Source organism: Opisthocomus hoazin, chromosome 7 (assembly GCF_030867145.1).
Source record: "Opisthocomus hoazin isolate bOpiHoa1 chromosome 7, bOpiHoa1.hap1, whole genome shotgun sequence".
NCBI classification, from domain to species: Eukaryota; Metazoa; Chordata; class Aves; order Opisthocomiformes; family Opisthocomidae; genus Opisthocomus; species Opisthocomus hoazin.
In genome coordinates, this window is record NC_134420.1 from 15,880,046 (window position 1) to 15,986,892 (window position 106,847).

General features: G+C 44.4%; 1 protein-coding gene and 1 long non-coding RNA gene across 7 annotated transcripts; one reads left to right on the forward strand and one right to left on the reverse strand.

Moving 5' to 3' along the window:
- The first annotated feature begins 14,062 nt into the window (after positions 1-14,062).
- Positions 14,063-83,179, forward strand: LRRC56 (leucine rich repeat containing 56). Of its 6 annotated transcripts, XM_075426453.1 has the most exons (15): positions 14,072-14,150; positions 15,405-15,559; positions 26,044-26,156; positions 26,563-26,727; positions 39,794-39,881; positions 46,852-46,912; positions 66,524-66,620; positions 67,023-67,220; positions 71,911-72,088; positions 74,230-74,430; positions 75,894-75,958; positions 76,862-76,992; positions 77,743-77,936; positions 80,543-80,882; positions 81,649-83,179. In XM_075426453.1, the coding sequence occupies exons 4-15, from the start codon at positions 26,572-26,574 to the stop codon at positions 81,839-81,841; spliced, it is 1,902 nt and encodes a 633-aa protein (XP_075282568.1). In that variant the 5' UTR covers positions 14,072-14,150; positions 15,405-15,559; positions 26,044-26,156; positions 26,563-26,571; the 3' UTR covers positions 81,842-83,179. The 6 variants fall into 6 exon arrangements, with proteins under 6 accessions (XP_075282565.1, XP_075282568.1, XP_075282564.1 ...); XM_075426450.1 differs by lacking the exon at positions 26,044-26,156 and having other exon boundaries at positions 14,063-14,150; positions 15,408-15,559; XM_075426449.1 differs by lacking the exon at positions 26,044-26,156.
- LOC142361968 (uncharacterized) lies at positions 42,788-62,820 on the reverse strand. The gene is made up of 3 exons (XR_012764554.1): positions 62,538-62,820; positions 61,422-61,535; positions 42,788-42,839 (listed from the first exon to the last, which is right to left on the reverse strand). It is a non-coding gene; the product is annotated as an uncharacterized LOC142361968 (long non-coding RNA).
- Positions 83,180-106,847: the final 23,668 nt, after the last annotated feature.

Here is a 106,847-nt window from a genome sequence, read left to right on the forward strand (position 1 = left end):
TGCTGGCCACACTCCTCCTAATGCATCCCAGGATCCCATTAGCTTTCTTGGCAGCCAGGGCACACTGCTGGCTCATGGTTAACCTGTCGTCCACCAGGACACCCAGGTCCTTCTCCACAAAGCTGCTCTCCAGCAGGTCCGCCCCAAGCCTGTACTGATGCATGGGGTTGTTCTTCCCCAGGTGCAGGACCCTGCACTTGCCTTTGTTGAACCTCATCAGGTTCCTCTCTGCCCAACTCTCCAGCCTGTCCAGGTCACGCTGAATGGCAGCACAGCCTTCTGGTGCATCTACCACTCCTCCCAGTTTGGTGTCATCAGCAAACTTGCTGAGGGTACATTCTAACTCTTCATCCAGGTCATTGATGAAGAAGTTAAACAAGACTGGGCCCAGTACTGACCCCTGGGGGACACCACTAGTTACCGGCCTCCAACTAGACTCAGCGCCGCTGATGACAACCCTCTGAGTTCTGCCATTCAGCCAGTTCTCAATCCACCTCACCGACCACTCATCCAGCCCACACTTCCTGAGCTTCCCTAGGAGGATGTTGTGGGAAACCGTGTCGAAAGCCTTGCTGAAGTCGAGGTAGACAACATCCACGGCTCTCCCCTCATCTACCGAGCCAGTCATGCCATCGTAGAAAGCTATCAGATTGGTCAGGCATGATTTCCCCTTAGTGAATCCATGCTGACTACTCCTGATAACCTTCTTTTCCTGCACTTGCTTGATGATGACCTCCAGGATAAGCTGCTCCATCACCTTTCCCGGGATGGAGGTGAAGCTGACCGGCCTGTAGTTCCCTGGGTCCTCCTTCTTGCCCTTTTTGAAGATTGCAGTGACATTGGCCTTTCTCCAGTCCTCGGGCACCTCTCCTGTCCTCCAGGACCTCTCAAAGATGATGGAGAGTGGCTCAGCAATGACATCCGCCAGCTCCCTCAGCACTCGTGGGTCACTCAGCACTCTATGTCATCTCCAAAAATACCACATTGCTTCAGATGACCCAACCAGTGAGTGGACCCAACCAGTGAGTGGGACAACGTTGTTTTTAATCCTCAAAATAATGGCATTAAGATTGGATTAAATTCTACTAAATTGGGTGCTAAGGCTTCTTTGAACCAAACCATTTGAAACATTGCAGAAGATTCTGGGTAAGCAGAGCAAAATCATCAGTCCTGGAGGTTATCTGCTCCAGGACAGGATCTTTCTCATCATGGATTTCCTTTTTGAAATAAGGAAGGAGACCAGGCAGCACCTTGCCAGGTGCCTGGCCCAAGCTCAACCAAAGCTAGAGAGAGGAAAGATTCCTGTTGACTGAAATGATTTCTGCTACCAGTTGAATCTGATCAGTTATGAACTGAAAATAGAAACTTACAGAGACAAGGTGCTATGGAATCACAGAAGGGAAAGGCTTTGCAATGAGAGCTTGGAAGCAGAAGGAGGTCTGTGTTTCACAGTTTAAAAATACAGACAACTGCTGATTCCTTTTTTCTATTAAAAAACATCCAACAACCCAAACACACTAAAAAAAGATGTAATTCAAAGACTGGTCATTTCCACTGAGTCGGCCTCCTTGTAGAGACACCATAGGAATGAACAACAATCATACCTCCCTATACATGATATGCAGTAGTTAGTACTGTGAAGCCTGCACCTGAGTGAACGGTGGGATGTTTGGACTTCAGATTTTGCTGGTGAAGGGGAGAGATGAGATATAGATTAGATCTCTGAAACTATTTACAAGCAGTGTCACTTTCTACAACTGCCTGCTAGTTTCAGTCTGATCTGAAGCATCCTGCCCTCTACAGAAAGTGCCCCTTTTGTCCTTATGGGTGTTTGCTTAAGTCCCCAACAAATGTCCTGTTTGATTTTTTGTGCTTTTTCCTGGGAGTTGTGGCTGATCATGTGATGAGTCTAGAGCCTGAGTTACTTAGAAATGACACTGATTCCTTCATGAAATGCCGCCACCTGACTAAGGGTGACCAGGGTTGGTAAGCTCCCTTGTCCTTCCACTCTCCACTGAGCCTGCCTGTGTAGATCAGCAAGGGTCATGTAGGGTAGGAGGTCTGATAATGCAGAAATCGGCAAGTTGGGAGCCACGCTGATTTTCCTGGCAGTGGTTTGCTGGCACACGTACAGGAGCTTTTGTTAGCTGTCAGCTTGAATTGAACATCAGTCATTCCCTTGGAGCCTGATCCTCAGATCACTGTACTCTGAGGGAGGTGTTTGCCTTTGTCTTCATACAACGGTAACTCAGGTCTTTGGAAGATGAAAGCCATGTTTTTTGTTAGCAGGCCCTCGCAATATTACACCCCATGTGATTTTCAAACTCTACGGAAATGTCTGAACACTTTGCAGCTTGCACACTACCAGTTTCTTTATGGAGCAGCTTGGATCACTTACCATGCTCTGGGTCATCTGTGTCACTTGTGCTGGCAGGAGTCAGATTTCCAGGACTGGAAACCAGATGAGTTGCTAAGGGATGTCTTGCTCTCTGTGTCATTTCTGCATTCACTGATGTGCAACAGATTTATCTGTGTAGTTCAAGGCCTCTCTCTACCAAATGAGTTTGTACTGAAATCTCAGACCATCCCACATGTTCTCCTGGAGGAGACATTAAGATTATTCTTATTCTTTTTGAAAGAATCTTCTTACTTCTTTGTCAGCAAATGCTGGTTTTCTTCCCCTCAACATCGAGGAACAATTGCTAACTACATCTGTCTCTCACAGACATTTCAAAGCAGTGTTGCACAGCATGATTCAGGCATGCACACATGGTAAAACAAGACAGAATTAAACGCATTTGTGTTTATCCAGTTAAACTACTGTGTTCTTTTCCTTTGATTGCTTTGTAATGTACTGGCTGCACATTGTCTCTGTCCCTGCCACACAGCTCTCCTTCTCATCATCAAACTCAAGCCACTGAGCCCTTTCTTCTCTTCTGTCAAATCCTTCACTAAGTCCTGGTTTTCCTTCTTCTGTTAGGAGCTGCCCTGAACCTTGGTTCCCACATTTGCAAGTAAAGCTGATGCAAAGCAGTACTCACATAAAATGTAGCTACCCTGTAGACTGGACAGGAGGATGGAATCCAGCCTTCCCACCGTCTCTGTGCTTCTTGGTGCTCTTGAGTCTCCAGTGTACGCTCTACTCCTGCACTCAACCCTAGTAAAGTTTGCTTATCTAATCCCTTTCCATTACGGACAGCTGTTTTCCTCTGTGGTAGCCTCTTCCTGAAGCTCTTGTGGAGCATTTCCAGCTCCTCCTTCATCCCTTTCAGTGATTACCTAAGTTCTGCACTGCTGTAGTAACAAAGTCCTTTGGCGACTTCAGACTTCATGTTATTTATAGCAAAGGTAGACTCTCCTGCAGTGCAGCTTCTTGCCATCAGAGCAAGAGATCCTGAGTTATACAGCTCCCTGTGAGCTCATGGTGGTAGCAATATTCCCACATCAAGTGAGATTCAGGCTAGATATTGCATGATCTCCTTAATAGTTAGGCTATGCTCTTGTGTCACTATCCTGCCAAGGCTGACAGACCCCTAGTAATGGTGAGGGCATAGTCCTCTGGTCTTCAAGAGCAGCACAGGTGTAGAAGTCATCCCTTCAGTCTGAGGGGTGGCATAGTTGATCTCTCCAGGTTACTTCTACACCTATTTCATGCAGATTCTCTTTTTGCTGGCAGTTCCCTCACTCCTTATTAAAGATCTTTCCCACACTGAAGCCATAAAGTGGACCACCAGCATCAGTTTTTGTCTACAGTTCATTCATCCCCTTTCTTCTACTGCTTCTCCACCAGGGAACGTGAAACACAGAAGAGGAACTGCAGTCACTTGCATCTTGCAGGACTGATGCAGGACCATTGGTTGTTTCTATGTAACTTTTCAGGCAGGTGTTCATGAGCTCAGCAGTGATGTGTGTGTGGGCAAATCAGTCAGATATTGTCTGATGACTTTCAGGGGGCCAAAGCTAAACATTTCTGAAGTCAGACCTCCTGCAAGATTCCTAAACTGAGATGCCCAAATCAACATGGCCTCAGACTCTTGACTTTCCCTTTTCCACTTCCAGTCAATGGACTTCAGTTGGGGAAATACTGAAGCTAGCATACCAAAACACCGATAAGAAATGTTATGTGAATCCAAGTGATTGTTGGAATTTCAGTCATTAACTATAAAAACATGAGTAAGCTAATGTTAATCTAGAGATGTTGTATTATCACTGAGTGATTTCCCAGTCCTCATTAGCAATACGCTTTGATAAGACTAGAAGGTGTTAGCTGTAGTTTCCTTCAGTAAGCTGTTTAATCATCGGAGCTTACTGGCAGTGGGATTTGGGAGACTTACGTGATCACAGAGTGAATTAAGAGTAACACAATACCTTCCCTCTGGCTTCTCTGGAACAGCCCACAGGGGAGGGAATCAGTTCAGAGCTGCTCTGTTTCCCCATTTAAGTGGCACTGGTGTGCTCCAGTGAGGACTAAGCAGGAAGCTACTGCCTCCTTAGTCAAGATCTTCCTCGTTTCAGGAGCACACTTATACCAGCTCTCCTGCAGTGATCAGCACATGCCGGTGAACTTGTCATAGCATGTTCAGCAGCATGCTTTAGCTGGCTTAGTGAGGTCTGATCCAAAGCTTACTGCAGATATGGGGAAGATTCATGGGCTTCTTCAATGGCCTTTGGACTACTCCATGGAGGCAAAAATAAAACGGCAATAGATACATGGGTGAGAGGACTCTACATTGCCACCACATTTCACCCTGAAGAGATGGCAAGAGATTCTGCAGCCCAACACTGCGTGTCCCCAAGCAGTAAAATCAACATGAATCCCACTTAATAACTAATTCAAAAGCACTTTCTGGTTTGTGAATCATCTGCATCCTAGCCTTTCTGAGGATCTTGGGTAATGAGACACGAACAGTGTAGCTTCTGTGGTCATCTCTAATGGCTCACAGGGCTGCCAGCCTGCTCTGGCCCTAATTTCCAGCTGCTCTTTTAAAATGCTTTCTGCCACTGAGCAGTTCTCATCTAGAGATCTCAGACATGAAGTAATCCTCCTAGCTTTTCTAGAAATAAGCTGACTAGCATTAAACCTGTTTTACAGGTGGGTAGGCTGAGCTTCAGTCTGCCTGAGATCAGGGCCAAAACTGGGCTGACACGTTCCTGCAGCAGGGACAACCGCCAAGGAGGAATATTAACCTCCTTTGTTAGAGGAAAAGAGTGCCCAGGCAGAGGGGAGGGCTGGCCACACAGATTCTGTTTATGTACATGCTTTGCACATGACTACGAAGCACATAAACCTTGCTGGCGCGTGGCTTGAATCCAGGTGTCCCCTGGATGAAGACACAAGCATAGGGTAAACCAAAATGCCATGCTCGGCCCTTTGTGCTGAGCCATCTGGCAGGTGGGAATGTAAAACTCCGCCTGATTGCTTATGCCTGAGTCACCTCCTTTAGCATTTGTTATTGCCTAGTGTGTTAGCATGCTGCCTGCTGGATAATAAATGACTTCATTTGCTGCAGCAGTGAGGACACTATTAAAAATTAACCCTGGCAAATGGTCCTGCATATTTTTTTTCAGTCAGAGCCAGAGAAGGGGGAAGAGGAGAGGAGAGGAGTGCTGTTGAAATCTGATTTGCAGAAAAGGCAAGTGGTGAGTGTTTATTAATGGGGATGGTTCAGTTTAATCACTGCAGTTGTTGGCAATCAATGATCAAAATTGGGAGGGCTTAAGGCCCTTGGTAAAGTTAAAAGCAGTGCATGTAGAGAAGACTCAATAGGCATATTGCAAGGAAGGTCAAAGAATGGGATAAATGGAGATTATTATGTTTACATGTAATTTATTACCTGTTTGCATATATAAATGAATTTATCACATAGATGTTATTACCACATATAAGGAATGCGGTCCACAGATGAAAAACTCTTCAGTTTTGGTTCATGTATTGCACCCCTTTCTTACAGTATCACACTTATAACCATACCCTATCTATAGCAGCATGCAGAGTACATTTACAGAAATGAAGGACTTGCATCAAAAATCTGAGGAAATAGATCAGCTGACAGACAGATCCCTGATTTTCTTGGCTTCTCTTGCCTCCAGCACCCACATCGTATCCATCAAATTGTCTCAAGTCAAACCCTCACAGGCTGTATTTGAAGCTCAGGCATGGAGCCAGGAAGGCTTAGAGAGCAGAGGCCTTTTTGTCCACACATACTTCCCATCATCTGTATGCTGCAGTCCAGAGCAGGGGAGCTCAGCTTTAGGCTCAGCAAAAAACGCTTACTTACTCCTTGTGCATTGCTCCAAGAAAAGGATTTGATCTGAAGCCTGCTGATGCTCATATTAACAATCCCGTTGCTGACACAAAAATTGCACCTTGTTCTGAGATGTCATTTAGCTGGCTTTGGTACAGCAGCGAGCAGCACGCCCCATCCCAAGCCCACAGTTCCTCAGGGCTGTCCCAGAGCCTTGAGCAGCTCCACTCATAGATGGGTTGATACCTGTAGATAGTCTAGATGGTAACATAAGCTGTAATGCCAGATGCAGTGGCTATGCAAGCAGATCTACCCTCTGGCTGGCATGCTTTTTTCCAGGAGCATATTGTAGCTGTTGATTTCACAAGCTGGACTGCGATATGACAGCATCTGTCAAAGGTCTGCACATTTGTACCGAGTCACCTGCCCATCTCCATGTGGCAAAGGTACTTTAGAAGGTCAGGCTTAAGCAGATATTATACTGCAGCAGGGAAGAGGATGTAAAGTTCCTGCATAAACAGTGTTACAAATTTGCTGGATGGAAGGTACTCAGATGTTGTTATGTCCAAGCTGGAGACATTTCCTACTGTAAGATCCTTCCTTACCTGTGCATTTCAAGGACCATGGTTGAAATATTCCTTAGATTAATTCCTGCTTTTTATTTATTTTCTCTATCTCTCCATCCAGCATTAGCCCTAGTCCCTGGCTATCTTGATCGGCTATCTTGATCAGCTATCTGAGCCCCCAAGTGCCAAATCCCTTCTGCTCCCTGGTCCTGCCTGTTGCATCGACAGGGAGTGTGCCTCCAGCACAAGCAGCCCTGGTTCCCATGTATCTGGGACTTGGCCATGTACCACGCCACACAGCAGGAAAGGCTTCCAAACTCATAAGCATGGTAGGGTCGTCCCGTCGACCTCTGTTTCTCAGCAGCTGTTTGCCTAACATCTTGGTTAAAAAATGGGCATATCAGAAAGTTGTGCTTGCAAGTACTCAGATACTCCGTGAACATATTTCCTAGATAGCTGCTGTATAAATGATGAGGAAGCAATTCAAGCATGCAATCACAAACAAGAAGGTGTGTGCCGTGTTATGGGATCTGCGCTTTCTGGGATGTTGACTCTATGACAAACAGGGTTTTTCACTCTGTGTTTTAAGATCTTGTACTCATCGCATGCAGCAGGCAACAGTTTCACAGAACTCTTGCTGCAGCCAAGCATGCTGCTGGAACAAGGACTTCATTTTAATGATTACTGACCAGGAGTTATCATAATGGTTGTCAGTCAACACAACAACTTTTTATAAATATGGTCTTTGTGGAGGTGGTAGTTTTGGAAAGCCCAATAGCTTAAAGTTAGTTTGGCACTGTTTTCTAGGCTAGATGCTGGATGTGATCTGAAATCACTTAATTTAACTTCAGTAGGTTTCAGATCACATCCATGGTTCACTTGTTTGCTTATTTATTTATTTCCCCACAGACTTTATATTTCACTCTCCAGGTCCAAGGGCTGGATGTGTCATGAGGCAAGTATCTCAAAGGAGGAAAAAGTGTCGTATGCAAAAAGCTGTAGGCATACATCCAGCTGCTCAGTTCTCTAGAAAATAAAGTTGTGAACTGCACCTGGAAAATCAGCCTTCCACACACCAGGAGCTAGCCGGTAAACACTGAATACATAGTTGAGTGCTGCACACTTGTATTTCCACTGACTTTTGAGCAGAATGAGAAGAAAACATATTTTTAACACTAGTTTAACTTGTACCCTGGTCTGCTGCTGCAGAGCGTAATCAACTGATAACTTAGAAATTAGCCAGCTGCCGGTGTTTGATACACAATATTACTGTGACTGGTCTGTTAATGAAAGTCCTTGTGTTAGCACATCCACAGCATGGCATAGGGAGTGACCAGTGTAGGGCAGGACAGGGGAGGGTTGTGTGCACTCCAAAGCTTCTGGCAGTGATCATGTGTTGGGAGTTGTTTGGGGCACACACACTTCACCACACTGCTTGGTAGTATTTTAGACATATCTGTCTACATTGACCTCCATTACAAAATAGCAAGAGCCAAACACTGCACAGAGTTGTGTTAATATAATGCTGATGTAATGCATGAACTTCTGCTCATCTCATTATGACAGTCCTTTTAAACCTATCAAGTCTCCACACCCCATCATATTAGAAAAGGCCAGGTGAAAATCCAGCACTGGTTTTGCCCTCTTTATGTTTTCCAAAAGTTTAGAACCTAACTGAAACAGATCGTCAAAGTCCCATCCCCATTTCTGACAATGGTGGGCAAGTCTGGAAACGCAAGGTCTTTGCTCAGACTGTAGGAAGTGAATGGAGACGAGTCATAGTACTACAGGAGCATCATGACTCCTACAGGTAACAGTAGTTTGTGGTCAGGAGAGGATTCCCATTCTGTAATTCTGTCTTCTGCTGAAGGGATTTGCTCAGCCAAATGCATACCACTCAGCTCAGGCGCTGTTGAGAAGGTGACATTTTCTGGTTTTATTGCCTTCTAGTATCCCAAAAATGTACCCCGAAACTCTACCGAGCCAAGGAGGGGTTCGTTTTCCTTGAGCAAGCATGCAGCAGTGAGAGGAGACAGGCTCTGTCACTCAGGACCTAGCTCAAGACCTCTGGAGCATGTGGTCACCTTCAGACATGACACACCATTTCTGTACGACTTTGGTGACATCAGTAGTTTGGTTTACTTGTTCACAGAAGCAAGGACAAAGAAAAACTATGATTGCCCATCTTTCAGTGCGAGTTAAAATACTCTGTAAAAACTGTTAGTGAAAGTTTTTCTAGGTCTAGTTCAGCTTGAAAACATACAGCTTTGTACAAAATGCCATATGTTGCCTGACGAAGCTTTCCTTTCAGATTGCAATTTATGAATTCACAGAAGCCTGTGAAAAGGAGGAAAAACAAACGCCTGGATTCAGTGAGTCAGAGAAAGACGGTTTTTTAACTGGATCCTCTCACTGCCCTTTCTTTTCATGCCAGGTGCAGTGACAGCAAAATAAGTTCAATTCACAGACTCCTGTCATCCTCCGTATCTTTGGATCAGTTCTTACTCCCTCACAGCCTCGTTCATAATTTCCGAGGATGAAGTCCCAAACACCTGCCGTGGTTGAAACTGTTGTGGCATCATCTTCTGAACACAGTCACTGCAAGCACCTGAATTCATGAGGTTAATGCCATAGTGAAGACTTCAGCCAAAACTCTTTCTGCAGACCTGAGCTGATTTTTTTTGAAAATGCCATGGCAGTTGCTAGTTCTTAACCGATAGAGGAATTATCAAAGGTAGTCAGTGTTCCTCTTATCATTCAATACAAGAAGATGAGAGAGTTTTCCAGCAGAGAAGCAGTCTGGATGGAGGTGGCAGTACCATAGTATGAATTCCTCACTTAATCTCAGATTAGTTTTTTCTCTTGCTGTATAAAATGGGGACGAATATCCTTGCTGTGTATTATCTACTTGGAATAATAAGGTTCTGGAGGCACATCTTTTACCTTGCATGGTATTCATCTGGTAGTGTTAGCTGTATTGACATATTTTTGTGTAAAGATTAACAATAGTCGAAAATCAAACCCAAATGGGGCAAGCCTGAAGATCATCTAGGTGCGGACTTACAGCTAAAGTAATTCCTGTTCCTCTGCTTTCAATAGAGATGAATAACACTGTGACAGTGGTAGGACGGCTAATGAAAACTGCACAGAAATGGAAAGTATCTGGAGAAAAGCAAAATTTCAGGACTTTAATGCGCTTTACTTGGGGACTGAGTAATTTCTGCCTTGCTGTACTGAAAGGACATCTTAACACAATTGTCGCATTTGGGATTATTCTACAGAAATAGAGGACTGCAAATGCATGCCAGTTCTGAAGAAGCTGAGAGGCAAGAGAGAGGAGATGTACACTAACACACACCCATCAGTCTGATCCCTAACAGTATGTAACATTTTAGAATAAATTTTGACTGCAAGCATAAGTAAAGACATGGGAAAATGTGGCAAGAGTTTACCAAAAGTGGATTATACCTACCTCTGGTAAGAAGATTAACCTTCTAGATGAAAAAAATACTACTACTTTGTGACTTTAGGACAGCCTTCACTACTGTGTCCCAAAGGAAATTGGTAGTTCTGCTGGAAAAGGGATTCTCACAAGACAAAAAGGTGGTTACAAGGCTGGCTAATGGGGAGAAGAGATCATGCTGCAAGGGGGACTATCAGGCTGAAAGGTAGTTTGTAGTGGAGGTTCTTATGGACAATACTCAATTTCTGTTAGTGCCACTTGGAAAAGACAGAAGCATGCTAATGACATTTGCTAATAATTAAGGAGTATCATCAGAGAAACATGGGAAGAAGGGGATGGGGTAATAGGAACAGAATAAAATGTAGTGATACACAGTGCAGGGTCACATACTTACAAAGGGTTTACTACAGTGGGGACTTCTATCCACTTGCCTTTGCAACTGAGGACGACAAAGAAAGAGAGGAACCTCATCTTAATAGTCAATGATTATGAGTGACCAATTTGATATGACCTTGATAATGTGACCCTAGGATATAACAGACACTTACAGTACAGAAAGGAGAGTATTTATTCTACTGCACAAGACATCTGGAGTAAATTATACTGTTCTGGTCACCCATCTTCAAAAAAGAAAAGCTTGAAAACAGGATGATAAAAAGAATTGAGAGCCAATCTCTAATGACAGGAAAATTTGAGCTTGGCTTGTATGACTTAGCACAATAAATGTTGAGAGGAGATGACAGTGGGCCCTATAAATATATCAGGAATGCAAACATCAAAGGGGAAGAGTTACTTGAAGCTGAAAAATAATTTGGCAAAAGAACAAGTAGGTGTAACTTGGCAATAAATAATTGTATCCTATAAACTATGAGGTCTGTAATCTTCAGAGAGAGGCTTTGGACCAATCTTTCAGAAGAAGGAGAAAGAGACTGACAGGTATCTAAATGACTCTGATGTGGCTACTTGCAATAGCAGAAAACTGGTTCCTCAGATCAGAAAGACCCTCTAGTCCTGTAGGTTGTAATACAAATGTTAATAATGCAAGTGGCAACACCAATTAGCTATTAATCAATAATCTTAATTAGTGACTAGGATGACAGGATGTTGCTTATGACTGGATAAAACCAGGAGGACAAATCTCTTCTTTGCAAGATAAGACCCCAAAGGAAAAGTGTGTCCACCTAGGCTTGGTTTTCAGAGAAAGTTTTACCTGATTCTTGTTGATTTGGGTAGCATCAATATAATTAATCCAGACTAACCCATTTTGTGGAGTTGCTGTGATGGTGAGATCAGAATCAGGTCCAACATCTCCGAATAGGTCCAGCGTATGCTAATTGCCAATATTAAGATTTTAAAATGTTAAACATTTTTTGGCAAAGCTGAAACATTAACTTTTCTCTCCTATAAAGCTTCATGAATGTACAATGTGATTCCTGGATAGAGATCACATCAGCTCCACAGTTATTAATTTACAGGTTTCTCGCTGACCTTAGCTCAGCTCTGGGAATGGTGCCAACACAATTACAGTAACTCTGAACTGGGCAGATATAAAGCCTCTGTATTTACCCTGAAATTGTGCCAGATTTTTCTCTTGCTCAGTGATGGATAGATGCATTTCTTCTTTGATTGGTTTCAAATAGTTCAGGCTGGGTTGGCTGTAACAAGATTATTTCCAGCAAGAGAAGGAAAAGAAGTAAACTACCATGCAGATGTGTGCATACACAATACACTTACTCCATAGATAACCTTTGGGAAGTGTGTCCCAAGAAGAGGTGTGGGGGAAACTGAGTCAAGGTGACTTGAGCTAGTTACCTGGAAGATAAATGGCAGAGCTGGGAACAAAATTCAAGGGGCACATGCTTGATTCAGTGTTGTTTTCACTGAATCACGCTGCCTTCCTGGAACCCATCAAGGCCCATTGCCTTCCTTCCTGTGAAGACGGGCAGCTGGACTGCAATGACACCAGGTGGAGTTGAGTGCGCTCATCACCTTGGAAAATCAGGCCCCTGGTGATTTTCTCTGACGTCTATTGACTGTCAGACCCTGCAAGAGGGGGGTCAACACATTTCCTGACCTGGGGTCTAAGATAGTATTGTCCAGACCCTAGAGTAAATGTAATGTTGTTGCAGAGGAAATGCTGACGCAATCCACCAGCAGCTGCTGCTCTCCAACATCCTTGCAAAGGTACAGTATGTACTGGAGATGGGAGGAGGTGAGCGCATGCAAGTAGGGTATTCAAAACCCCAGCCTGTTCCAAATGGCGGGCAAGACTCCGCATCTTCCCTCCAGGACTCCTACTTTCCTGCCACCAGGAGCAACACTCCTAAGGGCTGCTCCCAAGAAAGCACTGGGTACCATCCTGGAAGTAAAACCCTGAAAAAGCACGCTTTTCATGTGGGACCACTGAGGGTGCGATCGCGTTCTCCTACGCGCCTGATTTATGAAACCTATATCTGAATTGTGGAAGTGTGGATTCCTCCTCAGTGCGAGTAAGAATGGTAAGAGCAATGTTCTGAATAAATATACTGTGATGAGTCTAAAAGATCAGGTAATGCCTGTGTTCGAACAGGCAAATCTAATTTATGGACAGATGAGTGTGGATGATTGAATTAACCTGGTTTAATGAATTACTGCCTCTTGGTGGAGCTGTGAAAACTGACTGCGTTGTGCCTTAGTCCCTTGCTTTTTTAAATAAATCATGCTCAGGGAAAGCAAACACATTTGGTTTAGAGAGTGGAAGGGTTATTAACATGGTCAGTTAAGATGGCTCTGCAGATGCACCGCAACTCGTTAAACGGCAGGAAGTTAATCCCGTACGCTAGTCTTTCTGTGCCCTGGGCGTGCACGTGGCACTGGTGGCACCGTGATCTCCTGATGTCCCAGAAAATCCCCCTCAGAAATTAGTACGCATTCTTTGTTTTTATCAGGGTTGAATAGTGAAAAAGGAACATGATGGTGCCGTGGCAGTCTCCAACCAGGAGACAGGGGATGGGGAAAGAACAGCACACTGCTGCTCAGGGACCCGCGCTGCAGTTGCACCCTTGCACCAACAGAGAATTTTGACCATGTCACCAACAAAAGTTGAACCGCATCCGTGGGATCCAGATTACGGCAAACTTTGTCCTGCCATGTCTAATCTTTCGACCAGTCTGGTCTGGAGATTTCGTTTTTTAATCCGTTTTTTCTTTTTTTTTTTAAACACAAAGTGGTTTGGTGAAGGCAGCCTTATTACGCGCCACCAGAAGTATTTTTCGGTCGTCGACGCAGGCACCCGAGCTCCGCGCACAGGCCAACCGCAGGGCTGTGACATCACCCGTGCGCGGCGGCGTCACGCGCTACCCGTCAGCCCACAACGGCGGCGTCAGACGCTGCTGGGGACAGAGATACCCGCGGCCCCCCGCCTGCTGCTCCCCCGACTCCTTCAGCTGCGCGGCCACCTGCCTCCCCCGTCCCCTGCGGGCCCTGCTGCATTCCCCGTCCCGCTCCCGTCCCTAACGCCGCGCCCACCCCGCTGCTGCTGCTTGCCTTTCCGCCCTTCCCCCTTCCAGCGCGGATCCCCGCCCGCCTCGGAAGGGTGCCCGCTACCCGGACCCCGCTCCTGCTGCTGCTGCTCCTCCTCCTCGCCCAGGCAGCGGGGAGGCCGTGTCTCCTCTCAGCGCCACCTGCGCTTCCCCACTCTCCCGCCACAGGCCGGCCCGCTGGAGACGGGGAAAGGCAGCGCCTGAGTGCGCGGCAGGGGGCGGAGCCGCGGCGCCCGGGGGCGGAGCCGCGGCGCCCAGGGGCGGAGCCGCGGGGCCTGGCCAGGTGGCGGCGGCGGTTGCCGGGCGACGGGCAGTCTCCGTGCGGCCCAGCGCCCCCGGTCCGGCCCTGCTGCAGGTAGGAGCCGGCCGCCCCCCGCCGCGGTCGGTCCCGCGGGGAGGGGTCCCGCTTCTCGTCCGCGGGAGGGAGGGGCGGCAGCCTGGAGGCGGCTGTGTGTGTGGCGGCGTGGGAGCTGGCGTGGGGGGTGGTCTCCCCTGGGTTACCCAGCGTTCGCACGTGCACGTCGAAGGGCCCGTGGAGGCGGCCCGTGTGGTGGCCGCGGTGACTGGTACGGTACGTGCCCGGTGCCGAAACACCCCGCGAGTGCGCTGCTGTAGCAAGACCCGCGCGGAGGTGAGGGCACCTGGAGGCCTCCGTTTATGTCGGTGTTAGTAATGAATCTGTCAGTTTTAAGTTTTATGCTTTGGTAGAGCTCTGAGGAGACAAATGCTGATGGATAAATAGTCCCGGGCACTTGCAAGTTGTAGAAGCATCCCTGGGTGTTCCACGTCGAGAGAACATGGCTCCTCTGTAGCATCTCCTCAGCTTCTCTGGAGTGACTGAGGGGACTTGCCAATGCCAGGTTTACAGGCTCGCAGCTTTGTTCAGCTTCTTCCAGAGAGGACTCGGCTATGGTCTCTGCCCTGCTTATGGCCCCTTTGTGGTACAGAGGATGGCTTTGGGACGAACCCGTTATCAGCAGGAGACTCGTGATGCTTGCCCATAGTTTTTAGCAGACAGTGATTAGTTAATTGGGTATCTTAAGCTCTCCCTTTGGCCTGTCTGTGAGGCCTGTGCTCTCCTGGCTCTGCATCCGTCTTCTGTTAGCCGTTATTTCCTGATATAAATGTTCCTGCTCATCTGTTGTTTTCCATTCTGACTGCTTTTACAAGGCAGAATTTTCTGATGAGTGATACAGTGAAAATGTATTAAATGTTGACTTCAGCCTTCTACCCTGTGCTAGCCCGATGAGGATGTTTTCTCTAACACAGATTCAACTTACTCCTACAGCCTAGGAAGTTACTGCTCTTTGAGTAAATAGTTGTTCAGTATATAGCATTTTTTGCAAATATGTAGATGCTTCTGTACCAAGTCCTTCACCGTCTCATGATCTCCTTGGGAAACTGTTTTCAGTTACGCTTTCATTAAGCTCTGCTAGGCTGTACCGCTTCATATCCTGTTACACTTTTATGACCTATTGAGCGTTGACTTCTGCTGCTACAGTGGATAAAATACTGTTTTATTATTAATTGTGGCATGCACATAGTCTCTGGGTTTGTTTTGGGTTTGTTTTTTTTTCTCTTGAAGATTTTGTTCTTAATGTTGTTTTAGCAGGATATGGAGAAATGCAATAAGAAATTCCATTATGAGCATCTGCATCATTCAAGATAAATGGAGATGAATGGCTGTGAAGAGTAAATGAAAATCTCTGTAGGAGAGGGATGGGAAACGGAACACACAGAACAGCAGTGACATGGGAACAAAAGGTAAGATCGTTTTTAATGTACAAAAGATTGAAAATGTTTCAGAACTTTTTTTTAAAGTGCTCTCCCATTTCATTCTGTTTCACTGCTTGGTGTTATTTTGTCAGATTTGAATTTGCCTGAAAGAAGTTGGATTAAAAATGCAGCATTCAGGCATGTCATATCTCAGAGTTGCTGTCACTAGCTGGTTTTGTTCGGAGGGCGAAGTGGGGGTCTTTTTCTGGCCTTTGTGTTCTCTCTCTTGGCTTTAACACTGAGAATTACTATGATCCTGTAGGTCTGACCTCTCAAGAGACTGATATGTGGATACATCTACATGTGGGCAGTTTAGTTTTGTTAGTTGTGGGCAGTTCAATTTATTAGTTTAGTTGTGCGCTACCATCAGCCAAAGAAAGAACAGGCTCTGCCCGTGGCCTGGGATGCCATCAGCCTGTTCTTACACAACTTGAGGGACCTGATCCTGTATAAAAGCAGGTTCAGATTCAATGTGAGACAAGATGTGAGTTTAGCACTGTACTGGAGTGATGTTAATATTTATGATGATGGTCCACGTGCTTATCAAACTGAAGCTTCTTAGGGAATATAGTTACAGAAACCACATTTATCTCTAAGTTTGAAGTAGTGTAAAATTTAATGCTGTGAAATAGTAACGTTATGCAATATACCGAAAATTTGGGATTGCTACATTTGTCATTGATGGGAATGGCTTAACATTTATTCAGGAGGAATTGAGGATTTTTTTTTAAATCAGAAAATTCGTGAGCCTTTCACAGAAATTAATTTAGGTACATCTACATCATTTTAATTTGCTAACAAAATGGTTAGTATTTTTATACCTTCCGTAGATTCATGTGTTGGCTTGAAAAACAATTGGAAGCAAAACCTATTTTATATCAGTAGGGCCACAAGTACTTTCTGTAATACAAATCAGAAGACCACATTTGCCATGGCAGATGTATAAAGGCTAATGAATGTAATAAAGGAAAGTATTGTGGATGCTGGCCAGTTCAAACAAGCATTATCTGATTATTTTTTATTGTTATTATTTAAAAAAAATATTTCAAAAAGCACTTGTTCCTTTGGTTGTAGTGTTTCACATCAGGAAGAAGTATTAGAAGTATATCATAACACTGTCTGTTTATCTTACTTTTTTGCAGCTTGACTTTTAATTTAATTTTTTAGTGTTGAGTTCTAATACTACTTTGGTTTGCCTTTTTTTTTTTTAGTGTTACTAGCATAACTAGTGCTTGGGTATGCTTTTGTTTTATTTTAAAGGAGTATGCACCCAAGTTCAAAGTGATGAACATAGGGGAAAGAAACATAGGTAGAATGAAGGGCTTTAAGTAAACTATTGCTGCTTCAGAAAGAGTGTTAAGCTACTGTGGTAGTTCTCTGAAAATATCATCTTGCAGCTAATCAAAAAGACAGTGCTAAAACTTCTAAGAAGAGGAATTGAAAATGGTGTAAATTCATGTACTGTCTCTGTGGTCATATCTTGAATCTTATGTGCAGTTCTGATCATCCTGGAGCATAAATGGCAGAACTGAAATTGTTTCCATGAGATACAACAAAGATGAGAAATGGAAACCAGCCAAAATAAATGAGACTTTTCAGCTAGAAGAGGAGATGAAAAAGGAGATGGTGTAAAAGAAAGCTATAAATTAATGAGTGGTATGAACAAATGCATGAATCCTCCATAATTCTGTCTTAACTGCTTTTGAACTCATTTATAATTTTAGCCTCCACAACAACCTATGCCAGTGTCTTCCACAATTTAAACAAACACAACGCAAAATTGCACTTTCTCCTTTTTTGAAACTGCTTCCTGATAAAATTCCTGTGGTTTCTTTAGTCATTGGATGACTGTTTGTCATATCTTGAGACATGACAAATAATTGCCTTCCTATATATCTCTCCGACTGTTGAGCACAACGCACCTCTTGGCTTGGGAAGTTACTGAGCAGCTGATTACCAGAAATTAAAACTGTATGTCAGGGGAAGGATCGCTTTGGACTGCCTCTGCTTCTGATACTGTTTTTTAGGTGTCTGTTTCTGACTACAGTAGCTAGCTGGACATCTGCCTTGACCCAGCAGGACAGCTATAATGCAGCCTCATCAGTAGCCTAAATTGATTTTGCAAAGTCCTTTTCACTGTTAGTTTTCTGTCCTTGCTAAAACCTGGGAAGTGTTCATTTCTAAATAAGCTTCTGCACCATCTTCCACTGTTTAGTATGTGTTCAGCTAGAATTTATCTCTTTGTATGCAGAGTATCCCATGTGAGCAGCACATTGGAAATCAGAAACATCCCAGTGTTGAAAACGACTCTTGAAACAGCTTTACAGGCCATGGAATGTCTTGCTTCAATCAGCTTAATTACCTAATAAAATGGACTGAAAATTGTTTGGGGACAACAGAGCGGTTTGAAACTCTGAAATGCCAAATAGGTTGCATTTTCATCCTGCACAGAAATTTGGATTTCGAAGGGCTCATAAATGCAGTGCAACAGTAGTTAGAAAAAAGGTCTGGGTTTATTGTCCTTTTCTTAGGTGGAATCTGGGTTTGCTTCTAAATAGTGGATATTAAAAATGCTTTAAAGACCGAAAATGTGGAGTTTTTCTTCTCTGTAGCTTTGGAATGTCACTTAGTCCTGAGTCCATGGGTTAGAATAGCCTGTGAATGAGGAGCACTATTGTAAGCTTGACCTGAGACCGCACTTACCTGTGCAGGGAGACACTGCACTTTTTCTGTCTCAGAAAACTGAGCTGAACCACAATATTATTATCCTAATGAATAGAGAGAGCCTGCAAGACCTTTGGGCATGCAGGAGAAATTGGGGAAGGCACTGGAGAGAGACCAGTATTCAGATAACTTGCCCAGCTTCTTCATAATGAGGTGGGAGAGTGTCAACTGATGTGAAAGGCTCTTGCCTTAAGCCCCAGATAAAGATCACAAGGCTAGGTTAAAAGCAGTATTTGTGCAGGGTAAGGTGGTTTTACGTGAAAGGAAAATTAGGGCAACACTAAAGCAAAACTAAGTCTGCAGTGAGAGAGGGAACTTTTTTTATATTGTCCCATCTTTGCAATAAATGACACCCCCTTGTATATAATATTTTTAAAAGTGGGTGAAATTTTGAGCCTACATGGAACATTTTCACTTACTTTTTGGCTCTCATCACTTGCAGAAGATTAATCTCAAACTTTTTGTGCAGTGTGACCACCAGTGGAATAGAGTATAATCTATGCAAATCAGTTGGCAAATTAGTTTATTCACTTACAAAAGCTCTATTCATTAAGAAAGTACCTTTACACTGATAACAGAATATATCCATAGGCCTCACCCACCTGCACTACTCAAGGAGATTATTGCTTGGGTGATGAATTAGCCCTAAACCACTCAAATCTTGATTATTTTCTTTATTCCCCCCTAAAATATGATTTCATCATGCTGCTTCTTACTTTTTAAATGTATATATTGCAGACTATGTACTGAGACAGTATTGTTTCTTTTTCCAGATGTTAAATATACATCATAAATGGTGAGCTACCTGAAGGTAACTTTTCTTTTAAAGTGCTCAGACTTGCGTACAGAATGGTTGTAGGACGTGCAGTGCTGCTCTTGGGCACTCGGGCTGTCTGGCTGCCTTTCTTCAGCCCAGCTCCAGCAGCTCTGAAATAGTATACTGGGATGCATATCTTTAAGTCTTCTCAGCCAAATCAGAAGCTAGAAAGAAAAGACTTGGCCGACTTTACTTCAGGTGAGCCTTGACCTATGAGACTTGATGTAATGTGGCTGATGAAGAGCAGAGAGATGTTCAACCTAATTGTAGACCACCTCTTGCAGAGGTGTTGTGAGGAAAGAATACACAGCTGGGGGGAGGCTGGTGGGAATGCTTTTGTTAATACTTTAAATGATACTGGCGGGTGCTTTATCTTGGGTTAGCTGGGTGATGAACTTTGTACTTGGGTGACCCCCCTACTCACTGCATGTGAAGTTGTTCACATGAATGAGTCTTTTCAGAGTTGGGACCTGAAGCTGCGGTGCTGAGTTACATTTCCTCATTGAGCTTGGAGAGTATGGATAAGTGCCCATGACATGAAAAGGGTGCCCTAAAACCTGTCTTCTTTTCCTAACTGTGTCTACTGGTCTTAAAAATATACTGACTCTGCAAAACCTTGCTTTGTTCGGTTTGTCCAGCAACATGCCTAGCATCTGCAATTGAAGTAATTGCTGAATTAGTGCTTTTGAATGCAAGGAGGGTAAACAAGTGACCTGGCTGATGTTTTAGAAAAAATAATTGTTTGGGTTATTGTCCTTTGAAGGTTAACAGAATACCCAGTAGATATTAAGATAACCTGTAGAGTATTAAACAGGAGATCAAATCTTAATTCAGCCTGGCAGAATGCACTTACCTGTACATTTTCTCTTCTGAAATAAGACTAGCATATCAGAGGTAAGGCCCAAAAAGAAGGATACGAAGCATTTCTTGATGAAAGACTTCATTAAGCTGGTGCTGTGGTTTAAATTAGTATCTGTACCTTGGGAATAGTTGTAGAGAGTAACTTTATAGTTGAATACCTCTTGTTTTAACAAAGCTGAAACTGTAATGTTAGAATTGCCTAAACTAATTATTTTTCCCAATCTTCTGCTCCAGTGACATCTACATTTAAGGCAGGATCTGTGTGTGACAAGCACAGATGCGTTGGTTCCTGTGTACCTTGACATTAGCTATCCATGACAGGACCCCTGTGTGAGGACAGGAGGATGTTAAACAGAGCATCCTTGTCACTCCCTTACTTAAGATCTGTACACTGTTGGATAAAAAATTCTGACCATGAAAAGACAAATGCAGCTTCCTGATGCCTGGCTACGTTGGCAAAGTTAAAATGATGAGGGATTTACTCTTGTCTCCTTCACTGACTGAAATGATCATAAAATCGTTTGGCAACCTGCTGGCAGTGAAAGCATAGGCACCTCAGATCTCTATTTTCCATAAACCTTGTTGTTCACCAGCTACCCCCACATGCTGACCCTTGCTTTGCTTTTCTTAGGCTGATTGTGGGAAGGAGTTGGGGCAGACTGCCTCTTGAGAGCATTTTTTTGCAGCAGCAAGTTCACCTGTATAAGAAAAAAAAAGTCAATCTATAACATCTTGTAGTTTCAGCTAAGGATTTAGATAATCCATGCTTGTTCATAGTCACTGTCTGTAGACTTACACTGCATAGAGTATCAATGAATATTTGGAGCCAGACAGAAATTGCCACTGATACCCTCCCACCACAGGACTCTAAAAAACAAAAGCAATTGATTGGTCTTCGGTTTAGTGTTTCTTTGACACATAATAGCACATATAAAAGAGAGCGATCTGCTTTTTATCATGCTATCAGGACAACATTTGACAAGCTACCTCCAGAATGATTTAATTTAGAGACATTTCCAGCACACGTGATAAAAAATTTCTCATCACTTACAACCTCGCTGGCAGAATCTGGGAAAGTGTTATATGTCCTGCTTTTTTAATACGTGCAGTTTGTAAATATATAAAGGAGAAATGGGTGGCAGTTAAATGCACTGCCTTTTTATTTATTACTGCTATGTTTTTTAAGAATATGAAACACCTTTTATTTCAAAGGTGTTGGCTCAAACCTAGTCTGGGTTTGTAGCGCATTTTCTTCTCTGGGATCACTGCTGCTTTGGGCAATGGCATTTGAACTCGGCTCTGTGCAGTGGGGTAATACAAAGTCCATGAAGCTCCCAAGAACTTTCCCCAAGGACTGCATGGGACATAGATCCTGAGGGTTACCCACCATTGTCATGGCAACTGTAGAGCAGCATTTACATGTAATCCCAAAGGACTGTCAGGCACTCTTACAGCTTGTAAAACCATAAATAAGGAAGGTGAATAATGAGGCAAATTGGTACACTTGCTTTATGTGCAAATTTGGCTGCTTGAACCAAGGCCTCAAACTGGCTGAACGGTTGAACAAAACCATCATTGTAGTCATTTAAGTCATTCAATGTCATTGAAGTCAGTGAATTTTTAATTATGTTAAATGGAATATTGATATCTTGATATTTCAGCATTCTCATAAAAGCTTTTTTTCTTTAGTGGGGCACATAAATGGAATATTTATGAATGCTCTTTATAGTGTTTACATGATCCCTTGGTATTAAAGTAGCATTACTGAAGTAGTTGTTAGCTCCTTCTGCTTAACAAAGCCAGAAGATTAAAACAAGATCGTTTGGTCATATACAGAAAAGATTCCCACTAATATTAGGTCAGATGTTGTATTTTTCAACTTTTTAGAAGGTGCACCTGGTAAAATAGAGTGGTATGTTGCAGGATGCTTTATATTGCATAAATGTAGCGGGAACTGGTTTTGCCATTAGGGGTGGATTATTCTAAGAGTAGTTTCCTGATGACTTCATAGTAAATTCCAGCTGCCCAAAGAGTCATTTTCCAGCATTGGTTATCTGTAGTGCACTTGCACAAAATTACACTTAAAGGGCACTCTTAGTGCCCTTGGGACTTATAAACCAAACTTTATCAAATCTTTAGTAAATACAGAATTCTTTGCTTTTGTTCTGTGGCAGTGGTAACAGTATGGGCACTACTGTAGTTTGTGATTCTGGATTAAACAAATAAAAATTACATTATGCAGGGCAAGAGAAATGGAAGTCTGCAGTGCAACTTTCCTGTCATGAAGGGATAGATAGCACAATGGTTCTAAAATATTTTTTTCTAGAGATTTTTTAGGCTGGTGACATGAAGATAAGGACGTACAGATTGCGGTGCCCTACCTGAAATGGCACTCCTCCCTGTCCAGTGGAGCTTTTTGAAGGCATGGGTAGCCACAGAGCTGCAGAGAATGCTGTTTGAGAAGTTGGTCTATGGGAGTAGAAATTCATTTTTGCATGGGATGTTAATATGTAGGGCAATATGTCTTTCCTAGTGTAAAGCTGGGTTGATTACTGTTGTTTGGTGACTTCTTGTTTTTAAATGGTAGCTGAATTGCTTTAGGTAATGTCTTGAAGGCTGCATTAGAAATTATCATGCCTAGTCACAAAATTCGAAGGGTCTTTCCGAGACTTAGGAAGCCATAATTAATATGGAGTCAAACATTTCTGGCAAGTGCTGTATTTCAAATGCATATTAATATATATTTAATGAAGAATACATGATCCTATCATTGATCCTTCGACAAATCTTGTAGCAGGAAAATCAAACATTGGAGTTTTACTAGTTTGTTGGACCCTAAGAACATCAGATAACTATTCTCTGCCAATTTCTTTCTAGCAAATTATGGTACTCTGCAGGGATTTTGAATAACATGTTGTTCCAAGGATAATTAATTTTAATAATGAACTTTATGAGCTGTATTTCTCTATATATATTGAAAATGTTTTTAATGAACTTTCACAACATGTCTGTGAATTGACCAGCTTACCATCATCACACTTGCTTTGGGAAGGAGAGTGGCAGCAATGGGGAAAGTCGGCAGATTAGCTGTTAGTAGAGTTCAAGATCTTCCATCTCTCTGCTCTAGTCGTTGATTTCTCCTGCACTCACTGATTATCTACTTCTAGTTACCCACAAGTGTAAGAGTCCGCCAAGTCAAGACCTATGATGCAAATCCAGCAAAAACTAAGTCATTGATTTCTTTCATTCTTTTGTTCTTCTCAATGTTCACATGTAGGACAAAACCTCCTTTTTTTTTTTTCAACCATTTTCTCTTTCCCTGACACTCTCTCTGCTTACTGGTGTTGCTTTGTTCTCCCAGTGAATTTGTTGAAAGTCTGTGTTAGGTGCAGTTAGCTTCCATCCTTATTGGTCCCAGAAAGTCTTGCAGGAATGACCTGCATTATCATTTAGAGTGTAGATCCAACATATATCCAATGCAGCCATCTTCTCTGTGGAGTAATCTTCAGGTTTGTGACTTCTTAGACTTCCTTAATGACAATGAAGCCTTTCCAGTCCCTGTAAACTGTTCCACTGAGGCTAACACTAGTTTGGGTCAGTGGTTGCTTGTCTTGTGCATTTGACAGAGCCACAGATTTTTCATTTGCTTTTTAGCGTTTTAAATGACTGGGTGAGGTGGCTTTACGGGAATGATTTTACATGTCTCAGAAAGTCAGGTGGACCTGATGAAAATGAGTGATCTGACTGTTGTTTCTGTAGGGGCACAAGTGTTGTACCAGGCCTCCTTTTCACTCTTACACAGTGCTGGAGATTTTGGAGGTTTATGGATTTTTGTGTAAGACTGATACCTCAACACTAGGATTCCTGCACCCTTAGCTTTTCCATAATCCTCATTTTGAAGAGGTTATTTTGATCCATGTTCAGGAGAATATTCTTTCTCCTCTGGAGAAAGTTTTGAAGTGATGGAAGCACGTAAAAAAAAAATAGTTTTGTTTGCTGAGAATAACTCAATTTGATCCCAGACAATTTGTAATGAAAATACTTTTTTCCTCACTAATCCAATGTTGCAATAATTACAAGCAGCAGCTCAATAGCGGGAAGTATAGAATTGGAAGTGTTACTTCAGATATTGAGCCACAAATTGATCTCCCTGTCAAACCTTAAATAAGTGCTGTATCAACACATGCTTCAAAGACTGGAGGACATTCTGAAATGTTATAGTTACGTACCAAAGTAGGGAGAACAATAATTTGTTTTGTGCAAGTGTATTAACACTTTACAGCCCTAATCTACACAATCCTGCTATTATCTTAGTACGTTTTGCACTCACACATTACTTCAGTGATTTATGACTGTTTTTCCACTTGGGTCCGATAACATATGGGATTATCTCTGCATAATAATGATCCTCACTTGAATTAGAAGGAACCACCAGTACTTGCACATAATCCAACATGTCTTATACAACTGTCAAAGTATTCCAGCATTTATATGGCAGATTTTCTAATACAAGTCAGTTATTGACCCAAATAATTCTTTCTTAGGAAAATAAAGACAACACCAGAAGACCTTTGTATCATAGAAGATTCTTGAATTTCCTTGGACAACTGATGGCTGTTACAACTCAGTGTATTGACTAAATCATACCGACCTTCTCTAAAGAAATTAGAGGAAAAAAAATCTGAGAAATTCTAGAATTCTTTGGAAAAAGAAACAGATAATAGAAATTTATGGGCTGTAGTTTTTCTTCCAAAAACTAAGGCATGTAGTGTTTTTGAGATCCATTTTCCCACTTAATAGGCAGAAGTATGAAAGTTGTCCTTATACTACTGTAGGCACACTGAGGTTTTAGAAGCTGCAAATGTCACTGCTCAATTCATTTTATGGTGTTTCTTTTATAAGCCATAAGCCATTAAGAAAGATTGAAAAGAGTAATGTGTTTCTGAAGAATTTGTTCTTGAACATGTTTTTTAAGCGTTGAACATTGTTGTGCCTCAGACATAGCACATTTGAGAAGTCAGCTTTTTCTATAGGAATGCTTGCCAGGTGCATGCAGGGATCTGAGAAAACTAGTTTTTGCTTTGTGTGGGTTGCCTTTCCCTGCTAAGCATATTGAAGGAGCACTTAGGAGTGTGAGGTCTTGGTTCCTCTATTCCTAATGCTGGGAGATCCTGCAGAGAGAGGTTTGGTGGATAGTTCTTTTGTTCTTCTTCTTCAGATAAGGGCTGCTATTTTTTTCTGACGGTATTTAGTCTTTTGACTTTCTTTTCCTAGTGCAGAGATGAAGACTTTTGACTGGACGTAAGTCAGAGCAAGAAGTCTCTTTGGTGTAAACCTCTCTCTCCTACTAACCAGTCAGTCTTCTCGAGTAGAGATGACTCGCTGAGCAGTCAGAACTTCTATTTTTCCTGTCAGAAAACACTCCTGTGTTTGACTGTCTATTAGTATGACGGGGAAGGAAGGTGGTAATTCTCAGGTCTTGGCCACCACTGAAACCTTGTCAGGCAGTTACGATTAGCTTGATTATTTAATTACTTTTCCAGCACTAAGAATAAGTATTGCTTCATAGTGGAGAACAGAGGAAAACTACAGGTGTCCCTTCAGCAGAGTGACAAGGCTTTTTTCTAGTCTAGCCTTTTGTTGTTTCAGCAATGTTTCCAGCTGTGCTACTTCCTTGCTGCCAAGTAGTAGTAAATAGCTGTATAAATCACAGTAATGCTCGTACCATTCGGGTACAGCTGATTGCTTTTTCACTCTAATGGGTGTGCATATGCTTATTCTCATATTTCAAAGTTAATTGTTAATATTTCTGTAAAAGGAATATAGCTTTGGGAATTGAGAAACAGACACTTTAGAAGTGCTTCATCTTCGAACTTTGGACTTCATTCCTCACTTGAAGCATACGCAGGGTTGTTTAAATTGTATTTTAATTTTATTTTCTCCCAGACTCTCTTCAGAACTAGAATTCGGTAGCCATGGCCTGCCTGACCCAGAGGGCAGTCAGTAGCTGTGCAGGTATGTTTGATTTGGGACAGCAAATACAGACTGCTGCTGTTCTTACTACCTACAGGCAGAGCTCAAAACACTGGAGAGAAGTGGTGATGTGTCTTGGTGCTGGCACTTGTAGCCTGGAGCCTGGAAGAGTTTTGCTGACTGCTGCTCTCATTTCTCAAGAGGGGATGGGTAGGTAGAACGCCCATGTGGATGGCAAGTTCATTGCTACCAGAGAAGGGTGAGTGGAGTAGTGAGGAGACTGGAAAGGACTAGTGTCCTGAGTTGTTTGCTCTTGACCACCTTCATTGTACAGAGCCATAGGTGTGCCTGGCTTTTTGTATAAGTGCAAACGATAGTTTGCTGTAAAAGCTTACACTCAGAGCTGAATGAGATGTGGGACTAGGATAGCTCTTAAGGGTGAAGAAAAAGAAGAATATGTTACATGATGCATTGCTTTGGGTTCTTTCTGATTAGAGAAACGTGTATCTCCATAAGCACTTGCTGACTTGCAATGGGAGTCAAAACAGGTTTTGCTAAAGGGAAAATAATAAACACAGGGAAAATACCAGATCGCTTGTTATCCTTTTGTTCATAGCATACTGAGATGGACCTGAAGTGGAATTCTGGCAGAGTTTCTCGTCCAGCCTCAGCTGCGGTCCGGGTGACTGATTTGAGTTGGCAAGGCAACCTAAATCCCAGTCCACTGATTAAAGATGATGGAGAGCTACTTATGGATGAATACCTTTCCCCCAGGAAACTGGTGAGTACACATTCAGCGTTTTAATGAAGTATCAGAGTCAAACTGGTATATACAGAGCTGTATTAACCTTGCAGCTGCTCTTGTGATGATTGCAGATTGTTGCATATTTGACAATTATACTTCTGCATAAAGTAGATTCCGTCTTATGGAAACTTGTCAAATGTTTGTCCTCCTGTCACCTTGTTTCATGTAAAAAATATTCCCAGCATGAATGCTGCTGTCTTTATTGCCAGTTTTCTTGAAGCAGCGCGAAGAAAAGTACAGGTAGCATAATTATAATTTGAACAGGTCTCATTTATGCCTTCTGAAGTACTTGAATCTTAGCATCAGAAAAAACTTTTTACATTAACCTTGTTCTAGAGATTGGAAATGTAACTTTAAAAGTACAACTTTTTTTCTGAATTAGTGAAATCCTCTGTCCTGCTAAGCAGCCAATTAAAATATTCTGCAAGTGCTGTAAGTACTTTCTGTATGTATCAAAGCATGTGAAAGCTCAAAGCACATTTGAAAGCTGTGTTCCTTTCTGACTGGGGAATATTACTCTGGTGTGCAGCCTGTTAAAAGCGAGTAGCATGCTGAAATCTCTCATGAAGGAATACTTGGTTGCACAGTGTGCTGTATTTCCTCAAGACTAATTAAGGGTGAAATCCTTCAGGACCTTTAAGAGCTGAGAAAATAATCTCATTTAAACCTGCTAAAGGAAGGGAGAGCTGAAAGCAGAAGTTAAGGGGAGAAGCTGCAGCTTTCTGTGTTGCAGAGCTGGATAGAAATTAGTCAAAGACAGATAGGGCCAAGGCTGTGGCTCAGAAGCTCCCAGTGGGCAGGGTGGTGATCGCAGTGTCCATCATCCTCTGTGCATCCACTGCACAGAGAGACAATGTGGAGAGACACTAGCTTCTGCAGGGGGAATATTCCAGCTGCAGGTTTACTCCACTCACTAACTATATACCAGTCACCCTTTTGATCATGAGCTATAGACTACACAGCACATTGCTCTCAGAACTATTCTTCTCTTAGTAGCTAAGTCTTTTAGTGTTTATAAAATGTTTGGAGATGCAAAAATCATTTTCTCCAGAGTGTGTATTTTAAGCTTTCTAGAGAAAAATTGTTATATGATCTTATGATCTATGCCATTTACTTTCCTTTGGCTCGTGTGAAACTCTGACAACTTCTGGGTCTGTTTTTTGGAATCTGGTGTAGAGTTTGACCAGTCTAATGTGTTTGTGGCCTATAGTACCCTGTATAAATCAAATGGGAAGCTCTCAGATTAGTCTGTTTTCTTAGGGCATGAACCAAAGCCCATTAGAGTAACCAAAACAGCTGCTCTCTGACTTCAGTAAACTCTGAATTAAACCCTTAGGAAGTTCTTTCGCTGGCATGGAATTCTTCTCTTTCTGAAGCTCTGCAGCTTTTTGCTCACAGTAAATTGTAAGCAGAAAAGTGTAGGCAAGGCAATATTACCCACATCCTATTAAGCTGCAGTTTATTATTTTGTAATTTTTTTTAAAGTACAGATCAGAAGTTAAATTCTCCCACAGTGCTAGGCTGTTTTTAAAAATGGGAAAAATCCCTTTATTATTCATATGTAACCTCTTGAACTTAATCGAGTCTTGCCTCTGTAAGATTATGTATATTAACATTTGTAAGGAATTCCATTTCAAAGACTCTTCTAAATGGATGCATACTGTCCTACTAATTTTTCTGGACACAGCTATTTCCAGACCTTGGAACTCGACATTTGTGTTGGCATAGCTGTGAAACTTCCTGCTCAGAGGAAAAATTTTATGACATCGTCAAGGAAACATTAGCAATGTTTGTACTTTGTTTTAATAACATATCTAATCTATCTGTTCTTTGACCTTTATGTTGATCAAATGGAAACCACTACTTCCATAAATTTACTTCCTCTGGATTTGCAAATGTAAAAATAGAGACACTGTGCAAACATTTAATGCGAAACAAGTTGTTTTTTGTTTTTTTTTTAAAGAACCACATGCCATTGATAACTAAATGGTTTGAAACGTTGTTTTGCTTGGTACACTTGCAATGTGTTCTTGATTGTTGCTCAGTTGTGAATATTTTAGGAGTTATTGATTGTATTCGCTGAAGTGCTCTGAGAAGGAAACTAATAGATTTTTAAAATACATGCTCATTAAAGTAAAATTATTTCACATTCAAATAAGGGCATAGGCCCCAGTTCTGCAGTGTTGCATAGACAGATTTCTGGACACCTGATGAATGTTCAACGAGGAAGGTTTTTGTTCTGAGATACTGTCCTGGATTTGGCTGGGACAGAGTTAATTTTCCTCCTGGTAACTGCTGTGTGACACCCACCCTGAAGATATTTGTAGGCGTTTATAAGATCCCTTCTCAGCCTTCTCTTCTTTGGGCTAAACAAGCCCAGCTCCCTCAGCCTTTCCTCGCAGGAGAGATGCTCCAGTCCCCTCATCATCCTTGTAGCCCTCCGCTGCACTCTCTCCAGTAGCTCCTCATCTTTCTTGAACTGGGGAGCCCAGAACTGGACGCAGTACACCAGATGGGGCCTCAATAGGGCAGAGTAGAGGGGGAGGAGAACCTCCCTTGACCTACTGGCCACACTCCTCCTAATGCATCCCAGGATCCCATTAGCTTTCTTGGCAGCGAGGGCACACTGCTGGCTCATGGTTAACCTGTCATCCACCAGGACACCCAGGTCCCTCTCCACAGAGCTGCTCTCCAGCAGGTCTGCCCTGAGCCTGTACTGATGCATGGGGTTGTTCTTCCCCAGGTGCAGGACCCTGCCCTTGCCCTTGTTGAACTTCATCAGGTTCCTCTCTGCCCAACTCTCCAGCCTGTCCAGGTCGCGCTGAATGGCAGTACAGCCTTCTGGTGTATCCACCACTCCTCCCAGTTTGGTGTCATCAGCAAACTTGCTGAGGGTACATTCTAACTCTTCATCCAGGTCGTTGATGAAGAAGTTGAACAAGACTGGGCCCAGTACTGACCCCTGGGGGACACCACTAGTTACCGGCCTCCAACTAGACTCAGCGCCGCTGATGACAACCCTCTGAGTTCTGCCATTCAGCCAGTTCTCAATCCACCTCACCGACCACTCATCCAGCCCACACTTCCTGAGCTTCCCTAGGAGGATGTTATGGGAGACTGTGTCGAAAGCCTTGCTGAAGTCGAGGTAGACAACATCCGCTGCTCTCCTCTCATCTACCCAGCCAGTCATGTCATCGTAGAAAGCTATCAAATTGGTCAGGCATGATTTCCCCTTGGTGAATCCATGCTGACGACTACTGATAACCTTCTTTTCCTCCACTTGCTTGATGATGACCTCTAGAATGAGCGGCTCCATCACCTTTCCTGGGATGGAGGTGAGGCTGACCGGCCTGTAGTTCCCTGCGTCCTCCTTCTTGCCCTTTTTGAAGACTGGAGTGACAGTGGCTTTCCTCCAGTCCTCGGGCACCTCTCCTGTCCTTCAGGACCTCTCAAAGATGATGGCGAGTGGCTCAGCAATGACATCCGCCAGCTCCCTCAGCACTCATGGGTGCATTCCATCGGGGCCCATGGATTTGTGGGTGTTCAGATAGCTTAAATGATCTCTCACACAATCCTTCTCGACCAAGGGAAAGTCATCCTCTCTGTGGGCTTCTTCTCTTACCTCCGGGGCCTGGGATTCCTGAGGGCCGGCCTTGGCACTGAAGACTGAAGCAAAGAAGGTATTCAGTAGCTCTGCCTTCTCTGCATCCTCCGTCACCAGGGCACCCACCTCGTTCAGCAGTGGCCCCACATTTTCCCTCATCTTCCCTTTGCTGCTGATGCACTTGAAGAAGCCCTTCTTGTTGTTTTTGACATTCCTTGCCAGATTTAATGCCAGGTGGATCTTAGCCTTCCTCGTTGTGTCCCTGCATGCGCTGACAACATTCCTGTACTCTTCCCAAGTGGCCTGCCCCTCTTTCCACATTCCATAGACCTTTCTTATTATTATCATTACTAGTAGTAGTAGTATTTACTTCATTGTCTATTAAACTGTCTTTATCTGAACCCACAAGTTTCCCCTTTTGTCCATTTCTCCTCCCCATCCCGCTGGGGAGGAAGGGGAGGGATGAGCAAGTGGCTCAAGTTGCCGGCTGCCAAGTTATACCACAACAGGTATGTAGTCAGCTTTACTCTTTGCCCTTGCAATGTTCTATCTTGCATTAGTTTCAGTTTGAGCTCAGGAGCCTGAAATGTCTAGCTGTGCAGAATCTGTGAAGACTGGGTGCCTTGGATTGCAGCCTGCAGCCTTGTCTCCACCTGCACATTTTACTCATTTTGTCCTTTTCCCAGGGGGATAACAGTCTATTTAGTAGTGAGAACAGTAGCAGTCTACATTAGCAGTCATCATTGTAAAGGACTCTCTAAAAGGTGTGATCTGATTTCTTTGCATCTTTCTTTTTGTGTACAGGGGCAACTGCTACCGGCACAGGTTGGTTTTTGGGCTCAGCCGCAATGCCTGCTGCCAGAGCTGGAGCAGCTGCCGTGCCCGCCGGGGAAGCCAGGGCAGCCCCTGTGGTCATGGCAGTGACAGCCATGGTGCCAGTCGGGGGGGCTGTGCCTGCCTGCTGGGCTGGAGTGGCTGCAGGGCCGGCTGGGGGGGCAGCACCAGTCACAGTGCCTGCTGCTTCATTCCCCCCCCCCCCTTCCCCTTTAGGGGGAGAACAGGGCTCGGTAGGCATGGGCCAGACCCCAGCACGTTGTGGTGATTTGTGTCTCTCTGGAGCTCCCAAGGTGGCAGCACACTTTTTGCAAATATTTTACTAGTTTGTCGGGATTCTGCACTTGCTCAGGGGTGAGTTTCAAAAACACCGGGGGTGCCCACTGCCCTAGACACCTGCCCATGCTGTCCCACACACCCAGCCACTCAGAGCTATCCAGCCCCGAGGCAGTTCTCTGCACGATGTTGTTAACTACTTGTTTAACCCTAAACAAGACCTGCAACCCATTCAGGAGGCATAACAATAGAAACATGCTTGCCTGAGCATCCCAGGGGTACTCAAAATTCTCAAAAGCTGTTAGGACCAGCCTGAAGGAGAGAGGGGAGGTGAAAGAGTGGGGGAAAGCATCCCCTCCGGTTTTCCCCACAGAGTGGGTTTGATTATTAATAAATTCTGAGAGATAGAATCCGAGGTATGGAAATGACCGCAGTGCCGCATGCAAATACAAGCCTAATTTCATGCCCAGTGATGTTACCATGTCATAAGTCGATGTTATACAGTACAGCAAAACCATAATCCTGATCCTCTTCCCAGCGATGATGAACATCACCACAGGGAACACGTACAGCAGGTACAGGTTCGCATACCACAGCCACTTGATCGAAGTCAGAAACATTTTTTACCGGCGACTATTTAACTAACACAATAAATGTGTATAATAAAATCTAAGAAAGTTGTTTTAACACATTCTGCTCAGCCCTGCCGTTATCCCTGCCCCATGCTTGGGTGCCAAATTTAATGTTATAGTTTGGCTGTGGCCGGCAACAAAAGGGCCACACGGCTGCTCTGCCGCCTCTCCCCCTGCTGGGGTGGGGAAGAGAATGGAAAGAAACAGGCAGAAACAGGTGGGTCGGGATAAGGGCAGTTTAACAGAACAGCAAACAAAGGGAGCAATAACAACATCAATACCAGTAAGGAGAATACACAACACAAACAGCAGAATGCACAGAGCCACTCTCACCACCCAGTGCCCCACGTGCTCCCGAGCCACGACTGCCTTCCCGCCACCCAGCTCCCCCCAGCCAGAACCCAGCATGACGGCACATGGTATGGAATACCCTGCTCTGTTTGGCCAGATTGGGTCAGCCCACCTGGCTGTGTCCGCTCCTGGCTTCTGGTGAAAATTAACCCTGTCCTGGCCCAACCCAGGACAAGCACACAAGACAACTTCTGCAAAGACATTGGTCCCTTGCCTGTTCTCTTCCTCTCCATAGCAGATCTTCACCTCACTTCGCTTAAATCTTATGCTCACTCACTACAGGATTTGTGGTCTTCCGTGGCCTTGTTTCAGCATAATGTTCACTTTGAAATCCTGTGTTATTCCATATCTCTGTGATGTTAATCACATCTTCTGTAGTTTCTGCTTGCTGCCATTGCTCTTGCTGTGATGTCATGTAATGCTCTTCTATATTTGAATACTCTTCATCCAAGCTACAGGTCAAAAGCTTTTGATGCAAGGGTTGGTATCATTAGATGCTCTTTTTGTTGTTTCTGCTGCTATCAATGTCAATTTTCTGTTGTACTGTTTAATCTTCATCTATATGAATAGATGTTTTTGCTTTTCCGTTTGTACCTACCCTATTAATACTTCCAGCTCCCTGCTCTGCCTGTACTTGTGTTGTGCTTACGTGTTGTTGTCAGAAGTTGTAGAATACCAGGCTGAACAAATTTCCCCTTTCTCTCTTTGTTCTGAACGCTGGCTATTAAAGGGCAATACATTGCAATTAATTTTTAACTTTATTAGGGTTGTAGCACAAGTTTCTCATTAAGTGTGGAGGAACTGAAATTAAGGGCTCTACCTGTCTTGAATCAGATTTTTATTTTGTTCTATTAACCCTCATCCCCTCCCTGCCATTCACAAAGGATCTTTTCCCGACTTCCACAAAAAGCATTCCACTTCTCAGAATAAACTCATTTTACAAGGTCAAATGTCTTCCAGATATTGTCACGTTATCAAAACTAATCACGTTTGTGCATGATCTTTAGAGAAGAAAGGAAGTATTCTATTTATTTTGCTATTTATTGATCCTGCTCCAATTAATCATGTTTTCTAAACTCAAGAACACATGTTCGGAAATGGTGTTTAGTTTTGCTCAGGAGGTTAGGGTGTATTTCATATGGTATGCACTCATCCTCATGGGGAGAAGAAAATCCTGGAGGGTCCTGGAACAACAGATTGGATTCTTGCTGAAATGACTCAATCATTTCCTTTTTTCCTTGGCAGAAAGTTTTCCTCTCAGTTGTAAGCTAAATGGATTTGAGAAAAAAAGCCGAGAGATCAAGGAAGCAAGTGTAGAATTTTGATAAATTAAGTGGAGTCAAGGAGATGGAAGTAACTGACTGAATTTGGATCTGCTGAATTAGAATTGTATAGTAATTTTAAAAATAATAGTTTAAAAATATTTGAAGTGACCTCTAGGAGGTCTTCCCGTTAGATATTCTGCTCAAAGCACAGCTAGTTTCAAAGTTAGATCAGATTGCTCAAGGCGGCAGATAGTAGTAAACATAATACTGTGAACAGGAAGAAAATTACAAAGCCTCATTTAGTTTCAAAGCTTTCCTTTCATAGGTTCTTATCCCAACACTAGTGCCTTTACTACAGTGAAGGCTTGTAGTTGTTATATGAGTGTTCATCTTGCTACTTACTTGCATCTGATATTTTACATTCAAATTGTCACACCAGGAATCTTTACATTTATATGCATACATGTGCATATACAGATTTTCATTTGCATACAATCACAGCTGCTTAGCTAACATAAAATGGCAGATTACAGTCTTGAGTTTTGCATGTTCCGTGACACAACGTTAAGCAATGATTGTAGCTACTTATTATGCACCTAATTATTACGCAAGAAAAATATTTAATTTGGGGGTATGACTTTTTTTATATCTATGAGAGGGAAAGTAAATCCTTAAAATGAATTTAAAGCAAAAATTGTTGTAAGAATATCTACTATCCTGTCCATTCCTGACCTGCTTGTGAATTCAGCACATAGTTAAAACTGAGCTTATTTCCTCCTAAAGAAATGATACAGGCTGTTTCTGGGAGATCAGCAAGCCTACATGTAGCTTCTGGTGCCCCATGCGCCCTTTGAAGTTTGCGATAGTTTGGAGATCTCCCAGCACCTTGCAGCATCAGACCCTTAATACTGGTTTAAAAAGAGAAGGTGTCAGTACTGTGAATCCCCAGCGCGGGTAGAGGGGGGCTGAACTGGAGATGGCAAGACTAGGCAGGGGCCTATCTGTGTAGATCCATTGGCGTGACTTGGAGGCTTCAACATGAGAATAAAAACATTTTTACTCATGCATCCACCACCACTTAAATTTCATAACCTTTGCCTTCATCTACGCTTTTCATATAAACCAAGAAGATCTCTCTTCATCACGGATCAAACAGCTAATCTTTTCATCTGAGCTGAAAGAAGAATGTATTTGTATGTATATGCAGAAAATAGTGAAATACAGCTAAATATTGTAATTATGGGCATCTACAGCATGTAGCCATTTTGAAAGGAAAATTGCATGTGGGGCCACAGCGTTGTTCTGTTCCCTCGGACTGAAAAATCCCTTGACTTAGAAGCACTCAAAACCTTGTTAACGTTCTAGTAAAGAAATATTTTGTCATGCTTGTAGCAATGTTTGGTTTTTTTTCTGCAGGGAGAGATTATCCTTGAGTTGGGAATTTGAAATAAAATCCCTGCAAAAAGCAATGAACACATGAATGGACATGAATCTAGTATTTGCATACAGGTGTAGTATTAAAAGAAAAGCAGTTCACCACTCAGGAATTCCTGTCTTAGCCAAATTAACCAGGATCAGCAAAATAAATGCACAGCTGGAAATGCTTCTCTGACAGCTGCACACAACATGCTCTTCAGCAACATATCTACTTTTCTTAGAGTATGTGAAAAATCTAGGGAAGAGAGAAGAAATCAGTTGTATACACCAGCTTTAAGTGAACAGATATTATTTGCCAATTAAGGAATATACAGAGAGCTGCAAGTGGGGCTTGAACTGGATTTCCCAGCGTCCTCAGGTGACTGTTCTGCCAGTTGGGAAGCTCTGCAAGCACTAAAGTATTTTTCACTTGCAATTTTTTACAGAATACTTATTGGCTCTTGTCATTCAGAGGAAAAGCTTTCCAAATTAGTGCACGCTCTTTGGTTAGATATTGTCCAGACATTTTGCAGAATAGGAATGGTTTGTGAGCCATTAAGGAGTTGCTTCTTAAAATTCTGGCTAAATTATTTACCAATAGCTTCTGCATGATCTCACGGAAAACAGTTATACTACTGTTTTGAAGGAGATGAAAAAATGTGAAGTGAACTTTATCTGACTTTGTTTTACTTATCATTTATTCCTCTTCAAAGAATTGCAGTGCTTTGCCATGGAAATCTGTCCTTTCAAATAAACAAATTTAGGGTGGCATGTAACGCTTGCTGCCTAGAATCAAGCTGTTGGGCCACCTTCTTGAGCGTCGTGTGCCAGAAAGAGTTTGATGTTTGATTCTTCAGAAAACATCCTCCTTCTCTTTCTAACCAATAACTACTGCACTGGGCAGTAGAAGGGCGGCAAGCAGAATTGTGTCTGGATGCCAACAATCAGCCTGGAATTATAGTTATTTTTTTCAAGGTACCTTTTTGATGTAAAATAACTCTGAGTATATCCAGCTCTTTGCCTAGAATAGATCCTTCGTCCCTTTTTGTCTGCTCTACATTAGGCTGAGCAGCTGTAAACAACCAAAGAAATCCCTAGATGGCACAGCACCTTCATGTCTGTAATCATTCCTGGGGTACAGGCAGATACCTTCTGTCCCTGGTTGTCGAAACTGCCCTTTGAGTTGTGGGCAGGCAGTCATTACCTGAAGTCACAGTGGGACACCTCTGAATTAGGGCAGGAGCCTGTCCTAGACCTGGCATGGTCCTAGAAACGAAGAGATGCAGAGCATCTTAGCATCACTTCTAGCCGTGTGGTGCCAGACATCTCTCTATCCCCGCTGATTATACCTTCAGTGTGTTTGGCCATGGGTTTGTTTTTTTTTTCTTTTTCTACCCAATAGCAGCAAAACTCTTCCTAAATATCGCTCCTTTCAAATTCTGATGAAGGGTACTGTGCTTTGAAATTAAACATAAAAGGGAGATCCAGCTAAACATGTATTCTTTATTTTAAATGTTTCCATGTCCTTCCCTAAATCTCCCCCATTCCTGGTGCTAGAATTTTAGCTGTGACACATGAGATGTATCACACTTCCAGCTTCACCAGTGTGCTGAGAATGGTGTCTGGGGAGTAGGAGTGTCCTATCTTCCACAGGAAACATTCACCACGTAACCTTCTCTTGAACTGCTGCCCTGGCCTTCTGCTTGCTAACTAGCTTGCCGTCAACACCTGGGGCCTCTGTGCTTCTAGTACCTTTAAATGAGCTCATGTCCTCGACCTGAGAGTGTTTCTCATTTCATTCATGCAGTACAATAGTTTTCGCATCCCATAGCCAATGGGTTCCAAACTCTCCAAGCATCTCCTCAGCATCAGCAGATGGAAGGACAGAGATTTTCCCAGAGACTGCTGGAAAAGCAGAACAGGGAAGTGGAGACTGAGAACACATGGAGTCTGTCACATCTGGTTAGCACATGCTTCAAGGCTATCTATAGTTCAAAGAGCTGGTGATGGCAGCCAATAACCCTTTCCAGCACTGGAGCCACAGCTCTGCCTGTTGCAGTACAAAATATGGGTATGCTAAGCAGCTAATCTCTGACAGGGGAAAAAGTACAAATGGTGGATCTAGAAGAGGAAGAGGAGGGCAGTGAAGCACACTGGTAGTCCATGGTATGAGAAAAAGGAACAGGGAACCCTAGAGGAGGAGCGAATATAACTTTATGCAGCTTTTATGCTTGGATTTTGAAAGACAAGAACAAGGAGCAGAACTGTGAAAGGAGGCTGTCTAGAATACAGGAGGTGGAAGGACAGCGTGCATGGAACTTTCAGATAGCAAAGGAGAAAGGAAAGGTGATGCCTGGACCTTCTGCTACTCTGCTAACAAAGTGTATGACCCTAAGCTTATTACTTGTTCTGAGACCTCTTCCTATTCTCTTTTCTAATGATGTAGGCTCTTAAGACTATTTTGATGGGGAGGGCAGAGGTATTTTCCAGAAGCAGCTTGCTTTAATTACAATAAGCTTGTGTCCAAGTCCAGCAATCCGAGTGCATGGTTATGTGCCAGGACGTCAGCTATCTCTTGTTTCTCATGTACTCTCATGCTGTATGACAGACAGTGTCATCTGGTGAAAAGGATTACTGTGAAATGTGTCTGGCAGTGAAGGATCTTGTGTTTACTTAGGGGGGAGAAAGTAGTCTGTGGTTGGTAAGCTTGCCTTCTTTGCAGCAGCGAAACTGTTCTTGTGGTGGCTCTATCTGGGCATAGAAAGTAAGTTTCTGGATGCCATTGGCCACTCCTAATTTTTCACCTTAGACTTTTGTTTCTCATACTCTATTGGGGAGGCAAGAAAGTCTAGAAGCTTGCTTAGGCTCAGCCTACTTAAAATCACAGTTTAAAAAAACAAGATTAAAAATAATTTTAAACAAAGTGTTTTAAAGACAGTTCAAAAGCAATTGAAGATTTTGGATAATTCTGTTTCATAGGAGTCCAAGTCAAGACCTTACAAAAGGAGCCAGTTTTTCAAGGAGGGATGCTCAGCCTTTTCAGGAAACCATGTCCTTTTAGACTGTCATCTCAGTTACATTCAGACTATGTTTGGTCCTTTGTAAGAGGATGTGGAATCATGCGAGTGAATGAAATGCAGTCGCTTCTGTGCAATACAAATTTTGTTTGATAAGCAGGAACGTCACAATCACCATTATTCCCTGCAAAATGAGCTAGATGTTCTAATGGTTATTTTTTCTTCCCAAAACTCAGAAACAGAGGTGGTCCTACACATTCCATTCTAATGAGTAATTTTGCCCTTATTAAACAAACTAAAGAATGGTAACTTTTAATACCAACAAAACATGTCTTCTGTACATGGAAGTTGTTGAATGACTTCCTGCCTTCACTTTTAGAGGGGCAAAAGGCAGGTGGCAATACTTCTTTCCACCAATGCTGTTGATTGCATCATTGAGGAGGAGACCCTGATGCCAGGGACATTTTTAGCCCCACGTCTTAATTCTTTTGACACAGAAAGGTGAAAATTTAGCAATTGTATCACTATGCGTAGCATCCGCTCTTTCAGGCAGTTGCTGTGACGCAAAAGCCTTGTTTCTCAGCTCTCGGGAAGTGTTTCAGACCCCTCCATGAACCACTAACCCATCAGGAAAAAGGGATACAGTTCCCTCCTGGTCTGTTTTTTGAATTCATGCATGGAAGCATCCCCTAAGCACGCAAAGCTGATGCAAAGGAGGTGGTGGGACATGTAGCCTGGGTGAGGGAAGCTGGGGAGAGAGTAGCTGGTTCATAGCAGGAAGGAACAGGGGATGAGATCAATGGTAATGTGAGATCGCTTCAGCTGCTTGTGGGATTGCAGCCTGGAGTCTTAGGACTTCACAGTCTTGCTGTAGTTTTCACTGGCTGTCCTAGAGCTTCCCTCTCTCCTCTGCGTATAGCTTCAGCTTGTTTCTGTCCTCCTGCTTACCTCTGCCAAGGCAAAATCTACATGTACATATCAACACAGACTTTAGGATATAAGGAAAGATCCTGTGACAAGATAGCAAAGATCCTGTATGCACACACACCCCCTTGCTTAATGCAGTGGTTCATCCTGTTACTAAGATTTTGCAAAAATGGAGGCTTCTATTTGCATTGCCTAGATCTTTTCAAAAGAATTTGTAATTCTTGTAATTAGTGTTGGCTTCTTTCAGAAAAGTGACCTGATTGAGCTAAAATCATGCTTTCTTTTCATAGTTTTGAGCTAAAAGGCTAAACAGTGTGTTTTGTAGAGTTTTATTACCTAGTGCCTTTTTGATTACAGGTAACACTTTAGGGTAACACCTTCCTGTCTGCTGAAGACTTACGCAAATCTTAAAGCACGGACATACTGTTTAAATAAGTTAAATGGTATGTAGGTCTGTTGTTGATTTGTAGCTTGAATGCAACCTCAGCCTTGACTCTTTAAGCAATGTAGAAGTTATGTGTGACTAGAATTATCTGGAGCTACAAGGAAGAAAGGTCTTTGAATACTAAATTTATTTCAGTGTTACCGCACATCTAGCCATTTTGACCTGTAGTATATGTTGACAAAGCACTGGTTGAAAACTTTTCTACACCTTTTTTGCTCCTGTGTCATCTGGTTTATTGCATAAGAGTACACATATATCTCTGCTTACCTTTACAGAAAGTTTTGACAGGAGTAGATGATCTGCGACAAGTGAAGGCCCTAGAGATGCGAGTAGATACAAGAGAGATCAGCTTGGGAAACTTTGGTAAGAAAACACTTTCTCTTCTGCTCACTGTTTCAAATTTTGCTTTATTGTGTTTTGAAGCAGGACTGGGGACTTGGAAACCAATAGCCAGTGTAAAGTACTGTCCTGCTCAAGAGATCCTGAAACATGATCTCACTGTTACCTCTCACTCCTTGATCTCTGTTTTCTTCTGGGAGGCTCTAAATAGAACTGAAAACTATGACAATGGGATGAGGGAGACCACTTCTGTGTAAAGCCACTTAGTTTGAACAAGTTCCTCTGGAATGATATGCCTCTAGGCCCTAAATGAGCGTTTACTGATTACCTTGCCCTCTAGAGTACCTAGTACTACTCTAGCGAAACAGTAGCCAAAATTCAGTTTCTCTCCACTGTAAGATTCCCCTGTGGCTGAGAAATCGCTTGTGGTATCGGGCTGCTCATGCTGCCAGCAGCCTGTCTTTGCGTCCTGTACTGCCTCATCAAGCTGTGCTGGATGATGTGCTTGAGGAAGGTCCTATAGATACATCATTTTGATGAGCCCCAAACAGCCCTAATGTTTGTGATTAATTTCTATGTCATCATCACTGCACTGAGGAAGTAAGGAAGTACCAAAGGAATTACCTCTGTAGTGTGTTAACAGTGAGAACATGAAACCCTCCTTTTTTCCAGTGCTGGCAGTCATTTTATCTCATGTGGATTCCCATCACAACCACATCCACCTTCTGCTACATTGAAGCTGAGAGTAACTACTGCAGGGTAGTATTCTCTGTGCCAAACCGAGTCACGTCCCCAAAAGTGGGTGCTGGTGTTTTCAGCCAAGCAGTTCATTTTCATGTGCAAGTGACTATAATGTAACAGCCGATCAGCTTTAGTGGGTCTTTTGATGTCAACTTGCCAAGAATGCTTAAGCAAGTACAGTGAAGGGGGCTTTTGTCTTGAATTACATAGCCACTTTGTATTGGTTATTCTGTTCATTTCATAAATAGGTCTCTTTCTGATAGAGACTTGATATTTTAAGGTAATCTTTCATAGATCATAATCTATTTGGTCATGGTTCCTAGAGTTGATAAAAAAATCTCATTATGCCATTTCTACAATGCTTGAAAGTGGTGCTCCCATTCCTATGCCATTTTATGTTAACTGTGACAAGCTAGCAAAATGTTTAACCTTTTTCACTCCGTACTTCACTTTCCTTTCCGTTAGTGGAATAAATTCCTTTCTTTCTGCTCCCCATGGTTAGGCTTTTGCAACTTTTACGGAATACAGAGCACGATTCCCATGTTACAAATAATTTGCACCATGTGTATGTCCCACCATTTGCACCAAGAGCTGGCCAATGAGGGCTATAAAAACAAGCAGCTGCAGGTCCCCACTGCTTTAGAGAACAACAGAACATCAAGACCAAGCTGAATTTCCTTCTGTCTTCTTTTTTTTCTTTTTAAAGTGCATTTCTGAATTTCCTCCCTGTGAAAATCTCTTTGCAAATGTCAGCAGGTGGCTAGGGCAGAAAGTTTGCCACTTAATGCTTCCAGTGATTGTAAGTTCCTTGCAGTTTTTTTTTTTTTTCACATGACTGCGGATTTTGAGTTGCACGGAGTAAGCCCTGTATTTTTAGGAGTATCACAGGGCAGTTTGGACCTTCCATGTGAATGGTGTAAGCAAGGCTGCTGTTGAAGGTGCGGGGCTCATTACATGCTCCTCATTGGCTGCCTGCCCCTGAAGCTGTGTGCTGCTGACGTGGTCTCTGGTCACAGGGTCTGGATAAATAGCCTGAGGGAAGGAGCAGGGTAAGAACCAGACCAGCTGGAATGACAAAATTGCCAGTATGACAGAAGGAAAAACTTTTCCACCATTAGAACAGTTTAACAATAGGGGTATCCAGAGAGGTTTTGAGTCTCCATCCTTCGAGGTTTTCAAGACCTGGCTGGGTGAAGCCTTGAGCACCCTGGTCTGATCTCACAGAAGACCTGGCTCTGAGCAGAAGGCTGGGCTCAAGACCTCTGGCCATCCGCACCAGCCTGGACCACTCTGCAATTTGGTGTTTGTGTTTGCATTCCAAACCTGGCTAATTAGCTTTCTTTGTAGTCATATTGAATCACTTAACTTTGTTCTTACTGTATTCCTCAGTTGCAGAAGGTGGGTAAGAGCACCTTTATCATCAAGAAATTGTTTGTTTGGATGATAAATTTGCACTCAGTACACAGTATTGTTTTACCTGGTTTTATGTGCAAAGACAAAATAGCCTGTGCAAGCTCTCAAATGGCCAGGTAAAAAGAGTTGCAAGACTGCACATTACTCTGGGTCACCTGGAACCTTGCAGCACTCAAATCCCAAATGTACACCGCAGTTTCCACTTGAGAAACATTTCAATATTCGTAACCATTCCCGGGCTGTGATACAAGCACTGAGAGCCTACAGACATCAGCCACAAAAGCCTTTAGCAAGATTTCCAGTGTAATTTAAAACATATTGCTGGAGTTTTTTCTTGTGAGCATTGCACTTTGGGATGCGCGAAACTTTAAAGTGCCATCCTGCTAACCTTTCCCAGTTTGTCAGGTCAGCCTCTACACAATGGCGTAACATGGTGGGGAGGAACAGTTGCGCTTCTCGGGGACAGGGTATGGGCTAAACCACGAAAAGACTGATATTAAAATGTTTCCATGTGATCAGTTTTAAAATTAAGGAAAGGCTTCGTGCCAGAGCTTGCATCTGAGTCTTAGCGGGGCTCGGGGTAATTGTTGAAATACCCAGCTGTTTGGTTTCAGTGCACCTTGCTGAGTGACAGGCGAATCGCTGAACCACCCTAGCAGGTCTCGTATCCAGCTTTGCAGATCTTGGACTTGACTTCTGTGCTCTTCAGCTGCATGTAGGCTTCAGTTCATACTCAAACAGATGGACTATTTCCTTTTCATTATCTTATCCCATGGGTTTTGATTGCTGACAGATCTGGGACCGCATTTATAGAAATCATAGAAATCCCTGTTGAAAGTAATGGTGGGATAGAGTCATTTAAGACACTACGTAGTTCTCTTATTTCTAAGTGATTTTAATAGTTACAAATCAGGTTACCCACAGTGCTGTTCGCCAATACTTATTGAATTGTTGCCTGCTGGTGGCCAGGCTAAGTTGATTACATGCCTGGAGACTGCTGCTTCACTTGCACGTGTTTTATCAAGGAAAAGCTCTGTTAAAGGTGCAGAAATACACACACGTTATCTTTCACGCAGGGTCTCTCTCTCCTCTTGCTCTATTTGCCAATATTCCTGGTGTGAAGCTGGGAGACGTTTGTTGTCAGCTGGTGTCACAGCGGCGGGTGCTGCTTGGTTGGGAAGCCAGTGCGGAGGCTGGAGGTGTGAGTCCGGTGTGTGCGTCTGCCTACGCTGATCTGGGTTTATCTGGTACTGACAAGCCTGGCTGAGAAGGTGCCACAGCACCCGCTGCAGCAGGACTTGGACAGGCTCTTCAGGACTCGCTAGTTCATACTAGGGCAGCAAGCTTATATTAAACCCTGCACTGATGTGGTTTTTTGTGAGATTTTCATCTCAGGTAGCTCGACTGTAGCTAGCTTGAGTTTGCCTGCAAGTGCTGTGGTCTTATCTACAGTTGCGTTGCCCAGTTCCCCCCGGAAATGTGCAAAAAATGAACATTTAGAACATGCATGGAAAAAACATCAAGGTGATGTATCTTACTTGATCAAACACAGCTTAAGTGAATTAAATAGCCTGTTAAACTTATGTATCAGGTTGCTCTTGCTAGAAGAGTGCAGCCTATGTTCACATGCCTGTTTCATACTGTAGGATGAACAAAACACGTAAATTTCTTGATGCCAGTTGCAAATATTTGTCAGCAATTTCTTTTGTGTATGTTTTTCACTAGTCCATATTCCAGAAGGTGTAAGAAGTCAAGCCACGATGATTTTTTGTTAACAATTGAAAAACCAGGTGTATGATGCTACCTAAAGAATACACCATAATGTGAACAAGTGTTGTAAGTGTCATAGCTTGTAGAATATAATAAAACCAGCTAAATGTCACCGGCTGTACCAAGGCAGAAAGACATCTGCGTTGCTACCTTGCTTGTGAAGTGCAGCACTTAAGGCAATGTTGTTGAGTGTACATGTATCACTTCAATTCACCTACCTTACACTTTGATTTCTTCCTGCTCCTCATTTAGTTTTGTTCCACTGAGATAGTGCAGTAGAATAGTTTAACACATTGTTGGCAGTTAGTAGTTTCAGAGCCATATAACAAAAAGGGTATTTAGTGAAAGGGAATCGTAGACAGATGAGAGAACATTTCTCTCCATTCTGAATTCTCAGCCTTGTACTGCTGTCACCAGCATTTTTCTGGACCATTCTCATTTTTAAAAATCAAAATTATACAGTATGAAGGCAGTTTCAGGATGAGGATAAGATTGTTTGTACTTTTAAATTAATACTAGAAGTTAATATTGTTGATATTTTGGAGTATTTTTATGTTAATTTAGTAAGAATAAATTGTATCCCTGCTCTCAGGAAAGACGCCATGAGGGTTAAAATTAAGAAAAGTAGATGTTGTTACGTTTGGATAGATCTCTTATTTTATCAACTTCATTTTACAATTTTCTCTTCTTAACTTAATCTTCCAGCCTCTAAACTATGTATGAGGATTTGGGACTATAAAAACCAGAAAAATCAAAAGGACAATGAATTCTTAGCGCCAAAGAACAATTACATATTGAATATAAAATTTAAAGGAGGGAAGAACCTGCAAAATTGTAGAAATATGTTGCAAAAGTCTTGCTGGCAGAATTTTGCACCGCTGCACATACTATAACTTGTATTTCAGTCTAGTAAACAGCACATTAGAGCTTAATACTCTATAAAATTCCCAGGAATAGATTATGCCACAATACAATAAAATGTCTGAGATGGAGGATCAGGTTACAATAATGACATAACCAGATGTAAAAATTGTATCATCAGCCTGTCACTGCCTCTTTGAATCCTTTAGTAGCTGGCTTTCTCCTGAAGCAACCCTAAATGCATTCAGTGGAAAGCTTTTGCTTGAGCAAGTGTCTCCATTTCTCTTGAGCTGGACTTCTTGACTCCTCATCCAAATCTTCTGCTTAATACTAGTTTTTGAAACCCGTTTGCTTTGTAAATCTTTGCAATAGGCTTTGTTTGGTAACCTTTTAACCCCTCTAGTTGAATTCATGGCAGGTCCATTACCTGCTGCTGTGCCGGGACTGGAGAGGCTACTGCATCCTTCTTTTCTTTCCTTTAACACTTTGGGGGAAGTCAGTTCATCTCCCTGTGCTTCAGGTTTCTTATCAGAAATATGATAGCAACTTTTTTTAATCTGGATTTTGATATTTTCTACGGGGATTTTCTTAGTGCATGGCTTACATCTGAGGAAATCTTTGCTTAGTAGCTAGTATGACTGCTGTGAATAATTAACAGAGATCCTAGTATCTCCTCTGTCAGGACTCCAAATTATTTTGTTGCCATACTTCATAAAACTTATTTGAGGTGATAATGTATGCCCTGCAGGATGAGGATGGTGTGTTATAATTTCTACTACAATTTTTATAGATTATGGAAAATTATTAAAAGATAAGACTATAAAAAATTGCACAATGTGTTTTGAATTTTTAATATATTCTAAAGAGCGTTGCAAAGACATGAAGTTAAATATTTGCAGTATAGCATGAAGGTCAATATGTGGATTATAATCACTCCCAGATAGCATTTGATATAGGTAATGCTTCTACTAAAACATGATTTATTAAAATGTTTTTGCCATAAATGTTTTTGTTCTGTTTGGGGAAATGGGATGAACAATATGACCTCCTTTGTTTGCTTCTGAGATCTCAATCCATGTTTCTTTTTTTTTGTTTCTTTTGTTTGTTTTTTTTTCTTTTGATCCTTTGCAAAGAGCTGGAATGATGTCCTTCTGGACACTGCTAAATCACCCTGAGAGATTACTCAGAGGACTCATAAAAACATTTGCTGAGAACAGATTTTAATGTTTTAGCAATGATCCAGTTAGTCTAAAATTGGTATTACCTCCACATGGTTGCATGTTGTGCTGGAGGATGCTCGCCAGCCATGGGTAGACTCTGTAGTGGGAATGGGTAAAAGTTTGCCATTGTCAATAGCAAATGTTTCCTGGGACTTCAGCTTATACCCAAATCATCCTGAGTGGATTTGGTCTACGATTTTGGTTCAGATACCTGTAGAAGCAACCAAATAGGCAAATGTCTCTTGGGAGCAGAAAAAAGCATTAATCAAATTAATAGCAACAGGATACTGGGGTTTTCATAGATATGAAAGTTGTATAATTGAATAGTAAACAATGGATCACATCCAGAAAATTTAAAGAAGGCAATGCTTAGCAAAATGTGAGTAGCCTTTTGGGGACCTCTGAACTATAAAAGACGATGTTGTGATGTGGGAAATTATGCTTTTGTTGTTTGGCTCGAAATTACAGTTTGAAGAAGTGTTACTTAGCTGTGTATCCAGTAAGTCCATCACTACTTGCAATTAAGTAGGTAGAAAAAGTTTTTTGGGGAAAGAAGTAAGAGCACTATGTAGAAATCAGTGGTCATGGAATGCTGTACTCTAAAGCATCCCTTACCTCTTCGGAGTATCACTCAGTTAATAATCAATAAAGGTTGGGAATCAGACCAAAGAAAATAGTCACCCATTAAGCCAGTTTCTGTTGTTGTCTGCCTGGAAAGGTGCTCTATCAGAATTGTCAGAGAGGGATTCCAAAAATTGTAATTGAGTAGTCATGCAGACAATACGTATATGTTGCAAAAATGCAAAGGGTGAAATATTTTTTCAGTGAAATAATAATCTCATTAGTTTTCTTAGAAGAGATCCGGCACAGATCTGGCAGAAACAGGTAAGAAATGCATGCAAAATCAGATGCTTCAACTTGTAATTGTCAGAAGTTTCCTTTACTCTACTTCCAGGTCTGCAAAACACTTCTTTATTCTGTTCCCATAGGTGCCTATCTACCTAATCTGAGGGAACTGAAGTTGAACAATAGCTTGCTTGTGTCTGTGAGGTAAGAAATGAATGATGACTGAAATAAACATAAAGAATAACAGTCCTCAGTTTTACTTAAGTGATAAAATCTTCATTTGTGCTGCTTTCATTTCTTCCATTTCCCCATGCCGTGATAATGGATTAGGTCATGAATATATGCTCCTCAACCACATAAGTTTAAGGACAGAACCTGAGCTGGAATAAATCAGTGTAGCTGCAATTGTGCAAATGAATTAGCCTCAGTTTGCCACCAGGAAAGTTCCTGCTGTGCTGAAGTCCATGGAAATTTGTTGCAAATTTCAAAGGAGCTAGATATTTGACTCATACCTATGTCTAGGCGCTTGGATTTCAGAGTGTTTCAGGCTTCGGGGTTTTATTGTGCACAGTAGCCTGTTCTATACAGGTCAGACCAGTTCCTCCACTGATGAAAATCACTTTGGCTTTACTGAAGTCAGTGAAGCTGGGTTTATGAGAGCTGCTATGAAGACTGCATGTCCCTGGCTTGCTGAGCTCAGTGAAAGCATCACACGTTTTCTCCCAGAGAAATGGGGAGCTGGCAGGTTGGAAAGATAGAAATGAAAATCATCACAATGAGGAGTTAGACCTGTCTTCTCTCTCCTGTGCTGGTATCTGTATTACCCTTGGTAGTTGACGCATAGTGGAAAAGTACAGTTCATATCAGTAAAGGGCTGCGCAAATGGCAGTCTTTATGTTAAATAGGACTGGTCTCTGGCTTTGTATGGCTATCTGCTAAATTTTGGGGGAAAAAATAGTGATATTTCTAATTCTTGTTAAAGAGAACAGGTTCCTTAATGAGGAACAGCAATAAATTCTTCTTAGTCTCATGTATCATTACTAAAGAAGCTAATGAACTTCAGTGGTCACACTTTGATCTTACTTTCCCTTGCTCTGGTGATGAGATGAATTATTTGCAGTCGAATGTTTTTTTTTTCACATTCCAGTCCATAACATGGAAAAATGGCGATTCTACATTGCTGCAATTATTTTAATGGCAACCCACCACTGTCATAAGCATGAATTTGCTCTATTATTGCAATGGAGGAGTAAGTAGTGGGTGAAAAAATGAATATTTTTGACATGATCAAAAGACATTTTATTATATTAAAAAGAAAAAAAATGAAAAGGTTTTTTTTGTTTGGTCAAAAATCCATACTCTCTTGAAATGTGTCAATGGAAAGTGTTTTGACCAGTTCTGTTGATACTGAATACAGGATGCAGTTCAGGAAAACTACACTGTTTATTTGACTTATGGCTTTAGTAGGATTTTGCACATCCCTTTGTATTCTGAGACTCTACTTTTTGTCATGAAAAATTTTGGCAAACCATTTTCTGTGACCTGACATCCTTGGTGCAGGTAACATTTGGTCTCAAGTTGAGTTTTGATTTGGTCAACTGTAATGTAAATATGTTTTGGCTTGGATATCAAATCTAATATTGTGACACTTCCCAGGCACACAAACCCCAGGAGAAGCTGCCTGCTCCTCCTTGAAATAACCGTGCTTTCTGTGTGCCAGTTAAATATCACTGTTGGGGAATAAGTAAAGGAAGAAGATTCTGTTCTGTAAGTTCTCCCAGATCAGAACTTGTTTAGTACAGTACAACAGCAGCTTTCCTTTATTAATTCCTGTCTTTGACAATCTGTCATTGATAAACACAGATCACTTAAAGGTACAACCGATGCAAGCACAGCCTGGGTACTTGAACTTTATTTTTGGTTGTCTGCGTCATGTCAATTTAATGCTCATTAAAGCAACATTGCTGTTGCGGCAGTAGTGATGTCTGCTATAGCTAATGTAACATAGCTGCTTCCATTCTAGCAGACTGTTGCCATTTACTCAAAATGTTTAGAAATCTTATTTCTGAATTAATCTTGTTGATGTTTTGACCAAACCCTTGCAACTGGGGTTTTTGAGGATGATAGAATAAGTGTTCTTCCTTCTCACTAAAAGTAATTCCCACAGACTTTCTCAGCTATAAGGTCAGAATCATTGAGGTTGTAGTTTGAAAATGGGCAGCAGATAACAGGAAATGTCTTGTAAGGACAGACTGGAAGATTGGTTTGTTTACTGAAAAGAAGGTAATGACACAAAAGCAGGCAAAAGGTTGAGGGTGTTTTGTATATACTTGGGGTGTTAAAAGCAGACATTCTTTTCATGCTATATTATGTGACCAAAATGTGTTATGGTGAATCATTATGAACAAAAGACTGTCAGTGTGTGTGCATGAGTGGGTAATAAGATGGGAAACTTGCTTTTTGTAATTTTATTTTTGTTTCATTCTGTCTTGCAGAGTAGAATTTCCTAATATTTTAAGATGAAATAGAATTAAAACATCTTTTTTCAATTTGAAAATGGGGGAAGTATTCTCTTGATAGTAAACTGCATATAGGGATGTGTCAAAATAAGAATTTATGATCCTGTCATGGTTTAACCCAGCAGCCGGCAACTAGGGCCTGACAGCTGCTCACTCATCCCTCCCTTTCCCCTCCAGGGGGATGGAAGGGAGAAATGGCCAAAAGGTAAAACTCATGGGCTGAGATAAAGACAGTTTAATAGGACAACACAGGAAATGCTACTACTAATAATACTAAAGTTCAAACCCCCAGACAAGAAAGGATTGAACCCATGGAAATGAGAAAGAAAAGATTCCTGCCCCCAGCCAACCCCCATTCATAAACTGAGCATGATGTCCATGCTATGGAATATTTCCACTGGCCAGCTTGGGCTCGCTGCCTGGCTATGCTCCCGCCCAGCTGCTGCACCCCTGCTCGTTAGCTGAGTAAGGGAGACCAGAAAAAGTCCTTGATTTCATAGCAACAACTGAAAACATCAGTGTTATCAACATTCTTCTCTTACTAAATCCAAAACACTGCAGCTACTGGGAGGAAAATTAACTCTATCCCAGCCGAAACCAGGACAGATCCTGACTTTAATTACTGATTTTTTTTTGAAACTTTTACTCCTGTCAACCTCACATAGGAACTGAAGTTGTGAGGATGCTGAGGTGTGTGTTGCCATTCGCCGTTTGGTAGAAATCAAAGGAGGGATGTTCTGGCAGTGAGGAATCAAGGTACTCATGTGTTACAATTTTATGTGGGAGAGCAAGGCTTGCTAGGTCGGTGAGTTTGGACATGGGCTTTTCCTGATAGTTCCTGAAGGAGTTCTGATTCCTTTGGTGGGGAATGTGGGTGAGCTACCTTAGTTGTAAATTCATGGTCTCTCCCCAAACTTCATAAAGCTTGCGTTGCCTTTGAATACTTGAAACTTTGAAAGACTGTATATAAAGTGCAGAATATCATTATCAACTATTTAATTTAATCCATAAGGAAAATATATCCAAGTTTATTTGCAGATAATCCATCTTGGCAGCTGAAAAGGAATTTCTTTTTTGTCTGTTTGTGGGTTTTAGTTTTCTACTGGCCCTTTGCTAAGGGGTTTTTTTGTGATGACACAAGGTCTTGGTCTTTGTAATGTTTCCAGTAGAAGAACTATATTTCCAGGCCAATGAATTACTAACTTCTGATTTGGCATGTCGTCTATGTACTTTTTTGTCAGTTTGCTCTTATTCTCAATTCAGGAATGAATGAAAAGATCTGTTTAAAAATGTTAGATAGATATCTTTATGAAAGGGCTTTTAAATCACATGGGGGAATCTCAGGAACTGGTTTCCGTAAGTTTATAGCAGAAGCTGTTTCACCAACTGAAGTTCATTTCCTTCCGTTCAGCTCCATGCATTGAAGCCAGCAGAAGACTGGTCTGCTCCCAGGGCTACTTAAGCAACTGCGTTTATAACAGAGAAAGGTTATTATAAGTGAGATGAAGTGCAGATACTGCAGAATGTGGGGACAAAAGTTAATATGGAGGTTATAGGGAAAGGAAAGCAGGTCTCCTTCATCCAGATAGAGTTAACATTTCTTTGCTGCAGCCTGCATTGCATACAGTTCTCAAATTGCTCTTGCCCTATTGCAGAAGAGTCCCCCAGAACAAGAGGACAGTAATCTTGATCCATTGGGGTCAGTAAAGTCATCATGGGAGAGTGGAAATGAAACAGCCGTCCTGAAGGTGTAAATGAGCAATGTACAAAGTACATTTCAAGTTCAACAATTCTCATGCTTTTAGAAGTCAGGATAGAATTTTTTTTATTATTTTTTTTTAACACCAGCCCCTGGAGACAAGACTGGCCACACAGGAATCTCTATATCCACTTTTTGAAAAGTTTCTAGCCATCTTGACTGTGGAAAAAATAACTGAAAATGTGAGCCAAGTGATTTGAGTAAGGATTTTGCTGATCAATTCATGACTTTAAGAAACCAGAGCCAAGCTAATTCTTTCTTAATTGAGGGCAAGGGCTTTAAACCAATGTTTAAAAATATTTTTGAGACCTCAGTCAGGATCTTTAGGAATTTAAACTCAACAATATTACTTCTTGGCACTCAACAATATTACTTCTTGGCACTTATTATCCAACATAGAGTTTAAGCAAATGCTTACTTCTTAAAGTCACAAGAAGTTTGACTTCAGTGGAGAGGCTCACAAGCTGAAAATTGAACATTGATCCAAGTGCTTTGCTGGATCTGGACGAAGATACACCAGCTTGTATAAGACTGAGCCGTGACACTGATCAGCCCAAAATTTGATATATTGCTGATAGTGTGTGTCTAGGCACCCACTATTTGCTGGCTCATTTTCTCTCAAACAGAAGAGATTTGGGAGCATCGTTCCCATAAATTTGTTTTTTCCTTGTAATTTTTCCTCATTCCTTTCCTTGCTCTGTTGTTAGTCCACTTCACTTTTTCTTCTGCCTGTCATTTGTGATTTTTTGCAATTACTGGATTATTATGTCTGATGTGTGTAACATAGTTACTACATGTAAACACAGTGAGTTTTGTGTGACAGGAATCAGCGTTGCTTCTTTGACAGATAAAATCCCAAAATCTTTTCTAAAATCAGTTACTTAGTTTGCAATAAAGATGCAAATGTTTGTCAACAGATGATTTATTTGTATTACAGTAGTTGCTTACAGTGTTTAATGATGCATCGGGGTGCTTCTCCTCTAGATTGTACTTAACACATGCAGTCAGAGAACCACTGGTCTGATCTGGTCTGTGTGAATCTCTTCGTGTCCGTGTTTCAGTGCCCAGAGCATTATTGTTTGCTTTGACATTTGCTTTTCTGGATGGGGAAAGTATTCAATTTCAAATTCAAGCCAGTTTCTTTAGGAAGTGTTTCTGTTGTTTCTATTGTGTAGATGGCTCGAAAGTCCTTCAGCAGCTAAGGTTGCTATGAAGTCTATCTTAAGAACATGTTCTTTGAGGACTTTGGGTGCTTGCCAGGAGCTAGGAAAGCATTTGAGGTGAATCTTAGTCTCTGTATTAACTGGTCTTCTCTGTATTAATGCCTGCAGATCCCTGGGAATATTACAAACCTTGGCAAAATTGCTGTGACTTCGGGTTTTATTTAGCATTGACAGTTTTAAGGACATTCATGTAATTGATAAAAAGTAATGATTCTGGGACAGAAATGCAGCTATTTTCAGTAGAGTGGATTATTTTCAGTAAAGCACAGTCAGCCTGTCTGCATTAGGCCCTAGGGAAATCTAATTGCTTTGACCATTTATCAGTTCTGCGTACACCTCTCTGAGATGCCTAGCTCTCACTAGACTAGGAAGGTAATGTGATGCTTCTGTCTTTTCTTGGTTTAATTTCACCAGGTCAGATGCCCAAAGTAGAGAGTGTGAATGTCTTTATGACCTTAGATATCAGGGAGTCTGACGGGCTGATTCACCAGCAAGCGAAGCTGAACTTGTTTAGGTTCTGGAGCTCAGGCTTTGTTGTGCAGGAAGCACAGAGGATATCAAAACAAGTTTGTGGCCTTTCAGTGTCTTTCTGTAGTTCTTGCCTTCAGCACTACGTTTTATGCAACCTTCCCTAGCTGAAGCTCCCCTGCCACCTATTTCCGGCTGTCAGGTACAGAGCGTACCTGTAAGGAACAGGGTTATGAGGCAGGTCCTACCATAGCAGCTCGAAGTTTAAAAGTCTCCTGGTCATGACACAGTCAGTGGGGAGCATCTAGTGCCTTCATCTCATCTTAAACAGAGCAGAGAGAAAATGCTCTCGTTGTCACCTGAGCAGTTCCAGAGAGGTAGGTTTCTTCCCCCAGGGGTACTGCTATCATATTTCTATTTTGTGATCCAAGCTGCAGTACAGTATAAGGCATGAAAACCATAAGAGGATCATCAGAGATCACAACAATTTTGCAGAGTGAACATGACTAGTGAAATAGCATAGTAAATAGATAAAGCATGCAGCAAGTCTGCCAGTAAACACCTGCAAGGTAAGGTAAGCCTATCATTTAATAAATAAATGTGCCCATTCTCTGCCCACCATCTGAATAGACCCACCACTTTGAGTATATTTGGTAAAAAGTGGCCTTCCCTTTCAGGATGTTTTGTCGTGCCATGCACCCATCCAAGCTGAGAGTTCAGCTTCTCTTCATTGCTGCCTCAGCCACTACATTGCTAACGTAGCTCTGTTGCAATATTTGAGCAGTAGATACCTCTGCTGGAGCCTGGGCTTCTTTTCGTATTCTTTTAAGGTCAGTGAGCAGAAACAAGTGCATAAATTCACACCTGCAAAAGCCACGTCTCTGGCTCTCACCCTGTGTACACCATTTCTCTTTTCCTTTCATTCATCAAGAAAATACATAGATAAAAGCTTTCATCGTTTCCAAAGGGAACCTCTGAAATTCTATATTGATCAGTGTTTAGGTCTTACAAATACTGTTTGCTTACAAGCAGTAATTACTGAAGATGCACCAATTGCTTTTAGTGAATGAGGAACCTAAAAGATTCCACAAGAAAGCTCACCTCATTCCAGTCTCTGAGATTACAGAGGCAACTTTACTCTTTGAACCAATTTGAGATAGCAATGGCAATGACTAGAGGATTTGTGACTGACTAGGCTTTGACTAGACTAGGCTGTGGCAAGACTAGGCTTTGTGGCTAAGCCACTGGACCAGGACTTCAATAATATGACTCAGTTCCTGGGTTAGCTGTAGAAATTCACGATATTTTTAACATATTACACCAGGGCAGACACAGTCTTTTGAATGAGTTATGGTACAAGGGTTTCCCTAACGGGATCATGATCTCGCTTACGCACTCTGAATGGCTACGATAATCTGATAAATAAAAACAGGTAATAACTAGCTGATTTCTGCCAGCATATAAGTACTTACATGATTGGCTATTAGGGTTTGTAGCTACTCTGTTTCAGCTGTCAGTGTCAGGGATCACTTATGAAAATTTACACCTAAGTGTTCATTTCAGTCAGTGATGAGAAAGAATGGTTATAATTGTGATCTGAGAAAACTCAAAGAGCTGGGCTGGGAAGCAGTAGTAATTAGCCCATTGCCCGTGCAGCTATCCAGCTGTGGAAGGGTTGTCTTTGTGGAAGTAGGTAGGAAAATAATCTTAGCAATAGTTTAATGGGTTTATAGGTTGTTTTGATTCTCTGCTACAGGAGAGTTGCTTGTCTGCAGCTTGTTTGGGTTTTTTATTGAAAATAATTATATTCAGTACGAAATTATGTTCTTGGAATGCAAGGTAAGTGCTGATTTTAAAAAAAAGTCAGGTTGGGGGGCAAATTAGGCTATGTGCTTGTATTCATCAGCTGGTAACTGCCAAGAAATATGAATAAGCAATGAAGAAATAAATAGAACCTCAGTGTATGATCAGTTTTTATAATCTAATTTCTATAAAGTATGCTCCACGCAGGGGTTGATTTAGTTGTGCTTATTTTCTCTGGGCACATTACTCCACACAAAGGACCTGTTGCTATATTTCCCCTAAAGTACATGCACACTACTTTTTCTTTAGATTTATTTCTGATTTACTGTTTGGCAAAGTTTTATCCTTCTGTCCTGAGATCTTTACAGGGTGCATCAGGTCTCTCAGGGGAGGATCAATAGCTGCAAAAAGAAATACAGAAATGTCTTTGTGTTTTAGGAGGTGAAGTTTGCAATTCTGTCAGCAGGTACAATGCGTGCACATTCTTTACCTTTTGCCTTAAGCTGCACTGTATGTCCTGCTCATGGAGGTGAGAACCTGAACACGAAGGTCTGATAATGAAACCTACCATGCACTTTTGGTAACAGAAGTTTTATGAAGGATTGCGTGTTTGAAAGACCATTTGCAGCATCTCCTGGTTTGGACTTCATCAGCCTCACAGTCCTACCACTCCACTTTCTACTGCTTCATCTCACCATAGGCAAGAACTTACAGAGGTCTGGTTTATGCTGCTCATTGTTGTTTAGTTTATCTTGCCCTTGTTTATAATTATAATAATTATCCTTATTAAGGTCCCACAATTTTTTTTATTAACTTCTTGCTCTCAGCATCCCAAGGTAAACCCAGTTTTAAAACAAAATATTTGTTCCATAAAAACTTCTTAAATTAAAGAAAAAAAAAGTTTTATTGCCACACGTTAAGTTTTTGACCTTAGAAATAGTAAGAATCAATCACATAAATTTTGTCCTTTGTAAAATCAATACATTGAAATATGATTGCTAAATGATACTGGAGGATTTTAAAAATATTTGAAAATGTGCTTATTTGTGTAATGAGTCTTATTTTATCTCTTCTGTGTTTAAACAGTACAGTGACCATTGTCGAAAGGACCTTTTGTAAAGTTCATCTGTGTGAATAAGCAAATTCTATATATTTTGAGTATTTGCTCTAATCTGCAATATGCAATGATTCTTCCTACTACTTTAAGGCAAAAGTGCAGTTTTTTCTGAGCGGATTGGGGTTTTTTGTTTTCAGGAATCTTATTATTTTATATTAAATAGTTTAGGTTAACTGGTATTTACTTTTACACTCACAAAACATTGTAATTAGGGGGAGTCATGTCTCTACCTTATACACTCATTAATATTAAATAACACTCATAGCTATCTTCACTGAGGTTTTTTTTCCTTTTTGCATTCCCAAGCTAACTTCATGGTGCAGAAGAAATGTTAGTCTTAACACAGTTTGAAAGAAAAATATATATCTATATATTTGTGTCTCGTGAAATACAGTTATTTCATTTCCTACCATCTGTACTCAACAGTGATACTAGATTGTTTGTACAATGTATTGAGTTAGATTATGTAAAAATTGATAGGTATATCAATTTGGAAACCTTTGTTTTCACTGGACAGATACAGAGAACCACTGAAATTCATGGTGTGAGTGTCCGCTTTCGAATAATGTGGCAGGTAGCGGGTTAGACGACTCTTCTGCAGCTGTTTTGGGGAATATTTTCCCTTACTTCACAGCCAAAAGCCAGCTAGCTCAAGTTAATAGAATTGTTTTTCTCAAGATCAGTATAGATCATAGCGCATGAAGGGTTTCATCCCAGCTCATGAAGTAGTTGGAAGTCTACATAGTGTGCATTTCTCTTGCACAGAGGCTGTGTACCATTTTGGTGAGACTGTTGGTAGTCTACAAAGCAAATGTTGCAATCAGTTATTCCTGCAAAGGAACCACTGCAAATTAGTCTATAAAGGAACTGTTGCTTGTGGGTGGCAACTATCGTTGCCCCAAAAGCTAGGTCAAGATGGGTGGGAGAATTTTGTGTAAGCTCCTCTGAAATTGTTTATGCGGGCCTTTTGAGACTTGTGTTGGCAGAACGGCACTGGGGAGCTAGAGCAGTTTGCTCATGTGTGGTGGAGTCTCTCCATTGATCAGTGGAGCTGATCATTGGCATCTCTGGCAGTTAAGAGCCCTTGATGAGGGTTTGCACTTCTGCCAGAAGGCTCATCTCCATGACTGAGGACACATTACATTACAACATCTACTACTAGATCCCCCTGGAGTGAGAATTTGTTCAAAAGAAATCAAGGATGGGGTGTGGAATTTGCTACACACCCAATTAGCACACCTGCACTAGATTTGGGGTGTCCGTTGATGTGCTGTAAAATAAATGTTGAGGTTCTGTCTTGTAGTAACATTTCCTTGGTATGGAAATGTATGAGGTCTCGCCTGCCTCAGTAGTCAGGTTGATGGGCTCTGAGGTTTCCCAAGCTTCTCTTTTGCATCTTGTTTGCTTGTTGTAAAAGAACATCTGGAGGCCAGTACAAGCAGAGAAAGCTTCCCTTGAAGCTATCATTTAAGGAAGAAGTCTTGACAAATGGAGAGAAGTCTATCGTGCCAAATCTGGGGTGAACATTAAAGACTGAGAGAGAAAAGAGATACGGAGGATATCAGCTGGCAATTGCCAGCCATTCATAGGTCCAAGTTGTACCTGTATCTGCTTCTTGCAAGCTTTTGTATTTTTTCTGTTTTCTTATTGAATATATGCACAGATAAAAAAAGAAGAGAAAGAAAAGCCACAGAAGAAAATCGTTAGTGTCATAAAAATATGCCAGATCTAAAGAATCTCAGGAACCTGCATTCCTGCCACTGTACATTCAGACTCAATCACTTTTAATTGCATTTTCTCTTAGGTTTTCATATCAACCCATTTTTGCAGTATCTCAAGTAATTTTTTTCCAATGGAAACTCTATATAGGCATTACTGTGACAAAAGCTGGATAGCAGCTCACAGCTGATTCAATTCTTTAGTTCTGTCTGGTCAATTAATTTAGAATTCCAGTTTTTCTGGTACTCAGAAAAAGGGGTTTGGGGGGCTTTTTTCGTGATGCGTGTCTTAACACCACTGAATCTGTCAGCTGATTTGGATATTTTACAGAATATTGCTTTTGCTTAACTTTCAGCATTAGAATTTTCAAGTGTTGATTTTGAAGGATGAGATCTGTATTAAATCAAATTTGCAATATGTCTGTCTTACTCTGCCAGAGCTCAGACCTGGAACATACTGTGAAGCAGGTACACACCATGTTGGAGACTGAAAAGTTATTCATGCAGGCAATTTTAAAGCACTGTGGGATTCATTCCTTCAATGTAAATAACTTATTCTGTAGCCACAGTTTCATTATCCTTAATTTTTTTGTATATGTAAACTTTCAACAAGGAGAATGAACGATTGCCAAAGCTATAGGAACTGTCAGTAGCTCTGGGGCTAAATTGTGGGGCAATGGATATGTGGGTGTGAGAGTTTTATTTACTGTGTGTCTCAACTTTATCCTAGTTGAAAATTCACTTGGTCTTGTGGAAGATGTCATGCACCCAGTGAGATGCAGTGTGGTGTATTTGGTTTCTACAGCATCTCTAGGGCGCAGCTTCATGCCAAGGGTGGGAGCTGGAGTAGCAGGGAAGAAAGCAGCAGATCAAGGGCAGGTCTCGGCCCACAGAACCACACTTTGGCAACCCCTTCTCCTTTCGAATTGTGGGAGCTGAGTTAAAGCTACTGATCTTTCATTGTTAAAATTCTACTAGTAACTAAGCTGACAAGCAGTTTTAATGATCAGAAGGATATTAACACAAAATTATGTTATCCTTCCCATGCACACTGTATATTCATGTCATAGGGAATTGACGTTCCTGACTCCAAGTACATCAACATTGATCAAGCCCATTATTCTGCTCTATGTTTTTTGACAGCAACTAAAAATGAGAGCACTTGAAACTAAAGCTACCTTTCATGTGTATTAACTTGAACAGAAGTAAGCGTCTGGGTTAACTTAAGCACGATTATGACTAGTTACAGAAGCGTACATATCAGCACTCAGTTTCATTTATAAATACCTCTCCCCTCTTGCTCTCAGCGAGCGCTTTTGGTCTCAATGAGGTGTAATCTGACATGGAAAATAAAGTGCTTGCAAGCAGCATAGCACTTAGTGTAATATTGCAGTTGCTACGGTGAGTTCAGTGAGGCAATGAGAAGCAACAATGACAAGTGAAAATGTTTTAATTCAGGACTGGCCCAGTGGTGTATCTTGTTGGGGTTGGGTTCTTCCTTTGTTGTCATCTCCTGTCTCCAGATGCCATCCTTGCCTGCAGGCACAAAGGGGGAGATCTCGGCCCCACTGAAGGCAGGGTGAGGTTTGGCACTGGTGTTAGTGGAGCAAGGATTTTTATGCAGTGTCTCTGGTTGAAGCATTGGTCACAGATGTGTCCATGGCAGATCCTAAGTACTCTACCAGGACCACCAGCAGGGCCTCTGACTCCAGTCCTGGACAACAAGCAAACTGCCTTAAACATTTCGTGTTTCTGACTGCTGTCGCCAGGTAGTCTCCTGTTCTCGTTTTTGGGCTTTCACTTTAGAGAAAGTGCTGGCCAAAAGCACATGGCTCCTTGATAACTGCAATTTGCTTTAGCAAGCCCATGAAAGCTGTGGCAGCTGGCTGTCACTCTGGCATAATAACAAAGCCGAGAAGGCAGAGTTAGGGGCTGGACAAAGCGTGAAACCCTGAACGGTCTCCCTGATTTACCCCTTGTGCAGCACTGGGGGAGTTGCATTTCCTCCCCAGAGATCCATTTTGCCGTTAGCAAAGTGTACAGCAGAGATCCACAGGTAAAAAAGCAATTTGCCAGACCTTTGCCCCATTCCAAACTTGAAACTTTAAACAAAAGTGACCAACCAACCAGAAAAACGTCCTTGGAATAAAATAGTGAAATCTTTTTGTTGGGAGAGATTTTGCCAGTGGCATCAGCACTGCCGTCCATTTGGAAAACAACTTCTTATTTATGCAAAGGTTGCCTCAGAAAGATGGGACAACAGAGACACCCCACTATAAAGACCTTGGGCAACACTAGCTTTTTGTTCGCTCAGAAATTCTTCATTTGCATGTAAAAGGGAGTTATGAAAACAGAATTTCATAGACACGATTGTTATTTAAAAGGATCTGTGGTAGATGCACACTTTCTGTTCAGCTTGAAACATGCTTGTCTTCCTGTGATATGTTTAAGCTTATGAGGTTGAGAATTGCCTAGCAAAGTCTCTTTTTGCTTATGTTTTAAAGTCTCCAACGTGTCTCAACAGGGTCCTTACTGTGAAAAAGCTGCACAGTTCAGAAGGAAGAATGAGGTCAGAATATTAGCTACTGTATTTCCGTGGCATTTCAGCCTAAAAGCAGGCTTCTGGCAGCAAAAGATAGGACGTGCTTCTTGTTAGCTGTCACCTTGGGCATGGTTCACACTTGTGTAAGGGAGCATAAGATGCTGAGGGCAACCTGTGTGCCGTGGTTGTGTGAGGTGCAAGAGAGAGGAGACCCAAGCCAAAGTTTTACAGCATATTGCTACTTGAATTTGGAAGAGGAAGTACAAAACCAGTGAAGGCTGCAATGCTGAAAAGCAGGTCAGGTCATCACATTCATATGACATCTATTCGGCTACTAAAGGACACTGCAGGGACATAAGGACATGGCCTCAGCACTGCTTGCAGGGTTGGGGGCTGTGTCATGGATTTGATAAAGTACGAGCAGCACATGCATACAATCAGTTTTACAATTTTGAATACTTTACAGCTATTTGAGGAGTACAATGAAACTATTATGTAAGCTTCCTATTAGAACATATGTTATTGATTTAAATAACATTCAGACTTAAAAGTTTTTGCTTATGATGTCAGAATTATCTGTACAACCAAACCATTGTGTGGTGACATATGGACCAGATCATTGTTATCACAGTGTGGCTTGATAAATTCAACTTGATTTCTGTAGACCAGAGATGTGAATTTTTTTTCTCCTTTATTTTGTAAGGCTGTAGTTTGGTCCCTCTTTTAAAATCTAAATCTCTCCGATTACCAATGCATTCTTTTTCAGAGCATACTTTAAAAATAAATAATATCCCCATCAACGGCTATTTTAGATGTATTGCTACTGAAGATTTATTCAACAGATGCATGCATGCTTTGAGATACTGTTTGCAAGTTCAGTGGATTTAGTGTTGTTGTATTTCTAGGTGAATTATTTGAAACCAGCTTCCAAAAGAAACAAAGGTTTTCAAGCTGATGAATGTGTTCAGGGTTGTGCTGTTGTGTTTACTTGGTAGCTTGAGCTCATTGGAGCTATTAAAGATTTATTGTGTTGAAACCAAGAGCAGGATTTGGCTCTCTAGGTCTGGTCTCTGTCCAGTAAAATTTTGGCTGGAGCAAATCAATCCCTGAAGAACAAGGATCTTGGATTAATGGAAGAACATGTTATTAATTCTTAAACTTGTTATAAGGTGTTGTAAGCCAAACTGTTCCTTGCCCCTGTGCTCTCCCGCTAGTCTGGGGGAGTGATAACAAGATGAGAGCATCAAATTTCATGGGAAAAAATCCTAAATGGTCGTGCACAAGTGGGGAAGGTGTTGCCAAGACCCTCACAGAAACACATGGCTGTTTGATCAGTTCCCATCCCTGCAGCAGTATCTGGAGATAGTTGGAACTCGGGTTTCAAACCATTCAGTTTATTACTATTGTTTTTTTAAAATCAATTATAAATGCAAATTTGTGGGTTCAGGGTGAAACTAGGGGAGTCTATGGTGGCTTCTTGGCACAATTGGATACTAACAACATGATTTGGTATTCAGTGCATGTTCTGCAGGCAAGTGTGTAGGAGTGTGTGTGGCGTACTTACTCTGGAGGACACCGGTCTGGCAACCTCAGAGGCTGTAACCCTCTGTTTATCACAACCGGAGATACGACATACGCATTCCCACCGCATGCTCTGTCTCTCTGCTTCAAATCTGACCTGCATGAACCATAGCAGAAGTGAGCAGAATATATAATTGCTTTGGCTATTAATTCCTTGCCCTTTCTGTAAAGTTCACAGCTTCTACGTCACTCAGGACAGGACACTTGTCCACTGGAATTGAATTATCCATTATGTATATTAACAGGAGATACGTTTCCTGTACAGTATCCCCTGATTCCTTCTATATAGTCTTTGTAGTTTGCACATCCCTGGGGCGGTCCTGTGCTGTGTCGTACGACCAGCTGCCACCAGCTTTGTACAGTGTCTCATCTTTTTCCTATTTCAGCTGTCAAACTTCTCAATCATATTATCTATCCTATATTTGGAACAGATGCTGTCATTTTCTATACGTTTATATCATGCCTAATACAGGAGGGTTCTGGTCTCTCACATGTGTTGCATTAATTTTGGTCTCAGTCAATGATTATTTGGGGGGAGTGTTTTGTTTCACTATGTGTATAATTACAGTGAATTTTCTTTCCTATTACCTGATAAAATGTTATTAAGAGTTTATTATATTAAAATAATTTACCCCGGTAAATTATTATTGGAGTGCAGATTCCCATTAATTCAATTTCTTGTTAAAAAGTCACAAGATGCATCTCCTCAGTTTGGGCTGATTTGACCCTCTGCACTTAACATAAATGAAAACATACCCATGTGCACACTTGCACGCACATGGCAGTCATGCATGCTCACACAACTCCTTGCTTTGCTCTAACCCCCTCCAAGGTGGACGTGCCAGATGCAGTAGGGCTGGAGGCATTCCCATCTCTTGCAAGCTTTTTAGTTCTCTCCAGCCAGAATATTTCAACGGTATTTTCAGAAATGCAGGTGTATGCTGTTATCAGGATCAGCTTGCTTTGAGTTACTTTGCTGTTTCACCTTACAACAGCTGCACTCTCGGGGGCAATTATCTGTATAGTAATTAATGAGGGAGTTTTCTCTGATGCTGCAGCATGATTCACCCAGCTTCCAAAAGATTAGTTTGTTACTTACCGAATAAAATATTTGCAGATGTACTTTGCTGTGATAACATCTCTGACTGGAGATGACTCATTACAGTTGCAGGAGTAAAGATCTGCAGGGCCAAAATGTGACTACATAACCCAGAATTTTAGGCTCCTCCAGCAGCTAGCATGACCCCAGAGTCAGCAAGGGGAACTTTGTTCTTGGCTTTAACTTGCAGCGAAGTTCGGCGGTCAGGGCTGGGCAGAGGAAGAAGTCCTTTTGCCTCTTCTCGTCACTGCTGCCTATCTACGGTAGCAGGGAAGGAGGGACAGCAGTCACTTGCTCTCCATAAGAGCTGGAGTGTTCTTCTTGGGGGGTGGGGGGCGAAGATATCTTGGCTTGCTAGCTCCCTTTCCTGAAATAGACTATAGAGTGCAGAAGTGGGCCAAGTGATACCAAACACCTAGTGCGACAAAGTCCGTGCTTTCTTAGTGTCTTATTTCACGGGTTAAAGATGAGCTTGGGACAGCCGACTTTAGCCTCACAAGAAACCAGTTTCCAGTGTTTTTCTTTTCTGAAGTGTCTGTATAAGCATTTTTTAATAATGAGACCCTGTTATCAAGCACTGGGTTGCTCTGCAAACACACAGCAGTTCTGCCTTTTGCAAGTACCCAAGACATGGGATATACGACTTAATTCCTTTGTCTGGAATAGTAATACTTACCAACTTGGATTAATATTAACCTTAAACACGCCACTCTTGACTTGCACCAAAGTTAGCTGTAGGAGAGTCAGAGCTGCAACCCATGAATGAAACTGGAATGGATTAGAGACTGTACACTTGGCAGTTTAGAAGTAATTTAGAGTAGTGTCTTCTACTGATGGTATCTGCAGCAGGAGAACGCTTGAAGACTTGTTGGCCAATAATTCTTAGTGAATACATGCTGTGCGTGACTAAGCAGACAGTGTGAGCAGGGACTGACCCCGTTCACGTGCACTGGGTGTAGCCATAGCCAGCTCTGGAAATGAAAACCTCAACACACAAAGGGAAATAGGATTTGACTCTAGGACTATTTGACCTCAGAGTAGGAGCAGGGAACTGTTTCATCAAAATGCATGAAGTGATCAAGATTTTAGCAGTAGAGGAGATACCTTTTTCTTCTCGGGGCCTTGTGTAAAAATTGCTTGGCAATTAGTCCATTGCTTTGTTTTGGCATCCTTTATATTGACAGAGAAACGTTAGGAATAAGCATATTACTGAAAGTTCCTGCTGTGGCAAAAGCCCCTCATTTAGGAAGTAAAAGACAAATAAAAAATAAAAATAAAATTCATTAATGATACCTTACTATGCCATATGTAAAGTAATCAGGTTAGGATTGTCTTCAGTTTTGCTGGCCTAATAAGTAGAGCATCTATCAGAAATGCTTGTTTCAACGATGCAAAAATGAGTGACTGCTTTCCTTTGCCTATATTCAGTGGTTACAGAAAAGAAAATTCTGCACCAAAATTAGTCTGAAATTTGAAAAACTCATCAGTGCTTGAAATGGGTCATGAAATGAGCAATGTAATTCCTTCACATTAGTCCTAATGCCATATTTGTGTTTACGGATGTGTTGGCCTTAGCTGGTGGTAGGTTCTGCTTTTGTAGTTTAATTTAACTTTTGGCTTATTACAGGCACACAGCTTGCAAATCTAATAATAAATTTCTGTAAACATTACTTTGGGAGGCATCTGTTCCTTAAGGAAGCCTTAGAACTGGTGGTTTTTTTGTTTATAAAATGTGCACACTGTAAATAGTCCCTGGAACATCTTCTGCAAGGCTGGGGACATGATGGCATACAGGGACATTACGATCCTTCAGGTCAGGCAAATCTGAATGAGTGCTTGGAAAGAAATGTGACAAACTGCCATCTTTTTAGGGGCTTATCTGATCACAAGTACAGTGACAGAGTGGCAAGTGTTCTGCGTTGCCCTGATAGCCAAGGGATGAGGTGAAGTAAGTTTGCAGGAAGTTTACAGAAGGAACCGTGTTGTTTATACATGAAGGGAGTTTCTGTTTCTTTATCCTTGTGTCTCTGTACTGGACAGTGATGTCCTGTTTCAGTATGGGCAAGCTGCCTAGATGCACAAAATTAGGTGGAAGTGTTGTGGTTTATGTCAGTTGAGGGCTTTCTCCTGTAAGGAGGAATAGCCCTAGATGGAAAGAGGTGTGTCCTGTGACAGCGATTTTTTCGTATTTGCTTTGTTCTGGACATTGGATCAGATTCACTGTTTGTATTACAAAGGCTATAAAATGTTATGTAAACACATTGTATGGTGTATTCATCATGAGCTTACTTAGATCTGCAGCATCCAGGGAAGACATGATCAGAGCCACGCGATACCTGGGGCCTCTGCAGTGGTAGAGGATGGGTTAAGTGAGGTAGGTCTGAATGACACCCGTGGACAAACCATGCTTCAGAAGGCAGCGGGGTGAAAATCCCTGATTTCACCCTAGAAACACCTACTCAACACTGTATTTGGCGAAGCATGGAAGAGAGGCATCTGGGGATATTTTTCCATGCATTCATCCTGTATTCAGCCTTATGCAGTCTCCTTTCTACTGACATGGCCTTTCCCAAGTGTGCAGATGATGGAGAAACAACAAAAACAGCAGACAAGAGTACGCCTGTCCCCACTTAGAAAAGCACTCCTTCATGACCTCTTGGACTGGCTCACTGTGCAGTATCCCTGAAGCAGCCAATTTGACTGTAGGGTTTTTTGCTGCAAAGCTGCAACAAGCCGGAGGGCAATGCAAAGCTGCTCTTTTTCCGAATGGTCCATAAAGAGAAGGCATGAGTAAGAGTACTGTTACCTTTATTCCAAGATCAGCAGGGACCTCATGACCATATTCTTTTATCTTCTGCAATTTTCCCTAGCCAGTACCTTAAAGTATGTATTATTTATTATAATGTGTATTATAAAAAGAGATATTATAAAATATAGACAATCCACAATTTTGAAGTGCAAGAATCTCTAAGAACTGTTTTAGCTGTTTGGATGTGGTCCTGGACAGCTGACCCTGCTTGAGCGTAGGGGTTGGACAAGATGACCTTCAGGGATCCCTTCCAACCTCAGCCATTGCTGTGATTCTGTGAACTCCATGCTAGTCTCCACTTCCTCTGATAAACTGCCCTTATATTTAGTTCCCCACTGTTTAGTTTTTTATTCTTCAGATAGTCTGATACCACATCTGCAGTAGAGAATTCTGAGCTTTTGGTTGGTTTGGGATTTGATAGTGTTGTATTTTGTTTATGTTTGAGTAGTGGCTTTTTGAACTCAAGGTTACCCAAAGATGGAAGGTGATTAAGCCCCTATTCTGATTGGCCACTGTTTTTGCATTTTGCATTATCTTTGTATTATGCACTGTTGCAGTGTGGATGGGACATTACATGTGCATGGAGTTAAGCAGTAGGTGCTTTTCTGGGTTAGGACCAGAAAGTTTGGAATTCGTACAAATGATTCCTTATTTATATTTTGCTAGACCTAAAGGGTAGGAAAATAGGATGGAAAGGATTATGATTTTTCTCCTGATTCAAAAACCATTATTTGGCAAGAGTGCTATTCCTTTCAATTGCAAAATCAGAAGAAAGGTAACTCTGTAAAAGGACAGGGTGAGATGACTGAGCAGTCAGTTCAGATATGTTAATTTGGGTTATGTGTGTAGAGCAAATGATGCCAGCAGAAGCAAACCTCACTTAATTCTTAGCAATTACCTGTGATTTATGACAGAATTACAATGATGTAGCTTTCGGAAAAATCTTAATCAAACCAAACTGAGGTGATATGTTGTCATACAAGAACAAAGATTTCTGTGAAAAGGACAGGTAGAGAGGGGTATGAATTTATTCTCCACCTTTGAAGGTGAACATTTTTAATGACATTTTCTGTAAACAATGTGAGATTTGAAGGAAGCAGCAGTGGCCTTGTCTTAGGAAAAAGAAAGCAAGTCTTGAGTTCCATTCAAACAGAGTTTGAATTGTTTCTTTTATAAGGGATCTTGGAACCACATTGTCCCATCTCCATGTCCTGTGGATGGCTCGCTGTGGGCTCTCAGATTTAGATGGGATCTCTTCCTGCAGCTCTCTAAAAGTAAGTATAGATGTGTCCTGCCAAATGACGATCTCAAAACTAGCTTCAGTTGGTACTCTTCTCTTTACTTGTAGTCTTTGTTCTCTTCTCACCCATTGTTTTCTAAAGGACTTTGATTGGATGCCTTGAATTGCATGTGTTAATTTAAAAGATACTACAGTATTTTTTTTTTAAATGAAGTGTAACATGCAGGTATGATTCTGAAGATGACTAATGTAGCATAGCATTCACTGCCATACTAGCCTTAATTACTTTAGGCGACAACAGCCCCACTTGAAAAATGTTCACTTCCGTGCTGATTTCATGCTGTGCCATGTAATATTTCAAATATTAGAAGACATTTAGCAAAGCTTGAGTGTTACTTGTGCAATAATGCTACTTATTCTATTTACTTCTGCTGAGGAACTCTACATAGCCTATAACAGTATCTCAGACCTGAGCCAGCTCACCTGGTTGGTTCACCTTGAGGTTTTGGACCTGGAAGGGAACAATATTGAGGACATCAACCAGATGCAGTACTTGGGACTTTGTTGCAAGCTGAGCCGCCTGACAGTGAAGGGCAACCTTATTTGTCTGAAGCCAAATGCAGAATCTGCAGAGGTGAGGAGTTGGTTTTCACATTTTTGGCAGTGCTTTATTCGTTTGTATTTCTGCATCTTCCTATTGTATCGTTCCGAGTGATGACATGGGATGCATTTCCCATCTTTCCTTTCTGTTGATTTTGTCCTCTCGTGGGTGTTGTCTCCAAGATGAGCACAAATGAAATACAAGGAGTGCTAGTAAAGACTCAGGCCTGTTTCCTAACAATGTGTTCCTTCTTACCTGAGAGGATGTGATTAAAATAGAAATCAGCTGTTCTGATCCACACAGCTGTTCAGTCTTCTGCCAGCTTGCAGTGCAAACAGGCATCTTAAAGGAAGACCAAGGAGAGCATCGACCCCAGCTGTATGGATCCTTCTAGCCTCTAGGGACCTTGCAACAGGTTAGAAAGTAGCCAATTTTTTTCTTACAAGATGTGCCAGTAACAATGTCTCAATTAGATATCTGTCTTTGGGCTTTTGCATTTGTTTTGGAGGCTTTCTGGTCCAGCAGCAAGTGCTCCCGGACCACCATGCTCAGAAGTTGAACCCTCAGAAAAATAATGCTTGAGATAACTAGGAAAAGCTATATTGTAGGAACTCCTTGTCCTTTCCTCTGAAAGATTAAAATGAAAAGACCAAAAAGACCTTCAGCAAGAGCTGAAGACAAAAAATACAGTCATTCACCTCTTACATACTGAAATGGTAAAATAATTTCTGCAGAGCTATTTTGTTGGGGGCATGAGATCCTCTGTGTCACAAAGATGAAAACACAGTAACACATGATCTGCTTTGGGTTTCAGGGCACTCAACAAGAAAAGTAAGGGAGATCTAACTCTACATGAACAGTCTGAGAGCTGTATTACTCTCTACCACTTTTCCCTGCTTGAAAAAAAAGCATTGTTGGGATATAAAAGCAAGCATCTTGGGGTGTACTGAAAAGGTAACTGGAGGAAAATCAGAGTTTAAAAAACTTGCTCAAATAAGACTGTTCCTCATTTTGGTCACTTTATGTCTAACGCATATCATCAGATGACAGTTTATGGCCAGCGCATGGTATGTTGTCGTCCAGGTCTGTTAGAAGGTCACAGGCCTATGCACACACACATAGGTATGTAGTACACGGCACTCATTAAGGATGGTGTGATCCCCAATGGCACTGAAAAGAGCTAATGATAGGATAATGATAGTGAAAGGATTAGAAAGCAAAGCAGGAGCTGGTGCTGTGACTCCTCTGTGCCATGTTCCATAGCTTCGCTGTGTGTTTCAAAGTGATCATGCCCGTGCTATTAATTTGCACAAAAGGCTGGGTTTGATGTTTGTCCTGGATTTAGACTTGAAAACTGAGGTGCTGTCACTAAACTCGATCATGTAGTAGATATGCGCATATTTTAAATCTTTGCACTTTTTAGATACATGCGTTATTAGCATTTTTCAGATGTAATTGTTGGCTTGATCACATACCTCAGTAAAAGGAGCCACAGAAGGTAGTGCTTTAGCTATCATAATTTTTCTCTCTAGAATCCAAAAGAAAACATTGTACACTTGCCTTTCTGTTTTGAACAGGTAGAAGTATACTTCAGAGACCACACTTGTAACTTTTTATAACCAAAATGATTTCTCCATCAACATTTCTCCCTAATAGAAGATGCAATCATAAAAGGAAAAAACATATTCCTGCAGTGAGGAAGCACTGCCTGCTTCTGATGGACAAAGCATGCCTACTTACTCTTTTCTCCAACAGAGACAAATGCAACTTCTGATGCTTCCTTATCTTAGCTTCCAACCCTGAAAATGGTGTGGTATGTCCTAACAGCACAGGAAGTCTGTTTCGAGTCCCTGGTCGTTCCTGCTCAGCAAAAGTCGTATTTTTGGAGTACTTAGTTTTCACTTGGTATCTTCAGTTCTGAAATGTACTTGTAATAGAGAAATGTCAGATTGCCTTTGGTTTGTTTAGCTCGGAAAGTCAGTCTTTGGGATGCTGCTGCGTGTGGTCATGTAACGGGAGTTCAAAGAGGAGTGGTATGTGGTGGTGTGCACTACTGCTCTTCTCCACACCAAATGGCTGTGCAAGCAGTTGCATTCAAATACCAGCCAGAATTTCGTGAGGGAGTCTGTGTGACGGTATGTTTTACACTGAGCTGTAACAGAAACAAAGTGTAATTTCACTGTAGTCTCCCACACAGTTTTCGTGTTGCGAAGCTGCTCAGCCCTGGGTTGGTTACAAAGCTGCCCCTGCCCTCAGCTGCCGAGAGCTTCTCCATGGGCTTTGTTGTTTTTCTTGGTTTCAACTGATAGTTTCATTTATTCAGAGTATAGAAAAGTCATCTGAAAATATAGAAAAGAATAGATGTGGGCTTACTTTGGTTTGCCCTAGATGGCCAGCTGTAATCCCTCAAGCTTCTTCCTGTAGTCTGGCCCTTGCTACAGCTCTGTGAAAGCTCTCCTATTTATTTACTTTTAACCTACAGAGTGGTCCATCTAAATGTACTGCTCTTTCTTCAGATGGCCTGTTTCCTCTATGTAATTTGATTTTGAGATGAGCTCATCTTCCCCTGTTATCTAAACCAAGAGCAACAACCCGATGATAAATTCTGCAGCCTCTGTTGCAGTAATGTAACAGGAGTGTAACATGATGCTTCTCTCCAACAGGACACTGCTGGAAGTTGGCTGTAGCCCAAGCACTGCTCAGAGTACATGTGGTACAGGGTAGCATGGTGGTTGGTTGGCTCATTTTCTAAATTAAGATTAAAGGCTCAGTTAGAGAGATTTAATGTCTGACTCTTAACAGCAACAAACGCACACTTGAGTTGGTGAGCTCCCTCTGCCAGCCTCGGTGCTGCGTCGTGCAGTGGGAGGGGGCATACAGCCAGCCAGGTTCCACAGAAAGATTTCTGTTTGTGACAACTCCATGTTGAATGAGGACTTGGCTTTGTGGAGTCTTCTAAAATTGCATGTGATATGTCGAAAAGCGTCACTTTTATCTGGATGAAGCAATTGATCTGTAGGTAGCCGTCCATCACTGTTTGCTGCCTTTTGTAATCTGAGACTATTTTAAACAAAAATATTCCCATTGCAAAGCAGCACAACCCAGTCAGCCCTGAGGTATTGCTAAGTTTTCTCAAAGAGAAAGGTGCCATGTGAAGGTGTCTTTCTACCGCTGGAATCCATAAAACCAGCCCAATTCGCGGTGTGCTCTGAACACAAGTTATAACTGTTCTGGGTTTGCCTTGCTGCTCAGAGGTCCCCAGGAATTGGCATGTGCTCATGAATCATTTTATAATATGTCAGCTCCACCCATGCGTGCAGAAGGGGGCTGCACCCATGCTTTCCCCCATGGTTGTCACACTGAGTCCATGTGCATTGGGAGCAATCGCATTGTTTTTCCAACACAGGAAAGAAACCCAAATGCAGTCCGGTTTAGCCTTCTGTGCACCTGTTGCTGTTGGCATGCGACCTCTTGTAGAAGCAAAAGTACTTTCAAGCAAGCCATTGCTTCTAACAGTGTGTAAAATCACACACTGATCCCCTGAACACTGTCCCAGAAAATCAGTGCAGTTCATTCGCTGTAGCTGGTTTATGGGTGTCACAGTTTAACCCAGCAGCTGGCAACTGCGCACTAGACAGGCACTTGCTCACCCCTCCCTTTCCCCCACAGTGGGATGGGGAGGAGAAATGGACAAAAGGGAAAACTCATGGGTTGAGATAAAGACAGTTTAATAAGACAACAAAAGAAATAATAATAACAACAGCAACTATGATATTAATAAATATGCAAAACATCTATAAATAACACAATATTTTCACCACCTGATGATCGATCCACAGCCAGTCCCCAAGCAGAGATCACAGACCCCCGGATTTTCACAAATTTCACAAAATTCCCGAAAAAGACTGAACTCCCGGAAAAAGTTCTATCTCCCAGACGAGAAAGGATTCAAAACACAGGAAAAGCCGATAGCCTCCTTCCCCCAGCCAACCCCATTCATAAACTGAGCATGATGCCCACGGTATGAAATATTTCTGTTGGCCAGCTTGGGATAGCTGCCTGGCTATGCTTCCTCCTGCATACCTGCTCAGTAGCTGAATATGAGAAATTAGAAAGAGTCCTTCATTTATAGCAACAACTGAAAACATCAGTGCTGTCAACATTCTTCCCCTACTAAATACAAAACACCGCAGCAACTGGGAGGAAAATTAACTCTGTCCCAGCCAAAATGAGGATCCTTGGAAATGCTCTTTCTTTTTCCATTAGCAGATGTAGCAACACTCACATGTTTTCAAGTCTTCCTGTCACCTGAGTATTGCAAAAGCAGGGAGAGAGGCTGGCTGAATGCTGAGGGTGCCCAGGCTTTCCATGGGCATCAATGGCCTTCTACACTTTTGTATGTTATACATAATGTAAGAAAGATAAATGCCAAAAAGTCATCAGTGGGTAAGCAGCAAAGAAGCCTCTGGGCAGCGAGCATGTGTTTGCACTGCTCAGGACACGTTAATGATCAATTTGAGTAGAAATTATGTGAGGAGAAAGCACAGTGAAATGAAACTCCTGACTGTATTTATTTCTGTTGAATGAGGTGAATAGGTTTGCCTCATAGAAGGCATTTTGAGTTATATGACAGTCATACAAGTTGAACACTGCTCTGCTGCTGGTGGACGTGCACAGTCTGTTAAATAAACTGTTCGTGTGACCGCTTTCTTAATTTCTCCAGGAAACAGATTATAATTACAGAGCTGAAGTGAAAAAAATCATTCCCCACTTGGACTATTTGGACGAAATACCAGCAAGCCAAACTGCTCTCCTTCCTTCAAAGAAGATGCATCAGGATTGTCTAATCATCAAGGAATCCATCAAGGAAGGTGGTTTAGTTGGAGACATTTTATGGTTAGGTATGTCAGATATCCTACCGGGGTTCGTGTTTTGGGTTATGATGTGAGAATAAGAAAGATGAAGAGCAAGCTGGCCTCTTCAAAGCCAAAGTTTAATTATAGCGAAGGGATGAAGACAACGTTGTCTTTTTCACTTGGGAAGTGAGGAAGCTGGAATTTGGCACAGTGCAGATTTAAATGAAAGCTGTCCGAACCTGGGCATCAAGATCAGAAAAATGCGGACAAGTGCTAGAGCATCAAGCAAATCCAGCAGTAGCTGAGAGTCTGTACTTAACATTTATTCTGTGTGATGGGCAGAAGCAAAGCTTGGAAAGGAATGTTTCAACAACAGCTATTCACAGCCTTTTCCATGGTAGCAGTCAATCCCATGTAGCATGGACGTAGCAGGATTTCCTACTCCAGTTTCATAACAGGAAAGGCAATTTGGTCACCACCCATCAATGGCAGCAACATCCTAGAAACTGAGGTTGCGTGGTCTCATAATAGATCTATTCTATTTTCTTTGCCTCTGTGATGAAGTCCACTACATTCATTAGTAGAGAGTAAATGGTTTGAAAATAAATCTGTTGTCCCCTTGCCTGTAGCCTTGCTTATAGTTTAGATGTCCATGCTTTTACGTATCATGCTACATGGACTTTATCACATACCATTAAATATTACAAAGTATTTCCTATAACTGCTCCTGTTGCTTCCCATTAGTGTGGGCAATGCAGTTGGCTTCCCAGTCCCCCTAGTTGTGGTTTGCCTGCCAACTGTACTCCATTAAAAATTTAATTTGTTTTGGAATAAGTACATACATTTGTCATTTATTTAATCCCTGTGGGTCCAAATCATTAGTTGTAATAGTAGTTATGGTAGGGAAAAAAATCCGTTTAAATCTGATCCCTCAGTGATCCTGCTTTGGCAACATCAGTTATGGTTCAGAAAACTAGTTAACAAAGTGGGCTGACAGAAAAGGTAGGGACAGAGCACAGAAGTGTGAATTTGTGTTATTTCCTAGTGTAACCAGACTTAGATTCTTGCCTTCATCTCTAACCTGATGAGCTCATATGGTCAGGTTTAGACATCCCCATATTTTTTTCTTTTCTATAGCCATGTTGACTCGGGTGCTTTTCACGCACTGTGTATTTCATGGGTTTGTATTAACAACGATGGCCAAGATATTTTAAAGGTCCCTAACACTCAGCTCTTAAGGAAATGGCTGTATTATTGCAGAACTGATTGCTCCAATGTGGAGCTGGTAGATGCTCAACACTTTACAAAGCACACTATTCATCTAGGCACCAAAATGAAATTCGGTCTCCTGTGGATTGTTGGCTGCACATGCTGCTCTTACAGCTGTGCTGTGCTCCCAGGGCAGCTGGCGGTTGGGCAGGTAAGAAGACAAGGCTCTGTCTGCCTTTGCTAGCTTTTGTATAATCCACCCTGCCCTGCACCTTTACAAAAACTCAGTTTTTACCTTTCCTTCTGTGGTAGAGAAGTATCTGTCTCTGAGGCAGTACTGGAAAAATCTGTCACTGCTATTCCCAGATTTCCATAACTCCTGGTATGTGGTTTTCCCTGATTGACTAATGGCTCTGGTAAGGTGAATGTCACCATCTGTGTTGTGCCTGAGCATTTAAGCTATATATTTTAAGACTGGGGGCTTGGACTGTGCCTGTGGCAAACCTGCAGTGGTCCCCCCGCAGGCAAGTGGGCAGTTAAATGAGAAGCAGCTTACTCTTACCCTAGGCATGCAGGCAGGGGAAGTAGTGGGGCCCTGGACACATCCGGGTTCACTGGTGGAGCAATCGGAGGCAGGCAGCAAGCACAGAGCGGTTGCTGACCTCATCCTCAGCCAGCAGCCTGTCCCTGGTGCCCAGGAGCAGGAGGAGGGTGAGAAGGGACTTTGGTTTTGTAGTGGGGCCCCAGGTTCTGCTGTCTGCAGAGGGCAGCTACAGGGGACTGTGTGCAGCACCAGGGAGCCCACTGTCTCCAGGATTGACCCATTCCAGCATGTTTCTTGTAGCTGCAATGACAGATTTTGCTGTCCCCTACAGCTTAAAGTGTGCAGCAGCAGTCACTGTACTGACAGTGGACGATGATGGTGTGGTTTGAAGCCTTGCACAAATGTGCTTACACTAGTGAAACCTCTCTCTCAGATCCATATCTTGGGGCAGTAGCAAGGCAGTCTGGATGTTGCCCAAGACCCCTGACAAATTCCAGACCTGGAACTGCGCAGTGGTCTGCTAAAGCAGGGACATGCATCAATGCCCGCCTGTTGAACAGTGGCTGTCCTCTTCCAGATCCCACTGTTTCTGATGTGCTGTTCCCAGAAGATGACTCCAGTGATTTGACACATGGTAATGTATGTTTTTAAATCCTGTTCTTTCCCACACCTCCACCTACTTCTGAATGTTATTATGACTGATGAAAGCCTGGGTGATTTGAATACCACCCACCCATGCCACTGCTACATCAGGTTCAGCATATCCATGGGACTCACCTGCTCTAGCGTGGGCTTTCCTTTATTTCTTCCTGCAGCAGCAGATGCAAGTCACCTGGGCTTCCGCCTTCTCAGACCCTCACCCCCATACCTTATGTGCTGCTGTCCCTCTTGACAGCCCCATACTGCAATGGTGCTCCTTTGCTGAAGTTGCCTTTCGGTCCTTGTCAAAAGCTGTCCTGCTCAGCCCTTTCAATTACATGTCTGCCTAGCTGGGACTCACTTAAGTCACCTTGTTCAGTCATAGGAGGGTGGTCCAAGATAATCCTCTAGAAAGGCATGGTGATACACATGCACTCCCTGTTGGATGATATGCTCAAACTATGTGTACTGCAGTCTCATACTGCAGCAGCATTGCTGCTGTCAATGAGCACTTTCTTTTGGGTTTCCAGGGGTGGGTCCCTCAACAAAAGGAGTCAGCTCCTTGACTTTACATACCTGATCTACAGATGTATTCCACTGCCCTTCGTGCCCTGGCCACCTGGAAGTACTGCCAAGTTAGCAGTTCCTGGGGACAGCTGGATGGAAAGGGAGTACACTTCTGGTACAATATTTAGCACTTCCCAAGACATCCTTACCTGGCTCCTGGAAAGACCTTGACAGTGCAACTCCAATGGCCCATAGAATGCAGATTAGATAGGAAGATGGTGTTTGTTTTCCCAGCATTGTGGGCTGCTTCTCTCAGATACCAGTCCCACCTCAGTCTCTTGCTATAGGTAGGACTCAGGATGATGAACTAGATGAAGCAATTCAGTGTCAACAGCTGAGTGCATATTTGGAAAAAGTACATGGAAACCAAGTACAGCTAGCCGGGGAATGACACCATAATTTCACGTGCACTTTTAAGTAGCTAGCACTACTGATACAGTCAGTTTCACTCAATGTTCACTGCTTCTTCCTGCCCCTTTGCTGCCTTGTCTCTTGTTTTTGGCGAGAGCATCTGCATAGCCACATGGGGAACCTGGTTCTGATCAAGATCCAGCTGAAAAATAACCCAGCACAACAAACAGGAAAAAACCCAAAATATCATGTTTAGTTTTAATCTGGATCTGTTCCCTGATCTGACTCACCATTTGGCCACACAGATGTTTGCACCAGCGCAGTGGAGGAGGCAGGGCAGGAGCAGAAGGAGACAGATTCTAGTAGAAACAGAGAAACTGACTCTTAGCAGCAGTGTCAGGCCATGCCAGTTGACACTGTGAACCTAAGCAATAAAATATTACATCCTCCTATCTATGGGAAATGATGTTGACTTATTTCAGAGACAGCACCATTAGTTAAACGCTGGAGTAAAATATTTTCTTTTTACTTTTCTCTTAGGACTCGGTCAAGTTATGTGTGGGAACCCCACCAAGGCCCTCCGTGCAAGAAGGCAAAAGCTAGGTGTATGTTTTTCTTGTGTACTTCATATTCCTGTGTGGAGACCCCCATAAATCCTGGGATAAACTGAAATCCCACTGTGGTTTGTGGCATCTTTCTGTCTTCTGTAGCCCAGAAGTCCCCCAACATGCAATTGTTCCTGAGGAGGATGGAGATTCTATTGCCCTGATGTTACAAAGGTGCCCATGTGCTAGCAGCAATTAACCATCAGCTGTAAAGGAATATGTGAAAATCATGTATCAGCTGCTGGCGGCACATTTTGTATCATCCTGGCTGAGCAGTAGCTTAGTGAGAGGATACCCATGTGCATAAGAGGGTGCAGTCTGGCTCAGCAACACACCACGGATGCACATGTGTACGTTTAAACAGGCTGTGCTAAATCAAGGAAACAGCATGTACAGGACACTTGCATCACTGTGCTGTCAGCAGCCTCACTTAATGCTGACAACAGATGTTCGAGAACCGCTGGAAAAAATGTGTCTGTCCTATGTCTCTCTGCTGCCACTGCCTGAGTACTGGAAGCTTTTCTGAAATAAATTTGAATATTTGAGTGAATTACTGTGTGTTTTAAAGTAGGGTGTGGAAGGGGACTGCAGTCATACGCTGAATGATGCCGTTTCTGTGGTACTGGTCTTAATACACTTATTGGCATGGATGCTACAGGCTTATACACCAGCAAGATATGAATCAACATTTTTGTTACTGCCACCCTGGGTTCCTCAAGCTGTAACAGTGTCGTGTGACTGGGGCGTGGGGCTTCATAAAACTGAAGGGCAATAAAATGGTAAGGGGTGGTCTGAAAACTGAGGAGTAACAGTGAACTTCAATGCCTTCTAAAATCTACAATCCAGAAGCGGAGCTGGGGAGAGCTCCTGAGGTTATCGAGATAACTTCTGTCATTTTTGCAGCCACCTGCAGTGAGCCCTTTGAAGCTCTGCAGTCTGAGGACAGAAAACTTTTACAGCTCTGGAGGAGGAGGAGATCTGCACCAGGAAGATGTGTTCTCTGAACTGAGTGTACAGAGAGAGCAGCACAAGCGGTGAGAAATATTGTTGTGCTGCAAAACGGGCATTCATTTTCAGCTGTAATAGTACAATAAACTCCTTTGCTACCTGGTGCTGGTTCCCAGGGACAGTCGCGGCCTCCTGCCTTGCTGTCCCCTCAATGGCAAGCCTTCCCCTGGTCCTCCCCAGTGGAGTGTCCACGGGCTGGGCAAGGGAGTAGAAACTGGACGGAAGCTCTGACCATTCTCTAGACCAGGCTGAAGACCAGCATAGGCAGGGTGGGCTCGCCTGCTTAGCAACAGCAAGGAAATTACTTTTCCTGACTGATAAGACATTCTTGGCCTGGACAGTGTCTACCTTCAGCCAGTGAAAGAAGTGAAAATGGATGAGGTTTTCTGCCAGCATCACATTGTCCTAACCAAATGAAAGGCCGAAAGGAAAATAACACTTCCCTGAGATTCCCCCATCTCATAGACAGATAGTGATTATTTTGGAAGTAAACCTGGCTTTATTTCTCTGAGCTTACTTTGCTGTGTAGTATTTTAAATCTGCCCTATTTCACTTGATTAACTGTAGGACACTTTCAGATAATCAGACACAGGCAGCTTAGATGGCTGATATGTTTAGAATGGTTTTCTGTATCTCCCGTAAAGCGGGAAATCACAGTGGGTGACTAAATCCACTGTCTGGGTGTTTGCCTGTGTGGCCACGCCAAACTGCACCTGGCTGGCTGTGTATTCATAGCTCAAAGGCTAACTAAATGTGTGATACTTGATGTTGTCCAGGTGCCTGCAAACAGGTCAGCAAGAAGAAGCTGCACAAGCACTGAAGGTGACTCTTCGTGATGAAGGAGAGGGTGAAGACTGCAGCCTGACTGGCAGCTGTGAAGATGAGTTGAGGGAGACCTGTGATGAGGACCTCATTGAAAGGATTTCTCTTGATTCTTCTTGCCCCTCCTGTCTGTCCCAGTCTTCCTCAGGTACTGGACGTAAGCCTCTGGGGAAGGGTTAAGATTGGGTAGTGACACGTGCTACTAACCGTTCACAGATAGGTGTATTAGTAACTGCAGTGTTTTACAAGATGTGGCTTCTGTGCTCTAGAGCAGGAATTTGGAAATACCACTGCAGAGCCAGACCTTAAGTAATGCATTCCAGTTTTTAAGCAGGACATGGTGGCCAGGTGTGTTGACCATCAGTTGATATATTTCAGCATGGATCTGTAGAATTAAGAGGAACAAAGCTGATCTGACACCAGCTTAGGATCAAGCCTAGAGGAAGGATATGCCTCTGTCTTTTACTTTGTGCCATTAATTTATGGCAGTGGCAGGGGAGTCTAAAATATTGTTGTTCCAACTGAGCTATATTTTGCCCCGGTTGTTGCTGATGGACATAATGGCCAAGCTAATGATTAAGGTTTAAGTGGGCAACTGGGAGTTCTGGAACGACGTGCAACCAAAGGGATGCATTCAGTAAAGAGTTCAAAAATTAAAAGTGCTGTTCCACACAGGAAGAAAGCCAAAGACCTCTCTGAAATTGCATTTGCATGAATGAAAGCAGAAATCCTGCTCTTCACTGCTTGTTGAGTATCATAGTTAAGAACATTAGAAACATTAATAATGGTTATTCAAAATCTATATCAAGTAGAAGAGCTTACAAAAGTACAACTTTAGTCTATTTCTATTGTTAATAATCACCTTTTTTTTTCCTCAATAAATATTAACGTGAGCTTTTGTTTTACATTTCTTTCAAGGACAAAAATGGATCTATTAAAATTTGGAAAAATGTCATATACTTTGGAAAAAACAGAAGTATCATTAAAGTATTCAAAGCCTCTGTGTATTAAAAGTAATATAAACAATATCTCCTTAAGAAGAACAGAAGCTGTTTGGAGAAACGTGAAGGAATGGCCTATTGTCCAGTGACCACAAAAGTCTTAGATTATGATCTCATGGTCTCTTTAGATTTAATGTGATCTTTTTTAGATTCAAAATTATTTCTTTAGAGTGAGTATGATGTATTATGATCTTGTCATCCTTTTAGATTGTGTAGACAATGCCCCAAACATCTCATGGCGTACCAGTGTCATGCCTTATAGGACTATAAAAGCGAATGGTTGCGCATGGATCTGCCCATCTTGTAACCAAATCTGGTAAGATTTGGTTACAAGATCGATGGAGTGGTTTGAAATCTGGTATTACCTAAGGCAGGGAGGGTGGATGACCCAGATCCCAAATCATAAGCAGCTGGCCATAATAACCAAGATTCAAATAATCACAAACCCAGTAGCTTTTGCCCACTGTCACTAACAGACATATTTGCAGAGCAAATACTGGATAAAACTTCAGCAACTGATAGACTTTGTTCAGCAAGGCAGTTAAAAATATACTTGACCTCTGTGACTTGAGACTGTGTCAAGATTTGGAGAGGTATTTAAATGCCTCAACGCTCAGCTTCAGAAGTGTGTCCTACCCAATGTGATTTTCTCACAGAAGAACTTGTTGCTGGAAACAATCCTTCTGACCAGGAAAGGACAAGTAATCTGAGTGAAACCACTCTTATTTAAAAGTGTTTGCAGCATCAGATGTATATAATCTGCACTGTTTGGAAGCCATGGAGTGTCATTTTAGGCTCTGGAGTCAGGCATACCAGTCTTCCAGAGTGTCTTTACTTAAAAACAAATAAAAAGCCCTATGAAATTTAGACTTTTTTAAAGCTTTTAGTATGATGGAAACTGTTCAGTGAAAATTTCATATCAGTTTTATGTAGTTACTTAAGCAGTAAAATACGTCCCCATCAGTTAGGAGCTATAAAGCTGAACTTTCTGGGCCTGGGTTTTGGTGGCACATTCTTCGAATTGCGTTCCTGCCCTGGATCTTGCACAATCAGGTGCTTAGATACAGTCAGTTCTTTTAATAGACAAGAGCAATCGGATCCCTGCTATATATAGAATGGTTTCAAGCATATATGCATGCACATTGTGTTTATAAGACAGCAACAAGATTTTTCTGCTCTGTGTGTTACACCTGAGGAGTACATGGGCTGAAATATGAACAGCCAGATAGTAGCCCAGCGTGTGGTGCAATGTTTTCCTTAGCTGTCAAACACTTCCCATAATTTTAAGGCTAATCTCAAACCTCATGCTTACACCTCTGCCTCTGATTAGAAAAAAAGTGAATCCACGTATCTGTGATTATTCCTGTGGCTTGAATTTCAGATTGCTGGATGGGGTCCTTAGGTGTTTAAAACAAGTCGGGACAAACACTGGCCAGAAATTATGCAGATATGATCCTGCCTGAGAACAGGAGGATGGGTGAGCTAGTCTGTCCCTCTTGAGCTGTGCATGGCTCATGAGCAGTTCCAGTGCTTGGCACATCACCAGCAGTACTGGCAGGGAGGCTACCGAGTAGACCAAACCTCCAGCTATCAGAGGAAGCAATCCAACAAGGCGAATATTACTGTGTGCCCCAGGACACATCTTCCCTCCCAGCTCCATCACACAGCGTTCTCTGAAACCTATCAGTCACTGGGTCAGTCATTTAAGAGTAAGATGAACTGGTGAATCACTGCGCTTCCTTCCCTGTTTCAGGTTCATCACAGGCTCAGGAAGGAGCAGTGTTCTCCAACTCAAACTGTTGTCTAATTCCATCCCCTCCAAAAAACGCTTCACCTGCAGCTGTAAAGGGTGTTGCAGCAAGACTCTGGAAAATGAGGAACCGCAGAATAAGACACCTAAAAATGCCCAGCCAAGAGGAGGACAGGCAGTGGACAGAGCGGTGCCAGTCAAGGGTTCATCAAGAAACTTCGGCCCAGCCTCTGGGCAAGGAACTTGCTCTCCTGAACCAGCACAACGTGCCGACTGCCTCCAGATCCCAAGGGCAGCACCAGCCTATTTCAGGACCAGCAGCTGTTGGATCAACAAGCATCAGGTATGCGCGCTGCCAGCAGCACTGCCTGCAGTGTTTCTGGGTAAAACAGAAGGGATTTCACAGCAGGAAAAAGCAGACTTCTGTGTTGTCTCTGGAGTCTCCTGCCTCTTCTGTAAAAAGAACTCCTTTATTTGTGCTGACATTTACCTTTGATGTCTAACACTAAATGAAACATTTTCTCATGTTCCTTATAGCTTGAGCGTTGGAAATTTTGTATTTTCTTGAGTAATAGCCCAGAATTTTCCTGTGTGCTTACTGCTCCATTGCCATGTTCCCCACACAAGGCCAATGCCCATGTTTGTTGCAGAGCTCTTGTAGTGGCGCTTGTTCAAGACTCTCTTCAGGTAAACCCCAGGATAAGGTCCTGACATCCCACTTTGTTTTTTTTCTCTTGAAACTTACATTAATTCATGTTAGAAAGAGCTCTGGAAAATAAAGTAGGCATTAGATAAGTGTGACATGCACAAAAACATGGTTATTTCAAAACCCGCTTACCGTAAGATTAGCGTCGCGTTGCTTCTTTGAAGAAACAAAACGGAGCAGCTGTGACATGACACCTTGATTTTGAAGCTAACGTAGTCATTATAGAGCGATATAGGCAAAGAGTGCATGCCTTGTGTGGGAAGCTGGCGTGCCTTGTGCTGTTCCCAGGCCTGGCAGCTTTCAGTTCAATTTTCGGAGCGGGAGATGGCAGAGCCAATGGGGAGAAGGCTGATGCTCAAATATAGATTGCGATTTCGCTACAGTGTTTCTCTCTTTTCCTCAGGCCAGTCACGGATGAGAGCCCTCCTGTAGAGATCAACCACCACCAGCCAGCTGTCTGCTCATCCATAAAAGCCTTGGAGAGGTTTGGGCTGACAAACACTGCTTGGCCCCTGACTGCCAGGGCCATGCTACAGTCGTTGCCAGACAGACCCACTGCTGCAACAGCATCTCAGAACAAAAGTCCCTGGTCGTAGAAGATACCCAGGTGGCTGCATATGTTGGAGCCCTGTACACAGCACAGTCTTGAAGGATTGATGCTATCTTTCAGCCTCTTCTGCAAGCTAAATGCAGAGCTGCACAAGTAGAGCAGTTCAAACAAATGACATGATTTGCCTCAATTAAGGCTACAGCTGGTCCAGAAATGCCTTCTTTAAAGAGCACCCGCAGATCAACAGAAGAGCTAATCAACCTCTTATTACAGGAAAACAGGGTTATTTTTGCAGCCTTCATGCACTAAAACAGAATGAGTCTTAATGTATTTCCTCTCATCCACACTGTGCCCTGCTCTGCATCAGGCAGGGACGCTGAACCAAGCAGAGCATGGAGCCTGCAGTTTGTGGCGTGGGCTGGAGGAGGAGAGGGACACAGGGCTTTCCCTCTCATGCTCGTCTGCCTGACCTAGCAGCAGATCTGCGGTGTATCATTTGCAGTCCTGGGTGTCTAACACACAAGGGACAAAGCTAAGGGCTTGAGAGGAAGCGTTGACTGGAGCGGGTTGTAAGGGGAAGAGCGCAGGAAGGCTGGGTGGTTTCAGTGCTAACGCTCCTGTAGGAGCTCACCCCATTCACAGGCATCCAAGCTTCCTGTTGCCTGCATCGCTATGGGAGTAAATGCTGACCAAGTGGCTCATCCCAATATTAACGTTTGCTCCATAGCTACCTGCAGGATTTCTCTCACTTCGTATGGATAGATGTTGCACACTGGAATTTCATTAGCAGAGCTGAGCTCTGTAAAGAGGTGTCAGAGCATCCCCTGCGTGTACCTTTAGAGTCAGGCATCCCACCTCTATTTTTTTAGATCAAATAGACTTTCCAATTTCATATGACTGAGTAATTTCAAGTAATCCTGCAGCAAAGACAAGGCAGGGAAGTAAGGGAATAATCTCTTGGTTTTTCAATAGGGCAATATTGCTTAATATTCAGTAAGATTCAAAACATCTGTTATAGAGACTGCCAGCTGTGAGATACTGATCCAAATAACTGTGCCTTACAACTTTATTTATGTTGCAGTCTGAAACCAAACGTCATCACATTTTTTTTCCAATTTAAATTGCTATGTTAGATATATATTTTTAAATCAGTTGATAAAACAGTAATTACATGATGAGTTAATGAATTGGTTTAGGTCTTCTTTCTACTGGTCAGCTTAACATAGAGGAGCAGAATAATAGAGAAAGCCCCAAAACTTTGACTTGTTGTGGTGACACACCACTTTCTCCTATAAAATTGTCTGGAGCTTGAAGCTAGTTTCAGTTTTGGAGAGGCCTATAGGAAATCATCCATCACAAATCATTAAAACTCTGTGGCATGTGACTCTGTGCAATACTATGGATGCAGGCAGGATTTCCCGTCAGATGTCACCCAACAACAGTGCCTGTTACCTTAAACAGGCTCCTAAGTTTGACTTTTTGCCACTGTCACTGACCATGACCAACACCAAAAACCTCCTGACCTGATAAAAGAAAGAAGAAAGTGGCAGCATAGTTCTCAGAAATGCTCTGCGCCATCCCCGCCTGCTTGAAGTCTTCAGCCCTCGCTGGCAGTCAGCACTGCTGACAATCAGGCCCTTCTCTATAGGCAGGGTTGTATCAGTGGGTGATGGGTAGGACTGTCTTCTCCAAATAATCAGAGCCTCCTCAGTTTCCTCTTTGATTTCAAAGGGGTGGAGGGGAACAAAAAGCAGAAGTGAGTTTTTTGTGCATGGAAACTGGGTCAGCTAGATGGGTCTGCACATGCAGATGCAAAACTCTGGGTATGGATCTGGAATGTACTCTCAAAAGCACCTGCGAGCTCATCTTGCGGCAAACACAATTTGGGTCTGTATGTGCATGGAACAAGGAGCTTCTCTGTGGTGGCAAAGAGGGCATGGAGAAATGTAAAAAAGCTCTGCCCTCATGTGCGGGCAGTAACAGTCGCTGAGGGCTTCATCAAAACCATTTCACTCATGGTTTCCTGTTTTAACTTCCCTTCAGGTACCCCAGTGATAGCTCTCAGGGGTGCAGGCAGTGTGTGACCTTCAAAACAGCCACCCCACCCCTTACTAACCAACTCTGATCCCCTGATAGCCTAACCAAGGCAGCCGCATGCTGTGTGGTGGTGTGGCATGTGCGTGCAGAGACAGGAGAAGGTGTCCTGTTGATCACTGCATTGGCTGGTGACGCAACAAGTTCTCAGGTGCGTATCAGTAGGGGTGGGTATGTAAGACGGGCTTGAAGCCATGTGTCCTGGCAGTGCCACCATGAGGATTTAGTGTCCAGACCTGACTTGAAGGCCTGAGGAGCGAAGCAGTTGGCATGAGCGCTGTGGCTTTAGTGGCACCATCCTGCAGCAGAAAGCGGTGATGTCGGGAGCTGGGGGCCCTGGGGCACTTGCAGGGGGGCATCTTGATGCCACTCTTCTCACCTGAACCTCTGGGTTAGGTGCAGAAAAGCAAAAGCTCTGCTCTCGGACCTTGTGGGCAGGATGCCCCATGCTTCTCTGGGAGCCATGCTCGGTCTCAAGCTGCACTACTGACTGTGTGCCCGGAGCGCGGGGCAGGAGGCCAGATAAGGATGCTCCCATGCTCGGCAAGGTGACAATGCTTAGCTCTTGGGCATTGCTTTCCTGAACTGGATCTCCAGCTGTGTTACCCAGCAGGACAGGGGCTGGTTTCATGCATACAGAGAGGAAGGCGAAGCAACTTGGCAGCAGAGCAGCAGCACCAGTAGGAATCTGACTTCCCTCCATCGTGCACACATCTTGTTAATACGGTTTTGGCAGAGGGAGTGGAGGAAGACTAATTCATTCTCAGCACATGGAATCTTAGCAAGTAGCAGAGCCAAGCCTTGGTGGACAGTTCTGTCAGAGGCATGAGTTTTTTGCATGCCATCTTTGCTGCGTCCTTTCTGGGCAGCTGAGCTGCTGAGCGGTATGTGCAAGAGTATGTGCTCTGAAGCTAAATGCATAACAAGACCTGGTGACAGGCTGTCGTGCATGGAGCAGCAGGGAGGGTTGTTAAGAGAACAAGCTTGCGACCACAGCCTGACCTAATGGTGAAGAAGGGCTGGCAATCTCCTCTCTGCCGGTAGCAGGTGCATCTCAAGTTTTCGCAGAGCTGCGCACTGTTCTCTGTCACGGTTTCCAGGACAAGCAAAATAAACAGGGCTGTTGCAGGTCAGATCTGCACAGCTATAACAGATGCACAGAGGAAGTTATTGCTCTGGTTTTAGCCTCTGCTCATCTACTTTCCACCTTTTTCATCTAGAAAATGTAAAAGCCAGCCAGGGCTTTAATAGGCTAATTAGGAAATGTCAGACATGACAGGCTACCCGTGAATTCCATTCTCGTGGCCCAAAAGGGAAATATATGGGGAGTTTCATTGTGGGTTTTCTTGTCGCTGTTTCCTCTCTTAAAATCCTGTGTTGGTCCCTTGGATATAGACAGAGACATTTAATGAATGAACTGATTCCCATCCCTGCATTTGCAGTCTCTATTAATATTTATCTTGGTAGGATCCTTGCTTCCAGTTGGATGCAACCAGTTTCGGATGTACATTACCAGGGTCCATCCGCTTGTTCTTGTAATGGGCCAGGAGCTGCTGATGCCTTTAAGTATCTCACTGCCTTAATGGGATTTGCTGCTGGCTGCCAAACTGGTATCTAGTGAGCAAGCAGGACAGAGGGGCGAGAACTGCTCCCCCCTCACCTATTAATAAATCAACTCTGCGGGGAAGAGTTTTCTGCGAGGAGCTAAGTCTCATCAATGCATGCTGCGAAGGGAGGGCGTGGTTAGCTGGGAGCAGCAGCCCTGCAGGGAGTCGGGCTTGAAGCAAAGGGATTTGGCCCAAAGCGACGATGCTTCAGAGCCAGCAGAAGCACAGTTGATCCAGGAGGCCTCTCAGCATCACTTAGCTGGTGTCTTGCAAGCAGCCCTCCTGGAGTGGCTGGTACTGCCCTGCACACTGGAAGGTTCTGCTCAGGTGGAGCTTTAAAAAATAATCAGAGAAAGAAGTGGGGAGCTGCATGCCAGCCACCCAGTTATTTCAATCTCCAAAAATCCTTCCTCCTCCTGAAGGGAGCGTGTCCAGGACAGCATCCCACGCAAACAAATGGGCCCTGACAAGTGAAGGCGGCTTCTGCTCGGACTTGTATTGCATTCTGCACCTCCCGGCTCTGCAGCACCCAGCCTGTCTTGGGGACCTTAGCATGCCATTTGGGAACAGGCCAAACGGGATGCTAGCCCTGTCCAGTGTCCCCATCACAGCTGTGTGCACAGCCCACCTCCTGCACAGGAGGTGCAGCTCAAGGCTGTCATGCTTGTTACTGAGGCTGTTACTCACATTAAAGGCCTGGGATTGCTTTACACTTGGAACAAATTCATCTTCATTTCTAGATGAAAAGGAGAAATTTTCTTTGGCTGCCAAGGAGGAGAAAGTCCAGGAGACCTTTGAGAGTGAAAGTCTCATACACACTTCCTCTTCAACTACATACAAATGATAGGTCAGCTCGGGATCATTTCCTGCGTGGTTCCTTGGCTTGCCACCACGTCCAGAGCCCGACATGCTCGGCCTCATTGCCACAGGCACTGTCTGCACCCGTGGTGGGACACAGACACTTCTGGGGTATGATTAGTCAGATGGTTCATGCATTAGTAGTGCCAGTCTCTACAATGATAAAACAGGGTTTGAGATGGCTTAGATGTCTGCTTGGTACCATCCAGTGCCAGGTGAGATGAATCCTGCCCTGCAATAGCTTTCTGGGTATGCCAAAGTATCCTGGCCATGTTTTTATTGTTGGCAGCATCTTGCTCCTCTGTAGTTCCCCTGGGGGATACTGGAAGTGTGAAAGTAAACGTCTTTCCTCTCCTGGATGAGGCAAAGGACCATCCTTGAGGAGTGGGGATGGCATGGGAGCGTGTGACTGCTGGGGACAGCACACCTCATGTCAGTGTACATGGCTCCTTGAGCAGGCCCGCGAAGCTTTTGGACCTTCCAGGGAGGTGCAGGCAGGGGGTAAGGCAGGGCACAGCAGCCGTGTGACAGCAAGAAGGGCTTGTCCTGGACTGAATTCAGGGTGCCACAGCAGACTGTGAGATGGTGCTGCAGGTGGAGAGCTGCTCTGCTGCAGATGCATCTGGAAGGGCAGGTCTGCTGCCCGGTCCCCAAAAGAGGAGGATGTCTGTCATCTCTGTCCCCAGAGAGAGAAATGCTGGCTGGACTTTTAGAAAGCAGTCCAGCTGGCTGGGAGGTGACCCAGGTAGTGGAAATCCTGCCTGGGAGGTCTCTTGCTGTCTCTAGAAGAAAGACAACCTTGTGGTGACAGCCTTGATCAAACCTTAGGAGCAGAGAAGTAATTTTTCAGCTGTGCACTGGTTTCTTACGGCCCAAGGACAAATCGTGTGATCTGCGAGGAGGTGTAGCATGGTCTTACACAGGCAACAAGAGCAGGGCCTTGTTCTGACCCGTCCCTCAACCAAGGCATCCGCCAGAGGCATATCCTCTCCCCATTGCCATCAAAATCCTTGTTGCGCCTGTGCATCCGCAGCAGGAGCTCAGCATAATCGTGCTAAAATGAAGGGACCAACTGAGATAATTTTTAAGCACACCAGGGGATGATGGCCTTGCAACGGGATCTTCCCGCATGGCACAGTGTAAAACAGAAAAATAAAGGGTCACATTCCTGGATGGGCAGTTGCGGTATCATTTATAAATGTAAAACCTGCGCCTGAGGAAGAGAGTGACTGCACATGCAACCAGGCAAGCCGCAGCCGAATTTGAAGAGCAAGAGGAACATCTTGAAATGGACACTAGAGGGAAGAAGAGAGTCTCACAAGTGTAACTTTTAAAAGTAAAAAGACTCAGAAACCAAACCGAAGCAGCTCCAGAGCGTTTGGGAGGCATTCGGTGTACAGTGGGCTCAACATTTTCACCTTCTCCAGCATTCAGTGTGCTGGCCTTGTGCGATGCCCCCAAATGCACTATATGCTGGTGGTGGCTTGCTGTATCACTATACAACTGATTTATCTGGAAGTATGTCCGTAGGAAAATGTAATGGAGAACATCCCAGACCCCTGCCTTGGCGCTGGAACGCTGTGTGCTATAGGGCATCAGTGGTGCTATAGGGCATCTGATGATGCTACATGCAATCCCAGCATGTCTTAAAGAGATGATCTTCATCGCAGGCCATAGCTGCAAGCTGCAAACAGGCTCTAGACCGTGCATGGCTGGAGTTCCAGCTTCTCCTCCCTTGTTCACCAGGGACTTCTCATCCCTGGAGCTCAGCAGAGGAGGCAGAGCTTCCTGGGGGCTGTGCTGCCCAGCACCCCTGGGCAAATCCCTGCTACCAAGTCTGTCAGTCCTCTCTTAGCCCAGCTGTGTTAAAGCTCTCTGCCACTTCTCTCCCTTTTATCCCCAGCCTTGTCTCTTCCATCCTACTTTCCCTGCCCTGCTCCTGATTCTCACCCAGCTCAGCCCACTGCCTGCAAGCAGTTGCTGGCATCCTGGTACCTCCCAGGCAGGACCTCGCTGGAAGAGCATTTGTTGCTGCTCTTCTCTCTTCCATGGCTTTTCCCCTGCAGAGATCTTGGCCCTTCTCCTGATGGCAAGATGGTGCTAGGAGACACTGATGGGTTGCAAGGGCTTCATAGCAATGACCATGAGGGCCACTGGTCCCACGAACTCAACGTCTGCCACCACCCAGCCCACGTCAGTTCTGTCCCAGCCCTTTTCCCACGTGGAGCCTGGCAAAATCAACACCCAAATTCTTACTGCTGCTCTGTGAGCTGGATTGGATCCTTCTTCCCCAACAGCGAGCACCAAACCAGTCTATTGTCCATCCCTGAGCCACCTTGTTGCTGCAAGCATCATCCACATCCCAGGGGACATCTAGAGCCGTGACAGGTGCCTGAAGGAGAGTACCACAGTATCTGCTCTCTCACCACCAGCCAAAACACATCAGCCCCGGCCACGCTGCCTGTGGAGACAGGGCTGAGCATGTGATGTCTCCTGGTCATGCCTTGGGCTGATCAAGCCCACGTGGACCAGGGCTGTGCCAGGACACACACTAACCGAGGGTACGAGCAATCATTTCTGCACGATCTGCCACATGAAGGAGCCACATCATTGGCAGGTTCAGGGAGAGAGAAAGCAAAGGTGAAATTCCTGTAAAAGCAAGAGATGGAAACATTTGGGAGATCTGCCTCAGGAGCAAGGCGCTTGGCGAGAAGAGGAAGAAGCACACTGTGGTGGGCAGCATGGCGGCAGATGGACATGCCAACAGCAGCAGTCCGGTTGGGAACATCACACCATGCTGCTGCAGGAGGAGAAGCATGTGTTGCTGGATCACATGTGGAACTAGTAACAAGGCAGGGGTGGTGGATCCCCTCTGAAGCAACAGCCCCCTCAAGAGCAGAGGGGTTAGAGCAGAGCATGGTGTCTCCAGAGCACCCGAATGACTCTGCTAATGTTGCATGGTCTTGCCAAGGCAAGCATCTTCCAGGGTCGGAGCATGGACCTGTCAGCACTTACAAAAAAAGTGCTGCACACCAGGAACAACAGACAGGATCAGGACAGGGTCATCTTCTCCAGGAGAATGGGTTTTCCTGAAATAGTCACCAAATCTTTCCCTGTCCTGAAGTTCAGTCCCAAGAGCTGCTGGGACCCTTCAGGGGATGTCTCCTGCTGCCTCCCCAGGTGAGGCTTCTCAAGGATAGCCAGGAATTAAAAACAGTCATAGGTCTTGTGAGGTCAAAGCAACAAATATTTTTTCCCCTGGACGATCACTAACGAATTAATTTTTAAATGGGAAAAGAAAAGGATCTAGGCTAAAAAACTTTTTTCCCTGATTTGTCCTCTCCCTTTTATTTTATGTAGTGTCAGTTTTGGTGGCTATGAAGAAGAGAAGTCTCACCTTCCCCTTTTAACTGCTGTTGCTCAATCCCAGTGTTTTGGACTATGAACAGTACAGGGAAAGCAGAAATCCAAACACAAACCTTTGGATTGGACTAGTGGCGTGGAAAAACAAAGGAGAGGCCCTTGCTGCTGCAGAAAAAGTAGTAACTCTACCTTAAGATTGAGCAACTTTGTGAGTAATTTACAGCGGAAGACGAGCAGAAGGAGGGATCAGCTTTGGGATCGTCTGCAGCTAGTTCATGTTGGATTTTATAAGCACCTTTTTGGAAAACATCGCCATTGCTGTGCACTGCACCTCAAGCACACGGCCAGGTGGGCGAAGACCGCCAAGGTGTAACCCAGCTGGATGAAGGCCCGCCTGCACCCTGCCTGCACCGACAGAGAGCCAAGCTGCTGGCCTGCAGCCTGTGGCCAGCTTCCAGAAAGCCCCAGTGTTCTGTGGGTGGCTGAGGTTTTGGATCAAGGCCTGCTCCCCTGTCTGTCCCCAGCAGAAGGCTTGGGCACTGGTGATGGTGCTAGAGAGAAGGAGCACCCCATGTGCAGGATACAAGCCCAGGCAGGGAAGCAGGGAGGCCATAAGAGTTGGGATCACTGTTAAGTGCCCAACAGGACCCTGCCTCAGCCTTTCTCTTGGTGTTGCCTTCACCTTTTCTGCCTGGTAGCATGCAAGGGGCTGGGAGATAGGTTCATAGCAGAGACGAGTGATATTTGAGCCAGGCCCAACAGATCTGCTCCTTGGCAACTTTCCCCAATGTGATGTGCTGGCCTACCCGACAGAGCATGATGTGGAGGCTGAATACCTCATCTTGGGCTCTGTATGCCCTGCTCTTTCCTCTGCCACCTTCTTCTTACTCCCCTTGTAGTCCTGCCCTTTTTCTCTCAGGTCTCTGATGCTTCTGATCCTACCTCGAAGTTCTCCTGCAAGCAGCATGACCCCTTCATGGAATCACGGGCTGGCTGAGGTGGAAGGGACCTCTGGGGGTCATCTGGTCCAGTACTCCAGCTCAAGCAGGGCCACTTAGAACCAGTTGTGCAGGACCATGTCCAGATTTCATTTGAATACCTGCAAGGATGAAGATTGCACAGCCTTCCTGGGCAACCCACTTGGGTTCAAGGTGTATTTGCGGGGTCACGTTTCTGGCAGTGGTAGCTCTCAGTGCTTCCCCCTTCAGTGGATCAAGGGTCTCATTGCAAGGCAGAAATGGCTCTGTCCCCATCCTGCCTCTTGGATGGTGGGATGCCTGCTCAGGAATGCTTCCAGCCCTAAGCGGGAGGGGGCTGCACTGGCAACACAGATGGGCAGGGGTGGAAAGCAGCTGTGGTGTCCTGCTGGCATTTGGGAAGATGGCCAAAAGTGCAAGAGGGAGACTTTGTGTGTGTGTGTGTGTCTGCGTCTGCTCCCTGCCAGGTGCTGAGCCCTGATGGGGACAGCTCTGGCATCACTGCCATCCTGCCTTGAGCCCAGAGCGGAGGACGTGGGAGGTCAAACCAGGGCTGTAGGAGGGGTTCAGGCTGCGGGAGGGCTTAGCCAGCAAGACCCTGATTACTCCAACTCAACCACTGCCAATTCAAGGCCAATGTGGAAAGAGCAGAGACCTGCAAATGCACTCCTCCTCCTTTTGCAGTTCTTGGCAGGATTTCTGTCTTCCAGCACAATCCCCCAGGGAGGCTCTGGCAGAATCACAGAATCACAGAATGGTAGGGGTTGGAAGGGACCTCTATGGGTCATCTAGTCCAACCCTCCTGCCGAAGCAGGGTTACCTACAGTAGGCTGCACAGGACCTTGTCCAGAAGGGTCTTGAATATCTCCAGAGTAGGAGACTCTACAGCCTCCCTGGCCAGCCTGTTCCAGGGCTCCGTCACCCTCAGAGTGAAGAAGTTCTTTGTCATGTTCAGACGGAACTTCCTGTGCCTCAGTTTGTGCCCATTGCCCCTTGTCCTGTCACTGAGCACCACTGAAAAGAGTTTGGCCCCATCCTCTTGACACCCACCCTTCAGATATTTATAAGTATTTATTAGGTCCCCTCGCAGCCTTCTCTCCTTCAGGCTGAACAAGCCCAGCTCCCTCAGCCTCTCCTCGTAGGAGAGATGCTCCAGTCCCCTCACCATCCTTGTAGCCCTCCACTGGACTCTCCAGTAGCTCCTCATCTTTCTTGAACTGGGGAGTCCAGAACTGGACGCAGTACTCCAGATGGGGCCTCACTAGGGCAGTGTAGAGGGGAAGGAGAACCTCCCTCAACCTACTGGCCACACTCCTCCTAATGCACCCCAGAATGCCATTGGCCTTCTTGGCAGCCAGGGCACACTGCTGGCTCATGGTTAACCTGTCATCCACCAGCACTCCCAGGTCCCTCTCCACAGAGCTGCTCTCCAGCAGGTCCACCCCAAGCCTGTACTGGTGCATGGGGTTGTTCCTCCCCAGGTGCAGGACCCTGCATTTGCCTTTGTTGAACCTCATCAGGTTCCTCTCTGCCCAACTCTCCAGCCTATCCAGGTCACGCTGAATGGCAGCACAGCCTTCCGGTGTGTCTACCACACCTCCCAGTTTGGTGTCATCAGCAAACTTGCTGAGGGTACATTCTAACTCTTCATCCAGGTCGTTGATGAAGAAGTTAAACAAGACTGGGCCCAGTACTGACCCCTGGGGGACACCACTAGTTACAGGCCTCCAACTAGACTCAGCGCCGCTGATGACAACCCTCTGAGTTGTGCCATTCAGCCAGTTCTCAATCCACCTCACCGACCACTCGTCCAGCCCACACTTCCTGAGCTTCCCTAGGAGGATGTTATGGGAGACTGTGTCAAAAGCCTTGCTGAAGTCGAGGTAGACAACATCCACTGCTCTCCTCTCATCTACCCAGCCAGTCATACCATCGTAGAAAGCCATCAGATTGGTCAGGCATGATTTCCCCTTAGTGAATCCATGCTGACTACTCCTGATAACCTTCTTATCCTCCACTTGCTTGATGATGACCTCCAGGATAAGCTGCTCCATCACCTTTCCCGGGATGGAGGTGAGGCTGACCAGCCTGTAGTTCCCTGGGTCCTCCTTCTTGCCCTTTTTGAAGACTGGAGTGACAGTAGTCTTTCTCCAGTCCTCGGGCACCTCTCCTGTCCTCCAGGACCTCTCAAAGATGATGGAGAGTGGCTCAGCAATGACATCCGCCAGCTCCCTCAGCACTCGTGGGTACATTCCATCGGGGCCCATGGCTTTGTGGGCGTCCAGATCGCTTAAGCGATCCCTCACACAATCCTTCTCGACCAAGGGAAAGTCATCCTCTCTGTGGGCTTCTTCTCTTACCTCCGGGGCCTGGGATTCCTGAGGGCCGGCCTTGGCACTGAAGACTGAAGCAAAGAAGGCATTCAGTAGCTCTGCCTTCTCTGCATCCTCCGTCACCAGGACACCCGCCTCATTCAGCAGCGGCCCCGCGTTGTCCCTAGCCTTCCTTTTGCTACTGATGTAGTTGAAGAAGCCCTTCTTGTTGTTTTTGACATCCCTTGCCAGATTCAATTCCAGGTGGGCCTTGGCCTTCCTCGCGGCATCCCTGCATGCTCTCACCACGTTCCTGTACTCTTCCCAAGTGGCCTGCCCCTCTTTCCACATTCCATGGACCTTTCTCTTCCACCTGATCTCCGCTAGAAAGGCTGTGAGAATCTCCATCCTTTCACTCGAGATGCCCCAAGCTATGACTTGCCCCAGGGAACAGCCCCCATCTGCCCTGCTGCAGCCCTTCCCTGCCCCGGGTCACCGCAGATGGAGGAGACAAGGACCAAGCGGCTTTGTGAATTTCAGGCTCGCTGCTTTCCTCTCTGCTGAGGTGTTGGTTCAGTGCAGAGCACCTCCAGGTTCAGTTGTGTTGTTGGGTCATCCCCACACTGTCAGCCATCAAGCAGCATTTCAGCCTCACCGGAAGGCAGAAGTCCTTTTCTCCTGCCCATGGAGGTGTGTTACCCAAGCAAGTCCTTGAGCAGCACCCCAGGGCACGTGGGGTGGGGGCACAGCTCTTCTGGCAGGGACAGTGGTTTACGAAGCACTGGGGCAGATTCTCAGCTGGTGCAAACTGGTGTTGCCTCCCTGATTTTCACCCAGGCCAGCTTATATGTGCTATCTGCAGAGCTGGTGCTTCACTCCCCGAGCACCGCGCCTGTCTCAGCAAGGATCCAGGGATGCTGGCAGGGTTTGACTGAGTTAATGGGTGTTGGGGCTGTTGCCTGCCACATGTGATTTAGTCCTATTCTAAATCGCGGAGCTTGAACCATCTTTCCTATTTCCAGTGCTTCTGCCATAGTTTTGTTTGCAGCATCATTGCAGTTCAGCAGCTGTCCATGCTGCATGTCCAAGTGAGGTACCAGACCTGAAGGGCATCTCCCAGGCTCCTGTGGGACCAGCGGGTGCCCAGCACCTATCTACAGCTGTGTCCCACCCACTGCCAGGAGACATCGCGTCAAGCGCTTGGCTTCAGCCCAGCAGTGGTGTGCTTTGGTCCTGGCACATCGACCCAGGGGGTCCAGGGTTCCCTGTCACCTGCTCAGGCAGATGTTGGCGCTTTTCACCAGAGCCACTGGCGTTTTGCAACAGATTCAGGTTGGCTTGGGATGAGAGCCCCAGGGACAAGCTGGTGTTGATCTAGGTGATCAGGCAGGTGCCGATTCACCTGCTCTGAGGATATTCATGATGCTCTCAGGGAGGAGGCAGCAATAGACAGAAAATAAATATAGCTCAAAAGCAGGAGAGAGGTGAATATAAGGGAGCATAAGAATATCTCTGCAGAGTAAATTCTAGCCTCCTAACCTCCTAACCCTAACCCCCTAACCCCTCACCCCTGGTCCTGTGTCGTCTCCAGTTGTAGCCAGTAGCAGGTGCCCAGGGAAAAGCAATCAGAGCATGGGAACAGGACAAGTAACATTTTCTGCTCATCTTGCCCCATCTCTGCGGCCACGTGCCTGTTGCACAGGACAAGCAAACATGAAAATGGGTCCAAAATGCTGTCCCAGCCTCCAGCAATCTGTAGCTCAGTGGCTGTGACTTTAATCAGTGAATTTAAATCTTTGCATTTAATACAAGGCAGACGGGGTTGGATTTTCCTCCATTGAGTCTCCCAGGCTTTTTGGTGGGGGGGAGCATCCCCTCGCCACTCCTTGCCCCATGCCACAGCCCAAAGGTAGGGTGCAGCTGGCGCAACTGCCAGTGGCTCCACGTTTCCAAAGACTTGTAGTCATACATATATATTCTTTTTAATAATGAAAGCCCAGAATAATAACAGCCACAAGGGATTACAATGTTTATTTTCCAAGTGGCATGGAAATTAGGAGAGGCTGTCAATGCTCCTCCGTCGTGACCGTTAATCACCTCCAAATTTTCCTGCTCTCCCCTGTGCTGCAGCGTGTCACCTCTGCCTTCTCCATGGCTTTCCCAGAGCAGGCTGTCCCATGCAGGGCCTGTCCCCAAGGCTTTCCTCTTCAGCCCTGCTTTGGTTTGCTGGGGCTCGTTGGTGCCTCCTGAAGCCGAGGGCAGGTGTTTGCTCCAGCTCCTGCCGTGCCTTGCAGGGGCTGGCATGTGCAGCGATGCTTCATGCTGCAGGCCCTGTCTCCCCATGCAACACTGCACACAAGCTGCCAGCATCCCTAGATGAGAAATTTGGGTGCTCTCCCTCCAAACCGCATCGTGCAGGCACTTGGTGCTGCAACGTTCCCACCTGCTGCCCATACAGCACGCACGGAAGCTGACGGCTCCTGCCAAATTGCAGAGCAAGCAGCAGAATCGTGCATGGGAAAAGGGACCAGTGGGGAGCACGCCATGCTCCGTCCCTCTGTAATGTCCCAGCCGGTGTCATCCCCTCCCTGGCACACCCATGCCCCTGAGCAGGCAGCAGGCACTGTGGCAGATGGGTGAGCACCTGGTGCTGTGGGTGCAAATACTTGCACCCAAACCCCTACCGGGGCTGCGGAGGGGAAGAGGTGTCCCTCCATGCCCTTGCCACCCAGCGGGGACGTGCCGCGGTGCCAAGTGCCGCTCTTCCCCACAGCTCAGCCCTGCAGCAGCCCGCCTTTTCTTATTTGTTTTCCTGCCCTTGAGAGCTATTCTTTCCCTCCCATATGCTGTAATAATTATAACTGATAACTTAGCAGCTGCTCTGCTATTCCGGGCTCAGCAGAGCCACGCGCCTCCGCCTTCCCTCCCTCCCTCAGCTCCAGGTCAGCGTCTTGGCTCCAGCAACAGGAATTCCTGCAGTTTCTGCCACTCGGGAGGATCTGGACCCTTCTCCCCTCCGTCGCCATCTGTCTCCCGCCGGCCCACCCCAGCATCGCCAAAGGGGATGGACCTTGAAATCCATCTGTTACCATGGAGAAAGCTGAGCCAGTGGAGGGATGCGCTGGGTGAAGGCCAGCAGAGAGGGGGTGAAGGGGATTTTCTTGTATATTTCTTTTATTATCATGTGTCCAGTATCACTTGTGGGATCTGCTGCAGGTGACAACCACTACCCTTGCTCACAGTGGACAGTACGTCCTGAGCCCTCTTGCTGGAAGAGATGGTGGCCTTAGGCCTGATGCAGCAGATGCCACCATCACCGCTGGTGGGCCCAGTCCACATCCCTCAGAAGAATGCAACGCTGTCTCTCCTGCCATTCAACAGTGGCAGTGTAAAAGTGATTACATTAAAAAAATGTTTCTTGGGTTCAGCTGCTTTGGTAGCAGCCCAACACTGCAGGCTGCAGCCAACTGAGCTAAAAATGATGCAGAGATGGAGAGCAGAGCAGAGCCGAGAGGGCTAAATGCGGCTCTTCAGTGGTGAACAAAGGTGGTTGCAAAACTGGACTCATGTAATTAAAGGTTGCATCTTATGTTGGCCTGGGCTGACCCCAGAGAGGTCTTTGCCAAAGAGGTAAGGGAAAAACAAGGAGGCTGCCTGTGGCCTGGCAGTCCTCTTCACTGTCCTGTGCTGCATGCTGCTCCAGCTGTGCTGACAGACGCACACACAGCCCGTGGCCCACCTGGGCATGCCGTGCCACCCTCGGTGCTGCACCACGCCACATCCCGTCCTGGCAGGCTCTCAAGGAGGTGCTAGTCCCCTGTGCAGCATCCCTGGGGTCCAGGGTAGCACGCAATCCTCCTGTTTTGGGTGTGAAAGGGGTTTTTCCTCCATTTACAAGAGATTTTTGCCTACAGTTTATCTGATTGCTGAAAGCCCAACATGAAAATAGAGCAGTATGAGGTGTTTCTGCCTGCCCTCACCAAGGGAGATGCTGCGTCTCCAAGCATCTCAGTCTTTTCCTGGTCAGCAGGCCTGCTGAGACCAGAAGTGCATCTCCAGCACAGATGAAGCTTCCCATAAATGTGTCAAGACAGCCTGATCTGTAGCGATGGTAGAGATGTGCGAGTCTCTGCTTTGTGCCAGCTCATCCAGCCCACGAAAGGCTGTGCCCTGCTTCCCAAGTAGTGCTGATTCCTGCCAGCTCCCGTGTGGTCCTGTACTAGCCCCTTCCCATCTTCCAAAGGTGGCATTCCCAGCACCACTGGTTGCAGTGGGCTCAGGACGGCAACAAAGCCCCACAGCAACCTGAGGCAAGTGTCTGCAGTGTGGCCAGCACCTGAATTCCTTTAGGTGAGCTGGGGTGCAGGCAGGATGCCTGTTCTTCTTCCCTAGTGTGTGCTTGGCTTTACCGAGGTAGCAAAATGCTGGGGATTAAAGACAGGATATTACTTAAGCATGCGATTTGCCAGAGCCACCAGCCTGCAGTGGTCCTGGCTTTTTTCACCCTGCACAAACACCTTGTTTCCACATGGAGATGTGTACCACAGCAGGTGACACCTTCCTCTGCCACCAGCCAGCCTGTCCTTGCAGGCAGCGGATCCCGTGGGATGCCTGGGGCAGGTCTCTCTAAGGGATCAGGGCAGATGTTCTTTCGTGTGGTCCTCCCAAAGTTGCAAATGGGAATAAAAAGTGAGAGTGTGCAAGGAGGAAGACCTTCCCAGGATTTTCACTTCCCAGGCTGGGAATGCTGCTGCTGGCACCACTTCAGCACGGCAGTGGGCAATGTCAGGGTCCGTGGCCGAGGATTTTGTTGCGCAGAGGCTTTTCACATAGCAGGGTGACCACAAAAATATCATCCTTCTGCTTTTGGGTCAGCAGCCATGATATGCTGCCTTGAATTACTCTCCACCCAGGTGACATGGTGCTTATCTGAGCTGACTTTAATGCTTAGCAGCTCTGCAGGATGACCAAGCACATGCTTCAGTGCCACTGCTGGTGGCACTTGGACATGCTGGAGGACCACTCACTGGTGGAAGCAACACGTGCCTCGCTGACACCTCCCACGCGGGAGTAGGCAGCCCTGGGAAGAGGCAGCTTGAAAAGCCTGTGCCGTCTCATACGGGCGAGCTGGCAGCTCCATCTGGCTCTGCTTTGGTGGAGCTCTCTGAGGAGCTGCCAAGGGTGGCTGGCGTGGTCTGTGGGTGGTGTGCCAGGAGCGGGCGAGGAGGAAGAGGAGGAGTGGGTGGAATACACGTGCCCTGCACTGCGAAGTTTCTCTTGGAGGGTGCTAACCCATCATTAAAGGAACTGCTCTGCCCTGTGAGCGGGATGGTGGGTTTAAGGGCCCATTTGTGGTGTGTTGCTGGTGCTCAGCTGGAGGGCAAGATGCTGTAGGGTCTGCAGCTGGCCCGTACACAGAGAGCAGGGGACATGCTGGGCTTTGTGCCTGGGAGCGCAGCCCACAAGTGCTCTGAGCCACCGCGTGTGTTTGCCATAAGGTAAAGTCTCTTTGCAGCTCTGTTCATCTTCATGGGTCTCACACTTTGCTTTTACTCTCCCAAAAGGCAGTGATTTTTTTTTACTTGAAGCTAGCAATTTAACAGCAGAGTCATTATCGGAACAGGGGAGCTGGAGTATTTGTTAGGGTAAAAACACATGGGGTTAGCACAGTATCCCTCACCTCTCCGAGCCCAGGCTAACCCACAGCAAAATTACAGTCCTTATCTCCATTCAAGTTTTGCAGCAGAGTGACTGCAGCCATTTGGTTATTGGTTTCTTCGTTTCAATCTCTTTGATCATGTGCCATGATTAAACTGATCTCTACGAGGCGGGATGAGTAGGAGTCAGAAGCAAAATTGTAATCGTCTGTGCCTTTGGCGTGCAGGAATGGAATAATTTTCTAGTCTCATCTCCACGCTGGTAGCTCTAGGAAAAACCTCCATCACTTTAACATCTAACAGCACCATGCAAGGCTTAGGGACACTGATGTAAGTGGAAATACTCAGACCTGGGTACCATCACTGTTCCTTGTTCACTCATTTTTGCAGGGTGCGTGCTAAAAACCGCTATGGTCAATGCCTGCAAACCAGCTGGCATCAGTGAGCTCTGGACACTAAGACAAGTTCATGATGAGCTCCCTACAACCTCGCCAGTGCTTGCTCTCGCCTGCCACATCACGATACCAGGCAGCTGTTCCCCAGCATTGTTTCGTTGCCCGAGACAAAGGAAACGTGAGTTTTTAGTGGCCTGGGAGGAACAGGGCAAGTGTAAGGGGCATGAGGAGGTGACGCTGTGCTGCCCAGCCCTGCCCTGGCTCTCCTGGCACTTTTTCTGTGCCAGATCCCACCAGTGCAGCTCCGGCACTGGTTTTTGCTATCCTGACAGCTGGGATAGAGGTGTTTCCCCCTGTCTAGCCCAGACCACACTTGCCCCCACTGCAGAGCATTGCTTTTTGTTCTGCCTGCATAAACCCAGGTCTCCATCACGGCCCATTCTGTATTTGAAACACCTCCTCAGCCTTCCCCTTCCTAGGCAAAATGATCCCAATTCCTTTACTGACCCCTCCCTGAACAGTGTCCCCTCTATCTGACCGTGCAGCTCTCTTTGAGGGTTTCTTACTTCTCTTGAAAACTGTTACCAGCACAGAGCAGAGACAACCATGCAAGAGAATTGTTTCACACCTTCGAACACAGCATGATTAACCCATATCATGGATTATGATCAAAAACACATTTTCTATAGAAATTCTTCCTCTCCATCCTACATTTGTCCAACTGGTTGTCCCATTTCACCTCACCCTCACTTCTGCTGAATTATGTTGGGGGGGGGGGGTTTGTCCAGATTCTTTCTCTGATTTGTCAGGATCATTTTGAATCATAATCCCTTTCTCAGGTGTGCTGGCAATTCCTTTCATTTGCTGTTATCTCCAAACTGAATACCTGAATGGGTTGACAGTTTTGGGCCCTCTTGGTTTTGACCTGAGCAACCAGTAAATATTCTCTGTGCACTCCTTGTATAGTGTTTTTAATCTCTACAATCATTCCCCAGACTTACCTATGAGAACATTTTATCCATAACAATGCCTAAAGTCTTACTAACATCAAAATATGTTCTCTCCTGCTTTTCCCCTCTCTGCAAAGCCTGTGGCTCCACCTCAGGAGGTGGTTGGATGAGTCTGACAGCTCGCCCTCGACACATTCCAGTTGGTGATGGCAGGGGATTGTTTACACTTATTCCACTTGCCAGAGCAAAAGCAAGAACTGGGCAAAAGACATGAGCAATGGGGGCTGCTCCTCATCCAGAGTTTCACTGTATGGTCTTGGTTGCTTTGGAGAGAAGCCCAATGTGTCATGGCTGGTCTGTCCATCATTTTTAATGGTGCACGATAATAAGAATATCTGCTGTGGATTGCATCTCCCTGCAGTCTCCCGTGCTCTTCACTGCAACTGCAGCACCTCCCTGCCAGGCAAAACTGGTGCATGACCTCAAGAATGGATTTGTCCCCCAGTCTCTGTGTGGTGCCTCTTGCCAGATGCCAGCTGTCACCACTGGTTATCAATAATCGTTTCCCCCCCTGCCCCCAGAGGCTGGCTCTTTCAGGGAAAACTCAGCACATTTCATCTTTGTACGATTTCCAGGTGCTCAACCCTAGTTGTCAGCCTCCTCAGAGTTTCCCACGTTGAGAAGACCCACTTTGCAAAACAGCTTTAGAAGGAAGCCCCGTGGAAAGCAATTTAGAGCAAGAAGCCTAAATGAGCTGTCATTAAAATATCTTCAGAGGAAGACTGACAGAAGGACCCTGACTCTCAGCTGGGACTTTTGTCTTTGTATCAGAATAAATATAAGTGAAGAGGAGGAGGCAGAGAGGTGGTTCACAAGTCCCTGTAGCTACGTGTGTGGCCCAGGCTGGGCTCAGCCCTTCTCCTGTCTGCCCCACACCCTCAGCCTGCCTGAAGGCTCATGCAAGGAGCTGGGGCTGGTGCTAGCTGCTCTTGTGTCCACTTCTGCTGTGGGTTGATGGGCTGGGGCAGAGCCATGCTTCCTCCTCTCTGGCACTGTGGGATACAGATGCTGATTGCCCCATTCCTGTTTCTGGCTGGGCTGGGGTGCTCAAATACCCCAAACTGATGCTGACTTCAGGGAAGAAGCTTTATTGCCTTATGAGTGACGATGGACGACTAGCCAGTGCTCAGCAAGGTACAATATTGGGGTCCAGATCTGCAATGTGCAGGGTAAACTACAGCACTGGGCACATGTAAAAACTTAATATGCACTTACACATTTCTGAGCAAGCTTAGACAACCGATCCCTGTGGGTCTGGGTCCCTGTGGGGATGTGGGGTGGGCTCCCTCCCTGCACACCCTTAGGAGGTGAGCAATTCCCTTCCTAAGCCCCATCAGAGGACAGCAGTGGCCAGAAGGTGACGGCAGAAGTATCTGTGGTGGTTTATGACCTGTTTTCCCTCCCATCCCCTCCCCTCTCCCTCCTCTCCAAGCTGCTTGGTACTCTCTGACTGCTCAAGATTGATGCTCCTGTAGCAGGGACAGTGGGAAGGTCTGGGGAAGGTCTTCTCATCCCCATAGCACACTGACCTGGGTTTAGCTTGGACAGCCATGGTCCCCTCTGAAGTTCCCCTACTGCCCAGCTGGATCCCTTTAGGAAACAGCCCCCAGAAGTCACTCTTCTGTGCAGGGGAAGCTCCTCCAGAATCCCCCATCCAGTGCAGCCGCTGGGTCACCCTTCAAAAGGTGCCTAGTAATTATATTCATCAAAATCTGCATTGCAAAAAAGATGTGTAAGATACTGTGTTTTGCTCTACTGTCCTTAACGCTGTTGATGAGACTGGGTGTGTTTGGGTGCAGGCCAGGGCAGTCCCCAGCCCTCTGCACAGCAGGACTCAGGGAAACAACCCACTCGTCGTGTTTGAGTTGTGATACCATCCAGATGATCAAACAGAAACCACTGCTTCACCGGGGATGTCACAGTCTCAGCACACACCATGAGGGTAACGAGGGGAGGTGCGATGACCTTTGCTTCAGAGAAGAGATGCCAGAGCCCAGAGCTCAGTTACGCTTCTGCAAGACAAGGAAACCTGAGGGTGGCTGAGTCAGTCTGTGAACAGCCTGCCTGGCATGACCGAGGGAATCAGCTGCAGAGTCAGGAGCTGAATCCTGCTTTTCCGCACACAGCTCAGGTGCTTGCAGACACATGCAGGTGTGTAGGAGTGAGCTCATCCTGGGAAAGAGAGACTGGTGGACTTTAGATGGGAGAAGAGCCATGGCTTGCCATTGCTCCCATGTCCTGCCAGCTTGGGGCAAAGCAGCATCCAAGCTGGCTTTCAAACCCAAGGCAGCTCCACCGTGAGAAAGGGAAAGAGGCCTGAAAGAAAGGAGAGCTGCATTTTTAAAAAACGTTTTTCTAGGTAACCCTCGCGCCTCAGGGTCTCGGGACTGAAGAGCAGAGAAAAAGGGCTTGTTGACCTGATGTTAACCTTCAGCTCCCTGGTCCTCACATGCTGCTGCTTAATCCAGGAGGAAAAAAAGTACAAAACTGCCCCAGAGCCTGTGCCATCTCATTAACATTTCGCTTAAGCAAGATTTTTATCCAGCACTGCAAGTGCAGTGGGTCCAGTTTAAATAACACTTTCCTTTGCCATTGCCTTCCAGGGATGTCCTGGCTGAGTAGGGGTTAATCACAGCTTCTGCAGTGCCATGCTTCAGGTCTGGGGTCCCCGAGGTGATCACCACCTAGCAAAGTGTAAGCCAGGCAGAGGCACTGGCATTTTTTGTCTTCATGAGAACTTGAAAAGACCTCTCTGTGAGGCTGCGTGGTCCTTCTTTTGGCCAAGATGCGGTGGTTTGCAACAGGCACAAGACACAGACCGAGCACGGGTTTGGCTGGTGCCTGGCACCTCTTTTTGGGGTTGACAATCCCACAATGCCATAAAAGCCAGACTGAAGCATCTGGCTTGCCATCATGTCCCTCATCATGTGTATACAGAGGAAGGGAAGGTCAGAGGGATGGTCAAGGAAGACATCATATGGGAGGTACAACAAGGAGCACATAGGCATCTTGACCTTCAGCCTGTCATCTCCTGCCCCAAAGTCTGTGCAGGCTTCACTTCATTAAACATTAAGACTCTGTGGTTGCCCGAGCTAGCAAATACTACATGTGGCTCAGCACACATGAAATTGGCAAGGGGACCTGCTGCCCTGGGGGTTGGCATGGGGCTGGCAAAGGTTTCCTCTTCCCAGCTGACGCTGGCAAGAGCATGTCCCTGTCTGACAAGTATGTTGGAGGAGGGAGGTGGGTGTCTTTATGCTGTCTAACATGAGCAGTGTGCTTTCAGTGGTGGAGAAACACGGCCACAGGCTGGATAGTGTTGCATGAACTTGGATAAGGAGCTTCAACCCTATGAGAGATGGATGGTCTTCTGTAGATCTGGTGGGATTCTTCAGTGGAAGGACCTCTATTTCTGCTGAGTATAACAAATCACCCTGTAGCAATAAGTCGACTGAGGCTGCAGCTTGGTGTCTTTGGTGTACGCTAGCAGTTGAGGACACACACTACAGGGAGAAATTGCTTGATGTCAGGCTTTCCTGGTGATAAGGTGTGATCTCTGATCCTGGGACACTGAATGAGGCAAGACTGGGATCTTAGCCATAAGTAAGGAGAAACTCCTGTACTAGGTCAGACCAAGGGTCTGAATTACTGAGTGTCCTCAAGAACCTTCAGGGAGCAGTAGGAGCTCCCAGGGGTGTGTTGCTTAGCACCCCCTCAGTTCTCACCCCTTGTCATCTCCTCTAGGAGCAAGGTTTGCCTGGGCAGAGTGTGGCCCGTGTGGCCCCTCACCATCTTCTACTAACACAGGCCAAGAGCACAGCCCCATGTGCTTCCTAAACAGTATGTGTCTGTATTTGTTAATCCAGACTATCTTTTTCCCCACCAACTTGTCCAGTCTCATCTTGAACACATGTAAATGCTCACAGCCAACAGCATCCTTGGGCAAGGAGTTCCCCAGGTCTATCCCCCACTGCACGAGGACCTGTGTGCTTTGAAATCAGCCCTGGTTTTTGCATTGGGAAGAGGCAGCAAGGCCGATCCCTATCAGCCTTCTTTGGACTATGCACCATTTTGTAGCCCTCTACCATGACCTCTTCAGTCATGTCTTTTCCAGACTGAGGAGTCCTGGTGTGCACAAGCCCTTGCTTGCAGGGAAGCTCCTCCAGACCTTTGATCCTCGTTCATCCCCTTCTCGATGTTGCCCTATTGTATTTTGGGTTTGAGGCTGCAAAGAGGTGCCTTTTGGGGCACAGGTCAGCCCGGTGGCTTGGCGAGCGTGCCTGCCCTGCGGCTCTCACTCCCTCCAGATGCTGCTGTTTCTTGGCCACAGGCTGTGCTAGCTCCTGTGATCCCATTTGCTTCAGTAATTGGCACCGCATACCATGTATAACCAGCTTTTTATTTTTTTTTATTATCCATCACTCTTTCTCCTCTGAAGGGCAGAGGTGACATCTGGGGGTTTTTGTGAGCATTGGTCAGTCTCCTGACCACAGAGCTGTCCTTCCAGTGTTAAATCTGCTTGGTTTTCCTGCAGAGACCCCATGGTGTGTAAGGGACCATAAGCAAGAGCTGAGTGTTGCCCAAGAGCTGAAGTGCTGTACCAGCTCCTTCCCTTTGCTTTTATCCTGGGTAAAACATATTTACTAGACAACACAGAAAAGCAAAGCAAGCAAACAAACCTCACTGTGGGCAGTTCTCTCCTGGCTTATTTCATGCCAAGAAGTCAGTGATGGACTTAAACTGGAACTTCAAACTTCTTTGAAGGCATTCAGCCTGTTACAAAAGCAAGAACCAGCTGCACAGTCCTGAGATGAACTTTGCTGCAGTTGAGGCTGTAATGTGAATCTGTCTTGAGGAACAATAACTCTTTATATATACATACATATATATATATATATATATGGGGGTTTTGCTACAATTTTTCCTCCCTCCTGTCCCCACCACAAATCTGCTCTCACCACTCAGCTCTAATCTGTTCTTTGGCAGCTAAAACTATTACCTTTATTGTTTCAGGGTTTGGCTTCTTTCTGTTAGATCTCCTAATTGGATTTTTACTCTCCAATCCATTTAGTCTCTTCTGGGCATGCAGTAAAATCCTTTAACCCTTCGGCATCCCACTGCCTTGCTAACCAAGGCACCCTTGAAGGCATTCCTCTCCCCACACCGCTCTGATTTCTCTCGTCTCCCTGATTTGCATGGGTACAGCTTTCCTAAGCAACGGCTGTCACCTCCAGTCTCACTGTCTGTAGATAACATGCTTCATCACCGTCTCCTTCGCTCCTCGCAGGCTGCAAAGACTTGTTGGGTTTTAACCAAGAATAAGCAAAACAACCCACATCACCCTTAAGAGGAGGCCTGAGGTCACTCTAGGGTCAAAATCATCCAGAAATGATGACATTTTAGCTGTGGCTAGCAAAAGGCTGCTGCTTTGTCCAGATTCACCTCCCACCTCAGAGGAGAGAGGCCAGTCCAGAGAGACCAGATGCCAGTCCCCTATTTCTGGCTGTGTCTGAAGAGTATTAGCAGTCACAAGAGAGGTGATACAGCAGTGGGTCTGCGTCCACTTCTGACTCTACCGTGGGCATCTGGGCTGACTGTGGGCAGGTTGCTCAACATTTTCACTCCTCTACATCCTCTTTGGAAAATGCAAGTCATAAAACATGCTTGCTTCCACCTTCCATCAATCTTGCCCCTTCAGCTTGCAAGCTCTGTGGGACAGGGTCTTGCCTATGTTGTGCCTCACATAATGGGGTCAGGGTCTTCACTGGAGGCTTTGAGCATGCCAAGAATGATCTGATTCCATTGCAGGTGCTTTCTGTACAGCTGCAATTGTCTCTGTCCTCTCCACGAGTAAATCGGTGCAAACCCAGGGAAACTGTGCTTTGATTTGTCCAGCTGGCAGGTACGCTCGAAGTTCTCCTGTTAGCACGGGTGAGATGGTGATGGGGTCTGGCAAGGAGGGAACTTGGGTGCCCCATATCCAAAGAAAGGCTGTTTGGTTTCATAGCCCGAGCTGTGTGGCTCACCTCACAAGAGGAGGATGGAGTTGACCATGGCATCACACCACTGGTCTGTTTTTCCCATCAGGCCACAGTGATGCAGCATTGTGATTTTCAAGCAGCCGGGATTTTTGCTTGTAACGTATCTTTATTACAGCTTGGGGCACGTCGAAGCAAGCTTTACTCCAGTGGTGGCAGAGGTGGTGGAATAAGACCTCCTTTTGGCAAGATGCTGAAATGTAAATACAAAGGGAGGAAAAAGGGGTATCAACATCCCTAGCAGCTGGCTGCTCAGCCGAGGTCCGTGTGCCTGGCTCTTGACAGGCCTTGATGAACCTGGTCCCTCTCCTTCTTTCATACATTTTTCCAGCCTTTTTACAACCTTGGTGCCTTTATGTTTGTAATGCTGGAACACATTGCCATGGTTAAAGCTGTTACTCGCAGCAGAGTTTGCATCTTACCTGTGAGACAGATAGATATGGAGATGGAGATGTGCATTAATGTGCGTGTCTACCCTCATTCCAGTTCCCATTGGGCAAGTAGAAAACAAATCTGATGGGGAAGTAAAACCCTTCAGGGGAATGGGGAGAGCACTACCTTGGAGGAGTTCGTCCGAGGAAGACATAGGCTAAGCCAAAAGTATGGGAGAGAAGAGACAATCACCTGAGAGCAGGTGACGTGGGGAGGGCGGAGGTGGGCGTAGGTTTGTTGGAGGTATCATCAGACCAGGAAAATACACAACTGCAAGCTGAGTCTGTTCTAAGGGTGCAGTGTCCATGT

What these genes read in the sequence shown, in the direction of transcription:
- LRRC56 (XM_075426450.1), top strand. Translation starts at nt 15,515, where the DNA reads ATGGGAAACGGAACACACAGAACAGCAGTGACATGGGAACAAAAG. An exon ending in CTCCAGTGATTTGACACATG is followed by an intron (nt 74,431 to 75,893) that starts GTAATGTATGTT and finishes CTTTTCTCTTAG; the next exon opens with GACTCGGTCAAGTTATGTGT. An exon ending in TCTGTCCCAGTCTTCCTCAG is followed by an intron (nt 77,937 to 80,542) that starts GTACTGGACGTA and finishes TCCCTGTTTCAG; the next exon opens with GTTCATCACAGGCTCAGGAA.